Consider the following 144,179-nt stretch of genomic DNA (forward strand, 5'->3'; position numbering starts at 1 on the left):
AGACAGAGCAATAAGATTTGATGTAAAACAGGAGAAATAAAGAGATCTCCATCTAGTGGCTGAGTTGCACAAACAGAAAAGCAGGAAAACTGAGATTAGTCCTGTCTTCACAGCTTGACTAAATTGTATGATCCTAGGCAAATCTCTCTTTTGTGTTTGTCTTAGTAAGCTGTGATGTTGCACCATGAATAAAAAGAATCTTAGTCACATATAGGATGCACTAGATGCACTAGAAAACCTTTGTGCGGCCCATGATCCCCTTATGCCAGGCGGGGGCTGAGGTGAAGACAGCACAATGAAATCTGCAAGATTTCATTGCACCATTTTTGGCCTCATTTTAATGCTTGCTCAAAGCAGGTGTTAAAAGGACTCAATCATTGTAATCAATGGACCCCCTTGCACTTTGCTCCACTAGAGTCAACATTTTGTACACTATTGGAGCAAAGCACCACCATAGCATCAAAAGTTGGGCTCCATGGTGTCGTAGGGACATGCTAGAAAAGTGACGCATCTGGACCAATGCACCATTTTCTTCTACATCTGGCACTGTGGATATTATTTGTTTTGTTATAGTATGGGCTGAAAGTCCTTGGTAGAGCCCACCCAATAACATTGGGTAATTTAGGTGGTCAGCAGTCCTGAAGAATGGGATACCCTTAACCCTTACAAGTAAATAAATGCCAATAGTACAGGACAAAACTGAAAACCCACAATGGTTAGATTCCATGGTAATCCAATAATAGGAACAGGCTCCCACATTTAGTCGTGCAAAAATAGGATCCTTTATTAGTGATGTAATCTCAAGAAATATTTTAATGTTCTCCAAACAACTCTTTGGACATGCAACCAAACAGCCTTTGTGTCTCCACGGATTCTGATCTGGAGACTGGCGGCCTGACTTTGTACCAAGGTAACGGGGTGAGGTGTGCTTCTCATGGACACTGTATGGACAGATTTGGCTTATATCACCGTGCTCTTGTTTAGGGGTTAGAGATTAGGCTTTTAGGTAGGAATTGTGCATTAATGTATTACAAATATGTTGGGGTTGCTTATATTCCCATCTCTGATATTCACAATCCTACTTTTGTTACTCCTCATTATCCTAATCATTGCAGCTTAAGCATTTTATTGTAGATAGCCAATTGGCATGTAGCATGGATGGAAATTCTGCGTGGAACCCCTCTAATGCCCTTTGTCCTACAAGAGGGGACACATTTATGTTTATGCACAGAAGCCTGACACGAGTATGTACCTAAGCACTGGACTGTTTACGCAGTCTTGGGGGCTGGCAATACAAAATAATATTCTGTGTGACACTCATTTTGTTCTTGTAATTCCGAAGAAAGAACATGATGCAAAGTACGCCTTCCATAGCACTGATAATGGCGCTTTTGCAGAATAGCATTTGATAATGGAATTTAAACAAAATAACTAAACGTTTTAGGAAAATAAAATTAATAAGAATACCAGAGCATGATAACTGGGTAAAAGGGAACAAGTCACAAGCCTAGGCTAAGTTATCTCTGTGCCCAAGCGACTAACTAAAATGGACCCACCACACCCTCCCCTATTGCCGCAACAAGGGTGCGAAGTCCAATCCCTAACATTAAAAATGCTCTAATAAAAGTGAAAAAACTCTAAAAGCATAGCTAAAGACATACACAGGAGACACATGTCTAAGTTGACAAGCCAAGCAGGCAAACAGACAGGCTGAATTAAAAGGCAATTCGGTGTCATGTTTTACTTTTGAGAAAAAAAAAATGGTCACATTTTTTAATAATAATCCATGTTCTTGCAACAAATCTCCAATATCATCAAGGGAGATTGACACCAGAAAGGATTCCACTTTAGCACATGACAAGTTGATCAAGGTATTGGCAGAAGTGTGCAGAAGCCCCTGGTGCAGATTGAACTGCGTAGGTAGCACTGTCTATTGTGCCAGATGTTGTTGGATCCAGCAAATCCACAAGCGGTGGCTCATAGGATGCATCACGAATCAACATCAGTCTCAAGGGGCATGTCCGTGAATTCATCCTCATTGAAGACATTAACAGATCCTTGTCCACAGGAGGTGCAGGCTGCACGGCAAGACACACCATGGGTGCACATTCGAACAGGCACCAGATACATTGGAAGACTGGCTGGACACATGTCAAGAGCAGTCTGAATGTCAAAGCCCAATCCAGCGCCAGCTCCCTAAGCAAGGAAGCTCTGAAGTACTGCATCATGCGTTCATTACACAGCTGGGCTGATGGTAGCTCCATCATTTAATTTTGTCGAGAGAGAACAGCCACTGTGTATCAAAAATACCAGCAGCTGAATTCTGCTAATTAATGCCAAAGGTATGGGGAACCCACCAAAGACACTCAAAAAGAGTGAGTGTATGGCTGCAGGTATTACTCCAAACACGGTCTGGAAGGTGCTAACAAATCAGAACCGACAGCCCTAAAAAAGTGCACAATCTCTGCAGTATTTGATGCGTTGAATATTCTGCTGACCAATTCACCAAAATGCTTTGAGACATTGGTATTTAATAGAGATTGTGTGTCAGCTGATTATCTTTCAATCTGAAGTTCACACATCTTTCTGGCCAATGTCAGGGCCACATATTTTTGTTTTAGTCTGTTGAGCTTGTCAAAGTTTACATTAAAAGTAGCAATATGAGGCCACAAATCTGCCACTTTTATCTCTTGTGTGGGGGGAATAAATCATGGCCACAACAAGTTACCATTTGAGTAACAGAAATCAGGTAAGCAATTCCTGGCTTCAGAACCACATAACTTCCATTAGAAAGTATCTGAAATACTGGATGAATCAAAGAGATGGGAGTACCCTTTAGATAGCATGCCAAACTCATGACCTCTACATTGCACAGGCCGTGCGAAAAAACCTGCTTACAAATCGTAGAATGACTAACAGTAGTTTCACATTTGCTTCCACTAAGAAAGACTTCTGTTTCACCGTTCATACGCTTATAACCAAAAGGCAATTCCCACACCTCATGTATGTAGCTGTCTACTAGCCACGTAAATCCGCCTGTTTCAAAATGCTTTAAGCATTTTGTGAAACGAAAGGCGGAAATGGGTAGATTTATTACTCCATGTATTAGCCACACTAGCGATGGGATTTCTGCTACAGTGAAAGACAACTTTGCAATTTTCTCAATGTTAAGCATGAAGTAGCTAGCTTTCTTTTAGCTGTTATCTATTGTTGTCTGGACAAATTAAAAGCAAACAATTGTGTAACGTTAACAAGCTTCCAGGGCAGGCGGCCACTTTTGAGAATCTGCAGTGTCCAACTTAACTGCATGATAAAACACAGCTTGCTTTGCCCATGTTGTAAAAAGGACACGTCATTCTGAATGATGTCAATTGAAGATCACACAATATTATTTAAGGTGCAAATTCTGTTGGACAGAGTGTTAATGCCATTACCCACAACAGCTAAAGCCTTTTCCATGTTTTCCTTATCAATCTGTCTTAAACGTGCAGCAGCTTCCATCTGGTATAGTTTCCAGATCTCATTATATATGGCGTATAGGAAATGCTGTGAGCGTGGTTTCCTAGGGCCTAACTGGAAATCTTGTTGATTGACTTACTCGGACAGTAGACTAAGGTATTCTTTTACAGATTTTAAAGTAGAGGAAAGAAGCCATTGATGGCACAGTTTACCCACACTGTATGTTGTAAAGGTACCTGAGTGTTGAGCCGAGATAAAAGCGAGGATCTGACCAGCTTGTTGTGAAACCCCCAGAGAAATTAACAAAACATGCTTGGCACTCATTTGTGTCAACTGGCCACAATAACCATGCACCGGGACTCGAAAGTGAGGAATCATAGGTACCATTCTGAACCTAAGCAGTCAGTTATTCTCCAGTGATATTAAAAATGTTTGCCAATTGGGAAGTTTAGTTGGTAAGGGTATACTGGGCGCATTCAATTCTTTTATTTTTGCTAATCCCAGACAGGATGTTTGGTGGATGGTGTTATTTAAAAATATGATTTGTAAAGAAAAAAGGCATGCTCTAAACAAAGCTTCCCCACCCTATATTTGCCAATCTTTTGTTCCCCATGCACTTTTTTTTTTCTGATACTCATAGCCTTCCACAGCAAGATGGGAACCAAAGGAATCGGAGTAAATACATTTTGTGTCAGTTAGCAATAACTTCCTCATTCTAGAAGGTGGCAGTTTAAAATAAGGCGACACAGCATTGCTGGTGTCATGCCCAGTAAAATACGCAAATTTATCTGTTTATGTTTTGGGACTACCCACATATGGTGTTGAACAATGTTCCCACTGTGTGTAATTGTAAACTGATCTTGGAGCACTCATTTGGTGCCGAAAGGAATGCCCATAATTTTGATAAGAAAACATTTCCCCATAATTCGCTGTGTTCATATACACATCTTTACTTTCAAATACAGTGTAATACTCCAGCTCAGACAGGATCGAATCAACTGTTTTAACATCCCAGTTCCTGGAAACAATACCAGGTGTAATTGCATCACTCATTTAAACCTTAAACACATATTGAATTTGAATTACCTCAGTAGGACTGTACATGTCAAATTGTACTTTATCCCACAAAATCCCATCTAGAATCGGAACTGCTGAAATGTTCACAAGGGACAGGTTTCTTTGGTCCTTATGGGAAGATAGGTAAGGTGTCTAAACCTCATCCATCAGCTCAACAGCAGAGTGTTCAGGAAGATAATTACCATCTATCAGAAAGAAAAAGACAATAACAAAACCAATCTAAAGAAGAAAGCCAAGCAATGTCAACAGTATCCACAAATAGTACCATGGATAAATTAAGTAATTTGTTCGTATGCCAAATGTACAGTTTACATGTCTTTGATACAGTCTCAGTTGAAAATGCAGATGAGTCAGAAGAAAAGTCATCCATGTCAATTAAATAAACAGAAGCAGCCAGTGCAAACACAGGAACCAGTGCAGAGGTGGTGGATGAAGCCATTTGTGGTGGTTCATAGTAGGCGATGTCATCCGTCTGGGTTGAATAGGAATAATAGCATTCCACATCTCGGACAACATTGACAGGAATCAGCAGAAGCTCATTCTCCACCCTCCCCATTCTCAAGGAGACAATTGTAGCATTGGTGCTGGCAGAAACGTTGTTTGCTGCTGGTAGAGGAATATCCTGTTGGGTAGTAAGAGGAGAGCGGGTACTACCCAGAGGACCTCTGGGTCTACTGTGTAGGATCAGCCACATGGTGCAATTTGATGTTGTCAATGGAAACAAATCTGTTCTCCCTGGAACCAGGCAATGGTGAGATGATGACAGTTCTGGTACAGTGTACTCCCAGTACTGGAACCGGTGCTCCATAGGATGGGCCAAACTCCTTCTTCACAGCAATCTTTTCACGTACTAGATCCTCCACTTAGGGAATCCAGCCTATAGATGTTATTGGCAAATCCCTTATTTCCAAGGTGGCGGCACAGGCAGACGAATTCTCTTCATAAAATTGTTGAACTCCTACGATATGTTTATTTATGTCAAACGGTGTGTCTGTCTCCACCGCGCCAGAACAATCAAGATCAGGAACATACATAGGTATCCGAAGAGGACCTCCTAGGGGGTGTGACCTCCCAAGGACCTTCTGGGCAGATTATTTAGTGCTCTCTAGACCCCATATAGGTGATAAAGCAAATTACAGTCTGAACCTGTAACTCTCACTGTTAAGGACTGCGTTAGGTCTCAATTCTTCCTATCCTCCACCAAGTTTCCCTCTGGACAATAGGAGGAGGAATAATGGAGTTGAACACCCATCGTTCCCATGGTGTTCTTGAATGCCCTAGAGGCAAACGCAGGGCCCTGATCCGAGTGGAATGCTGCAACCGCATATGTACTGACAAAGACCAGCCTGTCTTTAATAAGAGTCCGAGCATCAGCTGACTTTTGTGGTTATACCCACAGGAATCTAGAACAAGAATCAACAGTGACTAAGATGTATTTGTATGCACCATCAGGTTGTAAGGAACTACAGTGGTCCAGGTACACACATTGTAGTGGGTTGTTGGAAATTAGGAGGGATTTCTGGGGTGGGCGTTTAATGGTGAACCCTTTAATTTATTAGCAAATGTCACAGCAAAGAACATATTGTTTAGTCTGCTTGTAAAGACCTGGCCACCAAAAGCATTTTTGTAATAGGGATATTGTAGTCGCCACACGTGCATGAGCAGAAGCGACACCCTCATGCACTGCTTTGATGAGATCCTTTCTCTGGTCTTGGTTGTAGATCACACGATCTCCCACCCCTGGAATGGTTGCAAATGTAATGTTCTGGTCACTAAGATGATAGGAATATTTTTCATTATATGCTTTTGATAAAGGCTTGGTGTCAGCTGAAAATTTCACAGCAGCCAGCATTTCGTTGTACAATTTTGTCTGAGGACGCATTATTGCAGCAAAAGCAGCTGTAGCAACTACAAAATTGGCAGCTTCATCAGCCAAAGTATTGCCTACAACATACACCCCAACACGTTGCTGGCCCAATGTATGTACCACATGAGCTTTTTGTAGTCTGTCCTGTAGGTCAGCTACTCTCCCCCACAGGTTTCTGTGTTTGATGGTGTTCCCTTTGGAATCTTTGAAGCCATTCAGGCACCAGTGATTTAGGTAGTCGTTATAGGACTGGACACAATAATACGAATCACATACAATAAGTGTTTGTTGGTCAGGATGCATATGTTTCAGTGCCAGAACAAGAACCTTAAGCTCTGCCAACTGTGCAGTGCAGTCACCTAGGATCTGCGTGAAGGTATTTTGAGGGTGGAATGTACTAGCCCTCCTCAATCCACTTACAACAGCACAAGCGACTGAATATTGATGTTTAGTACTTACAGCTGGTTGAGCAGAACCATCAGTGTAAATGACGGTTTGGTATTGTTCTAATGGTAATATACTAGTAGGTTCTGGGTACTTCTGTTCATATTGGAGGAATTCCTGGGTCTGTACTTTTGAGCCAAAGATGTCATCAACATCAGTGGCAGACAGGGATGTTGCCCATTGAATCCAACGTGGATGTAATGCTTTAGCATTTGGAACACTGGCCTTGGTGACCGCCTCAAGGGCTGGCACCGGGATAACAGCAATAATGCATTTCCCTTGGGCAAGTGGCCTCTCCTTGATGACAAAAAAATTTAAGAAAGAAACCCCATATACCAATAAAGGAACGGGGTAAGTATATATCCAAACACAAAGTTCCCTTTATGGATGATTCAATATATTACCTCACATATGTGTTGCTGGCACTCCTCTACCGTATACAACATATGGTATAATAGTTGTGTTTATAGCCTTGTTTAAACCTTTTGTACAATAATAATTACACCTCTTGGGCCCTTTTCTTATTTTTTCTAAATCTTTCATTTATTCATACACTAACATATTCATAATAATAAATATACACGTTTAAACAATCCCCTCTAGAAATCTGTTCAAAGATTCTTGCATTAATCTTGTAAAGCCTTATTCCTAAAACCCAGTGCAATGCACAGACCTTCTGAACAGTAAAAACAAAGATACTTTCTATACAATCATTAGTACAGAAATGTCTATAAAAATCCTTTATCAAAATTGTCAAAATTCTTCTTAAATGACAGACATCTGAACAGCAGTCAGTATTTTTCCTGTTGGTGCAAAACATTGATGTACAAATGTGATTTGTGTGCTATGGGTACTGTGTCACCTTCATTTAACGTGACATAGGTGAAGCCGATGGCACTAGCAATTATTCTGATGAACAAGTTTGTTTTGTTGTCACGTGTGCGTAAATGTTTTGCTTCAAGCATGTCTTGCTGAAGTTCTCTGAGAATGCATGTTCTATTGTCCTGTGTCAGCTTGAAAAATCAGGACAAAATATTAAATCATAGAGTGGTTTTGTGTTGTGCAAAATCAGGTATGTATGTTCTGCCATAGTTAAAGAAACCTAGCAATGACTGCAGTTTCCTAATGATAAATAGAGGTAGAAGAGGAGCGCATTTTTCCAGAAAGTGTGGGGCCAGACTCTTGCCTTCATCTGATAGTTTGTATCCCAAAAATAGGGCACTCAAGAAATCAATTTGAGTTTTTCTGAAATTGAATTTGTGGCCTTGGGCGAATCCTAACATGGTCCAATCCACCCTAGCCAGATATATGTTGAGTTTGTCATCTGTGTGATAACTATCTACATAAGTCATAGCCTCGGGATCAATCTCATGTAGTATTGATGTTACTCAGGCTGAAAGCAACCCAAGGCTGTAATTATACCCCTGAGGCAAATAACAAAAGTGATGCTGTGAGCCTAGTGAGCTAAAAGCGCTTAGACCCTGACTTTCAGGCACTAGATTGTGGCAGACATTTTTTGGGGAAATATTCAAGATTGTTTTGTATTTTTTGTACACTATGTTGTTAATTAATGCTGTGTTGTGTGTTCTTTCTATTGTATAAGTGCATGTGTGTCCATTTGAATGTCTATAATCTAAGACTATTCCGTATGAATGATTTGGTTTGGCAACGGGGAATAACGGGTTATTCACTGCGGAGACACAGGGTTTAATCACTACCTGGTGCTCAAGTTGTGTGAGAATCTCTCTCACTTGAGCTTTGTCTTCGTATTTATAGGATATTGAGGTTGAGGTTGTGGTGAAGATCTAATTGGTATTACATGGAAGGGGGATTCTTTATTCCATCCCACATGGTTGTGGTACAGCGCAGGAGTATGTGTCAGAGCCCAAGCGGCGGCATAGGCTTTCTTTACCATGTCTGGAACCATGACTGAAAAAGAAGGCAATATGACATCTTCCCTCTGTGGGAGCTCGCGGACAAACTCTGGTGGCCAATCTTTTTCTGCCAATGAAATATCAGAGGTTTTAAATTTTTCCAAAATATTGTTTCAATAGTGCGCTCTATGTCTCCCTCTATTTGGATATTGAATTCTTAAACTCTGTTGGGAGGGAAGCACGCCTATCTGCTGTCTCTATGATGAGAAAGTCATTAGTTGCTATCACATCCAGATGATCTCTAAGATTCTGGCAACAAATCATGGCTTCTTCTGTGCTGTCCAGCAGAGTCGCTGTTCATGTCCTGTTCTTCAGCAGTGTTCTCAGCATGGCTGGCATTTTTGACCAAAATTGCTGCCACCTTTTTCTTTTTAAATTGGGGTTTCTGTTGAGGAGATTTGTCCTCTTTCTAAAAGTAAGCTTCTGGGGAACATAGTAAATCCTTCTTTGGCTTAGAGTAGTCACTTTGGGTTTCCATCCATCCCACTCTCTCACTCTGTTTATCTAGTGTGTCCAGAAAGGAACAAGAGGAACGCATATCAGTATATTGGCACTAAATCAAGAGTTTTTAAAGTTTCTCCATTTTGGAGATTAGGGCCAGATTACGAGTGTAGCGGCATTTAGACCATTTAGACTCTGGATGCAGAAAATCTCCTCTCTGACTTTGTCTGTCTTTATTTTGTTTTTGTTTATCCCATCGTTTTTTAGAACCTTCTTGTGCTTGTTTGGTACCTTCCTTTGTTGGGGTACTTTGTAGTTGTGGTTTAGCTTGTCTGGTCCACAGACTATCCTATTCTATACTAGTCTAGGCTTTCGGAAATAATCTTTGGCAGCTCATGCTCCTTTCACTGCTGAGGAACCTCTCAGAGTCGTTGGCAGGAAGCCAACGCTGCTGCTTCCCCTTTAATGTTACTTACAATATTTGAGGACACTGTGTCAAAATTGAGCATCAGTTTCATCCCCAAATCCAGGGCCGGGGCGGCCCCGTGTTCATTTTGAATTTGTTTTAACACTTCCAGCAACTGACACTCCTACACCAGATGGCAGCTGTCAGTCCAACCCTCCAGGCTCACTAGCACTACCTCACCGAAACCGAACTGGTAAAGGTGATTTGTGGCCATCTTGCATGACCTAAAAATCCAGAGATGTGAACATAAATAACCCCAATATATTTGTAATAACATGAAAACACAATTCCTACCTAAAAGCCTAATCTCTAAACCAAATCTGTCTGTACAGTGTCCATGAGAAGCACATTTCACCCCGTTACCTTGGTATAAGGTCAGGCTGCCAGTCTCCAGATACCAGCATGCAGAATGGATGGAAATTCTAGCTGGAACCCCCCTAATTCCCTTTGTCCTACAAGATGTTTTTATAGGGGACATGTTCATGTTTATGAACAGAAGCCTTGTGCAGGTATGTACTGAAGCGCTTGACTGTTTATGCAGTCTTGGGGCCAGCAATACAAAATATTATTCTGTGTGCCTCACATTCTGTTCTTGTAATTCAGAAGAAAGAGCATGATGCAAAGTATGTCATCAATAGCAGTGATAATGACACTTTTGCAGAATAGCACTTGATAATGGAATTAAAACAATATGACTAAAGGTTTTAGGAAAATAAAATAAATGAGAACAACAGAGCATAATCACTGGAAAAAAGACATGGGGACAGACAAGGTGTAGAGTAGGACTAGATGAAATTCAGTGTTAAAATCCTTCCAGCAATTAAAATAGGCCAGAAGGTAGAGGTTGCCATCAGTCACCTATATAGGTACAGTTTCCATGCTGCTGTGAGTATGAAAACCTAGTAGACCTGCTAAAGATCTAGGCAAGCGATACAATTTGAAGCTGAAGTTGCAGCTCCTTCTTGAACCTTGATGATAATGGTGATGTATTTGTGAGGTCATCCAGTCCTAAGTGGGTTTATTGGAACACCAGGGGCCATATTATACATGGTGCCCTGGGAGTGCAGTGGGCATGTGGTGTTTCAGAAGGGGCTTCAAATACTTGTGCGGCTCCTTCTCTAATACTGGTAGCACTGGTGCACGCTATGCCAGCACTATAATCAGAGGCTGTTAGTGACACCATGCAAATTTCACTTTGTCTCTGAGCCCGCGCCATATTACTGATGTAGGTGCAGAGGCAAACGTGCCCTTAGGAGGCACATTGAAAATGTGCAACAAAAAGGTGCTGCACTTTCAGTGCGCCTACTAAATGCAGACGTCTTGGGTTTAATACGCTTCCCTGGGAGTAGTGTGTGTTTGTGGCTGCCCTGGGAGCAGTACATCTGCATAATATGGCACACTTTCCCTGTTTGCGCTCGACACACCTTTTTAAAAAGGTGGTGCAAACAGGAAAAGTGTATGTATAATATGACCCCTGCTGTATTTGGAAAGATCATCTGAGGGAAAGAAGGTATGATGGTAGCTGGAAACATTGAGTGACAGCAGTGTAAGAGGAAACTTTGTTTAGGGAGAAAGAAAGCATATAATTAGCATAAAACATTTGTTTTATGGGAGTTTAGAACTTTGGGTCTTTAAAAAAGAGGTCCTTTAAATTGTGCACTGGAGGGGCTTTGATTGAGGGTGCAACCATTAAATCAATCAAAGCATTCATAAAGTGCACTACTCACCTTTGAGGGTCTGAAGGCACAGAGGAGGGTATGGGGGGGTTTCTGCTACTGCTCGAATAACCATGTCTTTAGGTGTCTCCTGAAGGTTACTATGTCTGTCGCAGGTGGATTGGAAGAGTGTTCCACGTCTTGGTGGTGAGGTGGGAGAACCACCGGCAGTTGTTCTGTGGATGCGTGGGATGGTGGCGAGGGCAAGGTCAGCGGAGCGAAGCTGTCGGGTTGGGGTGTAGAAGGAGAGCCACCTGTTAAGGTATTCTGGTCCGGTGCTGTGCAGTGCTTTGTGAGCGTGGGTGAGCAATTTGAACATGATTCTCTTGTTGACGGGGAGCCAGTGCAGGTCTCTCAGGTGGGCTGTGATGTGGCTGTGGTGGGGGATATCCAGGATGAGGCATGCGGAGGCGTTCTTCATGCGTTGCAGTCTTTTCTGGAGCTTGGCCGTGGTTCCTGCATAGAGGGCGTTGCTTAGTCCAGTCTGCTGCTTACGAGGGCTTGGGTGACCGCCCTTCTGGTTCTGGTGGGGATCCTTTTTTAGATCTTCCAAAGCATGCAGAGGGTGTTAAAGCAGGAGGAAGAGACGGTGTTGACTTGCTGGGTCACTGATAGCGATGAGTCCAGGATGAACTCCAGGTTGCGTGCGTGGTCGGTGGGTGTCGGTGCAGTTCCCAGTGTGGCAGGCCACCAGGAGTCGTCCCAGGTGGAGGGGTGGAGCTGAGGATGAGGGCCTCAGTTTTGTCAGAATTCAGTTTCAGGCAGCTGTTCTTCATCCATACGTGGAGGTTGGTTTTGGCGGTGTCCTTGGTGAGGGAGCAGATCAGCTTGGTGTCATCGGTGTATAAGACGATGTTGAGGTTGTGTGATTGGACGATGTTTGCAAGCAGAGCCACGTAAATGTTAAAAATGGTCGGGCTGAGGGACGACCCCTGGGGTACGCCGCAGATGATTATGGTGGCTTCAGAGTGGAATGGAGGGAGGTGGACTCTCTGGGTTTTACCAGTGAGGAAGGAGGTGATCCAGTCCAGGGCTCTGTTGTGGATCCCTGTGTCGTTGAGGTGTGTGCATAGGGTGTGGTTGCAGATGGTTTTGAAGGCAGCCAACAGGTCCAGGAGGATGAGGGCTGAGGTTTCGCTGTTGTCAAGTAGGGTCCTGATGTCGTCGGTGGTGGCAATGAGGGTGGTTTCGGTGTTGTGGTTGCTGCAGAATAAGGATTGCGATAGGTCCAGAGTGTTGTTCTTCTCAAGGAAGCGGGTCAGTTGTTTGTTGACAATTTTCTCAATGACTTTTGCTGGGAAGGGGAGCAGGAAGATGGGCCAGAAGTTCTTGAGGTCGTTTGGGTCGCCTTGGGTTTCTTGAGGAGGGCGTTGATCTCAACGTGTTTCCAGCTCTCCAGGAAGGTGGTGGTCTTGAAGGAACTGTTGATGATATTCCACAGTTGGGGTGCGATGGCGGAGCTTGCTTTGTTGAAGTTATGCTGAGGACAGGTTTCAGATGGTGAGCCGGAGTGGATGGTGTTTATGATTTTGATGGTGTCATCGTCGTTGACGTGGGTCCAGGAGAGCAGGAGGCCGGAGTGGCTGGGGGGCAGTGAGTCTGTGGTGTCCGTGGTTGACGGGGGTCTGGGTATTGAAGCTGTCATGGATGTCTGTGATATAGTGGGAGAAGAAGGTGGTAGGGAGTTGCAGAGGTCTTGCAATGGGGGGATGTCGTTGACGTTGGAGCCGGGCTTGGGGAATTCCTTCACGACGTTGAAGAGCTCCTTATAGCTATGTGCGTTGTTGTCGATGCGTTCTTTGAAGGCGGTTCTTTTGGCGGTTCGGATGACTTAGTGGTGTCTCGGGATGGCGCTCTTGAAGGCTGTGTGGTTGTCCGGTGTTTGTTCTTGGCACCACTTTTTCTTGAGTCTTAGGCATGTTTGCTTGGATTTTTGGAGGTCAGTGGTGAACCAGAAGGCCTTTCTGTTGGTGTGTCTCTTTGAAGGTTTCTTGATCATGGCAAGAGTGTTGGCACAGTCATTGATCTATTGCCTGAGGTTGCGGGCTGCTGTGTGGGTCTCGGTGGTGTTGATTGTTGGGTTCCGGGAAAGGGTGGTGATCATGTGGTCCTCGGTGACCTTGTTCCATCTTTGGTGGGGAATCCGCTGTGGGTGATGGTGTGTTGTGGGTTTCTCAAAGGAGAAGTGGATGCAATGGTGGCCAGTCTAGTGGAGGTAGGTGGTGTGGCTGAAGGAGACGTGTTTGCTGGCGGAGAAGATGGGGTCGACCATGTGTCCTGAGGAGTGGGTGGGTTTTGTGATGAGCTGCTTGAGGCTGAGGTTGGTGAGGTTGTCGAGCAGGGTGGTTGAGTTGTTGTCGTTGGTGTTCTCGAGGTGGAAGTTCAGGTCCCCGAGGAGTATATAGTCTGTGGATGCAAGGGTTTGCGTGCTGATGACGTAGGAGATGGAGTCGCTGAACTGCTGTCAGGGTCCGGGGAGGTCTGTAAATGAGGGTCCCTCTGAGGGTGGTGTTTGGATCGGTGTGGATCTGGAAGTGCAGGAGTTTGGCGGCGCTGAAGGTGTCTTCGGTGCTGGTCGTGATTCTGAGGGTTTTCCTGTGGATGATGGCGCTGCCTCCTCCGGCTCTGTTGGTGCGGTCCTGACGGGTGATCTTGTAGCCGTCCAGGATGGCTATGGTGATGTTGGGCGCTGAGGAGGGGTTCATCCAGGTCTTGGTCAGGAAGGCGGCGTCTGGGGAGGCTGAGTCGAGTAGGTTCCAGAGTTCGATGGCGTATTTGTGGACAGAGCGGGTGTTGAGTAGGATGCATCTGAGATGGCTGCGTCCTGCATTGGCGGGTGGGTCGCTGATGTGGAGGCTGGTGAAGGTGCAGTTCCGGCAGGAGAAGGGTCCGCAGGTGAGCTGCGGAGTGGCCTGATGGCAGGTGGATGAGCGGCCAGCGTTGAGCACGTGGAGGGTGATGGCGTTGTAGCAGAGTCGTGTGTTGTGGCGGTTAGGGGGCAAGAACCAGGGTTTCCGGCGCTGGGCGCAGTCCAGGTGCGGACAGGCACAGACGGGCTTGCCTTAGGTGCGCCTTTAGTGCACCAGCGTCACGTCCGCTGCATGGCCACTCAGCGGTCGCCATTGAGTAGGGAGGGAGGGATAGGACAGCTGCGAGGCAGGAGCTGGGGGGAAAACAGCAAGAAAAAAGGAGCGGGCCGCAGGGGTAGCAGCAGCGGGAATGCAGCACAAAAGAGAGGAGGTGGTGGGGCCACAGGGGCAGCAGCGGTGGGAGAGAGAGAAAGGGGGGAGAGCGAGAGTGAGAGAGAGAGTGCAGAGAGGAGAGAGAAACCAGGCTAGAGTGTAACGCACAAGCGAAAGGCAAAAGGAGCACAAAAGGGACAGACACGGAAGAAAAAGCACACAAAGAGCAAAGCAGGAAAAAGGAGAAGAGAGGCAGAGGGCAGCCTACTAGAAGAGCAGAGCTCTTCCACTAGACACCAGGGATGAGGTGCAGGCAGAAGCCTGCGGGTGGAGGAGGGCCTTGAACTCCTGACAGAAGTCAGGAGTTCAGAGGAATGAGGGCTCTACTTGCCGGTGGAGCTACGGGAGGCAGAGCAGCTCACTGCCCACTGAATGCAATTTTGTTTTGCATGGTGTTAATTTGTTGACAAAACTGATTTTTTTTTCAGTGCAATGTAGGTTGTCAAATGGTGGGATCGGGCTTACCTAGTATTTAAATACTTTGAACTATTGTTTCCTTTAACAGACAGAAACAAAGATGATCCAAATATAAACCTCAGATTTCGCTTTGAGGATGAAGAGTTTGTCTTAAATGCATGCATGCAGTTTTATAGTGTAAGATGTCCTTGGCGTAGTGTGGGCTGCACCCAATTCTTCCAAGTTTTCATGTTGGGTTATTGTTATTTCAGGTTTCAGGTATACACAGGTATGATGTGACTTTGTTTGATCTCCTTCGTGCAGAGAGGTGCATGGGTGTCAGAGATGGCTCAGGAGGAGAGATGTTGAGCTCCTCAATGAGGGTATTGGTGTTGTCTGGTGGGTTGGGTGTAAGGCAGCCAGGGAGTGTTATAAGTGGTCAACTTGGATATTTTGAAGTATATGAAGGTGACAGTCGAGGGCTTAGGCTGTTCATTAAGTGGGTGTGTTATGTGGGGGTGATGAAGGTGGTCAGTTTAGTCCAGACAGATGGACTATAGGTCAGACAGACTGGTGTTAACTAAAGGGTAAACCCTGTGTTGGTATCATTGGGGTGAGTCACACCAATTACATGGGAATTAAGGCTCAGAAAGTAGGAAAGGTGGAAGTGGGAGGTTGAAGTCATTGAGATAGGTTTCATCAGTGTTAGATACCTGTTATTGCCAGTGAACTTTTAGCAGAATGATTGGGCTGGTGACTAAGGTGAAAAGTGTTAGGGAGGATTGGTGGCATTGAAAGACATATTGAGAAGCATAGAAACAAAGATGTATGATGGAGCGCCGAGTCAGATGGGGGGTTTTGTGTAGGAAAACATAGCAAGCTGCCATGAGTTGTGTTTATCATGATGATTATGTTAAAGCGGCAAGAGATTAACCCATTAAGGTGGTGCAGTAGTTGAGCCATAATTCACTGCTGAACACCTTATCTCAGATGTGAAGAGTTAAAGGTGTGCGAGACATATTTGTATGTTAAATGGGCATTTCAAAGGATAAGTGAGAGATATGGAATGGATATATGATAGTGAGCTCATAGATAACAGTGGGGTGGACAGTAGAATGTTGGTATTACCAATTTTTCTATAAGGGTTTAACATGCATCTGATACAGAACAACCATACGTACCTAGTAGATAGCTGGGAAGTCACGGCTGAGGTCCCCCAGGAGGGAGGATGCACAGGAGCAGGTTACCTAAGCTGAACCTGATACTTCTATTAGTACGCGGTAAGGAGGCATTGGCGTCAGGCTCTGGCACTAAGGTAGGCAGGATAGGGTAGCACAGATCGACTGATACGTTACTCAATCTACATTTGGTTCTCAAGCACTTTCTGTTTTTCCTAGCCACTTTTAAAATTTTGATCACTGATTTGACATGCTTCTTTGCCTACAAATATTCATTAACAGGTGATTATTCCTCTCTAAATGCAGATCCCACTCTACTATGTCAATCAATCAGTCAGTTTTGTTTTGCTTGTCTCTTGAGCTTTCTTTGGATTAGTCTCATTTTGGGTTTTCCCTCTTGATCCTTTCGTGCCAAACAACTATTTAGCCCTTCATTAGGCTAACACCTGCTTCCTCCTGTCTGACCCAGGCGTCTCCTCCAGTGCATTGCAAGCCTATAACTTGGGTCAATCTGTTGCTCTTTAATAAAGACTATTATGTAGATTCAGGTCTGGTAACTGGTCAACTGTAACCTGAGGTCCTCTGACTCTAATCCAGAAGGTTGTTCTCTTTCTCTTCCTTTATTTCCTTGAGATTTGCGTATGTACATCCTGTTGCTCCAAAGCGGAGAAACCTATGTTGAATATAGCATTGGCACATAAAAGGAGACAGGAACAATGGCCCTCATTACAACCCAGGCAGTTGGTGATAAAGTGGCGGTAATGCCGCCAACAGGCTGGCGATGATAAATGCAAAATTATGACCACGGAGGGAACAGCTCAGACAGCCAGTTTAACACACCGACCACCAGGGCGGAATCAACAGGCACCACGCAGGAAACTGCCTACAGCCAGGCGGAAGACAATGTTCCGCCCACTGTATTATGACACACCAATCTGCCACCTTTTCCGGGGCAGTACTATCGACATCAAAAGCCTGGTGGAAACACAGCACAGAAGGGAAACAACTCACCTGTGGAGACTCTGGGAAGAACCACGCCGCCATGGAGCCCAAGTTGCATGTCTTCCCCATGCTCTTCTATGTGCTGCTCCACTACGAACACCAAAGATAGCGAAGACGACCACAGTGAGTACTACCGCCTAGCACATAGGTGAGGGGGGAGGAAAAAGAGAGTGACACACACAAGAATCACCCCCCCCATACACACAAGCAGATGCAGTAACATAACACATTTACCCCGTACCCCTCAGGAATAATGCAAGACAACCACAATAGAGTAAAAATAGTGTAATAAGATAAATATAGCAGTAATACGTGCATCCAAATCAAAAAGTATATACATATTACAAATCAAGGGACACTGCCCAGTCAATGTTCGTGGGCCACAGGGCCACATCACAAAGTCCAAGGCCCCACCTCACTCCTGCAGCAACATGGAGAGAACACTGCAGGGGCATCAGGTCGAAAATAGCCAGGCGCCTCAGGGGAACGGGGGGGCACCTCAGCCAGAAGATGGTACAACTCCACTGGTCCTGGAGGGGGCAACATGCCCATTGCTCTGTCCTGGGGAGTGCAAGGCCTCAGTCTCTCAAGTGGGTGACTTGCCCACTGCTTGGTCCTGGGGAGTGCAAGGCCACAGTCTCTCAAGTGGGTGACTTGCCCACTGGCTCTGGAGGGGGGCATTGTGCCCAGTAAGCTTCATCCTGGGGAGGATGGGGTGAGTGGATGGCTTTGCCACTGGTTCTGGAGGGCATCGTGCCCAGTGAGCTTCATCCTAGGGAGGGTGAGGTGAGTGGATGGCTTCTCCACTGGTTCTGGAGGGGGCTTTGTGCCCTGTATTGCAGATCTTGGGGAGTGCAAGGTCACAGTCTCTCAGCTGGGTGTCATACCCACAGGATTTGCAGGGGCCAGGCCGCACAACAGTCCATGGACGCAGGACTACACACTGTCCGTTGGCGGTGACGGCTGTTCAGTGGTGGCAGTGGTGGTGGTGCTGCTGCTGGTAGTGGTGAGGGGGGAGGCTCCAGCCCATCCCCTGCAGCCTCGGATGGCTGCCCACTGGGGCAGGTGGCAGTGCTGGTAGTGGTGTGGGGAGCCTCGGACGGCTGCCTACTGTGGGAGGTGGTAGTGCTGGTATTGGTGGGGGAGGCTCCCACTGGGGCAGGTGGCAGTGCTGGTAGTGGTGGGGGGAGGCTCCAGCCCATCCCTTGCAGCCTCGGACGGCTGCACCACTATGCTTGGTGGTGGGGGCTCCGACTGAGTCCCAGCACCAGGCCCCTTGTCTCTACTGCCTGCTGTTGCAGGCCCCTTGCCCTTCCTTCCTGCAGCTGGGGCTGGCTCCTTGCCCTCCCTTCCTTCCTGGTGCTGGGGCAGGCTCCTTGCCCTTCCTTCCTGAAGCTGGGGATGGATCCTTGCCCTTCCTTCCTGCAGCTGGGGCTGGCTCCTTGCCCTTCTTTCCTGCTGCTTGGGCTGGCTCCTTGCCCTTCCATGAAGCACTTGGGACACTCACCTTTTCGGTCTGGCTGGCTGCTGGCTTTCCCACCTGAAGTTGCTGGGGACACTACTGTACCCGTGGACTGGGTGGCTGAGGTTCTTGTCTGGGTTTTGACCACCCTGGCTTGATATGAGGGACAGGGGGGAGGGCTAGTGAAGAGGTCAATGGTGGTGAAGAAAAGCTTCTTAGGTACATTGGGGTGGGAAGAGGGAGATAGTTTGGGAGTGGAGGAAGAGGGAGTGGTGGTAAGAGGTGTCAGTGTGCTGTGTTTGGGTGCAGATGCATGGGCTGGATGCTGTTATGAGGTGGATGGCTGATGGGTGTGTGAGTGCTTGCGTTTGTGCACTTTGGGAGGAGGGGGCACAGACACAGTGGGAGAGGACACAGGGGACGTGTGCATGGGTGTGGCGTGTGCATGGGTGTGGGAGTGTTGACTGCCAGTGAGGGGTGTGTACTGATAGGTGTGCTGATGGTGGTGGTAGTGGCTGAGGATGTAGTGCATGCAGGTGTGAGTGGAGACGCTACTGGGAGGGAGGTGGACGAGGAGGAGGAGGGGGCCACAGTGGAAGCAGTGGATGTTGGTACGTCTGCTTCTGGATGGTGTTTGTGTGAGTGCCTGTCGGATGAAGTGTGGTGCTTGTGTTTGCCATATCCACTCTTGTGTGTTGCCCTGGGTGTCCGCTCGTCTGACTGTGTGCTTGAGATAGGTTGGGGTTTAGGGGAATGGGATTGGGAAGAGGAAGTTGCAGGGGGGAGGGTGGAAACAGGGACAATGGCAGCCATCAGAGAGGAGGCCAGAGCCTGGATTGATCTCTGTTGGGCCGCCAAGCCAGGGTGAATGCCCTCCAGAAATGCATTGGACTGTTGCATTTGTACTGCTAGCCCCTGGATGGCACTCACAATGGTTGACTGCCCAACAGAGATGGATCGCAGGAGGTCAATAGCCTTCTCACTCAGGGCAGCAGGGCTAACTGGGGCAGGGCCTGAGGTGCCTGGGGCGAAGGAGATGCCCACCCTCCTGGGTGTACAGGCACGGGAAACTCGCTGAGGGGCTGGTGGGAGGGTGGTGCTGGTATGGGGGTGGCGGCTGTACCTGTATCTGGGTTGGGCACAGAGGTGTCCGCCACCACCAGGGAGCTTCCATCTGAGGAGGTATCCGTGTCTGAACTGTCCCCTCTAGTCTCTGCCATGGTGCTCCCCTCACCCTCCATCCCACTGGTGCCCTCACCGTCGGGGGATCCGGCTTCCTGGGTCCTGTGGGATGCAGCTCCCTCTGTTGCCAGTGCCTCTGCTCCTCTGCTCCTCTGCCAGATGATGCTAATGCACATAAGGACAGGGTGACAAAACAAAAAGGGGGGGAAAGAGACAAAGGATACACTTGGTCAATGGCGGCACCAACACCACCCTTGGTGTACACAACACACTCACACACAGGGAACAGCCCTACACATTAGGCAATGCACTCCCAGTCACACTGCTAGTCACCAGCCCATGTATAGGGACACCTAACATAAATTGCACCATACCTGTGACCCACAGACCACTGCCCAGTACTGGATGCCTACTAGCTTGGTAGGAGGACTTTCACATCAGAACCCTGCCCAACATGGGACGTACTCTGCAAGGCCAGGCCTGGCCTAGGGCCACCCACAGGGCCCCCACCCGGCTACCACCCCACCAGGCATAAGTTGTAATGTAGGGCACTGTACTCACCCCCTTGTTGCTGCTGTGATGCCCCCAAGCACCAACCAAGCTCCAGATAGGCCACCGCCAGTATGCGGGCCATCAGGGGGGTCAGGGTTCGATGGGTACCCCTTCCTCGTTGGGAGGCCATCCCCAGCTGGGTCGCCGCCGTCTTCTATGCCCAGCATCTCAGGTCCTCCCACTGTTAGCGACAGTGGGTGCTCCGCCTGCCGCAGACCCCCAGGGTCTGCACATCCTTGGCGATGGCATGCCATATACCCTTCTTTTAATGGGCGCTGACCTGCCCGGAAATAGACACAGAGAAAGGAACTAGTCCGACCGTCCTGGCTGTTACACTTATGGCCCACCATGCCCCTTCCTATCCCCATTAGCCCAGACATGGCCGACTATATATGCTGCATGCTGCCCAGGGCCATCCACCAACCCCCCCGCATGAGGCCTTCACCTACAGCACTCCATGCATTCATGCCCCATACATCGTACTCACGATGTACTCACCTGTTGGTCTGGAGGCCCATATCACCAGTTGCTCCAACACCGCTTAGGTAAAGGCAGGGGCCCTTTCCCCAGTAACACGAACCATGGTCAGGTCCAGACACAGGTCATAGCAGCACACGCAGTGTAGGTCCTCTCCTGTTGAAGGTCAGGAAGTAAGTGAGTCAACAGATAGAAAATGGTGGTCACGTCCGCGACGGTGCGTACCGTCACCGCCGGCGTGCATCACCATTGGCCACTGAACCCCATAGGGCCCAATGATAACCAGTGAGGAGTTGCACAGCGGTTCTCGACCTCCTCCCGCAACGGCGCACAACATCAGCGGTCCCTCCATACTCGACAGGTGGATGCCATTTCAGGTGGGTTTGCAGGCCATGGATCCTAACTGCGTCACAGTACACAAATTTACATTTTGGACACACTCCACCAAAATAATGTTACAGTCACAACATGCATTGAACTGTAGTGGTTAGAATGTACAGATAATGACCAGCTGCTCACCCTTTTGCCCCATAGATTGCAACCACTGTGGATGAATAGGAGATAGAGACATCCCCCGTGTAACCCCTGGTTGACTTGGCAACAATGGAGGACATGCACATTATCCTCACCTATAGGCTTGACAGAGCCACAATCACTGAGCTTTGTGCCCAATTGGAGCCTGACCTAATATCTGCCATCCGTCACCCCACCAGGATACCACTCCTGAGCAAGTCCTATCAGTGCTCCATTTCCTGGCAACTGGTTATTTCCAAGTGACTGTTGGCTTGGCAGCAAGAATGTCACAGCCAATGTTCTCAATAGTGCTGACCAGAGTGTTGGCTGCCCTGATTCAACACATGTGCAGCTGCATCATTTTCACCCAGGTGGAGGATTTGGCCACAGTGAAAGCTGACTACTTTGCAATGGGGCATATCCCCAACATCATTGGGGCAATAAATGGAACACATATTGCATTTGTCTCCCCCGCCCCCCGGCGAAATGAACAGGTATTCAGAAATCGAAAGAGTTTTCACTCCATGAATGTCCAGATGGTGTGCCTGACGGACCAGTATATCTCCCACATCAATGCCAAGTATCCTGGTGCTGTGCATGATGCCTTTATCCTGAGGAATAGCAGCATCCCTAATGTGATGGTCCAACTCCAGAGGCACAGGGTGTGGCTAATAGGTGAACCCTTGTTCCCACCCAGTGGATGTTGGTGTATGGGTACATTGTGGGCCTTGAGGGTAAGTGTGTGGCTAACAGTTGTCCCTCGATATTTTCAGGTGACTCTGGTTACCCCAACCTCTCATGGCTACTGACCCATGTGAGGAATACCAGGACAAGGGCAGAAGAATGTTACAATGAGGCACATGGGTGAACAGGATGGATTATAGAGAGGACCGTCAGCCTCCTGAAGGCCAGGTTTTGGTGCCTCCATCTAACAGGTGAATCCCTGTGCTACTCACCCAAGAAGGTCTGCCAGATCATCGTGGCTTGCTGTATGTTGCGCAACCTTGCCTTGTGCCACCATGTACCTTTTCTGCAGGAGGAGGAGGCTGGAGATGGCCGTGTGGCAGGAGTGGGCCCTGTGGACAGTGAAGATGAGGAGGCAGAGGATGAGGATGAGGACAACAGAATTGCAGTTCTCCGTCAAAACTTCCAATGAGACACAGGTAAGACAGTGTTATTTTACGTATCACTGGCAGGCTGTGAATTCCTACTTTTATGTTCACTCAATGTACCCTTTGGCATCTCTTTTTGCAGATGATGGTGCCCCACTATTGCTCCTGGTGTGTTCAGTGCAACCAACTACAGGTCTTTCCTATGTAAACATTACTGTACAGTTGAATTGCAAAGTTTGGACCTGGTTAAACGAATTCATTTTAAAAACCTTTGACATACACCGTACTTGTATTTTATCAAAGTTTGTTTATTGCAGTGCTCTGAACAAGAGGGGGTAGTGCAATGGGCTGGGGTGATGATGGAGCAAAGTCCAGGTTAGAGTCCAGTCTATTTGTATCACAGGTGCAGTGTCCATGGCGACATAGGAAGGGGAGCAATGGCAGTTCAAGGTGGACAGGGTGACAGAGTGGGACACAAGGGTGACAATCAGGAGAGTCTTATTTCCTGGCAAGGGTCTTGGCAATAGTCTGTCGCTTCTGCCTGGATCATAGGGAACGTTTGCAGGGTAGTTCTTCTGCAGGGGGAGGGGTGCTGGTGGCCTGTTGGTCCTGTTGCGGGGCCTCCTGTCCACTAGCGGCAGCGGAGGTGGAGGGCTGTTCAGTAGTCTGGCTAGTGTCCAGGGCCCACTGGTGTGCCACTGCCTCCCTCATACTGTTGGCCATGTCTGCCAGCACCCCTGCAATGAAGACTAGGGTGGTGTTAATGGCCTTCAAGTCTTCCCTGATCCCCAGGTACCGTCCCTCCTGCAGCCGCATGTTCTCCTGCATCTTGTCCAAGATCTGGCCCAGCAGATCCCGGAAATGTTGGTATGCTCCCAGGATCGTGGTGTGTGCCTCCTGGAGGGTCGGTTCCCTGGGCCTGTCTTCCCCCTGTTGCACAGCAGTCCTTCCAGTTTCCCTGTTGTCCTGTGCCTCTGTCCCCTGAACCGTGTGCCCACTGCCACTGGCCCCAGGTTCCTGATTGTCCTGTGTTTGTGGGGTGGCCTGGGGTCCCTGTAGTGGTGGACACACTGCTGATTGACGTGTCCTGGGGACAGAGGTATGGGCCTGCTGGGGGGGTGCTGTGGTGGTGTTTCCTGAGGGGGGAAGCTCTGTGGTGGTGTGAGACTGTGGCTGGGTAACCGACTGTCCGGAGGTCCCTGATGGGCCAGGTTGGTCATTCAGATCCAGCAGAGCTTCTGTCATCACTGTGGGCCTCTTCTGGGGGGGAACTGGATTTTGCTGGCACCTCTTCACCGGTGACATTGGCAGGGTTACCTGTGGGGATGTAAATGCAGTGTTATTGTTTCTGCGTGTGACATATTGTGCATGGGTGTGTTGCCCTCTATGGTTGTTATTGCCCTGGCAGCTTTGCCTTGTGTGAGTTGTTATTTGGTAGGCTGGGTGATTCTCTTTAGTGTGCATGCTGTGGTGATAGGTGTCCATGCAGGTCTGTGAGTGGTGTCCATGCATTGGTAGAGCATGCAGGGCTTGGCATTGGGATGAGTGGGTTGTGATGGTGGGGTGTGTGGGAGATGGTGGAGTGATGGGAAAGAGAGTGAGGGTGGGGGTATGTGATGGCATGCAGGTAGGGGGGTGACTTACCAGAGTCCAGTCCTCCTGCTGATCCTGCCAGGCCCTCAGGATGCATGATTGTCAAGACTTGCTCCTCCCATGTTGTTAGTTGTGGGGGAGGAGGTGGAGAGTGCACCGCCAGTCCTCTGTACAGCGAGTTGGTGTCTTGCTGCAATGGAACGCACATTCCCCGTAGGTCGTTCCACCTCTTCCTGATGTCATCCCTTGTTCTGGGGTCCTGTCTCACGCCGTTGACCCTGTCCACGACCCGGACCCGGATGATTTCCTCCACCATGACCCTTAGCTCCTCCTCTGACAACTTGGGGTGTTGTTGTGGTGCCATGAGTGTGGTGTGAGTGGTGTGGGTGAGGGTGTGTAGGGTGATGTGCTGGGGTGTGTCATGTGGGGTGTGTGGGTGGTGTATAGAAGTAGGTGGTGTGCGGCTCTGGTCTTGTCTGTGGTCGTGGTGTCTGTCTTGTGCCAATGGTTTGTATTCGTAAAGGGTTGTGGGTGATGTGGGTGTGTGTTTTATAGTGGTTTGGGTGTGGTGTGTGTATGTGTGTCAGGTGTGTGTAGCTTGAATTGTCCAATGTGATGTTGTTTTGTTTGTGTGTATTTTGAGCTCGGCGGTATGTACCGCCAATGGTTTACCGCCATTGAATTTAGGCCGTGGTGATTTGTGGGTCATAATGTTGTGGGCATAGTTCCGTTGGTTTAACAGTGTGGGTTTTGATACCGCCACTTTATCACTGACCTTTGGGCTGGCGGACTTGTGTGTGTGGCTGTATAGTGACGGATTGGTATGTGTGTGTCATAATATGGTTAGCAGATATCTGCCACGGCTGCGGTATGTTGGCGGCAGTCAGCATGGCGGTAAGTGTGATTTACCGCCAATCTCATAATGAGGGCCAATATATAATGATGTGTGTTGAAGACCAATAAACAATTCTCAGCAGGGAATGTAACAAAAAAGGATATCATAAGGAAATCACAGAAATAAGATCAGAGAAGTTGAAAAGCTAAGCTTAGACCTTGGTGATTGGTCCTACTGTGGAACCTGGTCCTACTCCCATGGCATAGGAATGCAAACTGTAATATTCCTTAAACTGATCAATAGTGTAGAATGGGAAGACTTTTGTTTGGTGTATCCTTATGGTAATTCATCTCTTTTAGTTTGTTGTCCTTTTACAACAAGTATCTCTCTGCCATATTTGCTCTCACAACTTGGTCAGTAAGCAGCCTGTGCTGGAGGATAACTTTCCGCTAATGGCATGTGAGAGTTTTTAAATGATATATTCTTCCTCGGTGCTTTTCCAGACTGTTTTACCTTGCAGGAGGTCTTATGTCTGAGATTAAAGGAGGATGTTATCCTAACCTCGTTGATTACTGCATTTTTTAGATATTTTGGAGAAGGTAAATTAATTTTGATGTCCATCAGGCCACGTTCCAGTGGATCCTATCAAAGTTCTTATGCATAAAAATCACATTTCCTTCCTTCTGATAATGACTTATAATTGAATTACACAGAGCTCGGGTGTTGCCATGGGACAGTGTTGAGCTGAAATGGCGGAGATGATGGCTTTGAGAGCAGTGTAGCATGGCTAAATGGGATGCACTGGTCTATTAATTTGATAGTTGTTGCTGGCTTTATTACGGCAAATGACATATCCATTAGAAATTAGTTCGAACATGCATAAAGGATGGGGCATTAGCGAGCACTGTCCCAGCCCAGCTAACACAAGCATGGAACCATTCCAGTTGGCTGGAGAGCAGAGTTAATTTTTTCAGATATATATTTCCAGTACAGCCTCAAAGGTGGCTTGCTATTTATCATTGCCACCAAACCATCCCTCATTAGGGAAGTGAACTGGAAAGTAGATAAAATATTCGCCAGCTGTTGGTCTAGTCAGCCTTACTTCCAAGAGGCTGCTAAGTATGACAGTTTCTCACAAGTGGTGTACTACAAATCCCTGATCCAGCGGCCGATAATGTACTCTTGTCCAAGTTTGACCCCGCAAACTTGTTCTAAAACCGGGATGATGCCTAACATTATGACTGAAGAAAAGTTTGTTTTAGGGGTATGCACAGTTTTTGGAGAAATGTTCGGAAGTCATTTTTGAAAGTTTAACAACTTCGACATCTCCTCAAAGCAGGCAAAGTTTGAAAATAGCAAGCATCTTGGAAAACTCACAAACCCTAGCTATCTAGCGCGCGCGCACACACACATACACACACATATAGATAGATATCCCCCCAAGGCATCCCCCCCCCAACCCCCACATCCCTTCACGCCCGCCTTCGGGCGCGCACACACCCCATCCTCTGGGTGTATTTTCACAAAATTTCAGGAATTTCACGTTATACCTCTTACATTAAATTACACCATTATGCCACGGTGTGTAATTCATAATGCCAACATTCGCGGGGAAACAGCGTCAGCAAACGGCACACGAGCAGCTGTTGTTCTCGGCAATTTTATTTTAGCTGAACATTTTGAGCATGAAATGGGCCCTCATGTCAAAACAGACACAAGGGTGTATTTTGAATTAAAATATAGTGCTAAAAGGCGGATTTGTATTTTGCATAATTATGCATAACTTCATGTAATTTTCCCAAAATTTTGAGCAGTTGTGCGAAAGCAAATGAGACGAATGTCACACACCGCGAAATTAGGTGTGGAAAAAGAGGAGTTTTATTCCGCCCCTCATTTCCTTTAGACAGTTATTGAGGAGCATACTGGAAAGTGACTGGGAGGAAGTGTATGGACATCATTGGTGGTAGCCCAGGGTAGCAGCTGTTATCCCTGGTTTGCCATTTTGTACCATTGCTCTGACTCTTCCACCCGTCTCAGAGGTCAATGAGTCATAAGCTCTAAGGGCAGGATGAACAAGGCCCTATAGTGGCCGGAGCATTCACTTTTTACGACACTCCGGTGGCGCTAACCACTGCTCCATTTTTACAAGCAGGCATAACCACTTTTATGGCGTTGCGCCTCCTTGTAAATATGCGGCCCTCCGATGCAGGTTTCTGCGTCAGAGGGGTGTGCAATGGGCGTTGTTGTGGGTGTTCCATCACAACACCCATTCCTTTTGATGCTGCCCCAGATTTAGGAGAAATTGTAAATCTGTGGCAGCGCCAAAAAAAAATGCCACCCCAGGGGTGATGTTAACATGGCGAAACGCAGAGGAATACTTTTGTACCTCCTCGTTTTTTGCTTTTTCTAGGTGTGCTGCTTTCTGCAGAACACATAGAAGAAGCAAAATGTCATGGCTGATTGTTTATGTGCAGGAAGGGACATCTTCCTGCACATAAACAATCACGCTCATAAACGCAGACACCCTTGCACTGTGTTGCAAGGATGTCTGCGTTGCCGCAGGCAACTTAATATAGCAGTGGCGCAAGGAAGACTCAGGGCTGTGCAGTATTCTTGTGAATACGGCACAGCCTTCCATTTCAAAACTTGCAGTGCTGCTGATTTTGTCACAGCATCGCGCTGCACCAGTTTCTAGTAAATCTGGCCCTAAAAGCCATAACTTATTTCTCTAGAGTTCACTCTTTGTCTTTCTCACAGCACCTAAGCAGCAAAGAGGTAGGACAAAGAGTCACTCTGGTATCATCCATGGTATATAATACCTTTTGTCACTTGTGCTTCCCCAGAATTGCCTACTAGAAGACCTGACTCTAGCTTCTGTTTGTTATAATCCATTATAGTGCTCAAGGCAGGGGGTGGGTACTATTTCAGGCTTCGTGTAAAGACACTGCTTTGTCATCTCCTGGATTAAAGGTGTACATCTCTTCAATAAGATCAGAGTGGGTAGGATATGCACTGCTGTCCTGTGTCCTGGAGGTGGGGGCCTACAGGATGGACCAGAACTAGGACAGCAGTAACTATTGTGTGATCTCAGAGCTCACTGGTCAAGAAATTGTGAACCTGAATTCCAATTGAAGAATGTAGATTGTGTTGACCATACATCCAGCATGTCACAGACAGAACTTCGAAATACTGTTCTTGTGCTCTTTAACAACTCCTTCCACTCCAAGAAGTCTCTAAACTCAACTGATTGACAAAGAGTGTGACACATGTGCACAGAGGTGATGCCTCTCATGTGTGTTCATCTTGGACTGACAAGAATGTCCTTCGGTGTGGATAAATGCTGAGGCAGTGTCCAGAGTGTAATATTCCAGTCATTGCTCACTTTGTTTAAGTTGGGAATAAACTCCATGTTTATAGTATTCAAGCTAGAGCTCTTCTGGGTAGCAGGTCATGGTATTTACAGCCGCTACTGGCACCTTCAGTGTATATATAAATATAAAAATAAAAGGATTCTTTTCTTTTGAATAGATTCCGGGATCTTGCATAGGAAAGGAGTCTCACAGTTTTAGGCTCACCGGCACCTGATAATGTTTATGTAGAAACCAATTTATCATCAAGCACTCCATATATACTGTAACTACATGACAACTCCATGCCCCTGTCATCTACTAGCTTCTGTTATATATTCTCCACTCAAACCCAGTCACCGTAATGTCTTCAAGATGTTTCGGCTACAAAACAAATACTCTCTGCAGGGTGCTCTACCATTGATTTGAATCAGTAGGCCACGAGTACAGGATCACATGGGCAAAAAGGTTCTTGCTGGGGAATCCATGTTTTTTATTTTTCAAAGAAGAGGACTTGAACTTTGGGAAAACTACTGCTAGCGCTCCTGGTTCTTAGTAAGTATACTTACCAGGGGATGCGTATAGGTTGATGAACCTTTTGAGTCGCATGGAGTATCCTAGCTATGGTGTTACTAATGGCCATCAATAATCAATACACAATCAGTAATCAATAAGCAAAAAAATTAATCATCTATGAATAGTGTCAACATCTCATGAATAACCACAACTCAATTATACGTTTTATCAATTTTATTTCCCTATTTGTTACATACTAAGTCATAAGGTTAATTCAAAGTTTATTCAATTTCCACTCAAGGTTAATTCATAAATGACCACCAATAACATAACCTAATCAGTACTTGAGAAAACATGCATCCTAATGCCTCAACATAAGCCCATAAAGAAGAATGTGTTAACATGAATAGAAGAGTTCAGCAAATCATTTGTCACGTATATGTCAACGTCTCAGGATAGGAACCCTACCTAATCCAGATTAGCATTGGCATGTGGGACTCCACGTGAAAACAGTTTAGAACATGAATTTGGGAAAACATCTAGCTAGAAGAAAAACTATAAAACAGCGCAGTTGGTACCTAGAAAGAAAAGGCACAAAAAGTAAATCAGTCACATTGTCATAGCTACCTATCCACGGAATGGATCAGCAACAAAGTCACTCTTCGTCTTCAGGTCATCAATCGATCAGCGTTGCATCAGGCTCTCAAGAGCATGAGCCCAATGACAGAATCTCGAATCTCTTCTCCCCCAGTATTGCATCAATTTCGGAATCAGTTCTCTCCCCGATCAGTTCTCTAACATCTCCCCTTTGTCACAACATTATATTAACATTACCCAGCCTATCCCCCAAAACCTAATTGGTGAATTAGTCACCATATGTGACGCTAGCCAATGACTTTTATTTTACAAATCTATGAATTCTAATATTTCGCCATTCTCAGGGTGTCGATTGGTTCACTGTACGATGTCCTCATAATCCGGCTCATCAGGCATCGAAAATGTTGCATCTTCTTCTTCAGTCAGTGTATCTATTGTTTGAGTCTGTGATCCCCGACTCCGTGCACCGGCTTTTTCCTCATTTTCACAAGGTATTGTACCTAGGGGATCCATGTGACTCCATGACTGGCACCATTGGTGTTGGATTGTTGGGAACAACTCTGTCACGACGCTGTGATATCACCAATACAAAGCATTTGTTTTTCTAAGCACTATATTGAAGTTTAATCTTTTAAAAATTCATAACTTTGCTTGTGTATGTTGGATTTTTGTCGTTTTGGTCTTGTTTTGCTCGGATAAATATTGGTTATGTTTCTAACATGGTGTTGAGTGATTGTAGTGGTTTCACTTCATTACTGTGTGTGTTGGTACAAATACTTTACACATTGTCTCTGGGTTAAGCCTTTCTGCTTTTGCCAAGCTACCAAGGTGATGAGCAGGGGTTAACTGGGTGTGTTTGTCTTTTGCCCTGACTAGAGTGAGGGTCCTTGCTTGAACAGGGGACACCCTGACTGCCAACCAAAGACACCATTTCTAACAACAGGTGAGAAGGTCTTCCCTACTTTAGAACTCAAACAAGTGCGCTCACTTCCAAAGAACTTTTATTGTTAAGTTATTGTCCTGTATTCCCGACACATAAGCCTGATTTAAAACCCATTATAACCAATAGGATTTTGATTTCAGCGGATGGGATATCCCTCACTCATGTATCGGATTAACCCGTCCGCCAAAGTCTAAATCCCATTGGATATAATGGGGTTTATATTTCGGCGGACGGGATAGACAGAGGGAGCACTTGCACTTTAGCACTGGTCAGCAGTGGTAAAGTGCCCAGAGTAACAAAAACAGCAAAAACAGAGTCGAGCACACAGCAACAACCTGGGAAGCAGAGGCAAAAAGTTAGGGGAGACCACGCCAAGGATGCCAAGTCTGCAAAAAGACAAGTCGTTTCTGAGGAAAGAAAAAAGGAGATGCCTTGGAGAATTTCTTAAACAAATGACTGGTTTCTGTTCACATACTCAGTAATCTGACTGTGTTATGTACTCTCACAGGTAAATCACAATCACATTTGCAGTGATTCAAAAACTTATAGATCACTGCTGCTTATGTTTTCAATAAAGCACTTGAAGCGAAGATCATACATGCAGAATAGCCCAATCTGACAGTGAAGTTGTGCAAAGCTGACAAATGTTGATCTTGACAGAAGTTTGCTTGCATGCAAAGTGTCCGGCAAAAACATTTGTCATTTTTTTCCATCTTAAAACAAGCAGTTTTTTAACTGTTTTTAAAGCTTGACACACTTTGGGAACTTCAGAATTTTTTCAAAAACAAAAATAATAATCTCGAGGTATGAAGTTATAATGCAATTTTACATGCTCTAATAAAAATATTATTGTGGAAGTTACTTGGGTGGAGCTTCTAACACTTACATTGCAGAAAATCCACTGCAGGCACGGCCACTGGGACTAAGTGGGTCTGCAGCTGTGGCATTTCCCACAAATTTATGTGTTTTCCATCCTTGCAACAACAATGTCCTCACACTTTTTAAAGTGCCATGATGCACAGCAAAATGCGAAACCTTATTTTTTTCTGGAAATGTTTACTATCTTTTTTATTTTATTTTGCTTCCAAACTGAGTTCATCTTTCGATTTAAACGTTTGTTTTGTAGATTTCATGAACTTTTAATCAACTTTCATTTTTTTAATCTTGAGATAGAATATGTATACCAATACTTTCAATGAATTTAAAAGTCCACTGGGTTCTTCCTCCAGAGCTATAGCAATCTCTTCCTTCCATTATTTTCGTAATTCCCTGTCTAGATCGGTCAAACGTAGCAAAGTATGCAAACTATCTAATTCCAAATTACAGGCGCAAATATTAAAAAGCATTTAGGGGCATATTTATAAAATTTTGATGCAAATTCGGCGCAAACCCTACATCATATTTATACTTTGACGCTCGGCCCCGCAAACGCCAAACTTCCGCTGTGTGTGTTATTTTCTGGATGCGTGAAAACGCCTTGCGTTAATGACATGCAAGGTAGGCGTTCCCGTCCCAAAAAAATGACGTAAACACCCGTGTGCCATATTTATCCTACCGTGCAAAAATCCCGCACGCCCGGGAGGCGGAGGCGGAAAACGCACAGCCCGATTTGTGTAAAAAAATAACACCTGGGTCAGGGCAGGTGTTAAAATGGGGCAAACACACCACTACTCAAGGAAAACACACAGAAGCAACATCAGAGCTCCAAAAGGAAGACATGGAGGTGCTATTCATCCAGCATGCACAAAGACACAGAGCACAGGACCAACACCAGCAGCTTCCACCACACCAGCAGGGACCCCAAAGGCAACACAGAAGGCAGGAGAGGATATTCAGGACCAGGACAACCCTTCTGGGACTCAGGCAACAAGACATCATCCAGAGGTACAGACTCAACTGGCAGGCCATTCAGCAGCTGCTGCGCCACATTGAGCCACAGTTGGCACCCAGCTTGCAGACACCACACATCATTCCACCAGAGACCAAGCTGCTAGCTGTCCTCCACATGTTGGCAAGTGGCTCGTTTCAAACCACTGGTGTCCTGGTTGCCGGGATCTCACAGCCCTCATTATCTGCCTTCCTACTCAAGGTATTGGATGCCATCATCTCCCTCACACCCCGCCACATCAGCTTCCCCAACACACAGCAGAAGCAGCAGGAGAACAAACAGGGGTTCTATCAAATCAGCGGCTTCCCACACATGCTTGGTGCCATTGACTGCACACATGTACGGATTGTGCCACCTGCTGCAACCGAACATCTATACCGCAACAGGAAGCACACACACTCCATCAATGTGCAGGCCATTGTCGATCACCGGGGTTTGATCACCAACATCGTGGCAAAGTATCCTGGGAGTGTACATGATTCATTCATCTTCCGCCACTGCACCATCAATCAACACTTCCAGGATGGACGATATGGAAATGGCCTACTTGTTGGTAAGTACAGAAACCCAGTTATATATACACAGCACAGTAACCCTGTAGGACACACAACACATACACCACTACATTGACACGTGGCGAGGAAGACACTGAGGTTGTGACATTGCTAGTCATGTGTGATATCCTCACCCAATGGCATACACACCTAGGGACAAATGACAGATGCAAATAGCAACAGATACCACTCCACAGACACAAGGGAACAATTTAAAACCACACAGTGACAATGACATGCCCTTAACTGCCAGTACAACTTTGAAGATTAATCTCACAATATCACAACAATAACACTCAATCACACACCCTTCCAAACAATATGTACAGTGTAATGGGTATGCAGTGTATTTTTCTGCAGGTATGACACCATGACACACATAGCATGATGATGATGACTCTACTGAATGGGACATGGAATTATTGAGGCTGTACCAACATCTCACATCACTCCTGGGCTGACATTGCCCACTACCAATAAGCAAGTGGACTGTGCTGAGAACACATATTGATGTGACAATATTTCAAAGTGCACATTCCTACACATACGGTTTGAGACAATTACACATATACACAACAGATGTACTGGCATATGGACCTTCTGACAATTAAACCGTCAACCTCACAACCAAGTTAGCTAGCTGAACTGGACCAGGTTCAGTAGTGTAGGTACACGTTTGAACATGAGTCAACTCGTTAAGGGTGGATAAATAGGTCTGCAGAGAACTTGTCACACATGGGATATTTGTGCATTGTCAATTGTCAACACGTCAGTGCTGCCAACTTATGGAGATGTGTTGTACATTGTCACCTAGCCAAATCAAAGGGTCTCACTGATGTTTAACTAATTCTATTGCATATGTTAAATTGGATGGGATGTCCAGGCCATAGAGATGCAACGTGTTACCACACTGTAGAATTGATTCTGTGTACGGAAGTATCACGTCACCCCCAATTAAGACACATGGACACCTCTTTCACATGACATAATGCATGAGAGTACAGAATGTGCTGCAAGTCTACAAAAATACCGCTGACATCCGGTCAATCAGCCAAACACCAGTTCAGATAATGAAACATACCAATGCTGATGGTACATCCTTGAAGCCTTGGGTTCCACACAATAACACAAACACAGATGAGTCACAGACAACATAAGATAACAACTGCCATGCAAAGTGATAATCATGGTGCAAGGTCCATCAAACATTTTCACTCATTTTCTCTTTCAGCTGATCAGGGGTATGGGATCCAGCCATGGATCATGACCCCATTTGCAAACCCAAGCACTGCAGCAGAGCGTGCCTATAATGAGGCACATCGGAGGACACACACCATAGTAGAGAGGACCGTTGGCATCCTGAAGTCAAGATTCAGGTGCCTCGACATCCCCGGAGGCAGCCTCCTATACTCACCTGAAATCGTCTGCAAGATCATTTTGACCTGTGCCATCCTGCACAACATTTGTGTAAGGAGGAACATTCCCCTCTATGAACCAGACCCACAAATGCCTGAAGAGGAGGAAGTGGAGGATGTTGTCCATCAACATGAGGGGGACCATCCAAACACTGCAGCAGGATTGCGTTGGAGACAACACATTGTACAAAACATCTTTTAACTCAACTCACCATCACCACTGTCTTACCATATGTCATTAAGCACCTATTCTAATAAAGAAATCATGGTCTGGGTAATTATTTATGCATCACATTATCCCTAGGATTCATAATCGGAGTTTGTCCTCATGGAGCATTGCAGATATACAGATTAGGATACTGAAAAAGCCACATCACATTTGATGGGTATGAATGCACACCCAACTTCACACACAGTGTAAATGACATAAACCCTGTCCATTTCACATTTGAAGGTCAATATCAGAGGACCACAGCTATGGCACACATACATGGTTCATTGCAGCATATGGCACACAACTATGACACCATCATTCATAAGGTAATAAACTGCTTCATACATGAGGCAGTGGATGTGCTATTGCATTGGTAACAGGAATGTATGACCAGACCCTTGACAGCTGTAAGTGTGACATCAGCTATCTCTGCAAGGAGTATGTGTGACAAGAAGTCCATGTAAGCTGCAAATGGATAGCACGAGTGCCCCAGGTATGACAAGCATTGCTCACAAAACATTGCCTTAGCAGTCCATCACAGGTCATAAGTCCTGCCACTGCCATGTTTTTAGTCTCTCCCCACCCTTCTATAGGGGGCCCTGGAAATGGACTATTTGTATCCAGATAATCCTTCATCTACACACACCCAGACTCACATTCTGACTCCAGTGTGCTTCCCTCTTTAGAATGGCATGCCATAGTCATAGTTTATCTGTTTGCATGGATTTCAGGTCAGATAATGCACTGCCTGGTAGTCTGTAGGACCTGTAATCACCTGTCCATTGCTTCCCACGTGAAAGGTACTGTTGGCCCTTTGAAATTGATTCTCACCTACAGGACGTGTGAGAGACTGAAGCTGCACACACTTGTGAGCACTTCCATGCAGACCAGCCATTTGAACCTGCCCTGCCCTTGCTGCTGCCTGGAACAGCTTTGAAGCTGCCATTATATGTATATCCTTGTTATGCATTGCCGTATAAGTCACTTGTGTAACACTCCATCCTGTTAGCCTGATTGGTTCCTGTCTTTGTGTTACCATAAAGGTTCCCTGTGGCTACATTTGTCTCATAGTTGCTTTCCATGCCCTCACTTTCCTCCTGGGGTATTGTGTCTGGTAGGTCTACGATGAATCCTCAAACAGATTGTATAGCGCAATCAGTTTACTTATCGTATCATGGTGTGGGACGTGTCTTCAAATAGTCTAATCAAGGCCCTATCCCTTGTCTGGGCTTACATGCATGAGTGACAAACAATGACAGTGTACTATGGCTGTATGCATGGATTGGGTATGGTGCCTCCAGCACAACAAACAACGTTTGCTAATGTGCATGAAAGGGCAAAACATGTTTGTGCCCTGACGGTCCACACACAGATTCACATTGGCCCCAACCTATTGATGGGCCTTCCGTGATGAATAGCTGTGAGATTAATCAGCACAGAGGCACTGATGTTCCCGGTTACAGTGGGAATTTTAGAGGCCACCCTGTGTACAAATGCTGTGATGAAACCTGCCGGTTTAAAATGACTGATTCAATAATTTTGTGAGCACACCAAGGTTGCCCTGTTGTCAGTCTTATAAAACTTCTGCAGTGCCATAGCTGGACTATCCCCATGTGTGTTGTCAATTTCTCTTTGGCTTTCATTCAATTCTGCTTTTTAAGGATACTCTGTTAATGCAGGGAATGACTCCACAGACTCATGACTAGACCTGCACGTAACTGTGACAACATGGACCCCAATAATGACACAGGGTACACATGGCCACGCACTTGAACTGGACACCTTTGTGCAATCAACCAATGGAAATATGTGAACACATGCTGCTTGGACTGCTGGTCCTCCACTGCAACAAGAGAAACATAGGTCATTTATATGGCTCAAACTGTGGAGTGACATTGCATTTTTGGATTGGTTTTGGGACTCTGTCTCACAAACGCCGTACCCACATAGCATTGTCAAATGCCTGACTCATGGGTAGTATACAAACAAGTGACCAGGAAGTGGTATCCAACATTCCAGTACATGTGATGGCTTACTCTTGTAACATTGCCATTATCACCCGTCCTCTATCTATCCTGTGCATAGTTTGTCATGGGAGATGCTTTTGTCCCAAAATTCAGGAAAGTACACACAGCATATGTTGCTACGTGTATGACAAGCACATGTTCTGACTCATTGCCACACTGAATTGCATCTGATGGTTATCCACATTTACCTCACATGCATTCAAGCACATTTATGAAAACACGTCTTGTGATGTTCACACAGATGGCCCACTAAAAATGAAATAGCCAATTCATAGACATTGACACACAGGCAATGAGTTAATGTATTAAGTTGTGTAGCCTTGCTATCCTCCATTGATGCACAACCTGCCCAAAGTGGGTAATACCAATTTGTATTCCAAAAGGTGGGGTATCTATTGCGTCAGTGAAGAGTGCTAATCCGGTACACCAACTAGAGGATCATGGTCTGCAGTAGTGTGATCTGCCACATGCGCCCAAATACTGGAATGCACAGTGTAGGTGCAAACAGCCTATCTCTGTATAGTTACAACAGTCATGTACCATAAAAATGTGAGAAATGACCCAAACCCTGTAAAAGACATTCATTGTAATGCATACACGTAAAAAAAGACGCATATGCATCAAAATTTGCTGCATATGCGTAGGAAAAATGACGCTCATAGCCATGATACATCCATTGTCCCCCAGCGGTAATTCCTACACTGTACCCTATGAAATTGGTTACCAATGCTAAATATTTGGAACTATGGATGCAAGGTAATTTTTAAGCATGTGCGTAAAAGAAATCGATGCACAGACTGTAAGCGTCATAATATTTTGACACATCATAATAAAAACGCACCGCATTTGAGGCAGGAAATGATGTAATTGGATATCCTGTTTACAGAATTGGTAAAGTGGGTGTACTTTCACTTTCAATTTGTAGTCTGTGATTCTTCTAGACTGTGTGGCTGTGATTAGAGTTTTGTCTGTCCCAATTGTGATTTTGTCTCCTGTGTGCCATCCAATTTGTCATCTGCGTCATTTCTAATTGTCTCCGTTGTAAGTGTTTTTTTGTCATTTTGGTGTCTAATTTTGTCTTTGTACTGTTGCGAGTCTGTTGTGGGTATTGTTCGTGTGGGGATAGTTGGGCAGCTTTAGGGTTACTTTTATTTCATTTTCCTCCCTCCTTTCCCTTTATTATCCTCTGTACACTTTAATTTTCATAATATTTCTGTCTTGTTGGATAGGCCACGTCGGGTAAGAATGGGTGAGGAGGGGCTGGGGGGATTCATTTGGCTGGTGTGCCACTTCCACCTCTTGATGATCGAAGCAGGTGGCAGGGTGATACAGGGGTATCACACAGAGGCGAGGAGGCTCCGGTGGTCAAAGGTCTTGTACCATCTGCGACGTGTCTACAACATACCGCGCAACGACCATCAACTAAAGCACCGCTTCGCATAAGTTATGGGATCATCATGGGATACCTGACGTTGGAGAATGCATGGTCACAATGTGTTACGTGCATGATGTCGTCCAAGGGACCCCTAACCATTGCCATCAGACATATAAGTTCCCTAATACTTTGCTAGTTTCGTTTGGTACACCCCTGCTGATCTAATGCAGCATAAGTACAATAACTAACTTCCCAGTATGGAGGCTATCACAGACATGGGTGTATGCTAAGATCAGAAGGGCACCATTCCTGTCACTGCTGCCATTCCGAAGGTACATACAAATTGAAACCTACATCATCATGATTGACACAGTGGTACATTTTCTAAACCATGTTTTAATAATGTGACAGTGTCACTTTGCTGTATACCCACTGATCTCCCAACTTGGCAAATGTAAGATGATGAATGTGGCTAACTTTGATTTCCAAAACCCATTATGGGTACACAGGGCAATAAGTGACACATTTCGGGTGCAATGACTACACCTGTGCCCATGCATTCTGTCATGGATAACCACAATATACACTGTCAGCATATATCTCATTGTTGTATCAAAATATTAAAAATGGCTAATCCATGTCTTGCCTCAAATTGTCACCAATTAATGCACAGGATCCCTGCCATTATGGTGTCATAGGGGGCATATGTGGCTCAGGGTACACTTTTAATGTAGCATATGTAACCTACACACAACACAGGCCCTACATGTAAGGGACCATAGAAAGCATGATAAATCATGACCTTCAATCAACCCACAGGAGCGTCACACAGTAAATGATTGTCCCTTGATGCACAAGCCACAATACCTGAGTGACTGGTATTGCCTTACTCCAGGAATGTGGCTTTGCATGTCTCTCATTACCACAAATGATGAGAGGAGTACACTCCATAAGTGAGTCTGCAACCAATTGATGGAGCATGTTTGTCACCACATGATAGTTAGGACCACTGCATGTGTGCAGATGTGTGTGTATCACTCACTGGAGTGGCAGGGTCTATACATGTTTGCAGTGGTATGTATGTTGGAGTATCATCATGCCTGAGATGCTGGACTTTCAGATATAATGTTACACACAGTAATTTTATTTGAAAGTGTTGTACAGTGCACAGACATTGAGCACATTTCACCCTTCCATGTTTTACAGGTGAATTATAAGGACAGGATGCAGCAGGCCTAAAGAACACGCATCGATCCCTATAAGTACCCAGTGCAATACAATAACTGTTTAGAATTTATGGTGTGCAACTCCACCCAGGCCCCTGCTGCAAAGAAGAGCCCAAGGGGCAAATGAGGACCCAGCGATACAAAAACATTCAGGGGGTGCACCTCTCCAGAGCTTCCAACAACACACAGTCAGCAGAAAGAGTCCAATGCTGTTGAATTGATAATGGTGCAAGACTTCTCTCAGTTTCCTTCTGAAGACTTTTATTGGCGTAAAGAACTTGTTATGACATGAGATTCATGCGAAAAAAAACAGCCAACGCGTTTCGCCTCATACAGATGGGGTTCTTCCGGGCTGCAAAGTAACATATAACCAAGATAAATGGGGGAATAATATAGTAATATCAATATGTCGCCAGAAAACACCCTACTAACATATAAAGTGCTATTTTACATACTAGTGACGGAACAAGAGTATTTTATAATAATACATCAAAAATACAGTGTGAAGAAGTTTTAAATACTGAATTGATCTAGACCAATATGAAATCGTACATGGTCAAAGGAACCGGCAAGGAAAGGAGATCAATGCCAAGGAAAATCCAAAAAGTGCAACGTGAATTGAGTATGGATAAGGGAAGAAGCGTGCAGACAGCGTGATGGAACAGATTCCTTGTAGAGAATAAGTGCACATAAGGTATTGAAAGTTCAAACAGAGAATCCCTCCGCCAAGAGTCAAAACTCACATAAGTGAAAAAGATGATATAAGTTAGAAAGAATATTGTCAGATCAAAAAACATACCAAGATAGTATTCCAGTCGATGCGAAAGTAATTTGCGAAGTGTGAGTACACAAAGGCATATGGTGGGCCTAATGGAAAAACCGAAATTATGATTGTCTTAATATATGGTAAAGAAGAGGAACCACTGATCGCATAAAAAAGACAAGAATACTGGGAATGTAAAATATCTTCCCATCTGTCAGCTTAAATTAAAAAGAAACGGAAAAAAGTGCAAGTAGAGTAAAAATAGATATTGTATACATGTATGTCAGTAATTATTCATCCAAAGGGACTGACATGAGGTAAATATCTCCCAGTGTTGATCACTCAAACAATATAAATAACCTTGAAGAGGGAGAGCGGCATCCTCGAAAATAAAGTCAAACAATACTAAGGCTTGTAGTGCTCGTAATAAGCAATGTACCGCCCTTCTAAAACTAGCCGTGCTAGTACAAGGCAATATGCTGCCCCTACCTGAGCAATGCATCGATAAGTTATTGAGCAAGCGGTCGAAGAAGTGTCAAGGGCCGGTGAGTGTAAAAAGTGGCGGGCCCGGCCATGTGCCGCCCGTCCCGCTGGTCATGTGTACGCTTCGCGTGTAAGCAGAGAGGTTTAAAAAGGGGGAGGAGGACTCCGAGTCCCAAGAACTTCCGCCGTACCTGCCGTACCCACCTTTCAAGATGGCCGCTGTACGTAGTCCTCTTTTCATTTTTAGCGGATTTCGCCTTTCACAACATAGGGAATAGATACGAACACGACGACTGCTAAATGCAGTCCGTCGTTCACTTTCACATCTTCTTGCCGGGTACTCAGACCACCCCTGCTGCAGTCATAGACCCTGTCGATTTCCAAGCTATGCAACGTGACATGCAACATATGCTGTACAGACTGGACAGGCTGCAGCAGGAGGTGTCACAAATAAATAAGTGGGTTTGTTCCATTAAGAAGACCCTGCAGAGGGCGAACTTGTAAATCGCATACCCTCACCCATGATTCCCTCTCCTCCCTCCTCTTTCCTGGTTCTTTCAATTAGTGGGTTTAGGGGGCTTAGTGTTAGGTTAGAATAGGCTGTTAGTTTAGTTAGGAGTAGTGGGTTGGGGGTATGATATTTTTACATTTTTTCATGTGTATGGGTGGGTGGGTGGGGGATGATGTTGGGGTTTTTGTGTTTTAAATAAAAAATAAATCAATAAAAATATTTAAAAAAAAAAAAAACCAAGAAATATATATTTGTTTAGTATAAGATAGTATGTGTTTAGGTTAGTATATGTTGTCCTCCATGTGTCCCATCATATAAGGGGGGTGGGGGGTTGATGTTTAGTTAAATGTGATAAATAAGTTTAGCTTAGGTTAGTTACAGCCAGTTGTGGGTAATGTGTAGTTAGAATAGGTTAGGTTAGTTAAGGTGTTTCTCCTAGTTTTAGTATCCGTTTTTTACTGTTGAATACATATTTAGGTACTCCTTTACAGTATGTGTCTTATGCTTGGGGATCAGGGCCTTGGCATGGGTGAACATGGTCAATTAAGTATTTGCATTTGTGTTCCTTCCTGCATCCAAATCCCAATTGAGCTGTCACATTGGCAGCTACACCAAAGCTACTTCTCTATGCATCTGCCATCCATTGAACCCACCACTCAATGTTACTATGGATCCCAATGTGTTGTTAAGTTTGGATGTATGTTTTCAATATGACATACTTTGAGACCAGATTTGGGGGGTCATTCCAATCCAGGCGGGCGGCGACCGCCACTTGTCCGCCCCGCGGTCAAAAGACCGCGGCGGCCATTCTGGCTTTCCCGCTGGGCCGGCGGGCGACCGCCAAAGGAGCGCCCGCCGGGCCAGCGGAAAAGGCCCTGCAACAATGAAGCCGGCTCCGAATGGAGCCGGCGGAGTTGCAGGGGTGCGATGTGTGCAGTTGCACCCGTCGCAATTTTCACTGTCTGCAATGCAGACAGTGAAAATCTTTATGGGGCCCTGTTAGGGGGCCCCTGCACTGCCCATGCCAGTGGCATGGGCTATGCAGGGGCCCCCAGGGGCCCCACGACACCCGTTCCCGCCATCCTCTTCCTGCTGGTTTGGATGGCAGGAAGGGGGTCGGAATCTCCATGGCGGCGCTGCTTGCAGCGCCGCCATGGAGATTCAGCCCATGCAGGGGAAATCCGGCGGGAAACCGGCGGATTCCCTTTTCTGACCGCGGCTTTACTGCCGCGGTCAGAATGAGCTGGGAAGCACCGCCAGCCTGTTGGCGGTGCTTCCGTGGTCCCTGCGCCAGGGTCGGAATGACCCCCTTGGTATTGAGGACACTGTGTTACGTCTGCCTGCAGCGTGATGTTCATGTGAACCCTGATAAGGTGAGTGATGGTATAATCTCATGTAGTATAGTATACATAACTCACACCTATCATTTGTTACATTGTACAGCCAGGTTACTTATTTGTACGTACACTCATACACATCCTTTCCTGCCATACGGTGTGTGTGATGAAAAAGTTGTGTCAAATGTCACATACGTAAAGATTTTCTGGGAGAAAAATTAGAAGACAATATTTTTCTGCTTAGACATCCCTTGAAGAAGACTTATTCTGTCCAAAACAGCATTATACTGTATAGTTTCTAGTTACCTCAGAATTAACCCTCAGGAAGGGTAGGGTAGATGATGGTACAATCCAGACCACAGTGCATAGTTATCAGCCCACATTCTTTCAGGCCAGTTGTATTGACATTCTATAGGCATTGACATGAGGCAAACATCCCAAATCTCCCTCACGTTTGATGTGTCACATTGCACAGAGACAAAGTGGTTGTGTAAGTGCTACTTATTTTAAAGTGCTGTAGTGCTATATTTACATAGTCCAGGATTGTGAGTCAATTAGTGTGACACCTTCCATTGTGGTCCTACACAAGTGTAAAAGGACATGTCATTGGACCTGCTGGGGTGAAGTGTCATACAGTGCAGAGGGACATGAATTGCCAATGAGGTAGTGAGAGACAATCACAGGGCAGAGTGACAAGATAAACAGTGGGCTGGAGAACAGTGCTTATGAGCAGCAGCTGTTGCAAGACTGGCATGTTACAAAGCACAGGACCTTGGTTATAAGTGACCATGTGGCATGGACTTGTGCTACCGGCTACTCTTATGGGTAAAGGTGATCTGTTCCATGTCTTCATCTTCTGATGTGTGTGTTGTCTCCTCTGCCCTTGGTGGGGGTGGGTTTGAAAGGGCAACACACACTTCAGTGTTTGAAGACATGGAGTCAGAAATCCTGGTAGCTGGCAAGTGTGGGGCTATTAAGGGCAGTACTGCAGCAAGGAGGAGCTGCTGGTTCTTAAGGATAGCGGCTACATCACTGTGGTAGGCAGCCAGGTCGGCCCTGAGGGGGTCAATATTGCATTTATGCACGCGTTGAAAGGTTTGTTGTTGGAGGTGTTGTGTCAACTCCCTTACTGCTGTGCTGATTTCCTTCACACTTTGTTGCAGTTCTTGCAAGATAGATGTTCACCCTTGCATGGCTGCTGCCTGTTTTGCAGTTGTGGCTGGCTCCATATTTTGCATCCCCACCCTGACCCCCTTGGCCAGCTCCCGCTGTACTCCAAATACAGTTCTCTCAAAGCTGGTGCCAGTGTCGTCAGAGTCCTCAGCTGGGTTGGAGCTGGCAGGTCGTACAATTGGGGTGGTGGGTGGATCCTCTGTGATGGCTGCTGTATCTGTGCTCCTCCTTGCGACTGAAGGTGGGGTCTGGAGGGTTCCGAAAACATCTTGGAGGGTCTACTGGCTGATGTTTGTCAGCTCGTTATCCATGTCATCAGGGAAGTCCAGGACAGGCATCGTCCTCTGCAATGAGATATGGTACAATTAGTGTGTCTGTGTTGTGGCATTTGTAATGTGACATGCCTGACTTCCTAATAGTTGCACATTGTGATATTGGTTCCTGTTCATTGTTCCTGTCATTAATATTTGCATTCTCCCAGGTCTATGCCCCACCTGCATGTCACATGTAGTGTGGGCAGTTTGGGGCAATATCAGCGTCATATCCTCTAGGTGTAGGTTCTGCCCAAATTGTATGTTGCCACCTTCTTGTCCTACTCAACTGTCCGTCTACTTCCATTCTCATGTTGTGGCCTTGCACTGGCTGTGGTTGTTCTGATGGCACTTGCACCACACTTAACAATGTGGAACTGCCCCAGTCTCAGATATTTCACATCCAGCTATATGTTTCTGAGACCTAGCATATACTATGTATAACATTGGCATGGCACACTACAGATGTCAGCATTGGTAGTGTGTAATGCTGATGTTGGGGAATGTGTGCTACATTGGATTGCACTGATGGCCCTAGCAGTGTTTCAGTTCCTCCTCTGACTGTGCGGGTGTATTTCACTAGACAGTTACATATGTCCTCCCCCTCAATGCTGTAGGCTGAGCAGTATGACAGTTGGGATGTAGCATGGTGTCATTGCAGCTATTGTGACCCAGGCACAGGGTGGACCCTGACATATGCAGCATGGGTATGACATTACTGCTGTGTACCTCATACTGTTTATGACAATGCCTGATGTTTGTAGCAACTATGGACATTCACATTTGACAGGTTTAGTAAATTTTTATTGATTTCAGGGGATTGATAACGTTGTCATCCTGAACCCTCTAATTTGGGTGTGTTTGATCCATGGGCACGTAACTGCCATTAGCTACTTGACCTGAACACACAGCAGAGGTGGTAGTGGCAACTGTTGTCAATGTTAAATTCCACTTGCGGATATGGTCTGAGACTGTTAATTGAGCCCTAGTTCATGTAGCGACAATACCAGCTGTCATGTGGCAGCAGGCCAGTTTTACGTTGCACCCTACCCTCCTGGACCGGCTTTACCTTTCCATCATCGTTGCATGGCAGCATACCCCAATGCTAAGGTTGTTGGTGTAGTGTAGTACTGTGCCCCAGGTTTCCTCTGAATAGCCCATGTCCCCGTGCCGTGCCCCTTTGCCCATTCCACTCACTGAATATCATGACTTTCATGCATTGTGTAGTAGGTATGTCCCCCTCGGTTGCAGTTAACAAGTAGGCATTTCAGTTCCCCATGCCACTTACCCTGCATCTGTGTTGTCTCCTGATAGTCTGTGCTGTCCTGTCCTTGAATCCCTGTGACAATCTCCTCAGGGATGACGGCTGCCACCATCTCCTGCATGTGGTCCAGGGCCTCCTGTGGTGCTGGACTCCCACCTCCAATCTGCAGTGCTGCCTTCCTGTTCCTGGCCATCTTTTCCTTGGTCCTGTGCTTGCAGTCATGCCAGCGTTTCTTGCACTCGATGAGTGTTCTCCGTACTTCTGCCACACTGTTTATCTTGTCAACAATTTGTTGCCAAATTGCCTCTCTCCTACCACATGGCAATTTAGAGGTGACAAAAAGTTGGTGCTGGTGTTCCGTCACTTCTTTCACCAGTATTTCCTGCTCCTCTGCACTGAACCAACACTTCCATTTCTTCTTCTCACTCTCCTGGGTTTTGTGTGAGTCCTCTTTGCTGGTTCCTGGTCTGTTGTCATCTTCCTGTGGTCTCTCAGAGCTCCTGGGATCCATTTTGGCTCTCCTTTGCACATTTTGCAGTGTTTGCGCCGCTTTTTGACGCAATTGAGTACAAAAAAGGTACGTATCTGGTTTGCGACGTCGTAAACCGGCTCACAGTCATTTTCGCTGCGTTAACGACATTTTTTTAATAACGTGACGCATTGGTTTGAGTAAAAAAAAAGACTCACTCCAGTAGTTTGCGCTGCTGTGTGTCAAAGTATAAATTTGAAGCCAGAGCGGCGCAAAGAAATGGCATTAATTTTTTTGATGCAAAACTGCGTTGGCGCAGTTTTGCATCAACAAGAATAAATATGGGCCTCAGTGTCATTCACTTCCATTGGGAGTACACTTCATCTGCAGTGAACCTCCCTGGATCTTTGGTTTATAAATGATAAAGGACTTTTCAGAAGACAGCGCAGAACTTGGATGTTTTCCACAATTTAATTTACAAAGGTGGCAGAGTACCCTTTATCACAGGCAGCGCCCAGAAGCCCTCTGGGGCACCAGTTTTGCACTTTACAAATTCCCCTCATTCATTCATCTGTTGCTAACCAACCTATACGCCCTACTAGTACAACAGCTCTTCTTCATCCCATAATTCTAGTCACTTTTTTATCATTTTAGTTACCCCTTTTTAAATCCATTCCCTAGTCCTATGCCTGATTTTCCAAGAGCTCTTTACCTCAATCAATTATAATCACTTTTTTGTCTTGTTTGCATTCCCTATGATTCAGTTCAATTATATTCTGAATATACTGGTACAGTAAAGTACAATTCATTTACCGGACATTTCAATGTTTATATGCTCCTATATCAAATTGTTGGTAGTTAGTCTCTCAGGAGCTTTCAAGTCCTTTAATCAGGAATACATAATTCCAAAAAGTGTCTGTTCATGCATTCATTATTATTTTAAGATGCTTGTCTGTGAAGATGTTGCGCTGTTATTTCCCACATTTTCTAGGTCTCACCCAGTAGACAAGGCATGCTGCCTGGTTCGCAAAAGACTTTTTGAGGGCTTGCCAAAACTTGGAGTGGACTGAAAGTCCGTTGATTGCTTATCATTGTTCGGTTCTATTATTACTCTCATTTTCATGATTCTTATTTAATGGCTTGCTTGTCCATAATGTTTTTGTCCCTCCTCTGGAGCGTAGCCTCTATACTATGGCTTTGCTTAGTTAATTTGTATCATTACAGTGCTCTCTTTTAGGAAACTACTTTTTATTGAGCACTCCGTGAGAGCACATGTGTTTTCTAGCTCTTTCCCTCATATGCTTGTCCCCCACCAAATACCAGCTCACATTTTGTGTTGCTTTCTGTTGTGTGCTTGTCCCTTCCCCATGCTTCATGTTGCTCTTCCCCTAACGTGCTGCAGTTTTAATCTTACCCCCACACAGCTTTATTTTTATATCCCCCCTTCCTTTACTTCCTCCACACCTCAACTGCTCCCTCATCCAGCATTTTTTGTTCCATTTTTAAGGCCTAGAAGATGTCATTTGATGCTTGGCTCTCTACTGCAAAAAATGCTTTTACACACTCTTACCAGTCTGAGTCCGTCTGGAACTTAGATTAGACAATAAAAAAAGAAAATGAAATAGTGCTACATCATTCTTTGTCTCAATAAGCACTCACCTACAGGATGACAGCGGCCTTATCATTTCAACTCTGTTTTCTTTCTGCACAGCATTGGCAGGGCCAATAGGTCCAAATTCTGAAACCTATTGACTTTGACAATACTTGTTTAATGCTGGGTTCACTTAAAATCGTGTCGACCACTTAAAACACATTATCCACTATCTGCAGCATAACTTGCTGATTTCAACCGAAAAATGCAGGGGCTTATTTACAAGCCCCCTGTGCCACCTGTGTGTCACTTTTTGTGATGCATCGGTGGCGCATATGCAAGCCCAGATATACAAGGCCGCGCAAAGTCACTCTGTGTGGCTTTTCATGGTCTTCTAAATATGGTGTCAGGCAAAGCAGCACAAGTTGTTGTGCTGCCTTACACTGCATCATGGGGGCGTTCCATTGGCGTTGCCGTGGGTTTTTCCATGTAACACCCTTGCGTGCTGGTGCATTCGGAGATTTACAAGGCATTTTAAATCTGGGAACGTGTCAAACTTTTGGCAAAAAATAGCTTTATTTCTCCTCATTCTTTGCAGCACACAAAGAAAGAGGAAAAACATCCATGGATTATTTTTTTGTAGGAAGGTGTCCCTCCCTGTATATAAATAGTCCTGCTTGGGACACAGGCATACTTGCACCATGCTGCAGGGGAAGAGGAGAGAAATGTGCTGTATCTTGTAGAAACAGTGCATGTCTGCCCTTTCTCTGTGGTGTAGTGCAGCGAACCGAGGTCACTTGCTGTGCTACACTGCACCAAAGGGCTTGTAAATAAGACCTGTAGTTACTACCTCCAAAGGGTATACTACCAAAATATAATATTTTAAATACCCGGGAACAAAAACATCATGGCCACAATATCAACTACAGCAGTATTTGAAAGTAAGCTTATAGAGGCATGTAAATATTTACTAATGTTTACTTCACATCAGTATACATATTTACTAACCTAAACTTTACACGTGTATGTCGTCAAGGTGCATAGATGTGGATTAAGAGTAGTACTTATATACGTGCCAATATTTATTTAGTTTCACAGTATTGCAGTAGTTTAAAAAAATGGTATCAGAATGGTATCAGAATATTTATCTAAATGAGAGTCTGACAAATAACCTTCAAATGTCTTAAAACTTAATATAGCCTTAGAACCCGCCGTAGCGGGCTCTACTGGCTATTAAAGGCCCGCTCCCTGCGTTAAATTTAACAAGGGAGAGGGACTTTAATAGCCGGTAGAGCCTGCTACGGCGGGTTCTAAGGCTATTAGAACATTCTGCCACTCAGGGCAGAATGTTCTATTAAAAAAAAAAATGTTCACGGAGCCCGAGGGGATTAAAATCCCCTCGGGCTCCGTGAGGCTTTGTTCACAGCTGTTGCTGTGAACAAAGCGAACATTGGAATGTTGGCGCTGCGGGCTTTTACCGGCCAGTAAAAGCCCGCAGCACTCCATTGTTTTCAATGGAGCTACCAACATTCCAATGTTCTAATATAAATGAGCAACACACTTGGGTCCAGATGTACAAAACCATCACAGAATCCAGTGCAGCACCCAAAGTTGCTACGCTGCATTGCGTGACAGAATGAGAGCAGGAAAGCACCGCATCTATAGAGTTGTGGCACTCTGCTCCTCTGTCCCACGTGCCGCGCACAATCAGGCAACCGAGCGCCACGCACACTCGTTTGCACCTTAGTCAAAAGATGTCTGCTCGAGTCTAACATGAGTTTTGTACTGGTAGGGTACCCTGCCAGGACAAAACACTGTGCATACACTGACTTTAAAACATTTCCCACTCTGGATGAGTGCTGCACAGTGCTACACACATGCAAATTAGGAAATGTTAGGAGAAGTAACAGCCTTTCTCCTTTCAAGCTCCTGCTTTTTAGTGGCATTAATTGTTGGATTAAAACCCTGTCTACTATTGTTAAAAGATAGGGTTTTGCATCCAAAGCCATCGGTGGTTGCACGGGAACGCCCATGTACCACCCATAGAATGTCCTCTCTTGACTCTCAGCTATTTTGTGTTACTTTTTCTTACAAACCAGCACAAATACCATTTTTCTTTGGTTTGTAAATACTGAAAAGGATTTTGTGCTAAGTCTTCATTAGAAAAGTAACACAAGCCAGATGCAAAACGTTAGTAAATCTGGCCCCAGGTATCATGTAGCGGTAGAGGTTCTGTAAGGATTAACTTGCCGTTTTCAATTGGTGATCACTGTATTGAGATGTTACATTGGTACCGATTAAGTGCTATTGTTGAACAGGCAGTATTAATATCTGTTAGAATCTCAAAATGGCTACACAGTACTGCTAGGAAAGTACTGCATTATGCTTCGTAATTTGCATTTATTGGAGCATAATGATAATCCCGTCCCTCATAATTTTAGCGGTGCTGGCTGTAGGGAATTTGCTTTTTTACTTTGCCTCCCAAGATTTTTCTGCTTTTATCACACTGGATTTACTAAACGATTTGACCCCTAAATATTGTTAACCCTAATGGTGTAAACATTAAGGCCCATATTTATACTCGGTTTGCGCTGAATTAGCATATTTTTTTTGTTTTTTCAGTGCAAATCGAACTCCAGATTTATACTTTGTCGCTAGACATGTCTAGTGCCAAAGTTATGGAGGTAACGTCATTTTCTGGATGTGAAAACCTACCTTGCGTCAATGAGATGCAAGGTAGGTGTTCCCGTCCAGAAAAGGATGATACAGCCTTAGCGCCATTTTTATCTCCCTGTGTTAAAATCCAGCACAGGGGGATGGGGGCCTTAAATAATGGCGCTAAACTTGCTAAGCACCATTATTTTATGCCTGGGTATGGGCAGGCTCTAGGGGACCTGTAGGCATATTTCCATGGTCAGAGATGATGGAAAGAGCCCACAGGTGTCCTTCCCTGGCTTCATGGACACCCCCACCTGCCCCCTCCCACACCAGAGGGTCACGACAGGATGGGGGGCCCATCCCAGGTAATCCCAGTAAGTATTCTTTTTCTTTTTCACTCTCGGGGCTCTGACTTGGGACCCCCTGCATGGCGCTGGCCCCAGTGGACATGCCCAAGGGACATTCGCTCCTGCCCACCACCCCAATGGATGCTAACAGGGCATTAGCGCCAGCTCGCGCCATTCCATAAATATGGCGCCCGGCCAGCGTCTTGGAATGGTGCTAGACGGCTCTACACGTTTTCACGCAAACTGCGCTAACGCAGTTTTATGTGAATAAGTATAAATATGGGCCTAAATGTCACTTCTGGGTTACAGTATATTTACACTGGGCACATAAAGTGACTTCTTTAAAGGTACTATTGTGAGCAAAACTGCACCAAACACGTCAAAGGGCACCATTTTCACTGGTGTTAAAATGTTGATTTTAACTGAGTCCTGCATCCTGCAAGACACAGGAACAAGTGAATATGCATATTGGTATGTCTCTGCAGTGGCAGCACACACAACCCCTCTGTCATTGCACTAAGCTGTGTAGATGGTTCCCTGTATTAAAAACCCACAAGTGTATAAACATAATTGAATCTGATTCAGAAAGATGTTGCTGTGAGTAGCTGTGATTTACTCTTGTTGCACTCCTGACTAATTAATGAATTCCAGGAGTAAGCCAAGAGTACTCCTAACAGCAAAGCCTTTGTGAATCGGATCCATCATTTCTAAAAGGCAGGTTATTAAATAGCTGCAGAAAGCATCTAAGCTCCACTGTAATATTTATGAAAATCTAATTCAGTGGAAAACATACATTTTGTTCAGTGTGCTGCAAAGATGGTTTTATTAATACTTTTTTTTCCTGACTGGAAGCCCGGGCAATCATTAATTCAGGTCTGGTAAGGCTCTCCTTTTCCAGTGGAATGAATTCATTTTTTCATGAGGCATTAAATCAATGTGATGGCCAATAGCAATAGCATTTACTTGATGGCAGGTAACAGGCAAGCCTTAACAAGAGATCATCTGCTGGTAGTTGTGGGGGGAGTGGGGAAGTGGAGAGGAATAGGTGACGGCAGCACAACGGCCACTCTGCTGCCTGTACACTTGTCATGTTGATAGTAAACAGGATTTTGGTGTGTGTTAGGCGTTTGATAGTTGTCTGTTTCCAGCCACCTATCTATGACCATAGCAGATGATAGCAGACAGGAATCTGGCATGAGAAAGTTAATTTTCTTCCCTCATTCCAATAAGGATGGGAATTGGAAGTTCCATGTTTAGACACTGGTGTCCTGCCATCTTGAAAGACCCCACAGATATTTTTTCCTGGAATCTTTAACAGGAGCACAGGAAAGGAAGGTTTTAGCTGTGGGAATTTTCCAAAGATTTTCTGAGGTAGGCTGGACAAGCTCAGGCTAGGAAAATAGGGCTTCTTTGTGGAAAGCATAATGCGGGCCCCAGTAATACAATTACTTACCTGAAATATTTAGGGCCAGATTTACAAGGCCCTTGCGCCCCGTAGCACCATATTTGCGGCAATTTTTTTTGCCGCAAATGTGATGCTAATGGGCCACTACCATAGCGCCATATTTACACTAGAGGGTCACTAAAAATGGCACAATGGAATCTAGTGGATTCCATTGCGCCACTTCTAGTGTCATTGTTAATGCTTAAATCAGGTGTTAAAATGAAGCTCCCTCTTAACAGCATACTGGATTAGCATCATTTTATTTACGCTAATCCAGTCTAGCGTTACAATGGCGTCAAAAAAATGACGCTATTGTCCCTAACATGCACCGTATTGTAAACACGACGCTACCATGGTGGTGTTAGGGGACACAAGGGGGCCGCAACAAAAGTGGCGCATCACTTGTAATTATGGCCCTTAATGTCATAATGTAAGGTAACTCACAGGGTCAGTTAGCCCTACATAATCAGCTGCCTTTTCCCTGTCATTTATTTTGCTAGAAATCAAGTTAGCCTGAGCTCAACATTCCATTGCAATAGCAGAGGCACGTGACTGCACAGCTGGAAGTGTACACAAACACTAAATGATGATGAGTTTCTTGTAAGCAGGAAGTCAGGTAGCCAGTCACATAGGTTAAAGATAAAGATATAGATTTATTAAGAACAAGTCTATTAGGTTACAGGTGGATAGGTAAATGCCCCCGCCAGGAGTAACGTCCTTACTGCGCAGCCCACTCTCTCCAGCTTACCCTCCAACTGATATTCTTACCTGCACAGGCACCCATCAACATTCCATTACATCAAACACTGGCTGAGCAGCAGGGAGCTGAGATCTATCGAGAGGATGTTTTACAGCAGCATGAGGTCCTAACATATCTCCTCCCATAAGAGAAATAAATTAAAACACAACAGGATGTAGGATGGAAATTGCAACAACCAATAAGTTCTGTAAATATTCGAACACATAAAGCATCAAAGTCAGAAAACCCCCCAAATATACTCCTCATTTAACAAGGCAGGTAAATGCAGGGCCAGGGAAACAAGCCCCTCACTGCACCCAGTAATCCTTAGCCCGTTAGGAAGTACTCATACTACATCAGGGTGCAACACCCATGTTACACTGCATAACACTTGCAGGACCATTACAAAATTAATACCCAACACACATGCCCTCACAGCCACTCCTTACCCCCTTAGTAAAGACTGTAGTAACATCAGGATGCAACCAACACCTGCCATAAACTGTATATCTTATGCAGGCTAAAGGTCTGCTTAGACTTAACTGAACCAGGGGTACCTAACCACCTCAATCCACACTCATCCCAACACACAGGACATCTTGTGAAAATAACAATGGGTTTCTTTCATTCCACTCTCATTAACACCCTACAAGAGCATACACACAAAACTGCACACTATACAACATTTGAACTCATTGCATACGACAAATAAGGAAAGCAACCATACTTCCTCTCAGAATTATACAAACAGACCTTAGCATGGCATTTCACAAAATTTGAACGGCATTGTGCAAACTTACCACATTGCATTGAAATAAAAACAATTTGGCATAGCATAAAAGATTATTCACTGGCAGCGACTTCTAAATCCTCCTCACCAGTGAGCAACACCTCATCCTAACTCACATAACATAATCCCAGTAGACACAAATCACAGAGTCTCTCCATTACCTCACTGGTTGCTCAAGGATCACCGGCACTGCCAAGGCCTAATCCTCTTCCATCAGATATAGCATCTACTCCAAAAGCAACACCAAATGCCACTGGATGTACCTCCCAGAACTCTGAAAGACGTTCAAAAACGCTCTTCAGTCTAGTTAAATAGGTAGTGACTGCATGTTGCCCCCGCACACAGTAATCATTTCCTGGTATTTCAAAAATGTGCAACATGAAATGCGTGTTTAAGCCTTTAATTCTACTCACACTTGTAGTCAAACAGGATCCAATGGCCACTGTGCATGCTAACATTTGTATTCCTTTATTCAGGTTCCGATGAACATTGGACTCCACTTACCATGACCTTATTTCCCGCTTCCTGTTGACACAGTGCCTGTTCCAGCCTATGAGCTGTTGCATCCATAAGCCACCTGCAATGCGTACATCACTAGCACACGCCTGGAATTCCAAGAACAACACAGGCCAGCCTCGAAGTTCCTGTGAATGCCACCGATAGACAATGCTCTAAGTTTGTCAGGAGCAGCGCATAGCAGGCTCATGGCCAATTCAAATCATGCATTAGATGCTCGCCCTTCAACTGTAAGGGGACAAGCACTCCTCCACCCCTCAGAGGCTCACTGATGCCTTAGTTCACAGCGCGTCACCTGGGCCTCATTAGAACAAACAATACTGCGGCTCACCAGTCTTGTGCTCGCAACGTCTGCCCAGTAACGTCTCCATGAGGTTCAATCTCACCCATCGGTATCTCTTTGCACGCTGCCAGTTCACTCCTCATGGCAAGTTTTGCTAAAGCAAATTAAATGTTCTACAAGGCAACTCACACATGGGTTACACATGTTACATGAGTCAAGCTCAATATGCGTACTTCGATCAGACATCCTTACTCTTCTGTTAACAGTGTGCTGTCTGGTGTAAAATACTCTGGTGGAGCTTTCAGGCATTTATCTTCTCTCCATAAGACTCTGACCTATCTTCTCTTTGGTTCTTCATTCTCCACACGCATGGTTTCATTTCTAAATCATCACCAGTGTTGTAAAGAAAGCTCTCTTCTTGGGAAGTAGGAGTCAGGTAGCCAGTTCATGTAGGATAGAGATGTACATGTATTAGGAAGAAGTCTCTTAGGTTACAGATTACAGGTAAATAGGTAAATTATCCACCAGGAGAAGCATATTTACTGCTCAGCCCACACTCTCCAACTGACCCTCCAACTGACTCTCTTGCCAGCACAGGCACCAATCACCATTCCATTATTTCACACATACACAAACTGACAGAGCAGAAGGTAACTGAAATCTATGGAGAGGATGCATTATAGCAACAATAGGACATAACAACTAGACTGCTAACTTCCATCAGGCTTGCACTCCATTTACTCCCCACAGATTCATATGCCTCCAAAACAAAATTCAGGTTTAAATGAAAACAGTGAAACTACAGAACTGTCAGAAGAATCACGTCCCAGGCAAGGTACATAGCAGAGACTGCAACTCCCAGCACCACACCATGCATACCTGAAAAAAACATTCCCGAGAACAGGTACTAAATACATTACAGATTATGTTTGTGAGCAAACTGTGAGCATCATTTGAAAATAAAACCAAAAAGCTTGTGCAAGGCTACCGCTTCACAATACAAATATTCAGCAATACAGAGATATGTTATCACTGCTGTTTCAGTGTGGGTTTGAACGCCAACTCTCGAGAAGTTTTGAAGGCACTGAACAACCAAAATTGTTAACAGGGCTGATGTTTCAGGCACTGCTCCTTCCGATGCATAACAACCTTATTAGCAATAGGCCAAAACATTATCCACTTTGTTTACTCACTATACACTTTCTTTGGGTTGTCTGGCTTGGTTGGGGTGGGGGGTCACTAGGTATCAACTGAACCTGTAGACGTACTAAACAAACTGGGCCCGATGACAAATGTAAGTCTAGGGGTAGAGATCTCCACCCACATAGATTTCCACACATGGCTGCCTGTAAATCTGCTCCAAATGAAAATTCAGCAAGTCAAGGTGGAGATGTGTCTCTAGTAGTTTAAGAACATGTTCCCATCCCTTTACATGCGGCCTGTAGACATACAATTGAAAAGATGACCATAAAGATACTACTAGTAACTTAATGGGCATATTTTAGGCATGAAACAAGGCAAATATAGTTCTACATGTGTAGGATAAAAGTCCCACCTATTTTATGTAGAAAATAATTGAGATGAAATAGAATAGGGAAACAGGCATCACATGAGGAAATTAAACTCACTTGACAATTATTATAAGTTGAAGAAAATAATTTCAGCTAACACCCTGGGCTCTGCCTCTTTCCCCTTTTGGTGTAAGATGTCATGGGGCCAACCATCAGCTGCATTTTAGCTGTGTGTGTCTTGGCTGTGTATGTTATGATGTTTCTCTGTGCTTATACTGCAAGATGTGAGATGGGTCATTTGTGTTGTATAATTAATAACATTTTGCATACTTGTAATTATCTAAGTATATGTTTCACTTATATTTATATTTTATAATGTAATTTGTATGAGTGTCTGCAATGTCTAAAGTTATAAGACCATTATTTTGTCTAATTGCATTTCTTAATACTTTTTCAATATTTTACAATGTGAGTTATATGGGTGTCTATAATGTGTAAGGCTGTTTAACCAAATTATATTTATTTTTTGTTATATGTTGCTCTTTGTGCTCGTAATGCTATTCCATGCCTCCATTTATTTTTGTATGATCCTATTATAGTATCTCTTAGTGGCAATGTATTGTGTGTTTGATCCGCTGCAGGAAGTAGTCATTCTGGAGTAGATGTACGTATAACTTTTGTGAAAAGTGCATTGCGAATTGTAACTGAATTACCTTGATGTAGAAGTGTTTTTATATTTTTATGTCTCTCTTAGTCCCCTCCCCTAATATCCTGCTTTCCTCTTCCACTTTACAGTATATATACACCGCATTTTCTAGTCTCTTCCCCTTACTATTCGCACATCTACAGTAAAAGTAGAGCTACTTGAGGGTAGGTTGTTCGTAGTCTTGTTGGAGAATTCCAAGCAAGAGAAATTGAAGAGCCTCGTCTGTACACTTGCAAATTGCATACCAGGAGCATCATTGCTCTTATTCATATATGTCTTTGTGAATTATCCCTAAGGTATTGTCCAGTGGGGTTTCAAGTGAAATGGAGAAAACCCCTCAAGAATTTGACTAAGACGCTGTTGGGGTAAAGCTAGACATTTTATCACTGATCACAGAGAGGGTTGCCAGGCAACCACTTTGCCCCAGGGAAGGGATTCACACCCTTCTTGAGATGGAGTAAGTTACAAAGACTCCTTCTGCTGGGCAGATCCATGTTTAGTCATGTTCTCTAGCAGAGTACTTCACTTAAAACACCTCCAGTGGTAAACTGACAAAATGGCTCATCATCTTTCAGCAAATGCTCACTGTATGGGTTTTACCACCAGCGAAAACAATAAATCCAGTAACAGAGTAGTCGCAAATCTAATTGCAAATCCTATTTGCCCCAAGCACAAAGGGGCATATTTATCAAGAGTTTTCCATCAGCCTTGTGCCACACAAGGGGGCACAGGGCGACACAAAACCTATAATGAGATTTCCCAAGCCACGAATGCCACCTGGCTTGATAAACCTGGAACAATGCAAGGGAGCCCAAGTCACTGCCATGCATTACTTTGCCCCTGGGAGGCTCTCCATGGGTGTAGCTTGGATGTTTTGATAGATATGTTGCATTCTTGCCCTCTCCTTTTCATACAGTGCAAAACAGCAAGTATCTTGCTGCATTGTGTTGCATAAAATAATGATAGATATTGCACTAATTCTTCCCTAGTTGTATTTTAGGGCCAGATGTACGATGCGATTTCAGCCTTTTGTCACTGCAAAATGGCCTTGTACCTACACATGGTCGGGAGCAGAAACAGTAGAGTCCCTGTACGAGGTCTTTTGAGGAGCGGAAAACACAGGTCCTTTGAGCTCCATCCCTAATAGGGCTACTATAGCGGTCCTACCGAAACAGGAAAGGAACCTCTATTGTACGGTAGCTACCACCCCATCTCCCTCCTTAATGGATATACCGAGATACTGGCAGGGATCTTCACGGCTTGTCTTAAGAAAGTTATTCTATCCCTTATTATCATCAATATTTTGCAAGCCGGTATCCAGTTACCGACTCTCAAAATAGGGATTGCAACCTGCAATTAGAAAGGAGCGTCTTGAGGGCGGCCCTTCCTAACTGCAACTCACAGTGGTATCCATGATTGTTTTGTGACCCTGAATGCGGATGAAAAACAATGGCAGTTAATACCAATTTCAAATTGGTACTAACCCATTCGCAAATGAGAAGGGGTCCCCACGGGACCCCTTCCCCATTGTCAATGGTAGCAAAAATGTTTTTTCAGAGCAGGCATTGGTCCCACGGACCACTGACTACTCTGAAAACATGAAAAGAAAACTTTTCATTTTCATTTTTGAAATGCATCCCATTTTCCTTTAAGGACAACAGGCTGCAGTTAAAAAAAAAACTGCTTTATTGAAAAAGCAGTCACAGACATGGTGGTCTGCTGACCCCAGCAGGACACTATCCCTGTGAGTGCCGCCATTCCCAAATAGGTCGCAGATTGTGCCCTGCCTCATGATTATACATGAGGCAGGTCCCTTGGGACCCAGTTAGGAATTGCAAACAGTGCGGTTAACACTGTTGTACGTTTTGTTTTGCGACTCGCAATTTGCGATTCGTAAACGGATCGCAAATTGCAAGTCACAAAACAAAAGATCGTACATCTGGCCCTTTTCGCAGAAACACCACACCGACAATATTGATGCTAAGGGAGGTATCCCTAGTTGGGCAGGCCTTTGCCATATCAATTGAACTCACAAAACCCTCAAGGTTTTAGCTGCCAAAAATAAGGGGGGTAAAACCCTGTGGGTGCAATAAATATAACATCTGGAAAAGCGGCCAGGCTTAAAACTCCAACTCTGAGCTAAGAAAAGACCGTCTGGGTGCGATGCTTTAGACTCGGTGTTTTGAAATAAAGATGTCATGTCCACCAACAAATAGTCCGCCTTTTGCAGCGTGTTGGAATTCTAACATCTTCTCTGCTTGCCTGGCTTGGCGGATGGCAGGCTAAGCAGAGCATGAAGCGGGGTGTATTTCCGAATCTAGCAAACACCAGGGAGGAAATGTCTTCTGACAGCTGGTCACAACACGCGTTTCAAGATGATAAATTCCTTATCCATTACAACAACTGTCATGGAGTACGCAAGACCGGCTTCCTGGAAAGCCAATATCTCACTTGTCACTCACCATTAAAAGATGACGTGTGGGAAAATGAACCCGTCTGCTGAGCAATGTATGAGCAGCTACTCATGCAATGCTTCAGTCATCGCAGAAAGTGTCTCAGTTGGTGCATTTGCTGGCATTTTCAGATCATAGTGTATATTTCGTCCAATTGCTTTATTTGCTTATTTATTGGCCGTTGTGTGAGTCTGCCTGAGAATATATCATTTATTGCTTTGATGTTTTCATTGCACAAAATGCAGTGGTATAAAACACCGTATATCATTGGGAACAGGCAAATCTAAAAATATTTTATGGTTGACTGTGAATTATAGGTTTCCCTTTCATAATAGCCTCCAAACCACATTGCAGAGCTCTAACACTGTCACGGCTACTATTAGATGGCTATAAATTATTCAGCAAGTTCATCTAAATTATGTGGGAATAAATATAAATTGTGCAGCGCATTCTGTGCCAGAATTAGTTTCATCCATTTGAACTAAAAACAAAGTTTTTAGTGAAATGTGCAAATTTTGCAAACTTTAAGGACAAATGTAGTCAATCCAAACAAATGAGGTAAACACTGCGGCACCCACAGAAGCACATAAATTAATTCACTGTTGCCTAATCATTCTAATTATATTCCATGCAATTGAAAAAAACGGAAGTCCTCACCTGTGGGAACAACGTCTCTCGCCAGGTACTAACACATGGTAACGCAGAGCTCCGCACAGCTCCTCCCCAAAAGACCACACCCGCAAACTCTGCATCATCCTCTATAGCAAGCTACCCATGAACAATCAAGTTGACGCAGTGTCATCCGCCTGCCTCCTCACCCTTCTTATACTCCACTATATCTTCAGGTGTCTCAGAGCAGACACCAGAAGGACCGTGAGGCAGGCCCTCCTCACCAGCAGATTGGATTACAGAAACATGCTCTACACAGGAATCACAGCACAGACAATACAGAACTCAGTGGCAAGACTCATACTCAACCTCCACAGAACGACCTACGTCGCATCCCATCTCAAAAAACGATTTAGAAACAATGCCATTTCAAGATGCTGACCCACACCTACAAGGCCCTGCACAATGAAGGACCAGCATACATCAACAAACAACTGACCTTCCACCAACTGACCAGATACCTCTGATTACCTTCCCTCTACTCTGCAGACACCCCATGGATCTGTCGAGTCAACCGATCCTGGCAGTCAAGGCTTGGAACAACCTCCCCCTGCACCTCAGGATTGCACCATCACTCCAGCAATTCAGAAGAGAACTGAAGACCTGAATGTTTGAATAATCATTCCTTCACATAGAAGCATACAGCTCCAGCACCTCAAGCCTCTCATAGGTGATGTTCCGCACTCTATAAATGTTTGATTGATTGATTGTTACCTGCACTTTGCAGGAAAAAAAGTCTATTTTGTGTGGCATTCATATGGGTGCTTTCAAATTAGTTAACAAACTTCACAAGCATAGGCACACTAAGGTTCAAGTGTAGAGGAAAGATTAATTTCGAATGGTTAGAATTTTTAAATTAGACATAAATATTGACATTATCAAACATTAATATTATCTATTCAACACTTGAGTTAATAATTAATCACTTGAGATTTAGATGAATTAATCTGCTGTAATATATAACACTGATAACTACATTTACCCAAATTCATTGTATGGGCATAAAAGAAAAAGTAGAGACACCAGTGCAAAATCTATATAATTTATATATTATTCAGCAGAGTTTGTCTATAGTAACATATGATGCTTTGGCCTTTGAGATGTAAACAAGCGCGATTGAAATTGGTCTTTTGTTTGTGCATTTGTGGTTTTTGGTTTGCATATTTAAAGCGCCAGAAGAATGCAGAGGAAGTTCCTGTGAACAAGGTCTGGTGAGACCGAAACACGTCAGGGGAGTCCTGACTTTGTTTGTTTTTTGTTGAGCTCGCATATTAAAGTGAAGGAGAATAATGGTACAACCTCGGAGTGCGGTTTTCCCTTTATTAGAAACCAAGAGAATCAGTAATAAATATATATATATATATATATATATAAATTGCATGGGGAAAATGCGTTTCAGTTTAGAAAATTTTGTAAAGATTCAGCAATCTTTACTAAAAGATTCAGCAAACGGCACCAAACTTATTGACAAAACAAAAAACACTTCATCTATAGGAATTAGGTCTTAAATATAACTACCTACTGCCGACCGGTTATATATATGCATATGTATACATACATATATATATAGATATGTAAATATGTATGTATGTATATATATATATATATATATATATATATATATATATATAAATAGCCAAGAATTTTCACTGCACTCCACGAAGTATCAATGATGTGTATTTAATTCAAGTTGTTACATCATTGATCATTTCTCTGTCACTGGGCACCAGCAGCGGAGTGCGCCGCCCAGCAACTCTCAGACCATTTTGTTCGACAATATATATATATATATATATATATATATTGGTTTGCACCATTCGATTAATCTTCACAAACTTTTTTAAAAAAGGCATTTTTTTACCTCAGCAAAAAGGTAAGGAATGTTTTGAGGGGGTTCGCCATGGGGGGTCCCAAAACACGTTTCCCCCATTCATTTTTCCATAGAAACTATAGAAACAATAGACACAGCTATAGACAAAATCTGGCAGAAAGCTAGATCTTGGTCCAGAAAGATTGTTTTTTGTCATTTGGTATAAATCTTTTCAGTACTTTTTGAGCAATTAATGCTCAAAATCTTAAACTTTCTATATTTCATGCAGCAGAGGATCTGCAGACCTGACAGATCTCTTGGCGAGATCTGATTGACTGCCACCACATTAACAATAATGTGGAGGCAGCTATCTTAGGACTCAGTCCTGAGTCCTAACGAAAGTGAAAAACAAAAGATATCGGGAGTGCTCATTCCGACGGGTGCTGGGCTTCTGCACTGCACATGGGCATGGGCAGTGTAGTGGCGCCCTATGGTCCTCTGCAATTGTTCTCCCCCAGCCTTTTGAAGGCTGGCAGAGAACAAGGTTATAATCAGCAAATCTGCACGGCCCTTGCTGATTGAAACCAAGACCGCCGTCACCCAGTCGGGTTCTAGGACTTGTAATGTGGCGGTCCAACCGCCACCGCAAGGCTGGTGGTCTTGTGGCTGCCAGCTTTGCAATTAGGCCCTTAGTATGAAGATCACTGGTCAGTGCAGATTCTAGTGCAAAATGGCTCTGACTGAGGCACGTTTTGTAACTTGGCCATGCTTTTGAAAAACTGGATGACTTAAACAGTACCCGAGGAAGCAAAGAAGCATTTTTATAATAATGACTGCAGATGAGTTTTATTTAATCTCTGTGTAATGCTCACAGTCAGAACTTTTAGAATGAAATTTCTCGTACCCTGGAAAAATAATCACATTTCCTCAACATCATTCAAGTGCTAAAAGAAAAGACAAGCCAGTTGGTGTCCGTCTTTTAAGTAAGCAATCTTCTTGCTTGACAACTGTGTTTCCCATGATCACTCAGACACCACTCCACCTCCTGCTGCTTTTCTCCAGTGGCCACCATCGTGATTGTACAGGCAAAATAGAAACTCTGTGGTCACTCTAAAAGACAGTTTTACTGGAATTGGCATATCTGTGTCAAAACACGCTTTGTTTTCGAACACAGGCTGTTTTATTCCAAATGACTCAACTGAGCTTGAACACATTTTCCCATAGTTTGATAAGTCTTAGCAACAAATCATACTCTACCTTTATGCGCGTACAATATATATATATATATATATATATATATACACGTATATAGAGGAACGCAGATTTCATATTTGCCCTATATTAGTATCACACATTTATAGATTAAAGATATAAGATTTGCAACTAATTGTGTTCACTTAGTTATTCTAGCATCAATGTTAATGTTTGTTCAATACTTTAACTTTTTACACTTTTATGATAGCAATCAAGTAACACATATAAACCAATAAATATACTTTCTGTTTAATCATATTCCAATGTCATCATAACTGCTGTATATAATGTAATATAGGTACTTTGCCGTCACACATACCGCCAAACAGCCCATGAGGATTTTTTTTAAGCACTGGCACTCTAGGGATCAGGAAGGCACACTCGCTGTTCAAATAACCCCCAGGCGGATTTCTGAGGCCTGAAAGCTTTCCCTATTCTAAAGCCAGCTCTGCACTGTTCTTCTGCCGTAAGAATGACAGCATTAAATTCAAAATATGGCACTACCAGTGACAAACCCTAGCATCTCAGTCACAGCGCTGTGCACAATCTGTTCATCTAAATCTGGCAACCACTTTTGGTCAGTGGTTGTTGGTTCCACACCACATATTTAGAGTACCAGCTGCCCCTGGTTTTAGCACTTGGGGATAGGGACCCAGAGAATCCTTCTGGCTCGAAGAAAGGGGGGCATTTGTTCCCCTCCACCTTTCAAATATTGTCTGGCCACGGGGAATTGGCTGCCTACTGGAGGTTGGATGCAGGGCCTGACCACAGGCCAGACCCTTTGTCCAATACCCTGAAGGCCATGCACAGCATTGGGTTGGCTGCCTGTGGGGTGGTTGGACGCAAACTTCAAAAATGAAGGCTACTACTTTCTGTATGGATGACAACATTGTCCTAGGATAGAATGCAATCACTTACATAAAAGGGAACCAATGACTGAAATGTGCTGAAATGGGCTTAATCATTCCCCCATGCTCTATGCCAGGCTTCTTCAATGGGCAGCTCTTGAGCAACTGGTTGCTCTTCAGCTACCTATCAGTAGCTCTCCTGTGTGCAACCCAATCCAATAAATTAAAAGTTTTTGCTTAGGGGAATTGACCTATGTATGCCAAAATTGCAACGTGTGAATGCGGGAGGAAAATATGTGCATTTTCAGAACTCATGAGCTGATATTTGGAGAAAAATTATTGAATTTTCTAAATATGTTTAAAGCTGATATTTGCATTGTTGAGCAAACCTATTATTAAAAGTATTTCCTTGGTGCCAGGGGCATCACAGCTCTAGCTATTATGTATTAACATGAAGCATTTGGTGGCCAATACTGGTATTCTTGCATGTGGTGGCCACTAATGTAATCTTATTTTATGTGGTCATGATTACAAAACCAATATTACTGGTAGTTTGGGATGACTTGCAATGGCTATAAGTATCTCCTATTGCAAAAAAAAGATTGGAGAGCCCCACTCTATGCTGTGGTGAAAAAGCAAACTGTGAATAACATTACCACTGGCAGCAGATAAACAGGTCTGAATGAAAGTACCTGCTTGTATGGGTAAAATAAAAGGATTTTGCTAACGCCAGACCTAACCAACATTGGCAAAACCAATAGGTCTCAAAACCCACCAGTCTGGGTCAAATGTGCTTTCACATGAAGTAGACAAACTAGAGGCAGTCTATATTGAAGGCTCCATTTGATACCGTTCTGTTCTTTTTCTTAGAAATAAAGATTAGATTGCAAAGGAGCCTTCATTATATTCCTTCTTTAATTTTCTTGACACTGAACAACAGGAAGGCTCATAAACATACCTTTCTTTCCACTGAAACCAAAAGAGGTTGGTATTGTAGAGCTCTCCAGTTTCCTAATCCCATGCATCAATAACTCATCCAGACCAGGATTTTTTTTATTCATGGGATTTTCATTTCCGGTTTTATAAGGGATTAAACAGAACTACATGTCCCAGCATGCAACAAGAAATAAACTGGAAGAGCTACTCATGCTTGAACCAGGTAACTTGATAGTGCTGGCTATTAAAGGTAAAGGAGCATTCGTGGTAGCACACCTTTCATTCATAATTGTCTTCTCATATAAATTATGAGAAGATGCTAGGAGGAAAGGAAAAAGGGCTTGTTGCGGGGGGAGGTTCAAGAGAGAGGATGGCTGGACTATGATTGTTCAGAGTGTTGTGCTGAGGCAAAAAAAGGAAGGCACAGAGGGATCAGGAGAGGGAGATGAGAGAAGGTGGTGAGATGGGGAACAAGTTGCACAGGGGAGAAGGGAGGTGAGGGAGGGACATATGAATGGATGGCAAGCAGGGACTGAGGAGCGCACAGCTGTCAGGGTTTGGCACAGGACATGTTTACATCTAAAACCCAGTCCCTCACTACTCTGAAGCTCCTAAACCTGCATTTCCTTGGGAGCAGAAAAGGCCGGAAACTTGTGCACAGTGTGGGCACTATCTGGACAAAAGCATCATGTCTCAGACTGGAGTGGTATGGTGAACACATGAGTAAAGTTAAGAAAGGCTACTTGTCTCATGCAGCTACATAACTCTGACAAGAAATGTTATTCTTGGATTTTAAAGATGACAGCACTGGAATCATAGAAGTATTCTCGCACCACACTTGTGAAGGACACAGAGGTTTATTTTATACTATTAACAAATAATTCTTCCTTAGGGTTACAAACTCTATTTTGTACCCTGTTTAATTTCATAAGCAGTCATTCTGTATGATTGTGAATTCCACGACAGTGTTATTACCATAATTAGTTATCTTTTCGAATTAAGAACTCAATATTCAATGTATTGCCTTTTTTAATAGAAGTCAGAATAGTAACAGTGGAAAAGATCTCTTGGTTTTAGACAAGTATGCATAGGGATATTGATTATAGTAACTATATAATTACCAAAAGTATAGGTGAAGTGTGTAATATTAATGAATGCTATTGATATTACCTGTTACTTTCAGTGTAAGTAGAACTATGGAAAGTTGTAGCACAACACTGAAGGCAGCTCTCTATTAAATATCACAAAGTACCTCAGAGTGTTGTGCACACTCACCATATCAACTTTATTTACATTAGAGGACAGGAGAAAGATTGAGCTTCATTTTAGTAGAATGGATGGAACATACACAGATTGTTAGCAGGTACATCACATACAGTGTCAGACGTTAATTGTCAACCTTAGCTGCCTCCACAATGAGAACATTTTGATCACATTCCATTTTGAACCATGACTCTTTGTATGTCAGAAGGCTCACCCTATTTATGGAAAATCTTCAGATGAACAATTATGTGAGGCATACTTTGGGGGTTTGACCCTGTAAAATAACAAAATTCTGTCCAACAGAATGGGTGCCAACGTGATAATTTTAACGAGCATGTCTAACAGTTTGGTAAAAACTTTTCACCCAAATGTTGCCAGCGGACATAGCGGAGATCTTTAATTATGACCCATGGTCTTCAGCCTGAACATCATAAGCAGAAGTCTCTGGTGTACTTGTGGTTGACCGGTTTCAACGCCCCTAGTAATCTTTATGTTAAATTTGTATTTTAAAAACAGTAGTCCACGAGTCAGTACCATCCATCAAAAACCAGTTGCGGCTCACGACCTGCAGAAGGGGCAGGGCGGCGAGTGGGGTGGGATAGAATTAAATTAAATTTGAAAAAATAATATTTTAAAAAAAAACACTTCTGCCGAGCACTGCTCCGCTCGCTGTCCCTCGTCGACTGCAGGCACAGTCTCCCAGACTGCCCTGCGGCCAATACTGATGTTGCTCAAAGCAGCATCAGGATTGGCTGCGAGCGCCCAATGAGGGCGCTCCGAGGCAGACTGGGAGCCTGTGCAGGCTCTCTCCAGCCCAGCAACTGTGTTGCTGGACTGGAGAGTGCCCACTGCGCATGTGTGTTTGGCCACAGTGTGATGCTCTGTGCACTCCCCTCAAGTGCTCGTCACAGCCTGTGACCCGCCCCTTTTCAAGAAAACGATAACAAACACTGTTTATTATCGTTTTCCTGAAAAGGTTTGCAGCTGGTGCAGCTGACGGGGGCGATATTCCTCCTCCCTCATGGAGGAGCCACCTCTGCAGGAGGGATTCATTTACCTTGAGATAGAGACCTAGGCCCATATTTATACTTTTTGACGCAAAACTGCGCTAACGCAGTTTTGCGTCAAAAAAATTTGCGCCGGCTAACGCCATTCTGAAGCGCCATACGGGCGCCGTATTTATTGAATGACGTTAGCCGGCGTTAGCCGCCGGCGCCGTCTGGTGTGCGTTAAAAAAAACGACGTACACCAGGCAGCGCCGGCGTAGGGGGATATGGGGCTTGGGCGTCAAGAAATGGGGCAAGTCAGGTTGAGGCAATTTTTTCGCTTCAACCCGATTTGCGCCATTTTTTTTCACTCCCAACCCCCATAGAAATGACTCCTGTCTTAGCAAAGACAGGAGTCATGCCCCCTTGCCCAATGGCCATGCCCAGGGGACTTCTGTCCCCTGGCCATGGCCATTGGGCATAGTGGCATGTAGGGGGGCACAAATCAGGCCCCCCTATGCCACAATTTTTTTTTTTAAAAAACACTTACCTGAACTTACCTTAATGTCCCTGGGATGGGTCCCTTCAGCCTTGGGTGTCCTCCTGGGGTGGGCAAGGGTGACAGGGGGTGTCCCTGGGGGCATGGGAGGGCACCTCTGGGCTCCTTCAGAGCCCACAGGTCCCTTAACGCCTGCCTTTTGCAGGCGCTAAAAAACGGCGCAAAAGCGGCCGTACGTCATTTTTTTGGACCCGCCCACTCCCGGGCGTGAATTTTGCCCGGGAGTATAAATCCGACGCACATGCCTCGGAGTCGATTTTTTAGACGGGAACGCCTACCTTGCATATAATTAACGCAAAGTAGGTGTCCACGCAAAAAAATGACGCAAACTCCATGGACTTTGGCGCTAGACGCATCTAACGCCAAAGTATAAATATGGAATTCGTTTTGCGTCGGTATTTCGTCAAAAAAACGACGCAATTCCGGCGCAAACAGAGTATAAATATGCCCCCTAGTGAATTCCACTTTTGTATGCTATTTATCTAAATACTCTATCACGAGATCTGTTCTTCCTAATTTTTGGAAACTGGAGAGAGATGCCATACTTTCATGTGTCAATATGGTAATAGCACTGCCGGCGAGTGCACACTGGTTTTAGACAGGGCCGGCTCCTCCATGGGGCAGAGGAGCATTGCCCCCCGTCAGCAGCACCAACTGCAAACCTTTTCAAGAAAACGATAATGAATGGTGTTTATTATTGTTTTCTTGAAAATGGGGGGGGCACAGGCTGTGACAAGCACTTGAGGGGAGTGCACAGAGCACTCCCGTCAGAGCGCATGTGTGTTTGGCCAGCTGTCTGGGACTGGCCAAACATGCATGCACCTTGGGCTCTCTCCAGCCCAGCAACAGAGTTGTTGATCTGGAGAGAGCCTGCACAGGCTCCCAGTCTGCCTGGGAGCACTCACAGCCAATCCTGATGCTGCTTTGAGCAGCATCAGGACTGGCCGCAGGGCCTGCAGTCGACGATGCCTGCAGTCGACGATGCCTGCAGTCGACGATGGACAGAGAGAGGAGCGGCACCCGGCAGAGGAGGTAAGTGTTTTTTTTTTATTACTATTTTTTTAAAATTTAATTTAATTCTCTCCCCAGCGCCCCACTCCGCCCCTTTTGCAGGTTGCGAGCTGTGACTGTCCTGTCATTTACAATGGAGCTGAAAACCTTTCTTGTTGAACCTTGAACATCTTAAACAATTGCACTGGACAACTCCGCCTCTTTCAAGTGCTTTCTCAAATACTTTTTGGCAATTACACAAAAACCTTCTGTGTAGTCGCACTATAAAAATGTAATGATTGGTCGTGGTTGATTTGCATTATTATTGGATCATCTAGAGCTATTTCATCACAGCCTTAAGATGATGGCCTTGGTTTCAGACCTAGTGCTAAGCCAGTTTCCCTCACTCTCAATTATGTTATGTTAAATTGGCCTCCAAAGTGCACATTCATCTTAAGCGTCTTGGCGCTGACTGACCATTTTTGAGAGAGACACAAAGACAAAAGTGAGGAATTGTTGCTTACTATGAACATCCCTGATTGAAAAACCATGTCTTGAGACCTTCAAAAAATGTAAAATTAGCTTTGATCTGGAAGAGAATTCCATACGGCTGGTGCATTTGCTGTGAAGGTCCTACCACCAGCTTTGCTCTTGCAAAATGTTGGTACAACTAGAAGTTTAACTGATGTGAATCTTAAATGGTGTGGAGGGAGGTAATTTTTCTATCTCCTTGCTGTAAAACTGTGGGCAAGACCATGTAGGGTCTTGAATCTGAGACAGCAGCAGGGGGATAGCTTTGTGTGTGGGGGGGGGGGTTTGGGGTGTTACACCCCCATAATAATTTCCCATAGATAGTTGGGTATAGGTGCTTTCAGGCGGGTATCGTGAGATATCAGTCGGATTGCAGCAGGTATTTTTACAGACAAAAAACGCACACACACTGTGTGAAAGTCCTAAAACTATTGAATATCTTACAGAATATTGTGGGTTTTTTTTGTTAGTACTTCTAACAAACCACATTCCTCCCCCTTTCCACCGCCCCCTAGGACCCACTCATGCACCCTGCTTGTCGTACAATGTATTTAAACATTATATGGCAAGCTGATTGACGGAAAATATGAAGCTCACACCCCACTTCTATCTTACTGACCAGGTCACGCCCCTGGACAGCAGATTGCAAACTGGATAGGTTGCTTCAATGCCAACCAGTGAAACCCCTGTAGTAAAGGAGTAGCATGAACCCAATGGAAAGTTGAAATGTTAGCAGTGCAGCCTCATTTTGTATGATCTGTAGCTTTGGTTGTATTAGGAAGGCTCAGAGAGTTTGTGCTCAGTCTTGGGATTATTACTGCCATCGTAATCATTTTCTGTGCTTCTAAGGAGAGGACTAGAGCTTTTTCTTGGCCTCTTTTGCGTAACTGCACAGTTCGAAACTATTGAGGCTTCTTGAGATTTCATAGTTAAATTACTCTCAATTATAATTCCCAGAGTTTTTGGCAATGATTTTGGCTCTTGGGTTACTCCCATTTCCGGAGGCTAATAAAGATGGTGCCAGAAATTGACCTTATTTTTCAATATGATAATCTCTTTTTTTCAGTATTAGGTTTTTAAACGTTGGTCCGCATCCAGTTTAGGAGTAGGCGTAACTCACATAATTTACTGTAGCGTAATTAAATGAAATTACCGAAAAATTACGCAAGATTACTCAAATTATGAAAAGAGCGTAACCCAGCATTTGACACTATTTTATCTATTCTCAAAATACTGATTCATAACTGGATAATTAGCGGTACTAAAATATCCATTCTGCTCATGGATATTAATATTACCGCCAAGCAGATTTGGTGAATGTAAACGGAACGGAATGGCTTCGATGTACAAATCTGTAATTCCAATAATAAAACCACTACCTAGAGAGTTCATTTTGAACCTCAAGCCAGCTAAATAAATCATTTCATACATTCCAATTGTACTAACTTTACTTTTGAATGAATTAGGGCTTTAATGTTGTTTTATAAAATGGTTATTGATTTTTATAAATACATGAAATATTTCATGTAGGATGAATATAATAACATTATGCTTAAATGAATAAAATAGGTAGTACCACTGTCTACCAAGCCAACCATTAAAATAACCAAACACATCGATTCTAAATGGTGTAATAACACCCACGGGTTACTCCGGCCGCGTTGAGAAGCCTGTTTCCCTCCATTTTCCAGGTTGGGGCTGTTTTTATACAACGGAATAAGTTAACCTTAAAGTAGGGATGCTATTTTCAATGCGACACTGTCCCAGTCACCTAAAATAGCCAAGTCTTATTGGTGGCCATTTTTTAAAACAGTTTATGTAGTTTGCGTGCTGGTGTAGTCATCTAACCAAGAATTGGAAACAAGGTCTTACAGCAAGGAGTTTTCATAAGTGTGTGAAACCAGGAGCCAAATGTACACAAAGACTGGTCGTCAAAAGAGATTGCACATTGCACACCTACTTTTTGCTGCCAGTCTTAAAGTTCTGCTATGTGACCTATGTAGTAGTGCGACACATCGCAATATGACCAATCGCATGGGGGTCACAGAATGAACTAGCAAATGAATATTGAACGGCCACTATTGCGACCTCCTGTGATTGGATACAAACAAAGAGATGGCTTCCTAAGAACAGCACACCAACATGCCTGTGCTTGCATTCCCAAATGGATTTTTTTTTTCTTCAAGCAACTCGTACGCCTTAAAGAGATGGGGCCAGATTTACTACAAAGTGGTGCAGCGTGGTGCTGCCCCAGAATTTGCTGCGCTTTCTGCGTCACTTTAGAAATGCAGGGATGCACCGTATTTACTCAGATACGGCACACCCCATTTTTTACCCCCTGTGCTGGTGCTAAATAAAGCTGCCAACGCAGGCATCTTTGCACCATAGTGCAAGGGTGTCTGCGTTGAAGGGAATGATTGTGTATGTGCAGGAAGGTGTCCTTTCTTGCACATAAACAATCTACAATGACAATTTGGCACTTCTATGCATAGAAGTAGCAAATCGCCATTTTTGAATGATTGTTTATGCAGGAAGGGACACCTTCCCACACATAAACAATCATTCATGGTCTTTTGCACTTTCTATGTGTGCAGCAGAATGCAGCACACATGGAAATGGCTTAAACAAGGGGGAACAAAAGTATTCCTCCTCCTTGTGCCATGCTAACGCCACCCCTGGGGTGGCATTATTTTTTGGCGCTGCCACAGATTTGTGACTTCTTGTAAATCTGAGGCAGCATCAAAAACAACAGCAGTTGCGATGGAACACCCACAGCAACACACATTGCATGCACCTCTGACGCAGAAAACTGCACCTGGTGAGGCCCATATTTAGAAGGTGGTGTTAAGCCACAAAAAGTGGCTTACGGCCGCCTTGCAAATGTGGTGCACTGCACAGCATCACCGGAGTGTCACAAACAGTGATGCTCCCATGGCGCAAAGGCATTGTAAATCTGGCTCTGTGTGGTTTTAAAGAAAAAACTCTGTCAAACGGGGATATCTTCCACTCTGTAATCCTTTTAAACTCTCCTTTGAGGAATCAGTAACTTTTCATTGTTTTGCGACCACAAATAAAACCACAAATCATTGATAAACACCATTCGCAATCACAGTTAGGAAGCAACACCCACAACTAACTGCTATTACAAATTGCTATTAAAAAAGGGATCAGTAAACCCACTTTCTGAGTCAAAAATGATTTGCAGTTTTGCAAAATAGGATCAGTACATTGTAAAGAGCCATGTTGCTTTTACAAACCCCATAATTTTGCAAATCACATGGTTTGTGACCACAAAATGGGGTAATTCTTGTAATGCCTTTGTACACATGACATCAGATTTTTAAGTAATAAAAGAGAGAGAGAGAGAAAGACCCTCAGTCTTGATGTGAGCTGTAGCTGATCCTCAGACTTGAAACTATGCAGACTATTTACAAGCCCCTAGCATCACCTTGCGCCGCCATAGCATCATTTTGTTTTTTACCCTAATGCGGTGCTAAAATCAAATCTATGTTTATAAAGCGCAGCTTCTCACCCGTAACGGTCTCAAGGTGGTGAGGGGGCGTGTCCTCTGGGCTTCAGTTGAAGAGCCAGGCTTTAAGGTCGTCCTGAACTGATGCAGTGATGGTGACTGCCTGAGGTGCAGGGGCAGGGCGTTCCAGCTCTTTGCTCCAAGGAAGGCGAAGGATCTTCCATCAACCGAGGTCTTCCATGTGCAGGTTACTGTGGCTAGTGCTTGTTGAGTGGAGCGGAGAGGTCTGGTGGGGGAATAGAAGGTGATGCGGTGGTTGAGGTAGGCTGGTCCAAGGTCGTGGAGGGCCTTGTATGCGTGTATGAGGAGTTTGAAGGTAATCCTTTCCTTGATAGGAAGCCAGTGGAGGCTCTTTGGGGATTGGAGAAGTGTTTATGGGGGGGAATGTCCAGGATTAGTCTGGCTGACGCATTTTGAATGTGCTGTAGTTTCTTCAGCTTATCTGGGTGGTGCCGGTTTAAAGGGCATTGCCACAGTTGAGTCTGCTGGTAACCATGGCGTGGGTCACAGCTCTGCGGTGATCCTTCGGGACCCATTTGTAGATCTTTGGGAGCAGTGAGAGAGTGAAAACAGGAGGATGTGACTGATTTGACTTGGCGGGTCATGGTGAGCGATGAGTCCAAGATGAAGTCGAGGTTGGGTGTGTGGTCTGTAGGGCTGGAGTGGTTGCCATGGGTGGATGGCCACGAGGAGTCATTCCAGGCTGATGTGGAGGGTCCCAGGATGAGGATCTCAGTCTTGTCAGAGTTTAGCTTGAGGCAGGTCTCCTTCATCCAGGCAGTGACAGCTTTCATCCCATTGTGGAAATTCTTCTTGGCAGTTTGTGGGGTTTTTGGTGAGAGGAATGATCAGGTGGGTGTCGTCGGAATAGGAGACGATGTTCAGCCCATGGTCGCTGACGATGGATGCGAGCGGGCCATGTAGATGTTGAATAGTGTGGGGCTCAGGTAGGTCCTGACTGGGAAGGCGGGAGACTGACTGTCTGGGTTCTGCCAGACAGGAAGGAACATGTCCATTGTAGGGCCTTTCTGCGGACGCCGGCTGCGTGGAGTCTGGAGCAGAGGGTGTGGTGTGAAACATTGTCGAAGGCAGCCGATAGGTCCAGTAGGGTGAGGCTGCTGTACAGCTGCGGTGGAGGAGTGAGCGGATGTCATCTGTGGCAGCAAGGAGGGTGCTAAGGTGGCTTTTTCCGACCGCGTATTTACAAAGTGGTGCAATGCTTGCATTGCGTGCTTTGCAACCTCTTGCACCAAGGCCCGAAAAAATAGTGCAGTGAAATTTACAACATTTCACTACAACAATTTTTCCATTATTTTTAACGCCTGCTCGGAGCTGGCGTTAAATTGATGCACCCATTTTAATCAAACTTTTTGAAGCTAGTGCAGCAAAGCGCCACAATAGCAGAAAAAATGTTGACGCTATTGTCCTAACAACGCCTATGGTGCGCCGTATTGCAAATATGGTGCAACCAGGGTGTCGTTAGGTGGGGCAGAGGTGACGCAAGAAAAGTGGTGCATCAGGACTGAATAAATACGTCCCTGTCTGTTAACTCATTGCTAGGTTGTCAAAAGCATTATGAATTCCTAATGCCCATATTGTATAGGCTGTGTGTGAGGGAAACATACTACTCACTCATTGCTGTACTTGTTCTGTGTGGGAGGGACACACATTGAAGGAAGCTTGCACTCCTCCTGCGGTGTCTGCTGTGCTCCCTCTTGTCCGTCTGGGGAAGAAGCTTGCACTCTAGAGACGCCTACCACGCTGCTACTTCTGGTACTTCTGCCTCTGTCTTAGTGAAGCCTGAGTGGAAAATATTGTATTGTATTGTAATCGTATTTATATAGCGCTTACTACCCCTGACGAGGCGTCGAAGCGCTTTTCGGTGAGTAGCACGCTACTCCGGAACCCAACAAGAATTAGTGATGGATTAGTATTGTTAAATAATTAGTACAGTTTTAGTATTATTATGAGTTAATTTGAGCCGCGGATATGAGAGTTTGTTAGTTAGATTGACTGGGGTAATGGAGGGGTGGAGGAGGAAAGAAATCCAGAAGTGTTAATTGGGAGTATATCCTTCATTTACTCAACCCAAAGGCTTGGGATGAGTAAAGGGGAGCAGAGGGAGAAGAGTATGTGGAAGGGTTAGGGAGAGCTTAGTAGCAGGGTGAGATGAATGCAGGAGAATTTAGTAGGGTTGTGTGGGAGGTCACAGAGGTACAGTGAGGTTTGGTGAGTTAGATGTGGAAGAGCTTAGGCAGAGATATTTAGGAGATTAAAGTGGTAGAAGGGATTTGGGATGAGTCAGAGTGAGAATGGAGGATAGTTTGATAGAGACATGACATAAGAGTGATGAGTAGATAAGTGTGATAAGATGAGAGCAGGAATTCATAGATATATAGTATAACAACCCAACCAGGAGCCATGCAATGATCCACGAACATGCCAAGCACAGAAACAACATATACACATGCATACATATATATATATATATATATACACACACACACACACACACACACATGAATACACACACATATGCATATACAATACATAATTAGAATCGTGGGTAAAAAATACTTAGTTAGACAGGTTTAAAGAGTGTGTGTGTGTATTTTATTGTTATGACATAGTAGCAATACATATTTTCCAAAGAAACTATAAATAAATAGAAATATACATATAATGTGAAAAAAAATATTTATCCACATAGGCATATGCAGTTCATAGTTGTTTGAAAAAGGTGGTTATGAAGGAAAGAGACAACTCTTGAGTAGTTTTCTGAAGACAAGAAAGTTATCTGTGGCTCTTATAGTTGGGGGTAATGAATTCCATAGTTTGGCTGCTTGGACGGAGAAGGATGTACCACCTATAGTCTTTTTCTTGTATGGTGGGTTCTAAGGAGGGGTGCCAGTCTTGAGCGGAGGGTTCTTTGTTGGATGTATTTGGTCATTTTCTTTCTGATAAAAGCAGTCCTGTTCCATGTATAGCTTTGTGGGTGATACAAAGCAGCTTGAAAGTGCATCTTCTGGCAACTGGTAACCAGTGTAGTGCTCTCAAGGCAGGGGTGATGTGGGCTTGCGGCTTTATATGTAGTAGTAGCCTGGCTGCGGAATTCTGGATACGTTGTAGTTTTTTCATAACAGATAGAGATGATCCATGGTAGAGGCTATTGGCATAATCCAGTTTGGATAGTACAAGCGAGATAGTAGCTTGCACCTTGTGTGGAAATCCGAGTTGGGGGAAGATGCGTCGTTAAGTCTTTAAGGTGATGAAGCTTGTGCGTGCTAATTTGTTTACTTGGGCATTCATAGTTAACTTGGAATCCATAGTGATTCCTAGGTTTTTAACTTCCTTGGAAAATTGAGGAGGTGGTCCGAGATCGTCAGGCCAGACGCACAGAGGGTCATAATTTTTCCAGTCACCACATATGAGTATTTCTGTTTTGGAGGTATTTAGTTTGAGATGGCTCCAGGTCATCCACTGATCAACGGCTCTGAGGCAACTGAAGATTTGTGAGTTTTCAATGTTTTTGGGGCCTTCTAATTTAAGTAGTATTTGTGTGTCATCTAAATAGTTGTAGCATGTGAGATGGAAATCATTGATCAGTTCTCGTAAAGATATCATGTAGATGTTGAAAAGCAAAGGTGAGATGATTGACCCTTGGGGGACCCCTGCTTTTGTGAGGTAGGGTTCGGACAAGAAGGGGGGCGAGTGGATGATAGTCGCTCTTTTTTGAAGATAGGAAGTAATCCAGTCGAGAGCAATCCCTTGTATGCCGTCTTCGTGGAGTCTTTGAGTTAGGGTGTCATGGTCAACCGTATCAAAGGCAGCCGAGAGGTCCAAGAGAAGTAGTGCAGCAACTCCATTTCAGTCGACTGTGTTTTTAAGATCGTCCCAGATTGACATGAGTGCCGATTCAGTGCTTCTTCCTGGGCGGAATCCAGTTTGGAAGTCTGAAAGTATAGAATTGTCTTCAATGAATTGTGACATCTGGGCGAATGCTGCTCTTTCTATCAATTTGCCCAGGAAAGGTCCATTTGTGATTGGTCTGTAGTTGTTGGGGTCTTGCGGGTCTAGGTTTGTTTTCTTTAATAATGGTTGTATGTATGCCTTTTTCAGGTCTGCAGTAAAAGTTCCTGAAGCTAAAGAGTTGTTGATGATTCTTCTTACAGGTGTGGCAGCAGAAGTAGATAGCAGGATGTCCTTGAAGATTTGTGGTGGGCAAGGGTCAGAAGGGCAACCAGAAGGTCTGCTTGCTTTGACCAAATCCATAAATTCATCCTGGGATATTTGTTTGAAGGACTGTAGAGGTTGGGTTTGTTTATTCTTAAAGGATATTTTAGGAAAGGGGTTGGTGCTGATGGTTTTCTTCTGTTTTAAATAGGAGTCCAATGTGTCTGCCTTGGTTGTGTACTGAGTTGCCAATTTGTTTGTGAAATCTTGAGTGGTGGGATGACTTCCTTCCATGCATGTAGGTTTTCAAAATTCATTGAGAATTTTATAAAATTCCTTGGTTGTAGATTGAGCATTTTGAATTCTGTCTGAGTAGTATATTTTTTTAGCTTTTTTGATTGATGATTTGTATATCCTGTTAAGTTTGTGTAGCTGCAGTTTGTCTTGACTGTTGTTTGTTTTGAGCCAGGTCCGCTGCAACTTTCTGATTTGTTGCTTTATCTTTTTAAGTTCTGTGTTTCTCCAAGGTGTTGGTTTTCTTTTGTTGTGTTTAGTTTTTCTGAGTGGTATTAGGACATCAAAGGCTTCCTGTAGCCACTCATAAAGTTTTGGTACAGAATTCATTGTATCTAGATCGGTGTTTGCTATACCCTTTACCGAAGCCTAAAGTTAATGGCATTTGGCCCAATCACAGGTCAAGCAGAGTGATGTCACCAGAGTAGGGTCCCGCTTCTTCCGATCACAAATGCCCCGGTGTTGCTGCACCTCACCGGGCAGAACAGCCAGCAGGTTAAATCGAGTGGTGCCTGGACAGGGCGGGCGGCCACAAGCACACTCTGTAAACCCTCACTTACAGAACGAGGCGAGGCATGGGGCGCTAAGGCCTGCCTCCCATCACCCGCCACTGGCTCCAGAGGCCCCACCCCACAGCAGTCTCCGTTCTCCCATTTATCATCTGCTCAAAGCAGATAGTATTCTGCACGGAGTCCTGATTCCCATGCAGCTTTTGGCCCTATAAGAAGGTCTGCAAATCATGCCGCATTCTGATGGAATAACTCATAATAGCCGGATTTAGGTGCGAGAAGACTGTCTGGAAACATTAATTTCATCCACCCAGCACCCCTACTACAAAATCTGCTTAACTTGTATTCGGGTCCTTTGTTACTGGTTGTATTCTAGGCCCCATTTCAGCACATTTTCGCCTCTACTTTCTATACTCTATAGTTGTTCAACTGAGCGCTAAATGTGCAGCATTCAAAAATCGTTTAATCGCGTTCCTCTGCCATTTGCATGAACAGAAGACTTGATTCGCGCTCATCTTTAAGTAGTCTGCTTTCAATTTCTAAGTAAAACATTACCTTTCCGGCTGCACTTAGCGGATCCGTTCAATATTTGTATGTCGAGCACTCAGGGTGTATACGTTTTTAATCTTTGTTTGCGCTCTTTGCAGCCACTAAGCAGATATAATGATTTTTTTAAATTGCTGTATATTGAATGCATGATGATTACATTCAATATCACATCATTCCACTGCCAGCCGAACATAAAATGCACTAGAGGGCTGTGTTTAAGTGTCTGCCTGCTCCAGTTATTTCCAGGTTCTATCGAGAGTTTGTAATTAAGTCTGCAAATGGCAAACGTCTGCCAGCTGATATTTGTTGACTAAATGTCAAGAGAAAAGGAAATCAGAGGGTGAGAACGTCGATGCCAGTGTGCCACGTCTACCTGGAAGCATATTTCAGATGAACTGATGTCACGGCTTCCAATTAATGGCGCTTGAAACAAGCGCAGTGAGTCCGAGGGGGGTCTGCCACGCGCTCCATAGCAATGACTTCTCTGTAGAAGCTAAGAGGGTGAAATCTGGTGCAAGTCTGTGAGCGGAGATTGTTGCAAACCTTTTGAAGTACCACCTCAAATCAATGCACAATAGGACAAAATTAAAAGAACATTGAATTAAATTAAATAAATTAAACAAAAATAAAAATAGGAAAAAATAGAGAGAATGACCCAGTGGCGTATGAAACTTGAGGGGGCCCTTTAAAGTACCTGGAAACCACCCCTCCTCCCTGGACTCAGTCAGGGGCCTGCCGCCCGTGCACAGTGTACTGTGCTGAGTGGGGCACTTGGAGCTCCTCCCCTCCCCCCATCGCACCACAGGGGCTGCGGAAACCTTCAAAATGACCTGACGGCCAGCATGGTGCACGTAGCTCTCCATAGTACCGACTCGGCTGGGAGACGTGGAGGACATGGGACATGCAGAGAGCACACATTGGCGAACTAGGTATTGCACTTACTCACTTAAATAGTTCTAAAAAGAGTCCTGCAAAGTGTCACACATCCTGCGTGACACTGTCATTTTGAGTCACTGTACCGCATCACCGCAAGTGAAGATTGTCACGCAAATCAGCTTATTAAAAAAAGTTGAGTGTGTTACCTCCTTTGTGCTTTGTAGTAGCAGCTCTGCTGTTTTTCATGAGGCCACATTGAGACACAGGGGGCAGGATGCCATCAGCAGCCAATAGATTTTCTAGTAAGTTATAACGAGGGTGGCTGGTTCACCATGATTGGATGGTGTTTCATTTGTTGGTGCAGAGCAGGCTGACCTGACTACCTCCTTCTGACACTCATTGGTCACCACAAGTACACACGTGTGTGCTGTTCGGTCTGCCCTGCACCACTAGATTTACTATTGCTCGGTCAGTGGATTGTGTGTGCTGGTAAGGAAAGATCGGCAGCCGCTTGAGTATGGCCCACTGGGTTTGGATGCGATAACGCATCCCGCCCTCGATAATTTGCTTAGTCTGAGACTCGTTTTAGGCCAATTAATCTTTTGACCCTGATTCAAGAGACTCCTTAAGACGAGATAACTAATCAACATGTCAATCCATAGATCAATAACCTCATCAATATTCACAATAGCAAATCAATCAAATTAGTTAATGACATTAATAAGAGTTGGAACACACCATGACCTTTCAGCCATATATAAACACAGAGAATTTAGTAAGATTTATGATATTTATTCCCTATTGATTACACTCTACTAGCAAGTTTATTAATCTCAAAACCAGAAAACACATTAGCACTGCCACAATATGGCAACTCGAATAAGATTTCAGCAAAGCAAAAATCATAAACATTAGAACAAAGCACGACATCAACATGGATTAACTTTAGCAGAGTATCATTAGCGCATTATTCAACAAAGCATTGATTCAGTCATTTGTCTATTTGCGTCCGTTTAGTTAACCCCTTAAGTAGCTCGAATTAGCATTGGCATGTTGGGCTTCATGCAAAACAATTTAGCAACACAAATTTAGAAAACATTTATCTATGGTCTCTATCAAGAGAAGCAGTTGGTAATTAGAAAGAAAAGGCAAATAGACAATTACAATTTCATTATCATATAGTTACCCTCTGTAATGGGTCAGCATACAGAGTCAGTCTTCATCCTCAGGGCATCAGTTGATTCACCATCAGCCAGGAAACGCAGCGAAGTTCAGCAAGATAGGCAATACGGGACACTTCCCTCATAAGGAGGAAAAGTATAGAACGGGCAAGGCAAGGGTAAGGATGGTTTGAAGAGTCAAAAGTCAGAGTAACGAAGTGGCTAGGTGATAGCACAGAAAGGCACATAATGGCAATGACAAGCAGTGGCTCGGAATGGCTCATTTCTCCTTGTGACACGGGATTATATCAATCTTGTTGTACAGTCCCCTAATTTCCAATTGGGCAAATTTTGGTGCATCATTATCTCCATCCAATAATCAGATAGTCACCTCATTAGGATTGTCACTTTAGAACAGTTCTCACGTATTTTATTGGCTCCTGTAATTGACGTCTCCAATGTGTAGAATGTCAGGTACAAACTTTATCCTCGCGGTCCCAGTCAGTAGCTTCATTATCTTTACCAGTTCAGGCGACCTTGCACCTGTTGCAAGTTTGCACTGTTGCATTCGGCAAGAATGTCTCCTTGAGCAAGTTGAATCTCATGAGAAAATAATTTACTATGGTTACACACATCTTCTAGCTTCTGGAAAAATATGGCTAAATGTCCTTCAGCAAGTCAGCACCTTGCACGTTTGAAAAACACATTTAATATGAGACCGGCAGCTAGGCCCGACTCATGCTAACTAAGGTCTACTTATTAATTTTTAGCGACATCTTAACATATAACTCTTAATGCTAGTACAAAATCATACATTAGTACATTAATAATTCATCATTAGTCAATTTCATTTAATCATCGTATACATTGGTGGCCATTCCCCGTGGGCACATTTCAAACACGCGTTCAGTAAAAGCACAGCAATACAATTTCTAAGCGGCATCATTAGGCATTAATTCGCAAACATTTCATGTTAATTCTGATTATAATAACTACACTCCAACAATCCCTCCTCTGATGACACTTGTCATCACACAAATCCATTCTTTAACAATCCTTTACCTTTTCAATTCCTTCATTTCGATTTCCTCTTTCTGCTTCGCCTTTTCATATCGTGCTCTGAACATTTTCTCCCTTTTCCTTTCTTCCCTCCTCGCTTTATGTTTTGCCCATTTTGCTTTACCTCTTTCGCAAATTTTGCTCAGTACCCATAGTCATGCTGTCAGTATACTGTAGATAGATACTTTTAGTTTGTCAGCGGCATGGCATGCCCTAGTAAGAGCAACCAATTCAGCCACTTGAGCAGAGTACACTCTCTCGAGCCAAGATGCTTCTAGGATACCAGTTATTGTACACACAGCATACCCAGCTCTCAGTACTCCCACTGAGTCTCTCAGGCATGAACCATCGACAAAGATAATGTAATCATTTTCTTCCAATTGAGTATCCTTAATGTCAGGTCTTGGTTTGGTGCACAGTTCTGTTACCTCAAGACAATCATGTTCTACTTCCTCAGCATCATCAACATCTGTATTTTCATTAGGAAGCAAAGTTGCCGGGTTTAACACAGTACAGCGTTTCAATGATACATTAGGTGACCCCAATTTAATCATCTCGTATTTGGTCAGTCTAGCATTTGTCATGTGCTGGGTCTTAGTTAGGGTGAGTAGTATTTCGACTGAGTGTGGGACCATAACTGTTGAGGGATGTCCCATCACTATACCTTCACATTGAGTGAGGCTTTGACCAACTGCTGCAACTGCACGCAGACAACCCGGTAAGGCTGCTGCGACTGGGTCCAAAGTAGCTGAAAAATATGCTACTAGGTGGTTTGCACCTCCATGAACCTGTGTCAGGACAGACAAAGAACAAGCATCACGTTCATGAAAAAACAGTACAAAAGGCTTTGTGTAGTCAGGCATACCTAAAGCTGGAGCCCGGCACATGCACTCTCTCAGTTCAATTAATGCCCTCATCTCTTTCTCGGACATAGTTAGGGTATCCGGGCCATCCTTAACCTCCTTGATGGTCAACCTCACCAAAGGCTTAGAGATAATTGATAAGTATGGAATCCACTGGCCATAGTAGCCCACCATTCCCAAAAATATCCTAACGTCTCTCTTGGATGTCAGGGGACTCATCTGTAATATGGCTGTCACTCTTTCTTTGGATATTCTCCTTGACCCCTTCTCAATCAGGTGGCCTAAGTACTTCACCTCTTTCTGACAGTACTGCAGCTTCTTTGGGGACACTTTATGTCCGTTCTTCCCCAAATGATTCAGTAAGGCAATAGTATCATACCTGCTGTCATCTTTCGTTTTGGACGCAATCAACAAATCATCAATGTACTGTACTAGAGTCGAATTAAAAGGCAATTCCAATGACTCCAAATCCTTCTTCAATATCTGATTGAAGATGGAAGGAGATTCTGAAAACCCTCGAGGAATTCGACATCAACTGTAAACCTTGTCAAAGAATTTGAAACTGAAAAGAAATTGGCTATCCTCATGGAGAGGCACAGAAAAGAATGCTTGGGACAAGTCAACGACTGTGAACCACTCTGCATCACATGGAACCTGAAACATGATCACTGCTGGATTTGGCACTATTGGGCAACATTTTACCACTATCTCATTAATTTTCCTCAGGTCTTGGACAATTCAAACTTTCCCACAAGGCTTTCTCAATCCCATTATTACAGTCAAAATGGGGAGCACCCTGTCTTCCATTCCAGCATTTGTGACCCCAAGGCATCATGGTAAATGCAGTCATTAGCACGAATTTGAATAGAGTTTTGAAAGTTTTTCACCATAAGTTGGTGCAGCGAGTGCCGTATCTTCGGACACATGTTTCTGGCTATTTGGCCGTCATCAGCGAAGAGCAACGTGTAGCTGGCGGGGTTGCTTGAAATGCCGCCTTGAAAGTATTCACAGGTTTAAGTACCACTCAAGAAGGCGCACAGGTGCTTCACCTGAGCTCGTCAGCTCAGAGGCTCACGGGAGCCTTAATTACAACAGTCAAAATGGGGAGCACCCTGTCTTCCATTCCAGCATTTGTGACCCCAAGGCATCATGGTAAATGCAGTCATTAGCACGAATTTGAATAGAGTTTTGAAAGTTTTTCACCATAAGTTCGTGCAGCGAGTGCCGTATCTTCGGACACGTGTTTCTGGCTATTTGGCCGTCATCAGCGAAGAGCAACGTGTAGCTGGCGGGGTTGCTTGAAATGCCGCCTTGAAAGTATTCACAGGTTTAAGTACCACTCAAGAAGGCGCACAGGTGCTTCACCTGAGCTCGTCAGCTCAGAGGCTCACGGGAGCCTTAATTACAACAGTCAAAATGGGGAGCACCCTGTCTTCCATTCCAGCATTTGTGACCCCAAGGCATCATGGTAAATGCAGTCATTAGCACGAATTTGAATAGAGTTTTGAAAGTTTTTCACCATAAGTTCGTGCAGCGAGTGCCGTATCTTCGGACACGTGTTTCTGGCTATTTGGCCGTCATCAGCGAAGAGCAACGTGTAGCTGGCGGGGTTGCTTGAAATGCCGCCTTGAAAGTATTCACAGGTTTAAGTACCACTCAAGAAGGCGCACAGGTGCTTCACCTGAGCTCGTCAGCTCAGAGGCTCACGGGAGCCTTAATTACAACAGTCAAAATGGGGAGCACCCTGTCTTCCATTCCAGCATTTGTGACCCCAAGGCATCATGGTAAATGCAGTCATTAGCACGAATTTGAATAGAGTTTTGAAAGTTTTTCACCATAAGTTGGTGCAGCGAGTGCCGTATCTTCGGACACGTGTTTCTGGCTATTTGGCCGTCATCAGCGAAGAGCAACGTGTAGCTGGCGGGGTTGCTTGAAATGCCGCCTTGAAAGTATTCACAGGTTTAAGTACCACTCAAGAAGGCGCACAGGTGCTTCACCTGAGCTCGTCAGCTCAGAGGCTCACGGGAGCCTTAATTACAACAGTCAAAATGGGGAGCACCCTGTCTTCCATTCCAGCATTTGTGACCCCAAGGCATCATGGTAAATGCAGTCATTAGCACAAATTTGAATAGAGTTTTGAAAGTTTTTCACCATAAATTGGTGCAGCGAGTGCCGTATCTTCGGACACATGTTTCTGGCTATTTGGCCGTCATCAGCGAAGAGCAACGTGTAGCTGGCGGGGTTGCTTGAAATGCCGCCTTGAAAGTATTCACAGGTTTAAGTACCACTCAAGAAGGCGCACAGGTGCTTCACCTGAGCTCGTCAGCTCAGAGGCTCACGGGAGCCTTAATTACAACAGTCAAAATGGGGAGCACCCTGTCTTCCATTCCAGCATTTGTGACCCCAAGGCATCATGGTAAATGCAGTCATTAGCACAAATTTGAATAGAGTTTTGAAAGTTTTTCACCATAAGTTGGTGCAGCGAGTGCCGTATCTTTGGACACGTGTTTCTGGCTATTTGGCCGTCATCAGCGAAGAGCAACGTGTAGCTGGCGGGGTTGCTTGAAATGCCGCCTTGAAAGTATTCACAGGTTTAAGTACCACTCAAGAAGGCGCACAGGTGTTTCACCTGAGCTCGTCAGCTCAGAGGCTCACGGGAGCCTTAATTACAGCAGTCAAAATGGGGAGCACCCTGTCTTCCATTCCAGCATTTGTGACCCCAAGGCATCATGGTAAATGCAGTCATTAGCACGAATTTGAATAGAGTTTTGAAAGTTTTTCACCATAAGTTGGTGCAGCGAGTGCCGTATCTTCGGACACGTGTTTCTGGCTATTTGGTCGTCATCAGCGAAGAGCAACGTGTAGCTGGCGGGGTTGATTGAAATGCCGCCTTGAAAGTATTCACAGGTTTAAGTACCACTCAAGAAGGCGCACAGGTGCTTCACCTGAGCTCGTCAGCTCAGAGGCTCACGGGAGCCTTAATTACAACAGTCAAAATGGGGAGCACCCTGTCTTCCATTCCAGCATTTGTGACCCCAAGGCATCATGGTAAATGCAGTCATTAGCACGAATTTGAATAGAGTTTTGAAAGTTTTTCACCATAAGTTCGTGCAGCGAGTGCCGTATCTTCGGACACGTGTTTCTGGCTATTTGGCCGTCATCAGCGAAGAGCAACGTGTAGCTGGCGGGGTTGCTTGAAATGCCGCCTTGAAAGTATTCACAGGTTTAAGTACCACTCAAGAAGGCGCACAGGTGCTTCACCTGAGCTCGTCAGCTCAGAGGCTCACGGGAGCCTTAATTACAACAGTCAAAATGGGGAGCACCCTGTCTTCCATTCCAGCATTTGTGACCCCAAGGCATCATGGTAAATGCAGTCATTAGCACGAATTTGAATAGAGTTTTGAAAGTTTTTCACCATAAGTTGGTGCAGCGAGTGCCGTATCTTCGGACACGTGTTTCTGGCTATTTGGCCGTCATCAGCGAAGAGCAACGTGTAGCTGGCGGGGTTGCTTGAAATGCCGCCTTGAAAGTATTCACAGGTTTAAGTACCACTCAAGAAGGCGCACAGGTGCTTCACCTGAGCTCGTCAGCTCAGAGGCTCACGGGAGCCTTAATTACAACAGTCAAAATGGGGAGCACCCTGTCTTCCATTCCAGCATTTGTGACCCCAAGGCATCATGGTAAATGCAGTCATTAGCACAAATTTGAATAGAGTTTTGAAAGTTTTTCACCATAAATTGGTGCAGCGAGTGCCGTATCTTCGGACACATGTTTCTGGCTATTTGGCCGTCATCAGCGAAGAGCAACGTGTAGCTGGCGGGGTTGCTTGAAATGCCGCCTTGAAAGTATTCACAGGTTTAAGTACCACTCAAGAAGGCGCACAGGTGCTTCACCTGAGCTCGTCAGCTCAGAGGCTCACGGGAGCCTTAATTACAACAGTCAAAATGGGGAGCACCCTGTCTTCCATTCCAGCATTTGTGACCCCAAGGCATCATGGTAAATGCAGTCATTAGCACAAATTTGAATAGAGTTTTGAAAGTTTTTCACCATAAGTTGGTGCAGCGAGTGCCGTATCTTTGGACACGTGTTTCTGGCTATTTGGCCGTCATCAGCGAAGAGCAACGTGTAGCTGGCGGGGTTGCTTGAAATGCCGCCTTGAAAGTATTCACAGGTTTAAGTACCACTCAAGAAGGCGCACAGGTGTTTCACCTGAGCTCGTCAGCTCAGAGGCTCACGGGAGCCTTAATTACAGCAGTCAAAATGGGGAGCACCCTGTCTTCCATTCCAGCATTTGTGACCCCAAGGCATCATGGTAAATGCAGTCATTAGCACGAATTTGAATAGAGTTTTGAAAGTTTTTCACCATAAGTTGGTGCAGCGAGTGCCGTATCTTCGGACACGTGTTTCTGGCTATTTGGTCGTCATCAGCGAAGAGCAACGTGTAGCTGGCGGGGTTGATTGAAATGCCGCCTTGAAAGTATTCACAGGTTTAAGTACCACTCAAGAAGGCGCACAGGTGCTTCACCTGAGCTCGTCAGCTCAGAGGCTCACGGGAGCCTTAATTACAACAGTCAAAATGGGGAGCACCCTGTCTTCCATTCCAGCATTTGTGACCCCAAGGCATCATGGTAAATGCAGTCATTAGCACGAATTTGAATAGAGTTTTGAAAGTTTTTCACCATAAGTTGGTGCAGCGAGTGCCGTATCTTCGGACACATGTTTCTGGCTATTTGGCCGTCATCAGCGAAGAGCAACGTGTAGCTGGCGGGGTTGCTTGAAATGCCGCCTTGAAAGTATTCACAGGTTTAAGTACCACTCAAGAAGGCGCACAGGTGCTTCACCTGAGCTCGTCAGCTCAGAGGCTCACGGGAGCCTTAATTACAACAGTCAAATTATTGGCGAATTACATGGGCTGCTCATCACTTCTTTTAGGACCCCTTGCTTCACAAAGTCTGCAATTATCTGCGTCACCTGTATAAGGACATCTTGTGCCATGTGGTACTGTGGTACCTGGGGAAACACGGCATTTGGCTTCACATCTACCTTGACTGGTTCTACTCCTTTTATCAATCCTACCTCCTTTCCTGTCAAGTCCCACACCTGCTCTGTGACTGTTCCCTGTAATTCGGTTGGCAAATCGGTCACTGTGAACATCGGAAAAAAACTTATCAAAGGGTACTCCTCATCTGTGGTCTCTGTCTCAGGCTCTGAGACCTGACCATCGTCCCCTTCATCATCACTGTTTGTCTGTACCTCAATTCCCTCATTGGAACAGGTGATTGAACACCTCGTCTTACACAGCAAGTCTCTTCCCAATAGGGACACGGGACTCGAATCACAGACTACAAACCTATGTAATCCCCGAAAGGTACCAATCTCAACCTGAACTGGATCTGTAATTGGATTAGTCAGGAGCTGATTTGCCACTCCCACTACCCTTATTGTACGTCCTGAAAGGGGCAATTTCGGAACCTCTTCACTTCTGACTGTAGAGCGTGTAGCTCCTTTGTCAACCAGGAATGAAACCTTGTGACCCATCACCTTCCCCTGCACATAAGGTCCTCTCTGATCTACTTCTAGGGATGCTGCAAGCCTGCACTCCTCACTATCCGAACAGTCATCCCACCATTCATCGTTTATTCCATTCTCACCACGCAATGGGAACTGTTGTACTGCATTATTTTGATTCATTGTTTGGCCTGTGACCTGTTGAGAAGCATCACCTGTTGCTGTCCCATCGGAGCTAAAGGCAACTGCATTTGCTGTCTAGGTACCATGGAAATCTGCTGTTGCACTTGCTGCACCTGCCCTGATTGAACATGTGGTATTTGCATTTGCTGTATGGGCTGGAGACCCTGCATCTGAACCAGGTTATTCTGGAAGTTCGGATTTGGACCCCTCATTCTTGGACCCCTCACATTTTGAAATGCACTGACATCATTTCTTTGTTGAACAACACCATCCTGTACCATCATTGGACATTCTCGCTTCTAGTGTCCCACGCCCCCGCACGCATGGCATGGTGACATCTTCTTCATCCCTTGCACATCATTCTGAACCACAACAGTATTCAAGTCTGGACCACGGTTCACAAAACCTCCCTGACCTCGGCCTCTCGTTTGCGTCTGAAACATTCTGTTTCCTTGCGGTTGCTGCACCATCTGCTGTACTCTATTTCCCTGCATTCCTGCCTGAGCTGCCTTAATTTGCATCACCATCACCTTCTCTTTCAGCTTTCTTTGCTTCAACTCAATCTCATCACTACAGTATTTCGCGTACTGTAATACCTCATCAATCGGCTTTGCTTGCCAACAGATCAAATGATTCTTAATCATCTGACTAATCTCTGGTCTTTATTCTTCAACGAACATGAACACAAGATGATTCATGTCTTTTGGTTCTATGACCTCTGTGCCACTATAATGTTTGAACACCTTTAACAACCTCTCAAAGTAAGCATGTATCAACTCTTTGCCTTCTTGTGCAGTTCGATAAATTTTCTGCCAATCTGTAACTTTCGGGGACACTTTCTGCTTCAAAAATTCAATCACCTTATAGTAGTGCTTCATCACCTCAGGAGATGGTGCTCCTTTAGTCCTGTCCCTTGGCGGTTCCGCTGTCGGCCAATCCACACTCCTCTTGCACTCAAGCCACAAATCAGCTGGAACTATAATCTCAAACAGTGTGTTCAAGTCTTCCCAGAGATACTTTGCAAGCTTCACAAACCTATCCGTTTGCTGATACCATTCTATCGGCTTTTCCCTCAACCTGGGGAAGTCATTTATGAATGACAAAATGTCACCTCTAGACCATGGCAAATGAACTAGAACCCCTCCAGCGGTTTCTCTCATCGGCAACATCTTTATTGTTCCCGTGTCTGGCACAGCTTTCGCCTGCTGCTGTTCCGAGCAGTCGCTTTTCCTCTTATCTCTCTTCTTTGCCCATCTGCCTTCCCACTTCTCTAATGCTCCCCAAACTTGAGCACTCTGTATTATCTCTTTGAGGTGTGCCTTCATCCCAGTGGATCTCATGTGATCAAAATCTTTAGGTTTGAAGTCTAACCTATAACTCCTCTTCAGATGCTTAGTATTGTCTAAGTCTATGCCGTATATGTCTGCCAAATTCGCTAACCTCTGGTGCACCTTACTCACTTCCTTGGTTATTTTCGGGCACAAATATCTAAATTCTGCTTCAGTGTATGATTCTAACCTATTCACTCCCATGCTCCCTTCAACTAGCTCGGCTGCTTCCACCCCCAGCCTCACAAAATTCAGGTATTCCTCTCTTTCTGACCACTCTGCTGTCGCAGGAGTAGTCTGTGGAGCGTTAAGCTTGTCTAACCACTCATTCAACTGTTGCGCAGTTAAGCCTTGCAACAAGATATTTCAAGCCTGCACCATCGGGGTTTGCAACGTATTTGCACTCAATACCTGTGGAGTTAATAGACCCAAACCTGCTTGTCTCATGGTTTCTAACGGAACCACAATCGGACTGAAGTCCAACAAGGATCTAGACCTTTCGGCTGTCTGTTCTCCCGGTGTTATCCCTTGGGAGCTCCCTGAGAACCCTCCTCTTATCACCTCTTGAGTCATTACTCCTTGGTCACACACATTAGGCTTTGCCTGCGCATACAGCGGTACTGGCGGACCAACGGTAATTGGCAAAGATATAGCAGCTGGTGACTGTCCATTCCCTAATCACGGTGGAGCATTGACTCCCATAGCCTGACTCATTGCTGACTGCGGTCCTGTGACCGAAGTATAATTCGGAACCACCTGTTGCTGCGGCAGGGGCAGCAAATGTGGAGTTGGCTCAATCTGCACTAATTTTGATCTCGCATATACTGGATCAGGCGGCACCATCACATTCGTAGTTGTCTTTAATACTGGGACATCAGGGTAGAGCCTCTGAACTAGTGGTGGCTGCAACTGTATCTGCGCCTCGGGTGCAGTGGATACACTAGCACCATCCTGTATCGGAGCTGATGTGGTAACATTATTTGCCTGTACTGTATTCGTGATCCCCTGATTCTTTGTCGAACTTACAGAACCTGCGCTAGTACTCTGTCTGTTGTCATTTATGGCATATGGTGGTGGTCGGTCATGTAACAACTGATTGAGAAACTCATCATCATCGGAATCGTCTGCATCTACACAGGTCTTCTGAGTCTCCTTTTGCCTACTAGAGCCCTTGTCTGTTTTGCAAGTGGCCTTTCTTCCCTGTGTTTCGGCCTCTTGGGTTATTGCCGGAAACATCCTAACTCCGTCAATTATTTTCCTCCTCCACATCTTGGTCTCACTATCCCATCTAACCTACACCAGTCTTTTCTGCTTTCCTCATTCTCCTCTCGAATTTCTATTGCCTCTGTCGTATGGCCATTAAATCCCAAATCGCTAACGCCTCAAACTGAGCTGGTTTTGGAGGCGGCTTTTGCTCATTTAACGCTTTCCGCAAATTCTCTAGAACCCCTATGTTAAAGGTTCCATTCTCTGGAAACGCCAAAAACCCATCTGCTCTGTTAATTTGCACCATTGCTTTAGCCAAAGACATGGCGCGACTCCCTTCTCCTCCATTACGGCATACGCCGGAGTATTCTCTGGCGGTGTAGGCTCCCCCACACTCGCTGTAATGTACACATCTCCCCTCAAAGCGCTCTTTAGAGCCTTAAAGAACTTCATTTTTGCGTCTCTTATTCGTTTATAACTTAATCAGGAAGTGACTTTAATTCCCAGAACACTTTTCGCCTACCTTCTCAACCAATCGCCTCTCACGGATGGCTGCCAATCCGTGCGCGACCCTTCTCACTAGCTGACCTATCCCAGCGCGGCTCCAATGACATCACACTCACACACACTGCGGCTGACAAAGCCATGCAGCTTGTCTTCCTCACTCTAAATCCACACAAAACTAATGCAATATATTGCGAGCACCTTCACAACAAACTTAAATTTGCCTGTTTACTACAGGAAGGGTAACACAATCGCTTCAGAACTTTACAGAGATTTCACTTGAAGCCTCTGCCTCTACTCTCTCCTTCTCAGATCCCCCACTCGCAAGCAAAATTTGACCCACAAATTTCACTCTCGACTTGTCAATGGTTCGTCCTAGTGCACTTTAGAACTTGCCAAATCTCCATCGAAGGTTTAATTCACACACTTTTACTCAAACTTGACCCGTCAACCATGCCCGATTGACCTATTAAACCACGCAAATTACAACATAAACCAAGTGTCTCATACACTTATCAATATACTCTGGAGTCTTAGACCACGCCGGGTCCGTACATCACCAACAACCACGTGGACAATTTTTTAGCACAAAGCGCCACACTCACATGAAGTTCGCCGACTTCCCTACTCTCATACTGCGGACTACGCCCACTCCTACTAACACATTACCTGGCCTTAATTCTTGAAAACCTTCACAATTCACCTGCGATATGCATAAGCTGAGCAAGCACAAATTCTATGTCCCGCATACCTATCACTAGAACGCCGAGAACATATCCCACTCACTTTGGCAAGCTCCAAAATTCCGGGAAGGTCATTTGGGACTTAGGGGCACATCATCTCTCCAATCTGCATCATTTCAAAAATACTTTTAAAACAATGGTCCCTCGTCCTAGGGCCCCAAAGGGCCTAACCGTCCTCTGCTACCAGAACTGATAACGCGTTGCGCCCTAGATAATTTGCTTAGTCTGGGACTCGTTTTAGGCCAATGAATCTTTTGACCCTGATTGGAGACTCCTTAAGACGAGATAACTAATCAACATGTCAATCCATAGATCAATAACCTCATCGATATTCACAATAGCAAATCAATCAAATTAGTTAATGACATTAATAAGAGTCGGAACACACCATGACCTTTCAGCCATGAATAACCACACAGAATTTAGTAAGATTTATGATATTTTTTCCCTATTGATTACACTCTACTAGCAAGTTTATTAATCTCAAAACCAGAAAACACATTAGAACTTTCACAATATGGCAACTCGAATAAGATTTCAGCAAAGCAAAAATCATAAACATTAGAACAAAGCACGACGTCAACATGGATTAACTTTAGCAGAGTATCATTAGCGCATTATTCAACAAAGCATTGATTCAGTCATTTGTCTATTTGCGTCCGTTTAGTGAACCCCTTAACTAGCTCGAATTAGCATTGGCATATTGGGCTTCATGCAAAACAATTTAGCAACACAAATTTAGAAAACATCTACCTATGGTCTCTATCAGAAGAAGCAGTTGGTACCTAGAAAGAAAAGGCAAATAGACAATTACAATTTCATTATCATATAGTTACCCTCCATAATGGGTCAGCATACAGAGTCAGTCTTCGTCCTCAGGACATCAGTTGATTCGCCATCAGCCAGGAGACGCAGCGAAGTTCAGCAAGATAGGCAATACGGGACACTTCCCTCATAAGGAGGAAAAGTAAAGAATGGGCAAGGCAAGGGTAAGGATGGTTTGAAGAGTCAAAAGTCAGAGTAACGAAGTGGCTAGGTGATAGCACAGAAAGGCACGTAATGGCAATGACAAGCAGTGGCTCGGAATGGCTCATTTCTCCTTGTGACACGGGATTATATCAATCTTGTTGTACAGTCCCCTAATTTCCAATTGGGCAAATTTTGGTGCATCATTATCTCCATCCAATAATCAGGTAGTCACCTCATCAGGATTGTCACTTTAGAACAGTTCTCACATAGTTTATTGGCTCCTGTAATTGACGTCTCCAACGGGTAGAATGTCAGGTACAAACTTTATTCTCGCAGTCCCAGTCAGTAGCTTAATTGTCTTTATCAGTTCAGGCGACCTTGTACCTGTTGCAAGTTTGCACTGTTGCATTCGGCAAGAATGTCTCCTTGAGCAAGTCGAATCTCATGAGAAAAGAATTTACTACGGTTACACACATCTTCTAGCTTCTTGAAAAATACAGCTCCATGTCCTTCAGCAAGTCAGCACCTTGTACGTTAGAAAAACACATTTAATATGAGACCGGCAGCTAAGCCCCGACTCATGCTAACTAAGGCCTAGTTATTAATTTTTAGCGACATCTTAACATATAACTCTTAATGCTAGTACTAAATCATACATTAGTACATTAATAATTCATCATTAGTCAATTTTATTTAATCATCGTATACATTGATGGCCACTCCCCGTGGGCACATTTCAAACACGCGTTTAGTAAAAGCACAGCAATACAATTTCTATGCGGCATCATTAGGCATTAATTCGCAAACATTTCATGTTAATTTTGATTATAATAACTACACTCCAACAGATGGGAAAAGTGCAGCAAAGAACCATCAAAATCCCATCCAGGATGCTCTAGTAGTGCGACGCTGACATCAACATGTAACAACAATGGTTCGGGGGACTCAACGATAACAGGTGAGTGGAGCCATGATAGTAGCAAAGGGCCTCCATGCCAACCTGTAAAGAAATGTCGCAGTGTGAGAAGGGGGCAGAGCCTTGGAAGGGTCAGGACCTCGTGCAGCGAGTGTAGTGAATCCTACTTCGTTTTAATGGGATAACAGGAGTTAGCTTAGCCTTTGGCTTGCAGACTTGTGCCCCCGTCACCTAGTGACTTTTAACCTACTTAGCTTGCTCTGTCCTAGGGTATTTAGGGCCATATTTCTACTTTTTGACACAAAACTGCACCGGCGCAGTTTTGCGTCAAAAATAGTACCGCCGGCTAACGCCATTTTGGTGCGCTGTGCGGGCATCAAATTTATACTTTGACGCACGGCGGCGCAAACCACAGGTGGGAGTCATTTATTTTGACGCACACTGCAGCGCCAAGTCATAAAGCAAAACGATGTTAACGCGGCGGAAATGACTGTGGGTCGATTTACGACCGCGCAAACCGGATATGCGCCGGTTTTGTTACGCAATAGCGTCAAAAAACCCAGCGAACACTGCCATTTCACCAGAGGAGAGCCAAAATGGAACCCAGATGCCACTACAGACCCCAGGAAGATGACAACAGACCAGGAACTAGCCAGGAGGACCCACACAAGAACCAGGACACTTATAAGAAGAAAAGAAAGTGTCGCTTCAGTGCAGAGGAGCAGGAAATTCTGATTAAAGAGGTGACGGAACACCAGCACCAACTGTTTGTCACCTCAAAATTGCCAATCAGTAGAAGAGAGGCAATATGGCAACAAATTGTTGACAAGATCAACAGTGTGGCAGAAGTACGCAGAACTGTCATCGAGTGCAAGAAACGCTGGCATGACTGCAAGCGCAGGAACAAGGAAAAGATGGCCAGGAACAGGAAGGCAGCACTGCAGACTGGAGGTGGGAGTCCAGCACACCAGGAGACACTGGACTCCATGGAGGAGATGGTCGCAGCCGTCATCCCTGAGGAGATCGTCCCAGGGATTCAAGGACAGGACAGCGCAGACTACCAGGAGACAACGCACATGCAGGGTAAGTCGCATGGGGAATTAAAATGCACAAATGTCAGCTGCCAGCGGAGGGGAATACCTACTACACAATGCAGGTAAGTCATTATATACATGGAGTGGCATGGGTAAAGGGGCACGGCATGGGGGCATGGCCTGCACAGACAGAAGCTGGGGCACACCATTAACTACACCAAGAACAGTCCCATGGGGCATGCTGCCATGCCAACGATGGAGCAAAGGGAAAGCCACACCAGGAGGGAAGGGCACAACGTCAAACTGACAACCCGGCACACGTCAGCCACCATACCCTCCACATTAACTAGGGCCCTCTTAACAACCTCTAGCCATACCGACAACTGGAATGTAACTGCGACAACAGTTGCCACTACCACCTCCGCTCTGTGTGCAGCTCAAGTAGCCAATGGCAGTAACCTCCCCATGGATCATACACACCTAAATTAGAGGGTTGAGGAATACCAACTTCACCAATCCCCTGAAAAAAGATCAAAGGCCCCAGTACTGTCAAATGTCAATGCCCATAGTTGTTGCAAACATCAGCCAATGTAAACAACAATAGGAGCTACACAGCACTAAGGACATACCCATGCTGCATATGTCAGGGTCCATCCTGTGCCTGGGTCACAGTGTAACATCCCAAATGTCATACTGCTCAGACAACAGCATTGAGGGGAGGACAAATGTAACTGGTCACTGACATACACCTGCACAGTCAGAGGAGGAAATAGGACACTGATACGAGTATCAGGGCAATCCAATGTACCACACATTCCCAACATCAGCTGTACACATTACCAATGCCAACATCCATATCGTGCCATAACATTGCTATGCATAGGATATGCTACATGTCAAATACATTTAAGTGGATGTGAAAGATCAGAGACTGGGGCATGTCCAGATTGTTAAGTGTGCTGCCAGTGCCATCAGAACACCCACAGCCAGTGAAAGGTCTCACCATGAGAATGGATGTAGACGTAGGGTTGAGTAGGACAAGAAGGTGGCAATTCACTATTTGGCCGAAACCAACACCTAGAAGAGATGATGCCGACAAGTCTAATAACTTAATAACATACATGTGACATGCAGGTGGGCCATAGGCCTGGGAGAATGCCCATCTGAAAGACTGGAGTAATAAATACGAAACAAGATCACAATGTGAATTCATCACAAGGCAGGCATGTCACATCACTCATGCCACAACACAGACACACTAATTGTACCCCGTTTCATTGCAGAGGAAGATGGATCTCCTGCGGATATGCCTGTCCCAGAATACCCTGATGACATGGATGACGAGCTGATAAACATTCCCCAGGAGACTATCCAAAAGGTCCTTGAAACCCTCCAGACCCTACCTTCAGTCACAAGGAGGAGCACAGAACAAGCAGCCATCGCAGAGGATCCACCCACCACCCCAATTGTAAGACCTGCCAGCTCCAATACAGCTGAGGACTCAGACGCCACAGGCACCAGCTTTGAGAGAACTGTAGTTGAGGTACAGTGGGAGCTGGCCAAGGAGGTGCGGGTGGGGATGCAAACTATGGCAGCCAGCCTAGAGGGGGTGCGTTCGTGCATTATGTCATCTGCAGATCAGGCAGCAGCTATGCAAGCCCTAACATCTATCTTGCAGGAACAGCAAAAAACCCAGAAGGAAATCAGCACAGCTGTAATACAGTTGACCCAACACCTACAACAGCAATCCTGTCAACGCGTGCACGAATGCAACATTGAACCCCTCAGGGCCGACCTGGCTGCCTACCATCGTTATGTGGCTGCTATTCTTAAGAATCAGCAGATCCTCCTTGCTGCAGTACTGCCCTTAAGACCTTCACAGGTAGCAGCGACCAGAATGTCTGACTCCACGTCTTCTAACACTGAGGTGTGTGTTGCCCCTTCACAACCACCACCACCAAGAACAGAGGAGGCAACACACACATCAGAAGAAAAAGACATGGTACAGATCACCTTCACATGGAAAAGTACCCGGATGCACTAGTCCCTGACACATGGCCACCTATTACCAAGGTCCTGCGCTTTGTAACATGCCAGTCTTGCAACAACTCTACTTAATGACTGTTCTGCTTACCACTGTATATCTTGTCAACCTGCCCATTGATTGTCTCTCTCTTACTCATTGGCAAATCCTGTCCCTCTGTACTGTCTGAAACATCACCCCAGCATGTCAAAAGCATTTCCGTAAACCCTTGTGTAGGATCACAATGGAAGATGTCACTCTAATGGACTCACAATCATGGACAATGTACAGATAGCACTACAGCACTTTTCAATAAATAGCACTTACACAACAAATCTGTCTCTGGGTAATGTGACATATCAACTGTGCAGTAGATAACTGAAATGTGCCTACTGTCAAATTAGGTAGCTTGTCAATACAACTGTCCTGATATTATGTAGTCGGATAAATCTGCACAGTGGCTATGATTGCATCATACTCTGCCCTTCCTGAGGGACATATCTGATGAAGTGAGAAACCATACACCATCATGCTGTGTTGGACAGAATAATGCTTCCTCATGTGTTAGTCATACATGTAGCAACATCCGTAATGTGGACTTCCAAGATTTAGGGTAACGTAGACACCACATATGACAAAGCATGCACCAGATAGATGGCAGACGCTTGTTCATGTCAATGGTCCACATTTTCAACATCCTATGTCCTAGAGTTTTGGTAACAGCTTCCTAGGCACTAGTTGGTGAATCCCACAGTGAGTCATACACATGCATTGAGGAAGTGGGTACCATGTTGTTTGCCCAGACAGACAAAGGTGAATCATAAATGTATGATGACACCACAGGTGAGGTCATATAAGTGAGCCACAACTCTCAAGTGGCTGTTGTGGACCAGCAGACGAGGCAGCATGTATCCACATATTTCCAGTGATCAATTGCAAATAGGTGTCTTGTTCATGTGTGTGGTCCAATGCTGATCCTGTATATTTTTTGGGGTGTAATTTGTCACTGTTCGGTCCAGGACTCATCATGAGTGAGTGGCAGCTATTCCTGTATCTACTGAGTATCCTTTGTTGATCAATGTGAGTGAAGTGGATGTGGACATGAGAATCTACATGGGGATGGTCCCACCCTGTCACTAAATACGTGTAATGAGACAGTCAACAGGGCAACCTTGGTATGCTGAGTGAGATAATGTCTCAGGTGTCAAGTTCCGGCAGGTGTCATTACAACATTTGTATACAGGTTGGCCTCTGCAAATCCCACTGCATCTGGGAACATCATAGCCTCTGTGCTGATTCTTCTGGCAGCTATTCACCACACACGGCCCATCAATATGTTGTGAGCAATGTAATTCTGTGTGTGAACTGTCAGAGTCCTGACATGTGTGGATTTTTCATGGACATTTTCAGAGGTTGCTGGTTCTGCTGAAGGCCCCCTACCCAATCCCTGCATACGGCCCTGTGACACTGTCACACTTTGTCATTCATGCATAAATGAGACCCAGACAAGGGATAGGCCATGAATTTTGGTTTTCACAGAGGACTTAACTCATATGGTACAGTTAAAAGGCAGATGATGCTATACAATGTATTTGGGTATGCATTGAAGAAGCACATGCCCAAATACCCCCTGATGAATGAGAGGTTTGCTAACGCAAGTGTGGTACATATGTAGACACAGGGATACTTTAGTGTGACGCACAGACAGATGCCAGTCAGGCTGACAGAATGCAGGGTGAATTAGGATACAGCAATTTGACAAGTTACATAATCAGTGATCTGACTAAGACTGTTTGGAGGATGAACTAGACACTTGACATGTCTAACTGTGTTTGTCCTCTGTTTTTGAAGGTGACAAATGAACCCAAGGGCTGTGTTCCATGGCTTAATTTGTATCAATGCTTAACGGTGTATTTGACAAAATGGCAACTCCTATGCTGTTCCAGGCATCAGCAGGGGCAGTGCTTGTTGTAATGGGTGGTGTGCATGGAGGTGATCACAGGTGTGGGCCGCATCTGTTTCTCACAAGTCCTGTAGGTGAGATTTGCATTCTAATGGCCAACAGACAGTTTCACACGGGAAGCAATGTACAGGTGCTAACAGGGCTTGAAAACTAGAAGCCATTGTATTAATTGACCTGACGTCCATGCAGTCAGATGTTCTATGACAATGGCATACCATAGGAAAGGGTGTAGCACACTGGATTGCTATTGACAAGCTGTGTGTGTAGAGGAAGGAATATCAGGGTACACATCTTAGTATTCCAGGGATCTCTTCAGACAAGTGGGTTGTGACCAGGTGCATGGGTGTGTCAGGAGTTAGGAAATGGGCTGACATGTACATGGAATGTCATGTGCGCAATGCTGCTCATATGTGTGGCACTTGTGCTGTCTATGTACTGCTTCTATGGAACTCTGGTCACAGATAGTCCTTGCAAATATTGGATGCAGTTGGACTTACTGCTGTCAAGGGTCTGGTCATACATTCCTGTTACTGATGCAAAAGCACATCAACTGCCTCATGTTGCCACCTGCGTATACCAGCGGCCGTGTTCTGTAGTTCCCCCTCATGTTGCAGGCCACCATCATCCTATTCCTCCTCTTCAGGCATGTGTGGCTCGGGTTCCAGGAGGGGAATGTTCCTTTTGATGCAAATGTTGTGCAGAATAGCACATGTTAGGATGATCTTACAGACCATCTCCGGGGAATATAGGAGGCTACCACCAGTGATGTCGAGGTACCGGAACCTTGACTTGAGGATGCCGAAGGTCCTCTCGACTATGGTGCGTGTCCTCCTATGTGCGTCATTGTAGGCGCGCTTTGCTGCAGTACTCAGGTTTCCAATAGGTGTCATTATCCATGGCTGGATGCCATACCCCTGATCAGCTGCAAGAGAAAATGAAGGGGATCATGTTGATGTAGCTTGCCCCATTGAAATAACCTTTCATGGCAGTAGTTGTCTTGTGTTGTCTGTAACTCTTTTGTGTTATTGTGTAGATTCCTAGGCTTCTAGGATGTACCATCTGCATCGTGTTGTTTCCTTGGCTGAATGAGTGTTTGGCTGCTGACCGTTTGTCAGCAGTATGTTTTGGGATTTGCAGTACAGTGTGCCCTCCCTAGCATTGTGACTTGTGATACAGGTGTCCGTGTGTCTTCACTGGGGGTGAGATGATAGTTCCATACACAGATTCATTTTGACAGTGTTGTTAACACGTTCATATCAATGTACCCTGGACATCCCATACCTTTAGACTTATGCAATGGATTCATGTAAACGTCATTGGGACACTTACAATTTGCAAGGTGACATTTAGGCAACCCACTCCATACGTTGTGATCATTGATGTCTTAACATTAGATTGTACACTAATTTCCGATGTGTGACAGGTTCAATGGTGACCTAAGAAACATGGCTAGCGATGTCACGACCTCAGTGTGTTCCTGTCGACATGTTGCTGTTGTGGAGAATGTGTTGTGTGTCCTAGAGGGTTGCTGTGCAGTGTGTATATAAGTGGGATTTTGTACTTACCAACAAGTAGTCCATTGCCATACCGTCCATCCTGGAAGTGTTCATTGATGGTGCAGTGACGGAAGATGAATTAGTCATGGACACTCCCAGGATATTTAGCCACGATGTTGGTGATCAATCCTTGGTGATCGACAATGGCCTGCATATTGATAGAGTGTGTGTGCTTCCTGTTGCAGTAGAGGTGTTCAGTTGCAGCAGGTGGCACAAGGCGTACATGTGTGCAGTCGATTGCACCAAGGACGTGTGGGAAGTCACTAATGAGGTAGAACCCCTGTTTTGTTTCCTGCTGCTTCTGCAGTGTGTTAGGGAAGCAGATGTGGCGGGTGTAAGTCCAATGATGGCATCCAGTACTTTGGGCAAAAAGGCATAGAATGATGGTTGTGATATTCCGGCAACCAGGGCACCAGTTGTTTGAAAAGAGCCACTTGCCAGCATGTGAAGTACGGCAAGCAGCTTGGTTTCTGTTGGGATGGTGTAGGGTGTCAGCAAAGTGGGTGCCAACTGCGGCTCAATGTTTCGCAGCAGCTGCTGAATGGCCTGCCAGTTCAACCTGTACCTCTGGATGATGTTGTGTTCCCTGAGCCCATGAAGGGTTGTTCTGGGGCAGAATATCCTCTCCTGCCTTCTGCGCTGCCTTTGGGGTCCCTGCTGATGTTGTTGTAGCTGCTGTTGTAGCTGCTTGGCTCTGCGTCTGCGTGCACGCTGGATAAGAATCACCTCCATGTCTCCCTTTTGCTGCTCTGCTGCTCTGCTGCTGTTTCTGTGTGTTCTGATTAAATACAGGTGTGTTTGCCCCATTTTTACGCCTGCCCTGACCCAGGCGTTAAATTTTGACGCAAATCGGGCTGTGCGTCATTTTCCGGCTCCGCCTCCCAGCTAAGCATCATTTTTGCCCGAAAGCATAAATATGACGCACAGCCGTTTAAGTCATTTTTTGGATGGGAACACCTACCTTGCATATCATTAACGCAAGGCGGGTTGCCGCATCCAAAAAATGACGCACACAGCAGACTTTTGTCGTCCGCGGGCGTCAAAGTTTAAATATGGGGCAACGTTTGCGCTGAATGTGCGTCAAAAGGTTTGACGAACATTCGGCGCAGAAGGAGTATAAATACGCCCCTTAATTATTTATTTCTTCTAAAATGGCTGCCTTGTTTAGAGTTAGGCCACTTGTTATGAGTTACATTATCAGTGTCACCGCGCTAAGGCGTCAAGATCAAGCACCAAAGACAAACAAACAGTAGGTGTTCACACTTAGGGATTTTCCCTCTCTATACTTTCGAGGGCTTGTTTATGTTAATTGCCATCCCAAGCATGTCTGTTATCTATTGTTTGGGAACACACCTACGTCAGGGGTCCTTGAAGATCTGTATAAATATATTGCACTTTAGACAGATAATCAGAGGGATTCCGACCAGAAGGCATTGCCACCATCGCTGATATTGATGCTGCAGTCGTCTTGACGCTGACCCAGTCTTCGTGACCCTGCGGAGTCTGAGATAGAGACCTCATTCCAAGGTAACGAGGGTTGGGGGCTCCTCTCATGGACATGGCATTGGCAGATTAGGTTTAACAAACCCAGCTCTCCTTTAGGTAGGAGGTTAGGCCTTTCACATTAGGGTATTAGGGCATATTACATTTCGTATGTCTTTTGTATGCATTGCAAGATGGTGGGGGTCTTCGTAATAATGACTCTCGTCTTCACAATTCTGTTTCTTGCATTATTCATTATCCTAATTATTGCAGCCCATGCAACTTATCGCAAATTGCAGTTATGTTGAATAAAAACTATTGAAACTTTACTGCATCTTTGTCATTGCCTGTGTTTGTATGAGACATGATATATCTGTGAGAAAGAGGTAATCTCCGTTTAACCACGACACTCCCTGAGATGTCTTACTCTCGAGTCCATGCGTAAAGGCTGCCACAAATCACCTTTTACTATTTTGTTTCTGGTGAGGTGCTGCTAGTGAGCCGGTAAGGTTGGGACAACAGTTGCGACTTGTTGTAGGAAAGACGTAGTCGACTACAAACAAAAGTACTGTCATCCTTTAACCAGCAGTCTTGCCTAGAGCAAGAGTCCAAACTACGACAAGAGCTATCTAAGAGGCACTGTGTCCTCCACCCAGCCCAATTGACCTCCCAATCCACCCCCAATAATAAAGGGTCGCTGAGGCTGTTGCTGATGTCCTTGGGTGTTTTCACATCTCTTTAAGGACTGCAGCTGCTTACAGCAGCAAAATATGAGCTGGAAATCCAGTGTAGGAAGTGGTGCCCAACTTGCCATGTATGCCACCATGTGATTTCGGCTACTTAGCGGGTGACCATGAGAAGGGAGTTGGAATTGTGTGACAAATAGTGGCACTATGTGGCAGGTGCATATCAGCACTGGAGCAGGGTCTCAGGCTGCCAGTAAGGACAGCTGCAGGGGCCAGGGCACGGTGACGGAGAGGCAGGAGTGACTTTTATTTGCTGTAGGTCCTGAGGTCCTCGCTCAGTGACAAGTAGCAGTGCAATATGAATAAGAGTATGAGAGTGCTGTGTGGTGCAATAACCATCATTGAAGAAGCACAGTTTAGATTAATCCACGTTCAGTAAACCATTAGTCATGCCTTTGGTAGGACACTGTTCTCCACACAGAACAGTGTCCACCAAAACAACCAAGAGGAAAACTGCGGTGTAAATCGTTTTTTCCTATGATGTAGAGAGAACAGGGCACGGTGTGCTCGTATAAGACGTTTAAATATATCACTTATTTATGGAATCTTATTAGCTTAATTGATGCTGCTTTACAATTTCTAAAACCAAATTGAGCTAGAATCGTGGACAGAGACTCAGCGTGATAACAGAAATGCACAAACCACGAAATATATATATTTTTAAACTTGGCTGCATGAATTATGATCCATTTAATGCACATTGTAGTCCCGTGAAATGCCCAAAAGGTGATTATTTATGAAATATTGTAACATGGAAAGAACATGCAATAAAATGTCATTCAAAGTGTCAGACATAAATGTCACACATAAGTAATCCACGCATGTGGAAATGTCACACATATAGGTAGTGGAAAGTAGGCAGCCCTGGAAAGGGCAGATGCGATCCATGAACAGGGTTGTGGAAAACTTCCAAGGTGAGCTCCACATATTTGTCCGGAACCTAAACCACAAAAGGTGTGCAATAATGCAGGGAAGCCCAAAGCAAATATACCCACAGGCCTTAAGAATGGAAGTAAACGTGGTGAAATGAATGATGAGTCAATCAAGAACAAGAAATCTTAGTAAAACACAAATTATGAGTTAATAGTAAGTTGGCATCTGCAGAGACCGCGAAGTCAGGGCGGAGAATTCTACAATAAAAATGTAGGACAGTCCTATATTTACCAGTCTAGAATTCTCCACCCACCTGATATTCTCTGAAGTTGTAACCTTTCCTTTAATTTGTAGTATGTGAATACCAAAAAAACATAAACTTACACCAAAGTGTAAGTTTACCTTTGTAAATAAAGGCCTTTATCTGGTAATATTATTGCATTTTCTAAGCAGTTGTGGGCTCCCTGAGTATGTGTTAGGGACCCACAGGTTAAGAACCTCTGTTCTAGGTCCTTTCCTAAGACCAATAAGGTCTCCCAAAAAAGGATAGAAAGTATTACAGTCTCTGTCGCTCTGAAGTCAATGAACAGCCGGAAACCGACTGGGATATTAAACCACAACAAACAACAAACAATCATCCCTGATTTAATCTCAGCCACTGAAAGGGCGACATTCCAAACCCCTCATTTTGCACCCACTATGTCACTATGGATAGAGAGCTGCATATGGAAGTCAGTCTTGGTCCTGCTCCAAGTCCAGGTCTCCTTCAGACATGAACACAAGCAACCACAAACTGGTTTAGGCCTATTTAGGCCTCATCTGTGAGATATTGCTTGAGTGCTATTGCGTAGTTTGCACGGGACCCATGTGTGAGCATTGTTGTTACACTTCAGAAAACTACTGAAACAAACCTGGAAGGTGATGAAAAGAAACAAACCTGGAAGGTGATGAAATGAATGCATCTATTAACATCAGCCGCAAGTGATTGCTCGGACTGCATTCCAGTTCATTGTGTTTCACTCAGTGTGGTATTCTAGGCCGAGATCTGCCTTCTGCAGGTCATTTGTGGTCCTGCTTCAGCTAGTTCTAAAAACTATCATCTTTGGGGCATTGTTAGAATTGGGGTCTCTAGTTGCAGAGGTATGAACCCTTGTCCAAGTAGGGACCACAATCCTAGTTAGGGTAAGTCACACACAATCCAAATTATTCTGTGCCCACTCTCTGGTAGCTTGGCACTGAGCAGTCAGGCTTAACTTAGAAGGAAATGTGTGCAATAAATCATACAGTAACACAGTGAAAACACCACAAAAATACACCACACAGGTTTAAAAAAATATAGGATATTTATCTGGTTAAAATAAAGTCAAAACAATAAAGATTCAATAAGCACAAGTTGCGTTATCACTTTTGCAAGATTAAAAAGAGTCTTAAATCTTAGAAATCAACTGTTGTCTCTTGATCACACAAAGTACCTGGTTTGTGTAAAAAATAACACGCACAGAGACTGCAGAGGAGGAGATGCGTGGAAAAATATGGTGTGCATTGGGTTTTCCGACGCGGCACAGACGATGTGTCATTTCTTTCCACACTGCAAGGGGCTTGTGTCATTTTTCAGTGTGCAGTCAATCAATCAATCAGGTTTTGTAAAGCATGGCTACTCACCCGTGAGGGTCTCAAGGCGTTGGGGGGAGGGGAGAGGCCTCATGCAAAGAGCCACGTCTTGAGGTTCTTCCTGAAGATGGTGAGCGACGGGCTTTGTCTGAGGTGCAGGGTAAGGTTGTTCCAGCTCTTTGCTGCAATGTAGGTGAAGGATTGTCCTCTGGTGGTGGTTTTACGGATGCAAGGGATAATGGCCAGGGCCATCTGGGCAGAGCAGAGGGATCTGTCCGGGGTGTGGATGGAGATGCGGTGGTTCAGGTAGGCTGGTCCTGTGTTGTGTATGGCCTTGTACGTGTGGGTGAATAGCTTGAAGGTGAATCGTTTCTCAACCGGTGGCGGCGTTCTGGATTAGTTGTAGGTTTTTTATGTTTCTAGTCGAGGTGCCGGCGTAGAGGGCGTTGCCATTGTCGAGCTTGCTTGTGACTAAGGCGTGGGTGACTCTCCTGCGACAGTGTGCTCTGATCCATCTGAAGATCTTCCAAAGTTTGCGGAGTGTTTGCCAGCAGGAGGAGGCGACTGAGTTTACCTGGCAGGTCATGGATAGGGAGGAGTCGAGGATGATGCCTAGGTTGCAGGCATGCTCAGTTGGTACAGGGGGGTGCTGAGGGATGTGGGCCAGCAGGCGTCGTCCCAAGCTAAGGTGGCATTTCCGAAGATGATGAGCTCAGTCTTGTCAGAGTTGATCTTGAGGCAGCTTTCCCTCATCCAGGTGGTGACGGCTTCCATTCTTGAGTAGAAGTTCCTTTTGGCCATGTCTTCGGTGAAGGAAATGATGAGTTGTGCGTCATCGGCATATGACTTGATGTTCATACTGAGGTTTCTGATGATGGCTGCGCGAGGGACCAGGTATACTTTGAACAGTGTGGGACTCAGTGAGGATCCTTGGGGGACTCTGCAGTTGACTCCTGTGGGTCTGGATGTGTAGGGCGGGAGTCTGACCCTCTGTGTCCTCCCGGAGAGGAAGGAGTAGATCCATTCCGGAGCACTTCTGTGGATTCCTATGTCGTGGAGTCTGGTGCGTAGAGTGCTGTGGGAGACCATGTTGAAGGCTGCTGAGAGGTCGAGGAGTATGAGCGCTGCGATATGGCCACAGTCTAGGAGTAATCGGATGTCATAGTTTGCTGCCAGGAGGGCTGTTTCTGTGCTGTGGTTGCTGCGGAAGCCAGACTGGGAGCTGTCCAGGGAATTGTTGGCCTTGATGAAATTCTGTAGTTGTGCGTTGATTGCTTTCTTCAGTACTTTGAAGGGGTAGGGTAGCAGCAAGATGGGCCAGAAATTCTTTAGTTCTGATGGGTCGGCCGATGGTTTCTTCAGGAGAGGGCATATTTGGGCATCAGTTTGTTGCAGAGGTCCTGTGACTGGGGATGCTGGTGGCTATGGAAGGGGGATCTGTGGAACTCGTTGATGACTGAGAAGAGTTCCTTAGACTTGTGTGTGGAGGAGTTGATATGCTCCTGGCGTGCGTCCTTCCTAGCATTCTTCTTTTTTCGGTGGTGGGTGGCGGTTGCTGCTCTGAAGGAGGCGAGGTCTTCGCTAGTTTGGCTGTTCTTCCATTTTTTCTTTAAACGTCTGCAGGTATGCTTTGATTCTTGGAGTTCCATGATGAACCAGATGGCTTTCTTAGGTACGCATTTGGCCGATGTCAGCTGTAGGGGGGTAGAGTGTTGGCGCATTCGGTGATCCATGCATTGAGATTGCGCGCTGCTGTGTTGACATCATTGGAGGGAGGGATTTGGCGAGAGATGAGGTGAGTTGCTCATTGGTGATTTCGTTTCATTTCCTGTGGGGGGACCTGGGAACGCGGCTGCTGGGTGCGTGACTGTGAAGTGTATGCAGCGGTGGTCGGTCTGGTCTGGGGTGGAGATGGTCTTGATGGTGATCCGGTTTCTTGAGGTGAAGATGGGCTCCAGTGTGTGTCCTGTGATGTGTGTGGGTGCCGGGACCAGATGTCTGAGGATGCGGGTGGTGAGGTTGTTGAGTGGTGGTGTTTGGATCAGCGCGGTTCTCAGGGTGGAAATTCAGGTCGCGGAGGAGGAGGTAGTCATCTGGCACCAGGATCTGGGGGGTAGCGATGTCTACAGCGTTGTCTATGCAAGCTGGGCGGGGGCCAGGTGGTCTGTACACCAGGGTGCTGCAGATGAAGGAGTTGTGGTTGGAGTGGACCAGGAAGTGAAGGTGTTCCATGGTGGTGCATTGTTCTTCTGGGACAGCCTTGACATGTAGTCCAGTCCTTCCTTAAGATGCTGTATCCATCTGGAATGGCGATGGCGATGTCTGGTCCCGAGGTGGGGTTGGTCCATGTCTCGGTAAAGAAGGCGATGTCTGGTCAGGCGGTATTGATCAAATCCCAGAGTTCAGTGGCGTGTTTGTGGAGGGAGCGGATGTTCAGAGGCAGGCAGTTGATGGGGTTGTGGAGGTTGTTGGTATTCCTGTGTGTGGAGAGTACCTTCAGCTTGTTGAGGCTGGTGCTGAAGTTGCAATTCCTGCAGATGAAAGGTCCGTGGGTGTCCTTGGGGTAGCTGATGCAGCAGTTTTTGAGGCTTCTGGTGTTGAGGCGGAGGAGGGTCTTGGTATCGTAACGGAGGCAGGCCAGGGGGTGGCTTAACAGAGATCCTGTCGCTGGCCGCGATCCAGGTGCAGACGGGTGCAGACGGGCTGGCCTTTGGCGCGGCCACGCTGTGGCCGCCATTAAGAAGTGGAGGGGGCAGTGGGAGCGTTCAGCTGGGAGGCACGAGGGCTAGAAAGGTGCTTTGCGGGGAGGGGGACAGGGCTGAAGCGGCACAGGAGGGGGGGCAGAGGAAAGGAGGGGAGATAGAAAAGAAAAGAGATAGAAAAGAAAAGGAAAAACTAGTGAAAAAGGCAGAAAAGCAAGAGTGAAAGAGGGCAGAGGAAAGGAGGAAAGATGGAAAAGAAAAGGAAAAACGAGTGAGAAAAGGCTGAAAAAGCAAGAGTGAAAGACCGACAGAGAGAAAATACTTACTTGTGATGTCCACTAGACCACCAGGGATGAGGCGAAGGGACGAGCCTGTGGGTGGAGGAGGGCCTCGAACTGAGAGTCAGGAGGCTCTCAGTTTGTCCCAAGCAAAAGGCAGAGGCAGCATTGGCAGCAGCCAGTGGAGCTGGGGAAGGCAGCAGACGCTGACCAGGAGGTCAGTGCAGTCTTGGTTCCTCACTGTCTTTTTGACGCCCTGGGACGATGCGGGGAAATCCTGAGTGTGCTGGAAGAAGTCACAGGTGTTGCGTCGATCCGGTAGGGTGATGCGACAAATTTTCTGTCACACGGCAGGCGCTGTGTTGATTTTCCACTCTGAGAATCAGCTGTGTTGTTCCGGTTAGGCTCTGCACCAATCAGGTAGGGCTGCGCGTCAAATTTTCTGTCGCAAGGCAGACGCTGTGTGAAATCTTCACTTGGAGAATCCGCTGTGTCGTTCCGGTTTGGCTGTGCACCGATCCGGTTGGGCTGTGTGACTAATTTTCTGTAGCAAGGAAGGTGCTGCGTCAAATCTTCACTCGGAAGTTGGGTTGTGTCGTTCCGGTTTGGCTGTGCTGAGATTTCTCAGTCGCAAGATGGCTATGTGTCGTTTTCGGCAGGCTGTGCGTCAATTTTCGGCACACAAGGGGTTTCCTGAAGAGATGAAGTCTTTGTGGCCCTGAGATGTCGGAAAACAGGAGGCAAACTCAATCCAAGCCCTTGGGGAGCACTTCTCAGCAAAGTCAGAGGGCAGCAGGTCAGCAGGGCAGCAGGTCAGCAGGGCAGCAGTGCAACAGCAGGTAGAAGTCCTTCTCAGCAAAGCAGTCCAGCTAAGTCCTTTGGGCAGCCAGGCAGATCCTCTTGAAAGGTTGCAGGTTCAGGTCCAGAAGTGTCTGAGTTGGTGGGGGTCAGGGACCCAGTTTATATATCCAAAATGCCTTTGAAGTGGGGGAAACTTCAAACAGTGGTTTTGAAGTGCACAAGTTCCCCTTTCAGTACAAGTCTGTCTGCCAGGGTCCCAGTAGGGGGTTTGGCAGTCCATTGTGTGTGGGTAGGCCACTAGTCTTTGTAATGTAAGTGTCAGCCCCTCCATTCTTCCAGCCCAGGTAGACCCATTCAGCATGCGGATGACTGCAGGTGTGGCTAACACCCTCATTATGTACTTGGCGGTTGAGACTGCCATGCCGGCGGCGGCTGAAATTTCCGGCATGGAGGTCTCGACCGCCACATAATGTACACAGTGGGGACCGCCAGAGGTGGCCTTCCACCACTTCCAGGCTACCACCGACAGGCAGCCTGACGATGGCGGAATTCTTCATCCGACAGGGCAGCGCTGCAAGCAGCTCTACCCTTTGGATAAAGAACCCTTGTTCCGCCACCCATTCCCTGGCGGGTTTCAGGGAAAGGCTGGCAGAAGGTGTGCTCTGGGGCCCCCTGGGGGCCGGTCTTGCAGGTCGGGCAGTGATCTGAGCGACGGGTGCTGCTGCACCCGCCGCACATCAGCATTGACGACGGCTCGATGTGTTGCCGCTGGCATTGTCCCGACCCAGGATTTTGCTGGGCCGGCTGGCGGAAACACTGTTTTCCACCGGCTGGCCCAGCGGAATGTTAATTATTCAGCCGGCGGAGTCTCAAGGGGGCTGGCGGTCTGTGATAAGACCACAGCATGAACACTGTGGGGATTCCCGCCGTGTTCATAATGACCCCCTAAGTGTCCTGCGTTTGTGGTTGTCTGGGTGAAATGCGCAAGGAAGCTGTCAACCAGCCCAGCCCAGATGTTCATTAGAGTTAGACTGTAAGTTACAGATGGTTTTAAAGTGCAGAGAAAAGCTCACTTTCTAAAAGTGGCATTTCTAAAATAGTAATATAAACTCCAACCTCACCAATAAGAAGGACTTTCTATTACCCTTCTGGTCATACTAAATATAACCTGTGTACCCCTTTCGGATCAGAATCAACCACTCAAACAATATATGAGGGCAGCCCTAATGCTAGCCTATGAAAGGAGCAGGCCTCACAGTACTGGAAAATGAATTTAGGAGTTTTCCACCACCAGAACATATAAAACACACATGCTCTATGGCTTGCCCAGGTCCTACCTTAAGGGTGATGTACATGTAGAAAAAGGGGAGTTTAAGGCTTGGCAGGTGCGTTTAAATGCCTAGTCGAAGTAGCAGTGAAACTGCACACACAGGCCTGAGACATGGGTAAGGGGCTACTTATGTGGGTGGCACAACCAGTGCTGCAGGCCCACTAGTAGCAATTCATTTACAGGCCCTGGGCATATGTTGTGTACTTTACTAGAAACTTACAAGTAAATCAAATATGCCAGTTGGGAAATGAACCAATGTTACCATGTTTAAGGGAGAGAGCATATGCCCTTCAGCACTGGTTAGCAGTGGTAAAGTGTGCAGAGTCATAAAACCAGCAAAAACAGTATCACACAAGTGGTGGGAGGCATGTAAAAAGTTAGGAGATGACCACCCTAAGGATGTCAGGTCTAACAGGCGTCATGCCAATGGAGGTGCTGGATGGTATATAGACTGTTGACTGTAGGACATTGATACCACAATTCTTATCCCAGCCTCCCTATTTGACTGAACTGTATCATTTTGACCAATTATGTTACCTTTATGTACCTGAGTTCCCTTACCTGTCATAATTGTGAGCAGGTAGAATGAAATTAGTGTACAACATTAGGAAATATATATATTAAAACTTTACACATGCATGGACCTTAGAATCAGTCTTAGATTCCCCACTTCATACAGTCTTATCAATTTCATTCGGCTCTGAATTTGTTATATCCCCAAACCTGTTGCAATATACTCCTACTTGTCTAGAGGCTTTCTGCATATAGGAACATGGAGGTTAAAGAAAATGTTTTATACTCAATATTGCAATTCAAAATGGGTATTATTATGACTATGATGCTGCCATTGCCTTCCCAAAAGTTATGAACAATATTACGTTTCTGTTTCCATGCAATCCATTCACCTGCAGTCAGTGCTTAATTTGTAAATCAATACCTGCCAGTGCCCAAAGCCTTCCTCTTAAACACGCGGTTGCTGTATTAAAATGTGTGAGCATAGAATACTGAGGCTGCATAATCCTGAAGCCATCTCAGGCCTCTTCAATCTATTTAAAGCCACTCCCTGCCCCTTCAGCTTACTCTTGCAGCTTTCTGCTTTCCACCTTTGTGAAGCTTTTTCGTTTTTCTCTTCCTCAGTCTTTCCCATATGTGTCTTTTGCTCACTGTAAATGCTTGAGGCAGAAGAATAAGCGCCGACCCTCAAAAATAAGTGCTGGTGCTCAGCACCGGAAACAATAAACACAAATTAAGCACTGCCTGTAGTACTTATGCTGCCTCACTTTAGTGCCACATTTGGCACTGTAAATAAAAACAATTCTGGTCTGACCTATTACCTCCAAATGAACCTTTCAGTATTCTAATCTGCATTGCCAGGGCTGTGCCGTTTCTGAAAAGTCTTTGCTCAACTCGAACACTGACCGGGTCAAAACTCCAGTTGTAGAACATCAAGAGGTGTCTTACAGTGGTAAGCATTGCACCCCACAATCTTCGAGCATTCCTCATACATTTAGCTGATTCCACATGAATAAAAACTATCTGCCAAAAGGATCAATAAACTTTGCATCAGTCCTTGAGCAAATTCAGGCGTGAATGAAAGCAAAACACATGGTGCTCAATCGATCAAAATCAGCAAACCTCCCAATTGGCTTAGAAATACAATGGAAGCTTCTATTCATTTGACTAAAGACAAGAGTTTAAACACAAGGCGCCTCCTTCCCTGTAAAGCATAGGAACTGTAACATTTTTTCAAAGAAACATCAAGTTGAGAACATTTCCACCAATATTGTCTGTCGATGGTCTAAAAAGGTAATCTGCCACCTTCCACTCAATGAAAGGAAAATCATTGTACGGGCCATCAGCATGTATAGACTAGTGCAGAAAACGTCACTAAAAACACTATTTATTACCAATGACCTGTGATTCCTGCCCTCTGGTAGGCAACATTCAATGATTATGTACTAAAGAACTCATGTTTTGAGTATCTGTTGGTGTAGGAGGCTGGCCTGGTTTGTAGTGGGTACCTATGGTACTTACACCTTATACCGTAGGTATATATACCGAGCGTAGGTCGCTCCCCCTGCCGCTGCAGCTCCTCCAGCTCCTCCAGCCCAGGTTCCTGAGACCTCCCAGCAAGCCCAGCTACCTCGCAGTAAGTATCCCCCCACCTCCCAGCCCCTCGCCCTGCCCGCGCTACTCACCCTCAATCCTGCTTCTTTTCTTCTTCTCTGTTCTTCCTCTGCACTCTCCTTCTGTAGTCTTCTTCTGTACTCTTCTTTCCCTCCTGCTCCCCGTCTTCTCTCTTCATCTGTGTGCTTCTCTCCCTCTCCTCTGCACCGCGACCCGCGTGTGCCTCCTCTTCTCTGTCCCTCTTCTTGGCTCCTTCCTCTGCTGCTCGCCGCCACTCTTCTTCTTCACCTTCATCTGTATTCTTCTGTCTTCTGTGCTCCTCTTCTTCACCTTCATCTGTATTCTTCTGTCTTCTGCGCTCCTCTTCTTCACCTTCATCTGTACTTTTCTGTCCTCTGCGCTCCTCTTCTTCTGTAGCTTCTTCTGTGGCCTTCTGTCTTCTGTGTATTCGGCTCCTCTTCTTCTGTGGTCTTCTGTCTTCTGTTCTTCTGTTCTTCTGTCTTCTGTTCCTCCTGTTCTCTTCTTTCCCTCCTGCTCCCCGCTTCTCTTCCTCTGTTAGCTCTGTTTCCCAACAGAGCTAACTGCTACCTACTCCCTGGTTCTTCCCGCTCCTGACTCATCTACCCCCATCTCTATCTTCCTATCTCTCTATCTCTCTCTCTGTCTCCCTCACTCACCACCTCCTCCTATCTACCTATCTCTCTATCTTTCCCCCCCACTCGCCACCCCCTGTTACCACCCCTATCTTCCTATCCTTTCACTCTACCTCTCACCCTCACCCACCTCTACAACCCCCCCTCCCCTATCTTCCCAACCTTACTCCTATCTCTCTCCCTAAACTCCTAAACTTCCTAAAACTCACCCCCCACCACCCTTAACCCCCCTCCCCCAGCTCTTCTCCCCTCTACCTGTCCCCCCCTCCCTCCGCTTTCCCGCCGCCACCTCCTGCACGCCCCGCCCCCCAGCTCCCATTCGCCCCCAGCTGACCCTCCCCCCCTCCTCCCTCTTATGGCGGCCGCTGCGCATCCGCACAGCGGGCGTGCCGGAGGCGCGCCAGAGGCAAGAGGCAAGCCCGTCTGCGCCCGTCTGCGCCTGGCCTGTGCCCAGCGCCACGACCCCTGGTCCTCAGCACTCCCAAACCCCTCTGCTCCGCTACGACCCTACCACCCTCCACGCCCTCAACCCAGGACGCTCCAACACCTGCTTCCAAGCCAACCCAAAACGTACCCATGGACCTTTCGCCTGCCACTCCTGCAAACGTATCTTCCACCACGCAACTACCATGACCACCAGCCCACGCGCCATCAACCACCTCAAATGCATCCTGGTCAACGCTCGATCCGTCCACAAGCACGCCGTTGAACTCTGGGACCTCCTGGACTCCACAACACCGGACGTCGCCTTCATCACGGAGACCTGGATGAACGCCTCTTCGGCCCCAGACATCGCCATTGCCATCCCCGAAGGCTACAAGATTTCCAGGAAAGACCGCACCAACCAAGTGGGAGGAGGAATCGCCATCGTCTTCAAAGACTCCATCAGCGTCACCACCTCCACCGAAGACACCCCCCTCGCCGCAGAACACCTGCATTTCCAGATTCGGACCACCCTCAGAGGATCCCTCATCTACCGTCTCCCCAGACCGCGCGCCCCTTTCAGCGACTCCATTACCGACTTCGTCTCCCCGCACGCCCTCGCCTCGCCGGACTACATCCTCCTAGGCGACCTCAACTTCCATCTGGAACACAACAACGACCCCAACACCACCGCCCTGCTCGACAACCTCACCAACCTCGGCCTCAAGCAACTGGTGAACACCCCCACCCACATCGCCGGACACACGCTTGACCCCATCTTCTCCACCAGCAAACACGTCTCCTTCAGCCACGACTCCGCTCTACACTGGACCGACCACAGCTGTGTCCACTTCACATTCCGACGCGAGACCCGCCACCTCCGCACTCAACCCATCCCTCGTTGACAGTGGAACAAAATCCCAGAAGAACAGCTCTTCTTCGCGCTCACCGTCAACCAACCTACCCTCACCACCGACCCCAACGACGCAGCCCTCAGCCTCACGAACTGGATCACCAACTGCGCAGACAACCTTGCTCCCCTCAGACGCACGCATCGACAGGCCAACATCAAAAAACCTCTCTGGTTCTCTGACACCCTTAAGGAATCGAGAAAGCCTGGCGCAAGGACCACACCGCTGACAACATGACCGCCCTCAAGAACGCGTCCCGCGAACACCACCACCTGATCCGCGCAGCCAAAAGGAATTTCTTCACCGACAGACTGGACAAAAACAGCCACAACAGCAGAGAACTCTTCAGCATCGTTAAAGAGTTCTCCAACCCCAACGCCAACGCCAACGCCATCACGCCCTCACAAGACCTGTGCAACTCCCTCACCACCTTCTTCCATCGCAAGATCACCAACCTCCACGACAGCTTCGGACACCAGACCCAGCCAAGCAACACCGAACCCACACTCCCTGCCATCACCCTCAATGCCTGGACCCACATCAACACTGAAGAGACCAAAACCACCATGAACTCGATCCACTCCGGCGCCCCCTCGGACCCCTGCCCTCACTTCATCTTCAATAAAGCCGACGACATCATCGCCCCGCTCCTCCAGACCATCATCAACTCCTCTTTTTCATCTGCTACCTTCCCCGAAAGCTGGAAACACGCCAAAGTCAACGCCCTACTAAAGAAACCCACGGCTGACCCAAGCGACCTGGAGAACTTCCGCCCCATCTCGCTCCTCCCCTTCCCTGCCAAGGTAATAGAGAAGACCGTCAACAAACAGCTTACCAATTTCCTGGAAGACAACAACCTTCTCGACCCTTCACAATCTGGATTCCGAACCAACCACAGCACTGAAACCGCCCTCATCTCAGTCACAGACGACAACGGTAACACAGTCGCCCTCATCCTCCTCGACCTCTCGGCTGCCTTCAACACCGTCTGTCACCGCACCCTAATAACCCGCCTCCACTCCACCGGGATCCAAGGCCAGGCCCTGGACTGGATCGCCTCCTTCCTCTCCAACCGCTCTCAAAGAGTCTACCTCCCACCTTTTCGCTCAGACCCCACCGAGATCATCTGCGACGTCCCTCAAGGCTCCTCGCTCAGCCCGACACTCTTCAATGTCTACATGAGCCCCCTCGCCGGCATCGTACGCAAGCACAACATCATCATCACCTCCTACGCCGACGACACTCAACTTATACTTTACCTCACCAAGGACCCCGCCAGCGCTAAGACCAACCTACAAGACGGCATGAAGGACGTCGCAGATTGGATGAGGCTCAGCCGTCTAAAACTGAACTCAGACAAAACGGAAGTCCTCATCCTCGGCAACACCCTGACCGCATGGGACGACTCCTGGTGGCCCACGGCCCTTGGCACCGCACCGACCCCCTCAGACCACGCCCGCAACCTCGGCTTCATCTTGGACCCTCTTCTCACCATGACCAAACAAGTCAAAGCTGTGTCCTCCTCCTGCTTCCTCACCCTCCGCATGCTCCGCAAGATCTTCCACTGGATCCCCACCGACACCAGAAAAACCGTGACCCACGCCCTAGTCACTAGCCGCCTGGACTACGGCAACACCCTTTATGCTGGGACCACCGCAAAACTCCCAAAACGTCTGCAACGTATTCAAAACGCCTCCGCCCGCCTCATCCTCGACGTACCCCGCAACAGCCACATCTTCGCACACCTGAGACACCTGCATTGGCTCCCAGTCAGCAAAAGGATCACCTTCCGACTTCTCACCCACGCACACAAAGCCCACCATGACAAGGGACCTGAATACCTCAACCGACGCCTCAGCTTCTACGCCCCCACCCGTCTCCTCCGTTCCACTGGCCTCGCGCTCACTGTCGTTCCTCGCATCCGCCGCTCCACGGCGGGTGGGAGGTCTTTCTCCTACCTGGCAGCCAAGACCTGGAACACCCTCCCCACCAGCCTCAGGACCACCCAGGACCACTCCGCATTCCGGAGACTCCTCAAGACCTGGCTCTTCGAGCAGCAGTAACCCCCTTCCCCCTAGTGCCTTGAGACCCGCACGGGTGAGTAGCGCGCTTTATAAATGTTAATGATTTGATTTGATACCAGGTCCAGTTATCCCTTATTAGTGAAATGTAGGCAGTGTCTAGAAACCAGGCTTACTAGAGGTAGCTGTGGATGAGCAGCCAAGGCATATCTAGGAGACATGCAAAGCTCAATCAATACCACTGTAGTAACACAGTACTCACACACATGAAAGGAAATACTCAGTGTTACAAAAATAAAAGGTACTTTATTTAGGTGACACAAATACCAAAAATACCATAGAGACTATAATCTCTTAGGAGGTAAGTAAGACACAAATTATATACACTAGTATGCAGAAACAGGCGTAAAAACTGTGAGAAAACAGGGCAATTACTGAAAATCACAATATTTAGAAATGGGCCTAGGGGGAGCACAAACCATATAGTAAGAAAGTGGAATGCGAATGTCGGTCTCCCACCTAGACAAGTGTAGTGTGTAGAGGGGAGCTCGGAGTCCTAGAAAGACCCAAAGGTAAGTGCCAGAACCCAGCCCAGTGACCAGGAAAGCAGAAGTAAAACGCAGTTACTTTCCCAGAACACACACAGAAACGAGAAGAAGAATTATTCAAAACCCAGAAGAGACTGCAAGACACCAACAGTGGATTCCTGGACAAGAAGACCTGTGGAAGAAGGGGACCAAGTCCAAGAAGCACAGAAGAGTCCAGGAAGAGCAGGTGCCCCTGCCAACCCGGATGAAGGTGCGAAAGGAGAACCACCGGTGAAGAAGAAATGTCAGCACTGCACCCAAGAAGATGAAGTCGGGTTCCTGGAGGGTACAAGTGATGTCCCATGCAGGATGGGGAATGCAGTTGGGTTTGCATCGTCGGAGTCCGCCAACAAGCCTTGGCATCTGCAAAGCTCACGGTTAGTGGTAAATGGTGCTTCCCAGGACCAGGAAGGACCAGGTGGAATCTAACCAGGAGGGGGAGCCAGAGGGAGCTCTCAGCAACTCAGAGAGCCCACAGAAGACCAGGCAGCACACACAGGAGTCTCATTGCATGGGGAGAAGGAAGGTGCAAAAGAGGCCCACGCAGTACTATGACAAAGGCTCCCACGTAGCTGGAGAACTACTCAGGATGCTGGGCGTTGCAGGATAGAGTGCTGGGAGCCAGAGCTACAAGATTCATGAAGGACTTGGAGGAAGGATGCCAACAAGCCTTGTGTCAAAGCCCAGCTCACCTGAGTTCTTGTTCAGTTCTGATGGAGGTTGAAGACAATCCGACCCCACCCTGAAACTGCTTGTTCCAGCACACTAGTTTTTAAAACAGTGCACTAAGAACAGAAGCTCAAGGGAAGGGGGGAAGTGGATAAAATAAAAAAGAGAGACAACACCGTTCTTGCGTTTCCACTGTTGAAGTGCTGCACAACTCTGCGGCCCTTTCTGACTTCTGTAGAAACTGGTGCCTAATGAAACATAAACAAAGAACAGATAAGTGCAACCTATTCCTAAATGGGTTCCTGACTATCCCTTTATTTATTAGAAATTCTCTTCTAAAAGTACCTCTTGGATCCTGGTCTCTAGTTTCCAGGTTTGGAATGTGTTACTGCTCTGGGATGTGTTTTCTATTACTGTAAAGCTTCTAAAACATTAAACAAATACCGTTATCAGAATTACCAATATCAAACATTCATCATAATATAACTAAAGCCTAAATTCCCAATAGCAGACTCACTTTTCCCATATTTCCAGAATCTTTTATAAAACAAATACTGTACTTTTACATCAAAATACAGCATGTAATTTCTGCAAGTCCTTGATTTACTGTTTGCCTTGCTGTTAATGGTTTCCACTGTTCGATTCTTAAAAGTTCCATGAGAAAAAACAATGTTTGCTTCACAAAGTTCTGTACACGAATCCAGAAATTGTTGTCAAAGTTCTTTCAGGTTATAAAAGGTTTTGCACTTACTTGTTGCTGGCAAGAGATACTGATCAGTCTAACCTTGTCTTCTTTCTCTTTTGCAGGTTACTCATAGGAGAGAGGCTGAAGCAAGGAGGAACCGGAAACCGGAAGAAGGAAGAGCCAGAAGCTGCGCCCATTGAAGTCAATGAAAGTCTGTAAAGAGCAGGAGTGCCAGCGCCGAGGGATCTGTTCTCAGGTAAGCGGGAGGTAGACGAGCACAAGCACTGGGTGAGGCTCGGGGGATGCCTTTTATAGACAGGGCTGGGTGTGGTTTGAAGGGCTGGGTGTGGTCCTCACATGCTGCACATGTTCTTGGAAGGTGTGCAGAGCTGGGTGTGGTTTGAAGAGCTGGGTGTGGTCCTCACATGCTGCACATGTTCTTGAAAGGTGTGCAGAGTTTCAGTTATTATACAAATGAGTTGGATTAACACATGGCCTAGGGAGGAGTATTTTAAAGAAGCCTTGGTAAAAGCAAGGCCCAATGTGTAAACAAAACAGCACATTAAACAACATACACAGAAGCCTGGGGGGGGAAGGTGAGATAACAAGAAAGGCTTTCAATAGTAAGTTTAAAAGGGAGCTATTACAGAACCCACTAGTGCAGTGAGAGGGGACATGCTCTTTGCTGTGTACAAACCCTAACACCTTGGCAGCTGCAAATGATGCGGTGCATGGGGGTACTGTCTTGCGTGGGGAGACAAGGTCTTACCTCCACCAAAGTGGGACAGCTGGAAGAGAGGACTGTGCTGATGCTGAATCCACTCAGCTTTGCAGGAGAGGGGCTCCACACAGCTAGTCGTTGTCGCAGTTGGTGTCTGCAGAAGCAGGGGAGTGACTCCTTCACCCCAAGGGAGATTCCTTCGCTATTCTGATGCAGGCTTAAGATGGGCTGTCTTCAGAGGATGCGATGACCGTGAAACAGTTGCAGTTGCTGGCAGGAGCCAGAGATACAATGTTGTACAAGGCATCTTGCTTCTTTGTTGCAGCTTGTAGAGTTCCTGCACAGTCCAGATGCAGTTTCTTCAGTGAGAAGGCCAAGTGGAGGATGCAGAGGATTCCTGCTGGAGTCTTCCAGTCCGAATCTGAGGAACCACCCAAAGGAGAGACCCTAAATAGCTCTGAAGGAGTGATTGGTCACCTAATCAGGTAAGCACCTATCAGGGGAGGGCTGTGACATCACCTGCTGGCACTGGTTACTCAGATGCTCCCAGAGTTCCCTGCCAACCTTGAATCCAAGATGGCAAAACCCATTGACCCTCCGGAGGGGCTCTGAGCACCACCCCTTGGGTGGTGATGGACGGGGGAGTGGTCACTCCCCTTTCCTTTGTCCAGTTTCGCACCAGAGCAGGGACTGGGGGTCCCTGAACCAATGTAGACTGGTTTATGCAATGAGGGCACCAAATGTGCCCTTCAAAGCATTTCCAGTGGCTTTGGGAAACTACCCGCCCCAGCCTGTAACACCTATTCCCAAAGAGAGAGGGTGTAACACCCCTCTCCCAAAGAAAATGCTTTGTTCTGCCCTCCAGGGCTCGAGCTGCTCGAGCAACAATGAGAGCAGAAACCTGTCTGTGAAGTGGCAGAAGCTTAGGCTGCCTGGAAACCCTCAGAAGGCTGAAATTGCAATACTGTGGGTCCTCTAAGGAGCCCCCAGAGTGCATGGAATCATACAAACAATGCTTGCAAAAGCCTTGGGGTATGATTCCAACATGTTTGATATCAAACATGCCTGTATTCGGAGTTACCATTATGTAGCTGGACAAAGGTAGTGACCTACGTGCAGTACACACGTAAAATGGTGTCCCCGCACACACGAAGTCTGGGCAAATGGTCCTGGAGGTTGTGGGGGCACCTCTGCTAGTGCAGGGGTGCTCTCAAACTCAGGTACTTTCAGCCTGCCCTCAGGCTGGAGGACCTGCTAAAGGGGTGACTTATAAGTGACCTGGTGCAGTGTAAGTGGCAGTGAAAGGGTGCGTGGACCTTTTCACACAGGCTGCAATGGCAGTCCTGCAGAACCCTTTGCATGGGCTCCCTGTGTGTGGCAAAATATATGCTGCAGCCCATAGGGATCCCCTGAAACCCCAATACCCTGGGTACCTAGGTACCATATGCTAGGGACTTATAAGGGGGCACCAGCATGCCAATTGTGGGTGAAATACTGTGTTAACAGCAACCAACAACCACTTTTAAGGGAAAGAGCATAACTACTGGGGTCCTGGTTAGCAGGATCCCAGTAGACACAGTCAAACACACTGACAAACAGGCCAAAACTGAGGGTAACCAAGCTAGAAAAAGGCTACTTTCCTACAGTTGGTTGTTGCAAATATACATAAATATAGCTTGAATATCGTTAATTATTCATTGACTTCAGAACTCTTATGTGAACAGCTGCTACAACCCTAATCACCCTTACATTTTGTGCATCATTGTTCCCATTAACTTATGTAAGTGTTGTTTCCATACTGTGGCTTGCTGGCAGGTTTCTCGAGGTAAACATTATGTAAAAAACTGGCTTATAGGTACTCACAATCACTTTTTTTAATCCAGTTTATATAATGTCACTGGTGTGTCCTACCAAGAGACTCTGGAAAAGCTTACATTTCAATCACAAACCAAACAAGCATTTGCATTGCAATGGGTCTCGCATGTGCTCGAGTTAGAGCTATTAGTGTTGTAAACCCCAACAGGACTTTTCTTGCCACATAAATTGAAAATGAAAAGTAAAACAGTTTCACATAAGTGAGTTGATTCAAAGCACCACGCCATGAGCATGAAGGAGATACACAAAAGGAGAATGAAGTTCGCTTGCAGTCAAACGTATCAGCAAAAGTGTAATTAGCCATGTAACAGGGTTGATGTCCATGGCTGTAACAAAACCGCCCCAATGAGGGACAAACATTTACCAATGACAACAAAGGATTTTTGAAGGGCAAACCCATGAACGAGCGATAGTGATGGCCGAAAGGTGGACATGGTTAAAAGCCCAACTAGATAACAACATGTTGGAAAAGCAGCGCTTGCGCACTGCTATGCTCAACTTAATAAACACACTGAGTATTGTTTTGCTGTTTATATTTTTAATTCTTGCCTGAGCTAATGTGTTATTTATTCTTGTTGTAATAGCCTTCCATCTTTTATAGTCTATCTTATTGTGAAATAAAGACTTGAAAAATGACAGGGGTTGATACTGATACAGCCGTATTTAGAAGGTACATGTGAGCCAATGAACATGCAATGTGTGATCCCTGTCCTTATCTTATTGCAACAATAAAATACCACAGCACATGTACATGGCTTCAGGGCCATTTAACACTTGTATTAGATTCTACTGGAGTGGGTAATCTCAATCATGGCCAATACAATATGTCAGTGGTTTACACCTCTCACTCAGGTTGAGGCCAACAGACCTTCAGATCCCACAGACCATGGTAGAGGAATTAATAGGCATCCAGAGACAGCTCAGACAATATTCCCTGCAAACCAGGAATAGTCATCATTTTGTGCCTGAACCTGAAGGAGTCACTTCACGAACCATCAACCCACAAACCGTTGCCCAGATTGATACTTTTTGACGCAAAACTGAGCAAATGCAGTTTTGCGCCAAAAAGCTTAGCGCTGGCTAGCGCAATTTTTTAGCATTGTCTGGGCGTCAACTTTATACCATGACGCAAGATGGCGCTAAAAACTGGTTAAAGTCCAATTTTTTAACTTTAACCATTGCACATTGTCGTAAGGCAAAATGACGTTAGCGCAGCAAAAATTACTCTAACCTGTTGTAGGTCACGTAAATTTGTTGCAAAACGTAAATGCACCATTTTTAACCACATTAGCGTCAACTTGAGATGCTAATTGAGAAAACTTTGCAAAGGAGAGGCAAAATGGACCAAGAAAGCCAGGAGAGACCCCAGGGTGACCCCATTCAACCAGGAACCAGCCAGGAGGACACACAAATCCCAGGGGAGGGAGAAGAAAAAGAGAAAGTGTTGTTTAAGTGCGGAAGAGCATGAAATGCTTGTGAGAGAGGTGATGGAGCACCAACATCAACTCTTCATCGCCTCCAAATTGCCAATTGGCAGGAGAGAGGCAATCTGGCAGCAGATAGTTGACAAGATCAACAGTGTGCCAGAGGTGGGGAGAACTGTAACTGAGTGCAAGAAACACTGGCATGATTGCAAGCAAAGGACAAAGGAGAAATTGGCAAGGAACAGGCAGCACCGCAAACTAGAGGTGGAAGTCCAGCACCACAAGAGGACCTGGACGAGATGGAGGAGATGTTTGCAGCGGTCATCCTGGAGGAACTAGTCACTGGAATCGAAGGACAGGACAGCACAGACTACCAGGAAACACCACAAATGCAGGGTAAGTTCCATGGGAGAAATTAATACAAAATTATCAAGTGCAAGAAGGAGGGGGACATAGGACACACCCTGCATGTCAAAGGAGCGCAGAGGAACACATTGCACATGAATCAAGTTGCACCATTCAAACGTAAGCAACACGTACATACCCCTTGGTAGTGCCATGCACCACAACACATACACAACCTGGACATATGTCAATAACCAGGGATAAATACCTACTTATACATATGCAGCACATAGGATGGAAGGCATGTCTAATGACTGTGCCTCTGGTGCTGTCATCACAACATGCCTTCCATATAGTCAAACAAACCCTACCAACACGACCAAGACATCAGAGTCTATGAAGTCAGTCAATACCATTCCTGTGGTTATTTTATGGTGGTGTCCCTTGCAGTGACACCTTGCAACTGCCTTGTCTCATTGCCAAAACATGTGTGCTGCATCTTACAGCACACAATTCATTGCAACCTTTCCCAACAGTCCCCAGACATGTGCCAGTAGCACCACCACCCCGCACATCAACAACACATCTACATAAGGCAGCCACCACTCCCTCATGCAGTAAGGATGCCCCTCTTGTTGCAGGGAAAAGTAATCTGTGCAGGCGCTGGGGGAATAGCAGGATGGTCCTGTATCACAGGAAACATGCCACTACCCAGTGTAACTAAACTGGTGTAGTGTGGAGCCACTCATTTTGACGCTGATCAGAACTGTGCCATTAGAGAAAATAACTACTACAGATTGCAAACTGTAGGTCACAACAAATACAGGCTCAGCCCACAACTACTCTGACACAACCATGTGAGACACATAGGAATGGGGAAATAACCACACAAATACAACACATGGTGTATGACTGTGAATATGATAGTGTACAATTTCACATTGACGGGCGGGGATGATGCATGGGCAAGTCCAGTGTTGGTAAGACTGCCAGTGCAGTGTACCTTTTGCAGTTGGCAGTATGAGTTACATGTTGGGATGGCGGGTGGAAATCTGTCTGCTCATGGTAGCTCTGTGGGGCAGCTAGCACAACATTGTTGATGGATCAAATAGAGTCTGTGCCAGTCTTGGGGTGCATTCGGTGTGACAGGACATGGTGCTCTTAGCCCTGCAAATCAAGCATTGGAAAGCATAAAGGGGCTGGGCATGGGGCCCCCTGCACTGCCCATGCCAGGTGCATGGGCTGTGCAGGGGCACCCGGGGGCACACCACACCACATCACCACTAACCTTTGCATGGGGGTTCCACCGCCATGCAAACGCTGGTGGAAATGTGGGACCATACCTGTAGGATAGCACTGATCATAATACTGGTTTGGTGTCACAAGACAAGTGGTATTGTCAGTCTGTATGCTGCCTGAAACCTGCCAGCGCCAGGCCATTGGCCCATTGGGCATTCCCCATGGACAGCATGTGCCACTACCACCTGCGCTGTTGGGGGTGGTCATATAGACAATGGTGGTTAGGTGGTCATAGGACTGCCATACTTGTAATGAGGGTCCATGTATGCACCAGTATGACTCCCTGCAAAATTACCATCAAACTAGCAGGAGGCCCTGATCTAAGTTCAACTTTAATCAACTGGCTATGTCCATTAATTAGTTTACCACCAGGCACTGTCATGTAGAAAATGATGTACACAGCAACAAATGATACCCATGCTGGCCATCCCTGGGTCCAACCCGTGCCTGTGTCTATTTAGCTGCACTGCCACAATGCTGCATCTGTTGCATCATAGTGCAATGATGGCTGCATTGAGGGGGAGATTATAGCTATGCAGGAAGAAGCACCTTCCAGCACAGACAGAAACTGAAATGGAAATCTGCTAGTTCCATTTGTGCTGTGCAATGCAGCACACATACACATATGAGGAGCAAGCAAAGGAAACAAAACCATAGTGTCTTGACAATGCCATCCCTGGGGTGGTGTAAGGTTTCAGTACTGCCCAGGTGTATTTGAAACATGCAAGACTGGGACACAATGTGTGTAGCTGTGGCTTGACCACTGTAACACCCATTGCAAGGCCCTACCTGCAAATGGCTGCATAGGAAGGGTCCACAATAACAAGATGGTGTCAAGCCACCAAAAGGATTTACATCACACCTTGTACATATGACACAGATAATTGCGCCACCTGAGCTTCCCCTCATGTGACACTCAGGTTGGACAAAGGACCGATAGACTGCAGCTATGATGTACAGGAACAATGTTTGGGAAGTAAGATGACAATGAGCCACCAATAGCAAGTCAGTAACATGACATGTCAACTGCCACAACATTGAAAGATTGATTTTACACCATCTCATTGCAGAGATGATGGCTCTCCTGCTGGTCTGCCTGCCCTAGAGTACCCCGATGACCTGGATGACCAGCTCACAACCATCAGCCAAGAGTCCCTCCAAGAAGTCCTGGTATCCCTCCAGACACCACCTCCAGTCGCAAGGAGGACAAATGACATAGCAGCTATCCCAGACACCCCACCCAACACCCCAATAGTGCAACCTGCCAGCACCGACACAGCCGACGACTCCGAGGACCCAGGGACCAGCTTTGAGAGGACAGTGGTAGGAGTCCAGCGGGAGCTGGCCAAGCAGGTACGGGTGGGAATGGAGACTGGGGCAGCCAGCCTAGAAGTAATGCACATGTGCCTCGTTAAGGCCAATGAACATACTGCGGCCAAACGAGGCACACACTCCCCACTACATGGAGTCCAGCAGTGTCTGAGGGACATAGCTGCTGCCATGAGGGAGAGGCCACAACAACTGCCTTCCCAAACTGGCAGCAGAGTAAATGAGAACAAGCTGGACTCCATGCACCAGGAAGTGGCCTCCCGCAGGGCAGACATGGCTGCCTACCACCGGGATGTTGCGGCTATCCTGAAAAATCAGCAGCTCCTCCTTGCTGAAGTGATGTCATATGTTGTTCCACAAATGGCATCTGCCAGGAATTGGGACTCTACATCTTCAACCACTGAAGTGTGTGTGGCCTCCTCTACCTCTCCACCACCGCCATCAAGGGCAGAGGAGACACCACACACTTCGGAGGATGAAGATGTGGAACAGATCAGCTTCACACGTAAGAGTTCCCGGTAGCACCAGCCCATGCCACGTGGGCGGTGTTCTCCTTTGTCCTGTGCTTGAGATCATGCCAGTGTTAGCACAGGTGAATATGTGCACTCTTCACCCACACACTGGGTCCGGGGCCCCTTTTGGCCTTCTTCACGGGGAGCGCGACGGCGCTCCCCGGCTTTCACTTCGGCTGGGGGTGCGTGACGGCGCCCCCCACTCCTGCATCTTCACGGGGCCCCGGGATGGGGTTCGGGGCCCCTCCTGTCATTCTTTGCGGGAGGCACGACGGCGCCCCTGACTTCCCTTTTGCTGGGGGTGCGCGACGGTTCCCCCCACTCCTCACATCTTCGCGGGCTTGTCTTCGCCACAGGGGGCCCCGTGATGGGGCCTGGGGTCCCTTCACACCTCGGCAGAGGGGTGCGCGACGGCCCCCCCCCATCAGATGAAAATGGACCAGGCTTCAAGGGGCCCCGGGATGGGGTCCGGGGCCCCTTCCTTCTCCAGAGGGGGTGTGCGAGGGCACTCCCCTTTGCTCCTCTTCCTCCTGGGGCAGCCCCCAGGCCCTGGCCCACCCTGGGGGCACAGTCTCAAACAGCTGCGGAGCTCCACACGCTTCGTAGCTGCTTTCCCAAAGGTCAAAGGTTGCCATCCTTTTTCCTGTGATATCTCAGGCCCCCAAGGGTCGATTTTCATAATTCTTGCGTTGTTCCGCTCCTGGTGACAAGCCCTTGCCGCCAGGAGCACTCTCCTTAGGCCTCCTGGCCTCGAAGGGTCCCAGATCTTAGGGAGCCAGTCCCACTGATTCCCTGCGCCAACCTTTCCTCTGGGTTCCCTCCTTTCCTTCTGGGCAGCGCGCTCTCCTTGTGCTAGCCCAGTCCTTCTCCCAACTAGTCCTCTGGTGGGGTAAGGGGGCCAGCTTGCCTAGCCCTGGCATTCGCCTCGCTGGCCTGGAATCCTTCAGTAGCAGAGTCCCTGCCCCAAGGGCAGTCAGGAGGTTCTTCCTTCCAGTTCCCCATGATGCCTGTCTGCAGTCCCAGTGTCCAGCAGTGAAGCACAGCCAAGAGAGAGCTCTCCGCTGTGCAGGACCTTTTAAGTGGGGGCGGAAGTGTCCAGCAGGTCTGCACCTCTGGCCTATCCAGATGTGCCACATCATTTCCTTGCCCCGGTCCCCTCCTTCTTGCACAGTCTTCTGGGGTAGCTCAAAATGGCATCCTCCAGGAGTTAGTTGCCACATGTGCTCTGAAAGTCTCAGCCCCTCCTCCCTGACATTCCTCGCAGGGCTTCTCCAGCCTGCTTCTGGCACGGAATGACAACTGGCTGATTGATGCAAGGCCCTGCTCAAGCAACTGGACAGAGCAGTAATTGGCCCTAATCCTGAGCTGAGTCAGAGAAAGATGACATCCCTGGATGACCCATAAGTTGTACAACTATGCTCTTTTAACCTACTGCATCATTCTTTTCTTACAGGTTACAGTGTACTTTGGTGTGACTCTGGTCTCGGTGGACCCCAGAGAACTTGAGTTGCACCCTAGGCCCTCCTTTCCCATTGACATTTAATGAAGCATCCCGACAATGCAAATACCTTAAGCACACTGACATTGGCATTGAACTGAGTGTCCCTACAGTGAAAAGACAGTAAGAACACTGACTCTCCCTCACATGTATACACCCCTCTCATGAGACCTACTCCAGGTCACCACCCACTCTGCATAGTTCCTCCTGCACCAGGTGGTCAAAAATCGAAAAATCAGGGCAGACCTGATGGTCAGAACCGTCCTCTAACACTTATCCTATCTAATCTACATACCTTCACTAACCTGACCCCCTAAAACCCACAAAAAAATATATTCGAACATCATAAGGGAGGGAACAGAACTTGGAGGTGGCAGATCACATCACAGTCAAAGTTTTGCCTTCTTTAGTTTTTTTTATGTATTTCAAAATCTTATTATTAGCAGCTACATCTTCCTCTGAGCTGTCCAAACATATTAGTACGAGGGATACATCCCTCTGCAGATCCTGCAGCAACTGTGCGGCAATGGCAGGAGATGGTGTAGGCTGTTCCACTGATGTGGTTACAGTTGCAGCTGAAGTTGTTGATGTGGTGCCAGCTCTGCCCCCCTGCACTGCTGATGAGCAATGAGTCTGCTGTGCCTTCTTAGGCAGTCAAGGGCCCCTTGTGGGAATGCCCGCCATTCCCCTGTTGCCTTCTCTGCATGGCAGCAGCAAGCCATGCGTCTGAACCCAGACTCCACTGCCAGGATGTGGCGGTACCTCACTGCCCCTTCTGAAAAGCACTCTGCTCATCATTGGTCATGTTGGCAGCTGTAAAATGGAGACAAGCAACCATCAGTGTCAGCATTGTGTAGAATCTGTACAGATTAGTAGCTTACACTGCTACATCTAATTACACATGCACTCCAACTCACATTCTAGAAAAGATAATGGCCCTGAGAAATGTAACGTCAACACTGCGTTTGGCCTTGACCTGCATGCATGCCAATTATATTCCACAAAAGTGAAACATACATGTAGTGCACAAAACGGAGAGCCATGCTGGGGGACAATTGCCAGCCCAGTCCTCCATCTTTCTGACAATACAGGGATGCACCAAATTAGGTTCAATATGGAGCATCCCTGTGTTGTGTGATTGATGGAGTGCGCCACTGCCAATTTTCTCATAGCATTGCGCTCTGTCATTCTTAGTTACATATGGCCCTACCTTGTGTACACAATGCTGGCCATTGTGCACAACAAGCCTCACAAGACATGACCCTCTGGTGGTGCTTGGAGATCCTTAAAATGGGCCATGATGTCAACATCCAGTCTATTTTGATATCTGATCACTGGACAGCTTATCACATCAGGTATTGAATTCAACACACATGACTCGCTCACACCAAAACCTGGGATACTTCACAGGACACAAATTATCATACTTACTGGATGCATCTGGGTCCTCGGCATGCCCCACTTCAACAATTGTGTAGGGGGCTGGTCCACCTGTAAGACATGAATGGTAACCCATGCTTAGTGTCAAATCATACTCACTGCGAGTGGACAATAAATTTCAGTGTGAACTAGTTGAGAGGAGTGAGCTAGTCATCCTAGTGGAAATCAGTGCAACAGACACACCACTATGATCATACAATGACAAAGACACTCAGGTGAGTTAGAGCCACATATCTGAATACTAGCACTGGGCCAGAGACTCCTGTAGTGCTACACCCTGCAAAATTCACATGTGGCATTGTCAGTCAGCAGTCTGTGGGCACGACACCTGCATTGCAAAATGGGACTGTTTGATCATGTATTTTCCATCTGAGGGCCCTGCTATGGTTGTAGCAGTGGCCGGACCATTGTCAAACCCATGGCATTTCTGCCTGCAACAGATGTAGGTAACAACTATGTCATAATGATAGCTCACACACACTGTACTACATCAGGATTGTGTGGATATTGCAAGGTGTTGGGATTTGTATTTCACACCCTGCAATGAACAGTCAAATGTGTGTGTCATCACAAGACAGACACACTTAGGGAATTCCCATGGCTGTAGACTCATGTGCAGTTGCTTTGTCTACCCGCACATTGGCTGATTTGTGACATGTATGTATTGCAAATACTGGTTGGTCTGCCATTGTTGCCATTGTTCACTATTGTCAACCAGTGAGGGAGAAGTGCATGGGCATAGACAAAGGCCCTCATTTCGACCTCGGCAGTCTTTTTTAAAGACCGCCGAGGTACTGCCTTGCTGAAGACCGACAGTGCAGGCGGTTTTCCGTGCAGCGTATTATGACTGCTGGCAGCCCTCCGTCCTTTTTCGGACGGAGAGCCACAAGCAGCCATACTGGCGGGCCGGCGGGGAAGTGGAGGCTGCTCCACCTCCGCCGCCCCATCAGCAGAACACCGCCCACTGAATCACATCCCCTGATTCGGTGTGGCGGTGTCTGGTGACGGGAAGCTGACGGCGGGGCAGCCCCCATGGATCCCGTCCCCTCCCAGAGGATCTACGGACAAGGTAAGTTAATCGTCCGTTAGGGGAGTGGGGTGGTGGGGTGTTGTGTGTTGTGTGCGTGCATGGGGGTGTGCGTGTGAGTATGTAGTGGAGGTGTGTGAGTGCGTGCATGCATGCAGGGGTGTGTTGTGTGTATGGGAAATGTGTGCGGGTCGGTCTGTGTGGATGTCTGTTTGCATGTGTGCGGGTATGTGTTGTGTATGTGTGCGTGTAGGGGTGTGTGTATGTGCATGTTGGGGTTGGGGGTGGGGAGGGGGGTGTGTGTATGTGCATGTTGGGGGTGGGGAGGGGGGTCCTGCCACCTTTGGGGGGTTGCAGGGGGGTTTAGAGGGAGGACTTGGGGGTGGGGGAGGGGGGTGGGGTAGACCCCTATCAGTGCCAGGGAAGGAATTCCCTGGCACTGATAGTGCCTACTGCCATGGATTTTGTGGCGGTTCCAAACCACCTGAAATCCATGGCGGTATGCAGGGTCCTGATACCGCCGGCGGTCTGGTGGCGGCCGCTGGGCTGGAGACCAAAGTCTCCAGCCCAGCGGTCATCACCACCCTGGCGGTCGGAGTGGAGAAGTGGCGGATGACCATGGCGGTAACCGCCATGGTCATAATTCCATTTTGTTTTCCGCCGGCCTGTTAGCAGTTTTACCACCACTTCTCCCCTGTCCGCCAGGGTCATAATGAGGGCCATTGTGTTCAACACCAGACACAGTGAGTGAGTGGTGTGGCAGAGATGTAGCTGATGCAGTGCAGCCTCATACTGTCAGTGAGAAGCTGTAGGCCAGTGGAACAGACTCTGCTCAGATGTGTGGTATGGGGTCGGCAGAGACAGTTTGTGACAGAACATGAACTGAAGCTTGGAACAGTCAGTAGTCTCTTCCCAATTCGTTTTCAATCTCCCTTACATGGCCTTGCCCACTGACACAAAGGGGCCAATAGGACAATAGTGGTGCTGCACCTGGGACTTGAGTAATGAAAAGTGAGCACCGCCTTTGCGTCATTTTCCAACGCTAATTTACAAATAATGTGTTTTAGGTTAATTTTGTGCTGCTAATGATTCACACAATGATGCACGAGTGGTGCTACCCTCTCATAATTCCAGCCTCTAGTGCTGCTCCACATGATGTGTACCCCTTAGCACACCACTGACAACACCATGTGTGGGCCAGCTACAGAAAACAGCACAACATGGTATGGGGGAGTTGTGTGGTACAGACATGACACTACCCTGGCGCTTTGCTAGACTTATAACTCAGGTACTCAAACTTGTCCTGCAAGGAACCCCGAGGCGCTTTGTGATAGAAGTGTGGCTCAATTTAAAGCCTGCTATGATCATGCGTTGATTAATTCATGACTGATGTGGCAAAGTTGCCTAATGGTATCAAATGCCCAATATTCATTACCCCCTAAGGCGGGTAAACCCCCTTTGATAACATAATGGCTGAGGCAGAGGTCATATGTGTGAAATGTTGACAAAGTTGCACTATGCAAGCATAGTGCCACTTTGTTGACAAAATCCAAGGAAAATATGGTAGGCTGGCGGTGCCTTGGCGTTTCATACTAGACACTAAGCCGGGGCACAGGTGGCGCTATGGGCCCTGAAATGTGTGCCTTCGTGATGGTTGTGCAGGACTCATCAAACATCTGACCTGCATTGGTATCATTGTTGGATATGTGAAGTCCAGGCCTGAACTGGCACAGATACTCTTCATACTAGTTGAATACAACCTGTCCACAAGCATTGCATGCAGCTCTCTAACTCATCTGCTACTGTCATTCAAGAGCAGTGAACAGTCAATAGTATGCCAATGGGAGACTCACCAATAGTTCCCAGGATGATCGAGCAGATCCTGCTCCCTGGCCACCAGATCTGTCCAGCAATGCTTCAGATGGTGCTCATTCCCGCCGGTCTTGTAAATGTGCTTCAGGTGGTGGAGCACCTTGCCACACAACAGCCACCTGGCCTCGGTCCGGTAGCTGAGGATCGCCCAGCCACCCATCCGAAGCATCATTGGCAAGTACTGTGATACCAGCCATATAAAACCACCAAGCTCATCTGCTGACATTCTGGTCATCCTCCCCTTTCCAGACATGTCGACTGATGGTCAGAGATAGCCCCAAAACAGTAAGAATAAAAAATAAATGGAAACTTAATCCCACTATCTTATCCCAACTATCCCAAATAACTAACAACTCCGGACAGACACCCCACAGTACAAATACAAAACTGGACAAAAACTATAAAAAAAACACAACTTCTGGGACAAAGTGCACACAAAGTTCAACAGGACATGAACCCCAGGGACACCACAAGCTTCCAAACACAACCAAGAATCAACCACTAGCTCCAATACACAACCACACAGTCACAAAGGCACAGAATGTAAAGAGAAAGTGAAACTACAACCACTGCACCATGCCTGTAGACAGGATTTCCTATTACATTACTTCCTGTCCCTGTCCGTCTCATTTTTCAGTTATGCATGTTTTAATTTGACGCATTTGACATTTGCGTAGTTCTTATGCATAACACATGTGCATCATTTACATTGATGAATCACGGTTATGCGTCGATTTCAGAGAAGGCTACATTAAGAGGAGTGTAAACTTAGAATTCACGCTAAGGGCCCATGCGCCATTTTATTTCCATTTGCAGATGTTTTAGTCACATTTGCGTCATATTTTTTTACTCTTTCCTGATTGTGTTTTTTTTTGTATTGTCCTTAGATGCACCCAGATTCACCATACATATGACATGGGCTGTGCTGCAATGTGGCTTATAGGGTATGACCTCATGTGTTAGTCCAGGCAACAATGTGGTAAGGGTGTGATTGTCTGTTCCACCAATGTATGTTTTACGGAGTCAACAGCATGTCAATTTTTGCACGTCGTGCATATATATGCATGTGTGACAACAATGTGTCCGCATATGTTTGGCATTCGGTACAATGCAATAGTTCTGAAATTTGATTGTGTATTATGTATTGCTATGTGATGTGTGATGTTGTCATACAGAGCATACTATTTAAAGCTGTATACGCAGGTCAGGCATTGTTGATGATGGGCAAACTATCAATACCTAGGAAATGTGACCTGACGTCTGTCTCTGTATTTGGATTTGGTGACCTGTGTGAGGACAGCATATTTGCCTGACATGTCTACATCTTTGGTACATAGTGTGTATGACACACTGCCTACGTTCCATCCAGAATATGGTCTGATCACTTATTTTGTATTTCACTCATTGCATTTAACAATGGTTGTTGTTTTTGTATGGTGGACCTGCAGCCCTAGTTGCATATGTTCTCACCCCTACTAATGTGCATACCACAGACGTGTTGTGCAATGAGTGAGGTCACGTTAACCCCGTGTCAAGGTTGTGCCCCATGGCAGTGGCAGGACAGATTACCATTGATAGACTGTGCAGGCTCAAATTCTTCCATTGGTTATTATCCCTGGGCAAATCATGATGACCATAGTTACCAACGATGTCTCTCCTCTCGTCACACATGTTCCATGCAGCCATTGCAACTCTCACACTGAGTTGTGACAGTGTTCAGTTCCAACATTGCTTTTGCCCTCATTATGACATTGGCAGTAAGTGCCGCTTACATCCATGCTGACTGCCGCCAACATACTGTGACGGTATACCGATACGTGTATTATGACACACACATAGAAATCCGTCACTATACAGACAAACACACAAGTCTGCCAGACCAAAGGTCAGTGATAAACTGTCGGTACCAAAACCCACAGCGTTAGACCAACAGAAATACGCCCACAGCATTATGACAAACAAATCACTGCGGCGGACATTCAACCGCGGTAAACCATTGGCGGTACATACCGCCGCGCTCAAAATACACACACACATACAAAACAACATCACATTGGACAATTCAAACTACACACACATGACACACATACACACACCACACCCACACACCACTATAAAACACACACCCACATTACCCACAACCCTTTACCACTACAAACAATTTACAACTGAGAGAGAGACATGCCAGGAGCACCCACAGAACCAGAGCCACAGAACACCATCACCCACACACCATCCACGCACCTCACAGCACACACCCCAACACATCACTCCACGCACCCTCACACACACCACTCACACTACATCCATTGCACCACAAAGACACCCAGGTTCTCAGAGGAGGAGCTAAGGGTCATGGTGGAGGAAATCATCCCGGTAGAGCCACAGCTATTTGGATCACAGGTGCAGCAGACATCCATTGCTAGGAAGATGGAGCTATGGCGGAGAGTCGTGGACAGGGTCAAAGCTGTGGGACATCATCCCAGAACAAGGGATGACATCAGGAAGAGGTGGAATGACCTACAGGGAAGGTGCTTTCCGTGGTTGCAGGACACCAGATAGCTGTACAGAGGACTGGCGGTGGACCCCCATCTCCTCCCCCACAACTAGCAACGTGGGAGGAGCAAGTCTTGGCAATCATGCATCCTGAGGACCTGGCAGGAATAGCAGGAGGACTGGACTCTGGTAAGTCAAATCTTAACCACTTTCACCCCCCCACCTGCATGCCATCACATACCCTCACCCCTACCCTCACCTCCATCACCCCACCACCTCACATACACCCCACCATCACAACCCACCCATCCCAATAATCAGCACTGCATGACCACCAATGCATGAACACCCCTTGCAGCCCTGCATGGACTCCATCACCACAGCATGCACACTAGTGACAATTACTTAGCCAACCAAATCACAACTCACACAAGCCAAAGCTGCCTTGGTAATAACAACCATAGGGGGAAACATACCCATGCACAATATGTCACACGCAGTAACAATAACACTGCATTTACATCCCCACAGGACCCCCACACAACATCACCGGAGAGGAGGTGCCAGCAACATCCAGTCCCCCCCCGAGGAGGCCCACAGTGATGACAGCAGCTCTGCACACCTGGATCTGGATGACCAACCTGGCCCATCAGGGACAGTCGGTGACCCAGGCACAGTCCCATACCACCACAGAGCCTCCCACCTCAGGAAACACCAGCACAGCACCCACTGAGCGGGCCCATACCTCTGTCTCCAGGACACGTCAATCAGAAGTGTGTCCACCACTACAGGGACCCCAGGCAACCCCACAAACACAGGACAATCAGGGACCTGGGGTCAGTGGCAGTGGGCACGCGGTTCAGGGGACAGAGGCACAGGACAACAGGGAAGCTGGGAGGACTGCTGTGCAACAGGGGGAGGACAGGCCTAGGGAACCGACTCTCCACGAGGCACTCACTAACAACTTGGGAGCATGCCACCATTCCCAGGAGACGATGGGCCAGATACTGACCAAGTTGCAGGAGACCCAGTGGCTGCAGGAGGGACAGTACCTGGGGATCAAGGAGAACCTGAGGGACATCCACACCACCCTGGTCACCATTGCAGGGGTGCTGGCAGACATGGCCAACACCATGAGGGAGGCAGTGGCACACCACCGCGCCCTGACACTAGCCACACCGATGAACACCCTTCCACCTTCGCCAGCGCTAGTGGACAGGAGGCCCCGCAACAGGAACAACAGTCCACCAGCACCCCTACCCCTGCAGAAGGAGTACCACCATGCAAAAGGTCCCTGCCATCCAGGCAGAAGCCAGAGAACATTGCCAAGACCCCCACCAGGAAATAATACTCCCCTGAATGTCACCCTTGTGTCCCACTCAGTCACCCTGTTCACCTTGAACTGCCATTGCCCCACTTCCTACGCCCCCTTGGAAAATGCGCCTGTGATACCAATAGACTGGACTCTATCCTGGACTTTTCTCCATCATCAACCCAGCCCATTACAATACCCACTACACTTATTATCACATAAATAAACGCCCTTGGAACTAATACAAGTATGGAGTCTGTCAATTGATTGAAAGATGTATTAATTTAACAAGCTGTAAACATTGCAATTCAACTGTACAGTTATATATACATAGGTATGACCTGTAGTGGGCAGCAGTAAACACACCAGGAGCCAGAGTGGGGCACAGATATCTGATAATAGAGATGCCAAAGGGTACAGTAAATGACCATAGAATTTGGAAAATCAGGCTGCCATGTACAATGTCCAACACAAAACTGCAATGGAAGGTGAAGTCACAGTGTCTTACCTGTGTGTCAATGGAAGTACTGTTGAATTATAGTTGTTCTGTTGTCCACATCCTCTTCCTCTGCCTCTGCCTCCTCTTCGTCACTGTCCACAGGTTCCACAGCTGCCACACGACCATCTTTAGCCTCATCTTCCTGCCGAAAAGGCACCTGGCGTCTCATGGCTAGGTTGTGCAACATGCAACATGCAATGATGATCTGGCACACCTTCTTGGGTGAGTAGCACAAGGATCCAACTGTCAGATGGCGGCACCGGAATCTGGTCTTCAGGAGGCCAAAGGTGCACTCCTCCTTGTTCGCCCATGTGCCTCATTGTAACATTCCTCTGCCCTTGTCCTGGCATTCCTCACTGGGGTCAGCAGCCATGAGAGGTTGGGGTGACCAAGAGTCACCTGTAAATATCGAGGGATATCTGTTAGCCAGACACTCACCCTAAGGGCAAAACCCACACCCGTATACCAACAGACATTGGGTGGGGACCATAGGCTCACCTATTAGCCACACCCTGTGCCTCTGAAGTTGAGACATCACATATGGAATGCTGCTATTCCTCAAAATAAAGGCATCATGCACAGACCCAGGATACTTTTCACTGACATGGGATATGTACTGGTCCGCCAGGCACACTATCTGCACTTTCAGAGAGTGAAAGCTCTTTCGATTTTTGAGCACCTGTTAATTTCTCCGGGGGGGAGGGGACAAACGCAATATGTGGACAATCAATAGCACCAATGATGTTGGGGATATGTCCCATTGCATAGAAGTCAGCCTTCACTGTGGCCAAATCCTCCACCTGGGGGAATACGAAGTAGCTGCGCATGTGTTTCATTATGGCAGACAACACTCTGGTCAGCATGTTTGAGGACATAGGCTGTGACATCCCTGCTGCCATAGCCACTGTCGCTTGGAAGGACCCACTTGCCAAGAAATGGAGCACTGACAGGACCTGCAAAAGAGGGGGGGATACCAGTGGGGTGGCAGATAGCTGAGGTCAGCTCTTGGATTGTGGCCCTATCAAGTCTGTAGGTTAGGATATTGTGCCTGTCCTCCATTGTTGCCACGTCCACCAGGGGTATGTACACAGGGGTATGTCTCCATCTCCTATTCATCCTGAGCGGTTGAACTCTAGGGTGAAAAATGGTGAGCAGATGGTCATATTCAAAGATGACCTCAGATTAAAATGCCTTGCATTTTTTTTACAGAAACAGTATGTGAATGTGTAGGTCCGTTGATGTGCCTATGTCTGCTGTGACGCAGTTAGGTGCCATGGCCTGTTCCCCCCTGAAATGTCGGCCCCCTGACCTGTGAGGAGGGACAAGTGGAAATGAGGTAATTCCGCTGACATTGTGCGCCGTTGCGTGAGGTGGTCAAAGACCGCTGTGCAACACCTCATTGGTTATCATTGGGGCCTACCTGACCTTCAACAGGAGAGGACCTACACTGCAAGTGCTGCTGTGACCTGTGTCTGGAAGCGACCATGGCTCGAGTGTCTGGGGAAAGGGCCCCTGCCTTCACTTCGGAGGAGTTGGAGAGACTAGTGGATGGGGTCCTACCCCAGTACCCTTTACTTTATGGTCCTCCAGACAAACAGGTGAGTACACTGTGAGCATGATGCTTGGGGCATGAATGTATGGTGTGCTGTGTGTGTGAGCCTTGTGTGGGGGGATGAGGGGTCCTGGGCAGAGTGCTGCATGTTTGGTGGGCAATGTCTGTTTGTAAGGGGATGGGAGGGATATGGTGGGCCATGAGTGTAACAGTCCAGATGTTTTGACTAATACCTTTTCTTATGTATCTTTTTCTGCAGGTCAGCGCCCTTCAGAAAAAGGGTATTTGGCGGGCTATTGCCAAGAAGGTGCGGACCCTGGGGGTCTTTGACAGGCGGAGCACCCACTGTTGCAAACAGTGGGAGGACCTGCGCCGCTGGGCAAGGAAGATGGTGGAGGCCCAGCTGGGGATGGCCTCCCAACGAGGAAGGGGTGCCTGTCGCACCCTGACCCCTCCACATCCTGGCGGTGGCCTATCCGGAGTTGGATGTGCACTTGAAGGCATCACAGCAACCACAAGGGGGTGGGTACAGTTTCAGACTCATGAAATTGCGTGCGTTGAGGTGTTACCTGGGTGGGTGATGAGGGTCTGTGGGTGCCCCTAGGCCAGGATGAACATAGGAGGGTAGGTTCCATGATGGGCAGGCTCAGATGCACTCAAACCCCAATAATGCTGGTGGGTATCTACTACTGGGCAGGGTCCTGTGGGTTTCAGGTGTGCTGCTAATGGCCTTAGGCATTGTTCCTCATGGCCTGGTGACTAGCATTGTAACTGGTAGGTCATGACCTAGTGCATAGGGCTGTTCCCTGTGAGTTGTGTACGCCAACGGTGGTGTTGTTGCTGGCATTGTTGCTGGCATTGACCAAGTGCATCCTCTGTCTCTTTACCCCCTTTTTGTTTTGTCACCCTGTCCTTGTGTGCATTATCATCATCTGGCAGAGGAGCAGAGGCACCGGCGATGGAGGGAGCTGCATCCCACATCGGCCTGGAGGCTGAATCCACCGGCAGTGAGGGCACCAGTGGGATGGAGGGGAGCATCACGGCAGAGACTGGAGGGGACAGTTCCTCAGATGGAAGCTCCCTGGCGGTGGCGGACACCTCTGTGCCCACCCCAACTACAGGTACAGTCGCCACCCCCGTACCAGCACTGCCCTCCCAGCAGCCCCTCAGCATGTTTCCCGTGCCCGCTCACCCAGGAGGGTGGGCATCTCCTTTGCCCCAGGCACCTCAGGCCCTGCCCCAGTCAGCCCTGCTGCCCTCAGGGAGGAGGCTATTGACCTCCTGAGATCCATTTCTGTTGGGCAGTCAACCATACTGAATGCCATCCAGGGTCTAGCAGGGCATTTGTAACAAACAAATGAATTCCTGGAGGGCATTCACTCTGGCGTGGCGACCCAACAGAGATCATTCCAGGCTCTGGCCAACTCACTGATGGCAGCCATTGTTCCTGTCTCTAGCCTCCCACCTCCAACTTCCTCTACCCAGTCCCAATCCCCTCAACTCCAGCCTATCCCACGCACACCTTCTGACCAGCATGCACCCAAATCAACACACAGAAGTGGCTCAGGCAAACACAAGCACCACACTTCATCCCACAGGCACTCACACAAGCACCATCCAGATGCAGACACACCAACATCCACTGCCTCCACTGTGTCACCCTCCTCCTCGTCATCCACCTCCCTCCCATTAGCGTCTCCACTCACACCTGCATGCACTGCATCCTCATCCACTATCTCCATCACCATCACGCCTATCACTACACGTCTCTCACTGGCAGTCACTACCCCCACATCCATGCACACATCCCCTGTGTCCTCTCCCACTGTGTCTGTGCCCCCTCCTCCCAAAGTATACAAACGCAAGCACTCAGTCTCCTAACAAACATCCACCTCACGACAGCATCCAGTCCATGCACCTGCACCCAAACACAGCAGACAGACACCTCCTACAACCACTCCCTCTTCCTCCACTCCCAACCCTTCATCCTCTTCCAGCCCCAGTGTCCCTAAAAGGTTTTTCCTCTCCACCCTTGACCTATTCCCTGCCCCTCCCCCCGTCCTTCACTTCGGGCCAGGGTGGGTAGAACCCAGGCCAGCACCTCAGCCACCCAGTTTCTGCAGCTACTGCATGAGTGAGAGGCTCCCAGGAGGCACCCGTCAGCACTGCAAGTGTGCTTGCACCACCTGCCAAGGACAAGAAGGGGCCACCAGCTAGCAAGGGCAGGGAGGCACCACCAGCTAGCAAGGGCAAGGAGGCACCACCAGCTGGCAGAAGCAAGGAGGCACCCCCAGCTAGCAAGGGCAAGGAGGCACCACCACCTGGCAGAAGCAAGGAGGCACCACCAGCTGCCAAGGGCAGGAAGGGAACACCAGCTGGCAGAAGCAAGGAGGCACCACCAGCTGCCAAAGGGCAGGAAGGGAACAACAGCTGCCAAGGGCAATGTAAAAGGCACAGACGCCGCAGGCAGGATGGATCTGGTGCCTAGGGCTGGAGCAGCATCTGGGCAAACAACACCAGCCATGGCTCTTCAGCCGTCCGAGGCTGCAGGGGAAAGGCTGGAGCCTCCCCCACCACTGACAGCACCGCCACCTGCACTGCCGCCAGCACTGCCACATGTACCACTGCCAGCAGCACCACTGCCAGCAGCAGCAGCCCCAGTGGGCAGCCGTCGGAGGCTGAGGGGAAGGGCTGGAGCCTCCCCCCACCACTGGCAGCACTGCCACCTGCACCGCCGCCAGCACCGCCACCTGTACCACTGCCAGCAGCACCATGGCCAGCAGCAGCAGCCCCAGTGGGCAGCCATCCGAGGCTGCAGGGGAAGGGCTGGAGCCTCCCCCCACCACTGACAGCACCGCCGCCAGCACCACAACTGCCACCACTGAGCAGCCGTCACTGCCAGAGAGCAGTGTGTAGTCGTACCTACATGGGCTGTAGTGCATGGTGGCCCCTGCAACAACTGTAGGTGTGACACCCAGGTGAGAGACTGTGACCTTGCACTATCCAGGATCTGCATCGCTGGGCACAGGGCCCCAAGGCATCCACTCACCCTCTCCTTGCCAGGATGAAGCACACTGGGCACAAGGCCCCCTCCAGAACCAGTGGAAGAAGGCATCCACTCACCCCCTCCTTGCCAGGATGAAGCACACTGGGCACAAAGCCCCCTCCAGAACCAGTGCAGGAGCCATCCGCTAGAGAGACTGTGGCTTGGTACTCCCCAAGACCAAGCAGTGGGCAAACCACCTACTTGAGAGACTGTGGCTTTGCACTCCCCAGGACCAAGCAGTGGGCAGACCAACCACTAGAGAGGCTGTGGCCTTGCACTCCCCTGGACCATGCAGTGGGCAACCCACCCACTAGAGAGACTGTGGCTTTGCACTCCCCAGGACCAAGCAGTGGGCAGACCACCCACTAGAGAGACTGTGGCCTTGAAAAGGGGGCGTGGCTAACCGCCCAAGATGGTGGCCGCTCGATCGCGGGGCTCCCGACCCAAGCCCGCCATACGATCAAATCCGACATCACCCTTGATATTTCCACATCCATACACGCAGAAGCTGAGGGGAGGAACTAACGAGGCACCTGGGGAGCGGACCCAGCTGCCCGGTCGGAGCCCCAGACGTGCTGAGGAGCGCGAGAGACGGGCGTGGCCTGCGACTGACGGCCGGCGGCGTGGGGAGAGAAGCGGAATTAAGTGTGGCTGAGGCCGAAGACGCGCACCTGTGAGCGGGGAGCAGGGGGTCGGAATCGATAGCGGGGAGTGGGATCGGAAATCGGCGATGGGGGGGGAATAGCCGGCATATCGAGGCCTGCCCGCTCCCCCTCTGCCCCCGTCTCCCTCACCGAGTAGAGAAGCGGCGAGTGAACGGGGCATCGGGAAGAAACGGGGAGGGGAGAAAAAAAAAAGAAAAGAAAACAACAACGAAGAAGAAACAAGAGGGGGGAATAGAGACCCAAGAGACAATAGGAGGAAGGTGACGAATACTCAGCCCTTAAGAGGAAAACCCAACATATACCTAGTTGACAAAATTGTGAAAGCGGCGGCAGTGAAGACCGCGAGACACCGCTTGCTGAGTTGTGCCCCCCCCCCCCAAAGGGTGTTTTGAGAGGACAAGGATATGCCAACTGGGACACGCATGGAACAGGGGGGTGCTAAAAGAGAAAAGAGCTAATAACATTAACGGTCTGCGGGTCCGGGTGGACTCTGGCGCTCTGTCTCCCACGCGACAAGCGTGAAACAACAGAAACTACACGTTAGACACGGATGCTACCATCTATGAGCCTTGGTCTAAGAGTTAACCAGACATAACTATTATAAGCCGTTCATTGACTCTGTGGTGCGCCGAGGCCTCGACCGACTGCCTGTCGCTGCCGGCTCGTAGGCATGCAAAGACACAGAGTAAACACTTAACCCCCACTAAAAATCGCAAAACCAGAACATAAATTTATCCTACGCCATTTGCTGGATCCACGGTGCAAGCCGGCGCGTCGACTCACTGGAAGGTGACGCAAACTGCACAACCAACCATGGGCCGTACCAAAGGCAAACAATTCGAAAATGGCGAAGCCTCAGGCCCTGACGGCCCAACCCCGGAAATGCCGGCAAAAAACCCTGCGGACAAACTTGATCTCATTCTGCAAGAAATCAAAGACTCTGGACAAGCAATAGAGCACAGGCTAGGCTCTATCACAGCAGAATTGAGTATCCTAAGAGATGATAAAAAAAACTATCTGACAGACTACAGAAGTCAGAATCTAATGTCGCAGAAATACTTCCGACCCATAACGAAAATAGAACCGCCATTGAACTACTTCAACAAGTGCAGGCTCTGCAAGAAAGAGCCGAAGATGCAGAAGGGCGGCCGAGATGCAACTATATCCGCATACTTGGAATCCCGGAAGGAAAGGAAGGGAAAAACCCAACACAATACGTGGAAGAATGGCTGAAATCAATCGTCGAGGATCGCCTATCAGTCCACTTTGTGGTGGAGAGAGCACACCGTATTCCAGGCAGGAGACCCCCGCCGGGAGCACCCGCGCGTCCCTTAATAGCGCGGATACTAAACTACAGAGACAGAGACACCATACTACAAGCAGCAAGAGAACTAGACCCCATTATAGTGGACAATGCCTGAATTTCCTTATACCCAGACTACACTATGATAGTTCAGAAACGCAGAACATCTTTCCAGGGAGTAAAACAGAGACTTTGAGCGGAAATGATAACATACGCCCTCCTATACCCGGCCAGACTGCGAATCTCATATAACCAAAAAGCTCTTTTTTTTGAGACGCCGGATTTGGTGTGTGCCTCGTTTGATGAGACCTTTCCACAGTCAAAAACTGGAAAACAAAGTGATGCCCCCCCCACAAGACAATATCATCAACCCCGCAAACACAAGCGAAACAAATCACAAACACAGAGGAAAAGAAACTGGCCCGACACTTCAACAAGCTCTGGAAGGCCAAAACGACGCGATACAATCAGCATATTCCATGCAAGAGGCAAACTCCTCCCCACATGGTGTGGCCTCATCAATGGACAGCACCACAGCGTCGGACTCGGTAGGGAGCCTGACGCTATTTCCTGCGATCACCCCACAAACAGCACAAGACCTGTGTTAAACACTCCCCTCAGTATTGGCAACTCTGTTATACCCATATTCTATGGGGCCTTGAGGCCTTCTTCTAAATGGCGGGCTCGGGCGGTAGAGCGCCGCGATCTTCATAATTAACAAAGGAACACGCTGTTCACAGGCAAGAACCACAGACTCCACATCTTGTACTGCCCCATTGCGTAGGCTCCTTACTATTCGTATGCTTCTGTTATAATATAACAGTTATGTATTGCAGAAAAGTTTGGCAGAGCTGGTTTGAGCTCTGCCCAGTATTTCGATTAAGATTTAGTATTGTTCACTATTACACACAGTTGTCATCCACAAATACCTCAAACATGCTACTACAAAGGGGATACCAGACATGGCGAGTCATGGGAGGGATAGAGAGGTTAACACCCCAGAAGGGCTACACAACGTGAGTACAACATTGTCACTTGGAATGTAAGGGGAATGGGAGCTATACAAAAAAGACACAGAATATTGGCCCAATTAAATCATCGAAAAATACACATTGCTTATTTACAGGAGACCCATCTTACCATCCATGAAGAGTCAAAACTCCGTAAAAAATGGAGGGGACAATTTTTACACACATCATACTCAGCGTTTGCACGAGGGGCAGCTGTGTGGATTAGGGCTGGAGTACCCTTTGAAGTACTAGATACCAAGATAGACGTTGAGGGCAGATACACTCTAATCAGAGGCAACCTAGATGGGAAACCCATAGTAATAGGTAGCATTTACACCCCAACTGTTGGACAGGACGCATTTCTGGAGAGACTATCGAAGACATTGCTACGATGGGCACATATCCCGTGGGTATTGGTGGGAGACTTTAATGCAATACTTGATATCGCCTTGGATCGCAGCACCCCACCACTGTCCGGGACGAATGTTCAAAAACAAGCTGAAGCGCTAAAAACGTGGCTACAGGGCTGGTCACTCACAGATATGTGGCGGGCAAAAAATGCTGGTATGAGAGAATACTCCTTTTACTCTCATCCACACAAAGTACACATAAGACTAGATCACATAGTATGTACAACATCATTACAGACACAAGCGACCAAGACTACCTACTTGGGGAAGACACTCTCTCACCATAATCCCTTAGAATTAACCATATTATGGGGACGTTCGTCTACGCCTATCCCTACGTGGCGATTACAGCCATCGGTACTAGAGGACACCCCTCTGAGGGAAGAAATAGGCCAGACGATCACCACCTTCTTTAAAAACAATACAGGTTCAGCGTCCTCCCCTCTGGTGGAGTGGGAAGCGTTCAAGGTGGTGGTAAGAGGTACATTAATGAGTACTGTATCAGGAGTGCGGAAAATACTGGTGCGAGAACTGCAACAGGTAGAGAACCGGCTGGGAATATTGGAAAGGGAATCAATATCCCAGCCCCTCAAAGCTCAACACTTACAAGAAGCAAGAACCGAACACACACAACTTCTTGAGAGATTGAGAAAGTTCGACTACGCTAAATATAGGGAATGAACCCACAGTGAGGGAGAAAAGGCAGGTGCACTCTTGGCACGTCTGATAAGAGAAGAGCCATCCCCCACTCCTATATTACATATCAACACTCCACACCAAGGAAACATAACCACACAACTGGAAATTAACACAGCATTTCGGGACTAATATATAGCCCTATACTCCGCCCCACCATTAACAGAGCGGTCAGAAATTAACGCCTTTCTAGCTAATATTAAGCTTCCGACACTCCACGAAGGGGCTAGAAAGAAACTAAGCGCCCAAATAACACAAGGACAGATACGAGAAACTATTAAGGGCATGCCACGCAATAAAGCACCGGTATCAGATGGCCTTCCATCCGAGTTTTACTCTTTTTACAGTGCACAGCTTGTCCCACACCTGGAGCGACTATACCAAGCCTCACTGACATTAGGACATCTTCCAGATACTACAAAACAGGCAATAGTGACTTCCCTCCTGAAACCGGGTAAAGATGCAACTGATATTTCATCCTACAGACCACTATCCTTACTGAATTCGGAGTTTAAGATATTAGCAAAAATACTAGCGCAGAGACTTCTTGGTTATATCAGTGGCCTGATCCATATGGATCAATGTGGCTTCATCCCGTCCCGAAGTACCTCCCTCAATATACACCGCTTACATCATGTAATGGACGCGGCCAGGAGGGGATACCCCCAAGCGGGGTGTCTATCACTGGATTTGCTCCAGGCCTTTGACTTTCTGCACTGGGACTATATGCTGGCAGTGTTGGAAAAATTTGGGGTTCCCC

This window comes from Pleurodeles waltl, chromosome 3_1 (assembly GCF_031143425.1).
Source record: "Pleurodeles waltl isolate 20211129_DDA chromosome 3_1, aPleWal1.hap1.20221129, whole genome shotgun sequence".
NCBI lineage: Eukaryota > Metazoa > Chordata > Amphibia > Caudata > Salamandridae > Pleurodeles > Pleurodeles waltl.